Below are 121,896 nucleotides of genomic sequence, written 5' to 3'. Positions count from 1 at the left end.
AAAGCCCAAGAAATCTTGGGAGATGACTGTAAAGATCAGATGTGAAAATCTATCAATTGGTCAAGTTAAGTTAAGCCTATCGCGGGTTAGACTTATACATAATTTTTTTTCAAATGTTTTTCATCGGGTTTCTTCTTCTTTTTTCTTTCTTTCTTTTCTTTTTTTTTCTTTTTCTTAAGTTTTCTTTTGTTTTGTTTGTTTGTAAACAAAACAACAACAAAACTTGAATTGCGTGTCCTCGCTCGACTAAACATAAATTTGGGAAATTAATAAAGACAATTTTTCAAAACATTTTACTTTCTGGGTGGGCCTAATAATCCCGAAACATTTCAGTTCTTCACACTTCTAAACTGTTTTAAAACATACTAGCATGAAATTTCCAATTATGTTTTAAAACATGAATGAAGTTGATAAAATAGCGAAATATACTTTTAATTATGCCATTGGCCTACATGTTTGGTTTGGCCTGAGACCATGGTGAGGGGATTTTGATCATAGTTTTTGTCGAACTAAACAAGTGCAGACTATAAAATAAAAGACCTGTAAATTAAATGAACATTTTAGCCTCCCCAAAGATCAGAAACAATTGCCGAGGAAGACATTTTCAGCTGGTCCCATGGTGTAATGGTTAGTTCGACAAAAACTATGATCAAAATCCCCTCACCATGGTCTCAGGGTTTGGCTATGGTAAAAAAAAACCCCAAAAAACAAAACAAAAACACATGTGATCTTATTTACATTAGGCCGTATAAAATTAATGTTTTGGTTCTCGTCCAGAGGATTTTCATGAATTGATGAGGGAGGGAGGTGGTTTTTTTTTTTTTTTTTTTTTCCAATGTAAAATTAGCATTGTTAGTAGTTTTTGGTTTTTTCTAACAGTGCTCGAGGAAACGATGAGGCCCTTTTTTTTTTTTTCAAATGTGAGATTCTGAGGATAAACCCCTAGAGTACCACAAAAGACTTGGAAGTGATGCTTGTTCTCTAATAAACTTATTTATATGTATGAAGATTTCATAAATCATTCCAAAGTCTAAAAAATTGAAAAATCTAAAAAAAAAAAAAATCTGACAAATCCCAGAAATTGAGGAGGGAGGGACGAGAACCAAAATATTAATTTTACACGGCCTTAATCCGATCGAGATGCTGGGACAAGCAAACATTTCACGCCTTTTTTCAGGAAATCTTAATTAATTCAAAACAGAAAACACAAGAAAATTTGAAGAAAATCTTAATTTTAACAAAGAAAACAATTCAGGTCCCACCGAGATTCGAACTCGGATCGCGAGATTCAGAGTCTCGAGTGCTAACCATTACACCATGGGACCAGCTGAAAATGTCTTCCTCGGCAATTGTTTCTGATCTTTGGGGAGGCTAAAATGTTCATTTAATTTACAGGTCTTTTATTTTATAGTCTGCACTTGTTTAGTTCGACAAAACTATGATCAAAATCCCTCACCTATCCCCCACCCTAGATCAACTCTGAAGTTAAGTTCATGAACGTGTCACAGTTCCCTATGTAAAGCCTGTGAAAGTTTATACTCGGAAAATCGAATTCCGCGCCGTTGCTAATGATAGGCCGAAATGATTCTGCGCATGCGCAATTTACCATAACATGACATGGCGGCGACCATACGAACTTGGAGATGATATCGGCAAAATATGCCTAAATCTTCACAAATTCTCATGGATTTACTATAATAACTATGGCGGAACGTAGGAGGATTATACCTGCTTCAGTTGGACCACTTTTCCAACCAAAAGAGGAGAAATCATGGGAGCCAGCAGTGCGATTTGAGTTGACCCTCGACGAGCCCAATGATACCAAATGTAGTGAATATTCTTACCGAGAGCTGTACAAAAATGCTGTGGTAAGTTACCATTTCGCTGTTTATTCTATGACAAAAACTATACTACAGTAAAACAACGTGTGTTCTATGTATTTATTAACTTTTCCTCCACTATATTGACGATTTTAATACTTAAAATTATGTTCAAAGTTACCACAGTTTTGTTGTACATGTCTTATATTTTTGTTGTCGGTCTTGTATTGCATTCAACGTGTAATGTCTATGTGGTTTTCAACCCCCTGTCTTTTGTTGTAAAGGTTTCCTATACCCCAACTAGCTTTACACCCAGAATAAAATACCATACAGAACTACTACTAGAAGACAAATTAAAGCAAACCGTCCGCCATCTTTGCTTTCCTGTCCGATTTTCGAGCTATTTTTTGCAGCCCGGGCGGTGTCTGAACATTGCAATGCTAGTGCACATGTTGGGAAGAAAGTCTATGCGATTTTATATATTACGCGAGCTACGATCAACTCCACAACATAACGCGTCTCCACCATCCCAGGGAAACTAGGTACGAAATGAGAAAAACCATAAAGAGGGGACAAGTTGTTTCATAAAAATTAGTACGTGACAGAAATGCACTGAAAAACGTTGAAAAATATACCGCTTTCATGTTTGATGACTCTCAAATTATGTATACAGACATGCGACCAAAATTGATTGACACGAGCAAAGCATCGGCAATTGACAAGGGTCACACGGGGTAAACAAGCCATGTGTTTCGCGGTACACGCTGAGCATTAATGGGGGGTTGCTAGAAAAAGAGTAATTTTTGTGATTTTTCTATGTTTTGAAAAGATAAAAAGCTATGTTGTCGACAGAAAGGAAAAGCAGAGGCCTTCATGGTTGACATTGAGCTAATTTGCATATCGGTGTCCCCGAGCAACGTGTGGAATTATTTTTAATGTAATTCGCATGGTGTACTAAATGCTGTACACACGATCGGGCGGGGTATATATTGAAAGTGAATCGATATATTTAGAAATCGCGGGTAAAAAAGGACTGGAGTGGGTTTGTTTGGGACGAAATGGGATTGATCATTGTTGCAGGATAAATTTAAGGAGATTTTAGGAAAAGGACAACTAAACTGGCTGCCATATTGGAAAATAAGAATGAGATGATGTGTAGATTTGCACGTACAAAAGCCTATAAAAGCAAGACCGTGTTGTAAAAGTGACATCAAACCTTTGAGGTTGAGACGAAAGCCCTAATTTGCATAGGAAAGTGTTATTGCGATCATGCTAGATTAGTTTTTGAGTTAATTTCTTGATATTCTGCTATGTTTTAATATGTATGATTTTTGGGAACCATGTGATATCTTTATTTTATAGACAAAGGGCATGGGAAGGTTGGGTCGATAAATCAATAATCTATAGATATATCGTTTGACATGCTATATCAAAAGTTGCATAAATCCAGAATTTGCATGTCTTCAGGAAAATCTGTATGTTTGTAAATGGAAGTGAATGTAGTGGAATGGTTAAATATGCAAAATAAGAGTATTTTGGGGTTTATCGGGATAAAAAAACACTAGAACTATTTAAATTAAAGTAATGTCAATTAAAGCTATGTATGTAGCATTTACATTATTAATATGTGTTGATTGTTATAAAATGAAGGTGCAAGGTATATTATGTAATTGCTGAAGGGCTTTCGTTTGGAAAATGTCATATATTGGGGTTTATGAGTTAATTGATGCATTTGAAAGATAATGTTATCAATATTAACCGTGAATTGACCTTGAGACGGATTGTTGTACACATGCGTGCGTGCGAGTGTCTGGTTGGTGGACTGTAGTAGTATGGTTGATTGAGTAGGATTCATTGCACTGTGTGTGAATGGGGTAGTGCGATAATCACACGCATACGGATTGCGTGCAGGTATAATAGGCTTTGCGTTTACCTGTGCGTGTGTGGAGGGGGATAATTGGACACTGAATTTGCATATAAGTGACGTTGATATGGGTCCGGATTTTGGGTCGCTTTGGGGAAAACGGTGAGTGGATAAAAATATAATGCGGTGGACTGTGTAGCTGTGTGTATGGCTTGAGCGCTGTGTTGTGTGTGCTATGCAGCGGGCCCGGGAAATTAAAGGTCGGTGGCTCTGCTGCAGAGTGGAATGTAGCTGTGTGCAGGGTTTGTGCTTTACTGTATTTCCCGTGCAGTAGTTTAACAGGCATGCAGGCGTATTAAAATTAAATAAAAATTTAAGTGAGGGTACGATTAAAATATAATATTTTATCTTGGTACAACATACATGAGAAATTGAGAAAAATATTTCTACTAGGGGTATCTAATTATTTGTAAAAAAAGTGTAATACAATTCAATATAAATATTGTGTTGTTTTTATTTTTTTAATTTAAAGAAAAAAACATGGTTTGCAAGACATCGACACTTCATGACTTCAACCAAACTTGGCTTCAACATATTTGTAATATAATTTATACATAGATTTTTTGCAAAAATTTATTTTGATTATTTTACTTAGTTATGCTTATTAATGGTACCCCCGTACTTACTTTTTTAGTTGAAGTTTATAAATCTATATTTTGCTTTTTATATTTTAATTGACTTTATTTGCAATACTTACAAATTTAAGGTACATGTATTTGTCTTTCTTTCTTTCTTTCTTTCTTTTTTCTTTCTCATGTTCTTTCTTTTCTTTTCTTTACTTTCTTTCTTTCTTTCATTCTTTAGCCTTATAAATTTGATTTCAACTATATACTACATGTATATATATTTCTGTTCATCGTATTCTCTTTAACCTTTTTCTTTCTTTTAATTTCTTTCTTTCTCTCTTTCTTCGGACTTTGATTTCTTCTGATTTGATTGATTGATCTCCCCATTTTTGTTGTCCTTTCTGCTTTCTTTCAATCATATTAATTAATTTGGGTTTTTTTCTTTAGTTTTTAATAGTTAGGCTATCTTTTTTTTTCTCATTTTTTACATTTTATTCAAATATTGATTTTCTCAATTTGTTTAATATAGGCCTTTATATTTTATTTCTGTATTCAATGTTCTTTGTTCTTCTTTATTTCTTAAAATATTAATATTAAACATTTTTTTTTTAAAAAAAATAAAATAAAAATAAAAATAAAGGCCCTTGCCGATTTTTGGAGGTTTAGGAATTTAGGGGTACTATAAGGGTAATTTTCGTAATTTTTGATGTTTAGGGTTGTAATTTCAACTAGTCTTTGAAAAAAAAGGTTGTTTGCTTGTCCTGCACCAACCGACCCTAAGGCCCCTAACAGTCAATTTTGAGTTTCCCGTCACATAATTTCTGAAAACAAGTGAGGTAACTTTTTCATTGTTCATTATTTTTCTGCCTTTCATTTATGACCAACACGCATGTAAAATGTGTTGTTATTTGCCGCTCAGTCACTTGAAGATGGATGTTTAGCCCAAATGAGATTCAAAAGTATATTAAAAAGAGTCTGCAAGGTTGACAGCAAAATGCATGTTTTGATTTTGATTTTTCCACAAAAAATAACGGGATATGCATAATTTTTTTTGCAAATATAACCAGTTTTTATCTGTATTTTTTGGAAAATCACAATAATAAATTCAAGTGAGGGTCAGAAAATGAAGTGAGGGCGGGTGACGGGAAACTCAAAATCGACTTTCCTTGGCCTAATCTGGAAAATCTGGAAAAAATGTTGTTTTTGTTTTACTGTACAAATGAATAGGCCTACCGACCCTAATTTTGGAAATTTCAGAATTTTTTTTTTTTTTCTTTCAACATTTTTGATATCCTGATTTTTTTTTTCAAATTCCTACACACTTCTAAACTGTTTTAAAAACATGAATAAAGTGGTATACAGTGGAGAAATATCCCAATTCACAACTATTTGGGCTATTTATTAAACTAATTAAAGCCATATTATAACATTTTTAAATTCTGTTTTTTATTAAAGCCATATTTGATATTATAACATTTTTAAATTCTGTTTTTTACAGGATTGTAATTACTCGGGGAGCTACATGTAGGACCACTTTCTGTGCACCCCCCACAGCTCCAAACCAAACCAATTTTTTAGGTTCCTAAGTCTACGATGACCCTTGTTACGTTCTTGCCGGCGATCCTCATAATAAAACTATGAAATGTTATAGTTTTTCTCTTAGACATCAAAAATCACACAATTCAGCGAAGATTTACAATAATTCTTACAGTCCTTTATTCATGTCTCCATCCTCCCTCTCCTCTTCCCGAATTCCATAGTTTTACGACATCACGGTCGGACATTATTGAAGAGGCGTGTTTTTTTTTTTTTTTTACTTTTCCGTCACATTCAAAAGTGAATTCCAATAATAAAATACATATTCGCGCAATCATGGCGCTACGCAAATCTCATGGACATAGCGCGCCGCACCGCTGTAGGCCTACTAGTTTGAGCGCATTGCAATTAATCACGCACATTACTACATGACAACCCTAAAACATAATCAGGATGTTCCCAAAAATATAAACTGGCCCCAAGGGGGGTAAAAGGTCATCGAACTTTGCATAGGGTCAAAATTTCAAAGTTGCTCAAATTGTGTTGAAAACCATTCCAATGTATTCCCCTACAAGGATTCAGAAAATGTATAGTTTGTACCGTTCTTGAGTTATAACAAAAAAGGTCAAAGGTCACGTTTTTTGCCTCTATGAAATTCGAAAACATCAAAATGCTCGATTTTGCCAAAGAGTGTCAAAATGTTCGTTTTGATGAATCAAATCAAATAAGGATAGATTGCACCATCTTGGATGTTTCTTTACCTAGGTAACACAGCAAAATAGGTCAAGGTCATAGGCCTCAATGGTAGGGCCTACTTGACCTATTTTGCAGTGTTACCTAGGTAACAAAGCATCCAAGATATTACAATCCTATCCTTATTTGATTTGTTTAACCAAAACGAACAATTTGACACCTCTTTTGGCAAAATTGGAGCACTTTGTTGTTTTCGACCCCTATAGAGGCAAAAACGTGACCTTTGACCTTTTTGGTTATAACTCAAGAACAATACGGGTCAAAATACATTGGAATGGTTTTTAACACAATTTGAGCAAGTTTAAAATTTTGACCCTATGCAACGCTTTGATGACCTTTTACCCCTTGAGGCCAGTTTATATTTTTGGGAACATCCGGATTATGTTTTAGGATCATCTCAGGAACCTAAAAAAGTTGGTTTGGTTTGGTCCTGTGGGGGGTGCACAGAAAGTGGTCCTAGCTCCCCGAGTAGTCAATAAAGATATTCTGCAAAAATCAAGACTTTAGGTGCTGTAGTTTTGTCAAAATCCGAGATTTTGAATAAAACGATGGACCCTCGTTTTATTAATTTATACGATGGAAATATTAGTCGAATACATATTTTATATATAAATGCACAGTACGTATACACCCGAGGATCGTACCATATTACAACTGCGGGAGTAACATGCATGGGCTCTAGTAGTAAATTCCAATTTTCTATGCTTTACCTCACTTGTTCGGCTCAAAATTAAAAGGGGACATATCTGACAGTAAAAGCTAACATTTTATGGAAAATAAATACTAATCTATTTTTACAGAAATGTTATAATATGGCTTTAAAGGACTTTAAACAAAAATATTTTTAGAAAAAATCCCAACCCACCGACCCAATTCTGAAAAAGTTGTAGTAAGCAAACTATTTTTTTTTGGTCTTAAGGGTCATAAAGGAGAAATAGATGGTTCTGGAGATGGTACTCAGGTAGGTTACAGCCCGCTAGTCCGAAGGCCCGCCAGTCCGAAGGTTCGCTAGTCCGAAGGTTCGCTAGTCCGAAGGTTCGCTAGTCCGAAGGTTCTCTATTCCGAATTCTAAATAAGGTCCGCTAGTCCGAATTTTTAACAAGGTTCGCTAGTTCGAATTTTAAATAAGGCTCGCTAGTCCGAATTCATATAAGGTTCGCTAGTCCGAATTTAAAATCATGTCCGCTAATTCGAATTTGATTTAGGGTTCGCTAGTCCGAATTTGATTTAGGGTTCGCTAGTCCGAATTATAAATAAGAAAGAAAGAAAGAAGGAAAGAAAGAAAGAAAGAAAAAAAATAAAGGAAGAAGGATTTATAGATAAAGTAATCAATGAAGAAATAAAATAAATAGAAACGTTTGTATTTTAGACATTCATAATAGGCCTAGCTCTCGTTGTTGTTTTGAATTATATCTATTACTATTGAGGCGATGGTGTATATTTGATTGCAATTTCATTCATTCTGCAAAACCTACATCAGTAATTTTTAAAAGGAATAAATATTCAAATACTTTAGAAAAACAGTATCTATACCATGTATACTTTTTGTGTCTTTAGAACATAAATATACAGTTTTCATCGATTTGGAAACTTATTGGGTTACTTGCATTGTTTCCTTTCTGAAAATGTATACATTTTTATGTACTTGCCATCATTACTTTTAAAGAAACAATGCAAAACATGAACAATGTTGTGAACCTGTGTGCACCTACTCAGGTAACACGCTATGTAGGGGCAAACTTGCTTTGCTCCCCTGGTTAGCAGAAGCTTGGTACTAAATAATACAATCTTCGATGACTCGGAACCAACAACAAAAAGTGACACAAATCATCACAAATCCAAGGATACACTTTAGCTGAAACGTATCTTGATGATGTTTATTATCTTCACTTGCTATTCTTCTTCTTGTTCTTGTCACAAATACTAATTATGTTGGTTTAGGTAAAGATTAATTGTGTCTTTACCGAGAGCTTCTACACTACAATACTTCAAAATACAAAATGACAGCCTCCAGTGCCAAATTCGGCACCAAATTACATGTGATTGATGGGCTGCAGGCTATGTTTAGCTTGAATACTTCAAGGGCGCTCATCACATAAACAAACATGCCATAGGAATGCAATGATTAAGGATGCACAACACTTAAACAAACTTTGATTTTGGTAAATGGCATCAACATTCCGGCGCCTAATTGTCTGCTACCAGCAACAATTACTTCTTAAAACATAGTTTTGGTGTGCCATTTACTGACAAAACTGAACCTTTTACAAGAGGTGCCTTTGTGACCCCTTAAACTTCAAAACATCAAACTTGACTGATTTTGAAACATGAATAAAGTTTATGAAATCAAAAACCTTTATCTGATTCACTTGTGTGATAAAAAACTTGTATCAATGCTATGATTCAAACAAAAAAACATTTCAAAAATTTCAAGTGATTTGATCCAAAAGAAAAAATAAACTGAGTTTTGGACATTTCAAAGTGATTTTAACTTCACATGAAAGAATTATTTAGCTTCATTTTACAAGATAGATGATGCTGCACTCAAGAGATAACTGCCCATGCCAACCAAAATTACTTGAAACAAAACCAAACAAAAGCCCACACAACAGGCAAATTTTGGTGAGATTGGAAAAGCCAACTGAATACATGGGAGATACTATTCAAGTGCAACATGATCACAACATATCAACATGAACACAACAATGTTTAGTTTGTAAACTAGAAATGCAGTCTGTTGCTGTCCTTTAGATGAAAGTACATAACTCCTTGCATGCGAATATCTTGTTTGGTACACCTTGTAAATGAGAATACAACTTGATATAATATGACTGCCTGTGCACAACCATAGCAGCCATGAGAAAAACACAACTTGATATAATATGACTGCCTGTGCACAACCATAGCAGCCATGGCCCAAATTTGCAAATTCAGTCAATCCAGGTTATAGTCAAAACACCAGATGCTGATAGGATGCATTTACTTGCAAAGTACATGTAGATAGGAATACACAATTACAAACTTGAGTGAAATTATTTCAGACCTCGATCATGCATACCCTTTGATAAATAGCAGAGCAATAATTTCAAGAGAAATCAAATTTGAGCATAACGAGATTCCAAAATACACGCAGAGAACATTACTTTCAAAATGTGTATCCCAAATATGGTTTACATGATATACTGTACACATCCACAAATTGTGCACACATTTTCAGCAGTAGAATACAATGCAGAATTTTGCAAATTAAAACTCCATGGGCCTGTGGTGTACCAAACTTTAAACAAACTTGCTAATGATGCACACTGGTTCCATCGGTACAAATTGCATGCATAGGATTCTTCTTTACAAAATCAAATTCACAGATGTGGTGATGTAGGTGTAAAACATGTTCATTCTTGATCTTGACGATGAGTTGTATACGAATCTGGCAACTTCACACTAAACGCAGACACGCCGCTGTAGAGACGAATCACCAGTCTTCACATCTGTAGTACAGGTAGGTTCATCCGTCATCACATCTGGTAGATCTCATGATGAATTTGACAGTTTGCATCAGTTGTTCCAAAGTGAAAGCAAGGTGTCAGCTTGCCTTTCATGGCAATTTAACGTAAACTGATGTTTAGTCTTATTTTATATATCAGCTGATCCGTAGCTTAGCCTCCAGACTAAGTGGCAATTTAGCTTAGCTGATACCTTTTGGTTATAACGGTTTCAGTGACTTGTTGTTATAACACTATTAGTTCTTTAGTTCTTTACAAGTCCAGGCGTTTCACTGGTTTCAATGTTCGTCTTGGTCTTGCTTCTGGAGTACCTGACACTGATACAGTTTCATTGTTGGTAGCACTGGACGTAGTTTTAGGCTTGGTACTTGGGTTACCAAGTGCTGGTACTGGTGGATGAGCTGAAGTAGAATCTTTCTTCACTCCTATATCTTGATCTGGGACATCTGATTCCAACAGCAAACACAGTTTATCAATGGGTCTGGTGAGAATGCTTGTCCTAGTTTTCACTCGCACACGCCGAACCAGTCCATCACTTGCTGGGAGAGTTTCAATCACCCTTCCTAGCGTGCCAGACGTTTCTGGGTGTAGATTCATTTACAACCATGACGACATCTCCCACCTTGGCATTTCGCTGTGGGTGAATCCACTTTTGTCTTTGTTGTAACTGAGGAAGGTATTCTTTGATCCATCTGCGCCAAAACAGGTCTGCCAGATACTGGACTTGCCTCCACCGACGCTTGGCATACTGACTCAGCTTTCCTGCAGCGGCTGGTGGTAAGATCATGTCACTCTTTAGTTGAAGAAGGTGATTTGGTGTAAGTGGCTCTAAATCAGATACTTCTCCAGGAACATTGGTGAGTGGTCGGCTGTTAACTATGGCTTCTATCTCACACAGTAATGTATGAAGAGAGTCATCTGTTAGTATTTGTTCCTTTATAACAGAGCACATCACTTTCCTGATTGTCCGTGATTTGACGCTCCCAGATGCCTCCATGGTGACTTCCTGCTGGTGGATTAAAGGTCCACTCAATCTCTCTTTGCAGAAGGTAGTCATGGATTCTGTCTTGATTCCAAGCTGCAATTTCTCGGCGTAACTCTCTTTCTGCCCCTATCAAATTGGTGCCATTGTCAGAGCGGATCTGTTTCACTTGGCCTCTTCTGGACACGTAATCGTCAGTATGACATTTACGCAGGCATCGGTATCCAAAGACGCTGCCATTTCAATGTGTATGGCTTTGGATGCAAGGCAGACGAACACTACACCATATCGCTTGACTATACTACGGCCTTGTTTAACTTCTAGTGGACCGAAATAGTCCATTCCGACTCTTGAAAATGGTGGCTCTCCTGGAGTGACTCTGTCTTTGGGAAGATCACTCATCATCTGCTGTTGTACTTTTGCATTCCTCTTTATGCAGGTGATGCAACTGTTGATAACCTTTCTAGCTGCTGCATTGGCATTTGTTATCCAGTACTTCTTGTGCAGATGAGCCAACATGTGGTTTCTGCCCCCCATGTCCAGTTGCTTCATGGACGCCATGTAAAATCAACTTTGCAATGTGGGACTTCTTTGGTATGATTGATGGAAATTTTGTCTTTTCAGGTAGAGCTGACTTAGCCAGTCGACCACCTACTCTGATTACTCCATCTTCTATAAATGGATTAAGTCTGTAGAGAGGACTTGCTTTCTTAATCTTGCTAACTTGTCGCAAGTCGTCTTCTGGCTGACTGTCATTACTTCTCAATTGCAGCTCTTTTAGTGTCATAATTTCTTCTGGATATGCCTTGGTTTGGACATATACTATCACAGCTCTTTCTGCTTCTTGCATGTCAGCAACATTAAGCAAATCTGTAATGTTGCCATGCTCTTCATTCTCATCATTCTTTCTACCATCATCATCTCCATTATCAACTCTATCATCATCTCTATCATGACAGATCTTACGGAGATATTTCTTGACTCTGAGGATCCATGCAACACAACGACAAAGTTGATACCATGAGGAGAATCGTGTAAGTAGTTTCTCCATTGTATCTGTTGCTTCTTCTGTCAACGCTGTGTTGACTACTAATTTCTTTTTAACTTCTGGATCATCAGCTAGCTCTTCAGTGCTGTTTCCAATGGTAGTCTTCGGCCACTGGTTTTCTGCTTTGTGTAAGAAGTCTGGACCATCAGTCCACCTTCTATTCTTGAGGAAGCAATCAACGGCTAAGCCCCTTGAGCAGTCGCCTGCAGGGTTTGAGCTGGTTCCTACATACTTCCATTGGTGTGGCTGGGAGCCATCTCTAATCAGTGCGACTCGATTAGCCACAAAGGTGTGGAATCTGGCGGTGTCATTGTTAATATACTTGATCACGGTCTGACTATCAGTCCAGAAGTATGTGCTTTCGACCTTCAACTGTAGTTCCTTTTGCAACATGTTGTTGACCTTTACTGCCATTGCAGCTGCAGTTAACTCTAGGCGAGGTATAGTTATGATCTTCAAAGGAGCAACTCTTGCCTTGGCTGTCAGGAGAGTAAGATGCACTTGACCACTCTCGTTAATCTAATCGTAAGTAACTCACTGAACCATACCCCTTCTGACTTGCATCACAGAAGTGGTGCATCTGAACTTCACTTTCTTCAAAGTCCTTGGGCTTGAAACATCTTTCGATGGTGAAATCTGACAATTTCGGTACTTCATCAAGCCATCTTTCCCAACGGGTCAGAAGCTCACTAGGAATAGACTCATCCCAACCAAGCTGCAGCTTGCTTAAGTTCTGCAGTATTTGTTTTGCTGGCAGGATTGCTGGAGCAACAAATCCTAGCGGGTCATAGATGGAGCGTACAGTTGCTAGGATGCCTCTTCTGGTAGGAGGTCTCTCTTTTACTTTAATATGGAAGCCGAACCTGTCGGTTTGTGGTGACCATAGCAACCCCAGCACCTTTTCTGATGGTAATTCTTCATTCTTCAAATCTAGTGTCTTTGTAGTCTCAGCTCTATTGTCTTCAGGGACTGACTGCAACACTTCTCTTGAGTTACTCAACCACTTTGTCAACTTGAAGCCACCATCCTTACACAAGCTGGTGAGATCACTGACGAGTTGAATAGCTTTGCTTTCACTTTCGATAGATTTGAGGTAGTCATCGACATAGAAGTTGGACAGCACTGTGTTGCATACTTCTTCGCTGTATTTCTCCTTACCATCATCAGCGGTCTTTCTCAGTGCGAAATTTGCACATGAAGGTGACGGTTACGCCGAACAAGTGCACATTCATCCTATATTCCTTCAGAGGCAGACTCAGGTCACCGTGAGGGCCACCATAGAAATCTTACTAAGTCTCTGTCTGGTTCTGGTACACGCACTTGATGGTACATTGCTTTTATGTCTGCTACAACTCCAACAGGGTGCTCTCTAAACCTCGTCAACACACCTACCAAGTTGCTTGTCAAGTCGGGTCCTTTTAGTAATTGTGAGTTTAAAGACTGGCCCATGTACTTCACGCCGCACAATCAAATACAACTCGTAGCTTGCCCTTGGTGGGGTGAAACACCCCATGGTGGGGGACATACCACACCTTGCCATCCTTTCTATTGCATGCATCTTTGGGCACTTCTTCTGCATAATCATTTTTAAACATATCATTCATGAATGCAGTGTATTGGTCGTTGAAAACCGAGTCCCTTTCTAACTTCCTCTTCAGATGGCATGCCCGCTGTTCGGCTTGATGTATATTGTTCGGCAATTTCATGTCATCATCTTTGAGCGGAAACCTACTTGGTAGTGCCCATCTACATACTTGATTGATACTTCTACTCTGTTTAGGAATTGTCCTTCACTCACGCTTCTCTCTGGTTTATCATCAATGATTCGCTCATTGAACTCAGCGTTGTAGAGTTTCTCTAATTGCTGGTCAATAGTGTCATGTGCCTTAATTCTGTGGATGACTGATGTCCTTTTGTGTTCTTTATTTTTGACACCATACACTGTCCATCCGAAGTCTAGTTTGGCAGGTATAAAGGTCCTTCACCTTGGCTATTTACTACATGTATTGGCTCAAATGCTTTAGGCACATTATTTCCTATGAGGAGACCAATATGGCATTGAGATTCATCATTTAATCTTCCTAGCTTAACTTCTTCCATATAAGGAATTGCATCAATATCATCCTGGTTGATGATGTCAGCCAAGTCACCAGGGATCTTATCTTGTGTATATGCCTTTGGAAGAGAGATGATATTATTTCTGTTCATGTCAGAAACTTCTAAATCTTGGATGATTTCACTGTCTACTATGATATCATCTGTTATGGTTTCAATTTCCAATTTGGTTTTCTTGCCTTTAACATGCAGTTCCTTTTGCAGCCTTTCAGAACAGAATACAGCATCACTGCCGTTGTCAAGATAGGCGTAAGTTTCTACAGACATTCTGGAAACTCTTGAGTAGACTATGACTGGTATTATTGTGGGATATGATTCACTAGATTTAACTCCGGCGCCTGTAAGCCCACATGTCTGATTGGCAACTTCACCAGACTTCTTTGTCTCTTCCTGTTTCACATGCAGCACTGTTGGATGGCGCTTTTACATGTCTTGCAGGTAAGCTTGTATTTGCAGATTTTACTGTAATGTGTTGCTTTCTTTAGGCAGCCAAAACAAACTCCCAACTCTCTTAGATACTGCAACCGGTCACTTATAGGCTTTTCCTTCAATTTGTTACACATTTCCAAAGTGTGATCTTTACCCTTGCAATATGTACACGGCTTGTCGGCTCCTGGGCTACTTGCGACACATTTGGCCTGGCTCCTGGACTATATGACATTACATTTGGTCTGGCTCCTGGACTATTTGATGTCACACTTGCCGACACAGCTTCTGTGTTTGTTGCTAGATTTCTTCTAGCTTTATAAGTCTGATAGTTTGGGTTTTTACCCTTTCTTCCTTCTTAGTACTATCTTCCTTCTCCGTCACACTTCTACCGCAGGCAGCATTAGTTGCGATTCTAGCCTGTTTTTCTAAGAAGGAGGTGAAGTCTTCAAATGTTACCACTTTGTTTCTTTCTTCTTCTACATAATCTACTTGTCTCCTCCATCTGTCTCTCATACTATATGGTAACTTCATCATCAACATTCTAATGTTTGCTGTACTTTGCAACTCATTAGTATAGCCCAGGCTGGTCATGGTATTTTTGCATTCTAACAAAAATAATGACAAATCTTGTAGCCCTGAACTATCACCTTTCACATTCGCCACTGCCTCATCTTCGCTAAGTAAGCCTCTGCAATCTTGTGCTTATTACCATATTTCCTTTCCAGCAACCTTTTTGCTTCCAGGTAACCAACCTCATCATCCATGTGAATACAACTTTTCACCAAACTGTTGGCTTCACCTCTTGTGTACTGTTCAAGATAGTACAGACGGTCTCTATTGCTTTTGCTCTTATTTTCGATTATGAATTCAAGGCTCGTATGAAAGTAACATACTGAAGCGGGTCTCCAGTAAATGTCTGTAATGTCCGCTTTGGTAGACTCGCTTGTTTATGTTGTTCCACCAGCAGCCTTGTTAAGTTGTCTTGGTTGCGTGCCAAATTTTCTATACTAGTATCTTTATCTTCTTCTTTCACTTCTGTTGTATGTTGCCGTGGCAACATGACTTGTTTTTTCTTCACATCAGGCTCTGGTGACGAAGTTACTCTATGACCATACTTTACTGATGAAGGCCCGTCATGTTCATACTGTTCACTGTACTGTTCTTGACCATACTGACGATACTGTTCATCAATATTTTCATATTTCGTGGCTGACAAATAATGTGGGGGTATTCTGTCCCCTGTACTTTCTGATTCCTCAGGTGCTGCTGCAGGAAACAAGACTTCACTTTGTGGTGGAAAATTGACTTGCATAGTTTTACTGGTTGTTAACATGCTTCTAGGTTGAACTTGTTGACCTAAATCAGCATGTACTTTACCATCAGTAGTCATACCCACTGCTGGCTGGTCTTTAGCAAATCCCGAATCCATGTGAGTGTATTTTGGTCTTGCCCCTGGATTTAGTCCTACAGCACCAATTGTATCTTGTTTAGCTAGGAACTTGCCATCAATTTCTTGACCTTCTCTAGTGTTGTGGTTCAACCACTGCCTCACTGATGTGTTTGTATCTGGTTGAGCTTCTGTGAGGTCATCAAGCACCGATTTTGGTCTACTTCTTAAGCTCTGGGATTTATGTTCATAATCCTCCAATACATCTATTTTAGCTTGCTCTATGTTTATTTCGGGTCTTCATTTCCAACCACTCTCTTTGTTGTTGCAAGTCCCTTGCCCTGGCTTGCATTTCTTGTTCCAAGTCTCTTGCCCTTGCTTGGATATTAAATTCCTCACTTTCTAAAGCTTGTTTTTCCTTCAATGCTTTGGCTCGACATTCTAGTTCAACCTTTCGAGTTGCAGCTTGCAATAATGCATATTCTGTACTTTTTGATAATGCATCACTTTTATAAGATCTTCTGCTTCTTAATTCGAACTGCTTTTTATGACTCGACATGATGTTTTCGATAGTACCAAACGAACTAATTAACTAAACGACGCCGATGCAAGCAACGGTTTAATACTTTTCTAAAGTGAACAACGGTTCACAAATTTATGTGAGAAACTATACGTAGGACCTGTGTAAGGTGTGCTTTGTGAGGCTACATGTGTCGAAACCTGAAATAAATGCGAATGTCAGTATACACGAAACTTCGCTTGAATGCAGGCCCTACGTTGCTTACCGACGGTGGGAGAAAGCTCGATGCACCCGTTTATTGTGTGCCGACAGGCGGGAGTAAGCTCTTTGCGTCCGTTTATTGATAACAAAATACCACAAAACTCTTTTTTAGGTAGAAGTCCTGTGTCAGTGTTGTATGATTCTATGAGTTAATCCTGCATGCACTAGCTGTGCAACTGCATGATTAGTCGTGTCCGTATTTGAGGCGTATATGCCGGCACTTTGCTCCTAAGCTTTCTTTTCATTGTCGTCACGTGTGGGGACGGGTGGGAGTAAACTTGTTACCCCTTTATTAGATATTTATTAAAAAATACCACAAAGCTATTTTTTCAGTAGTAGTCCCGTGTCAGTTTGTGCTTGTGTTGTCGTAAGCGACTCGTGGGAGTGTTAGAAATGTACATGCAGGCACTACTACTGATATCTTTATTTGATTTCTACGATTCGGATTCATAGGCCTTGATAACTTCTTTGAAGTTCTAATCTATAAGCTTCTACCAAGTGTGCATTTATCTACATGCACACTCATTAATATTTGCTATATTCAGTGACGTCTGACATGACTGGAGGCTGTGGTGACTGTCTGTGCCAATGCAATGTTTATGTTTACACTGCTGACACGACCTTAAGCTTTTAGCTATTTTAGGTAAGCTTACAAAACAGACGCTCAACTGAACCTTTATTTGGTAACTATTTACCAACTATAGCATCTTCTTACAGATAATTAATCTTTACAAATGTAGGGGCAAACTTGCTTTGCTCCCTGGTTAGCAGAAGCTTGGTACTAAATAATACAATCTTCGATGACTCGGAACCAACAACAAAAAGTGACACAAATCATCACAAATCCAAGGATACACTTTAGCTGAAACGTATCTTGATGATGTTTATTATCTTCACTTGCTATTCTTCTTCTTGTTCTTGTCACAAATACTAATTATGTTGGTTTAGGTAAAGATTAATTGTGTCTTTACCGAGAGCTTCTACACTACAATACTTCAAAATACAAAATGACAGCCTCCAGTGCCAAATTCGGCACCAAATTACATGTGATTGATGGGCTGCAGGCTATGTTTAGCTTGAATACTTCAAGGGCGCTCATCACATAAACAAACATGCCATAGGAATGCAATGATTAAGGATGCACAACACTTAAACAAACTTTGATTTTGGTAAATGGCATCAACACGCTATATTTGCTCAAACACCTCCAATACATTTTGAGACCGGTGTATGGTGGCGCTGATCAGGTTCTTTAAAGAAAATTCGGACTAGCGGACCTTATTTAGAATTCGGACTAGCGGGCCTTATTTATCATTCGGACTAGCGAACCTTATATAAAATTCGGACTAGCGGACCTTATTTAAGATTCGGACTAGAGCACCTTTTTTTGATTCGGATTAGCGAACCTGATTAACAATTCGGACTAGCGAACCTTTTAATAAATTCGGACTAGCGAATCTTCGGACTAGCGAACCTTCGGACTAGCGAACCTTCGGACTAGCGAACCTTTTTTTTTCGGATTAGCGAACCTTTTTGCGAATTCGGACTAGCGACCGTCACATACTCCATTGAAGTACGTGTTCGGACTAGCGAACCTTCGGACTAGCAAACCTTCGGACTAGCGGTCCTTCGGACTAGCGGGTACTCGCCCTCAGGTACAGTACACAAATAATAAACCAAAACAACAAAAATGTAGTTCTAGTGTATTCTCTTTATTATGTCTAGTACAATGTACTCATAAGTGAGAAAATTGTTAATGTTACTTACACAATACACATTACGCCATTAATTTAGGGGCCCATTTTAATGGCTTTTACGCCAAATGTCTAATATGTGACAAAATCTGGTCCATGGGGGCCAAAAGCGGCAAATTTGGAATTGAGATATAAAGGCAAAAATATGGAGTAAAAAACAATGATATAAATAAGAAAATAGACATCACAAAACTTTAGAACCAAGTATGCTAGACCTTTTTAAGTATACATGTACATGTATATAAGGTGATAGTTATAATAACTCAATTTTCAAAAATTCCTCATTTGGCCCCTGTGGACCAGATTTTGTCACATATAAAATTTGCTACCTCTGAATATGCCATTTAGTCTCGAATTTTGAGATGCTGTGATGGGGCTGTGACAAGCATGGGTACCACTTCCAAGAGTATGGGAGGGAACCCCAGGGAATAGCCTATATTTGTGCACTTTTTGAGGCTTTTCCTGCAAAGTCACTTCAGGCCACTGACATCCCTGTGATTTGACATTTATTTGTGATTTGAGGTACATGTTACCATAAATCCGGCAAAATATCTTTAGATATAAAAACGCATTTTGGTTTTCAGGCCACCTATATTACATTGTAGGTACTATGTAGGAAACAAACTTGAAACTTGTTTTTTTTATTATTATTATTACATGTATTTAGCCTTAAAAAGGTTTGATTTGTTATTATTTAAAATCATTTAAATTTATTTTTGTCATTCCTCTTATTATTTTTCTTGTTTCCTTTTGTTGAAATCTTTAATTTCTTTCTAATTTATATGTTCGTTTGTTTGTTTCTTTCTTTTTCTTCCATTTACTTAAAATTAGCTCTTTAACTTCATTTTTATGTGTTTACATTCTAAACTTCTTTTTTTTTTCAGGGAGAAACAGAGGCTGATAAAAGTTTCAATGATTTGGAAGAAGAAGACATCTCTGGGCTTGCTGCCTTTGCCAAACGATTTGAAGAAAAATATGTAAGCAGTTATGCCCACTGTCTAGTGGAGAAATTATTCTATAGATGAAAATATTGCACAAAAGGCGTTTGAAAATTTAAAAGGGTAGCCAAGATCAGTGAACTGTAGAAGCACTTTTACATAGGGCCCTCTAATTGAATTTAAGTTTTGATAGTAGGGCCTATAATTTGAATCCCCCATTTATCCCATCCGCACATACATTGTACACACCCACAACTAAACCAGAAACTGTGGACAAAACTCAACCTATTCGCTGTCGTAGTGCACGTTAGTAACCATTGGTTACTGATCCAAGCCTGGGCTCATACACCTGTTCCGAATTTTCATATGCCATAGGCTTTGTGTTGTGATCATTTCGATCAGTGGTTCGTAACATAGAAAGCGTGATCCAGTTGACCTGGCAACGGTCATATTGTAACGTGCACTACGACAGCGAATTGAGGATTCTTTTGATGTTTTTACTCTCCCAAGTACGGACCTAATCCTACAATGTGCATGAATCGGCAAATGCAGTCAGTCCATTGAATATATATATTTGTAAGGCATTTATGTACTGCGCACAAAAACTATCCGAACACTTTTAAACAACAGCAATATCTTAAAGACACTAAATCTATAATTTGCAAACTAAAGTACTTCGATATAGAATTTTGTTCTGTGTACTTTGATACCTTATTTAGCATGATGCGATTTTATTCTGCTAAGCTATACTCATTTGAATGACATTGAGTTTTAAAAGTGACAAATTTAGATCCTCCTTCAAGGCAATTTTTGCTACTTTTTGTAGCGGTACAGGTTCAATAAAGTCTAATGGATGAACTCCGCTGTGATCAATATCTGTGTGCTTTGATGGAAAAGTCAATGCAAATTTTTGTCACTTTTGAAAAGCTCTTCCGATTGCTATTTAATTTGAGAAAATAAAGTTGTATCATATCGAAAGAGTTATCAAAATATGCAGAACAAAATTCTCTATCTATCGACTACCATACAATACATGTACTTTATTTTGTAATTTAGTTTTGGCGTCATTAAGAAATGGCTTTTGTTTTGAGTGTTCAGATTCTTTATGTGTGCAGTATATTGGCACTGTAGCACAAACTGTACAGTTGGTGAACACAACTTTCATGTACCAGTATGCTGGAAGTCAGCTTCTGAGTGAAATAGGCTTAATAAAAAAAATGTACATATTTAAGCAATTCATCATGTTAAATGACAAATCATTCTGATCATCAATTTCTCCTCCCCACACAGGGTGCTGGTGACGTGGATGGTAAGAAGAAGAGGCGAGAGAAGCTCGATGACCTGATGGATGTAGGAATGGGTTACGATGAAACAGATCCATTTGTGGATAACTCAGAATGTGTAAGCAGTGTTATAGTATTCTACTCTCCCAAGTAAAAACACAGTACGGTACACAAAATAACAAATATCTAGCAGATACTCCGTTTTTTCATAGCGTAAGCTTTATAGAGGTTGTGCGTAAAATTATTGATTGGCTCCAAACAAAGGATTTGAACCGGTGTCCTTCACCGTAATCATGGCACAGTGCAGTCCATTCAATCAAATGTTGTCATCAACCTATCTGATCATAGTGCATTTATAATTATGTATGTGAAACTAACTCTCACGGTAGATTCCAATCATGCATTGTTGAATGCATTTGAGTAGTCCGCCGTATTTGGTATAATATGTCATATGCACAACCTCTATTGGACTGAGAGGAGTGGCATATAATACAGTGTGTATGTGCCATGGTGCTCCCTTCACAGGGTTAGAATTTTGTTGTGCACAATGCGAGAATCAAATTAAACTTGATTCTTGTCATAATTTGTGGGATTTATTTGATTCTCATCTAATCTTGGCTGAGTATCATATTTACAAGAATCAAATTCACACAGATTTGTTTGTCAATATTCCAATTCACAGATTCTCACCAAAATGATATAGTCCTGCGTTTCAGTTCGTGACGTATACGTGCGCGACGTCAAGTGCGTGCATTGGACCTTGTGCAACATAATATGCGCTGGACGGCTAGCAATACGGTACGCTTAATTTGTAAAAGGAAATCTGAATAACAGTTTAGCCCTGCCTTTTACTTCACTTTTCTACAATTTTGTTATATTCTTCTCACATGAACATGTTATAACTTCCTTCCATCTACTTATCACATAAGAATTGGTTTAATTTTTGTGTCCAGTACGATGAGCTGGTACCATCAGTTCTGACCACACAGCTGGGCGGTTTCTACATCAATCAGGGACAGCTTCATTTCAGGGAAATCTCAGGCTCTGAAGACGACGATGACTTCATACATGCTGCCAAAAGTAGGAAGAAGAAGACATTCAAAACACCCAAGGTAAATATTTAGACAATAGTATCTGTTTTCAGGTCATTGTGTGAAATTGAGGGTACATATTGGACCGAGGCCCAACACAAACCATGACAATTTCATGCAATGACCATAAAACAGATGGTGCAGAGTATTATTGTCATTCATTACCACCATTTTACAAATTTGTTTCATGAAAACGATAGAGTTGAGTGACTATCACTTTTTCCTAGTCGACTAGTCGGCAGCAAATAGTCACGACTACGACTATATAGTCTCGACGATCTGTGGTCAAAATTTTGGGTGCAATTGGAACCAGAGAAATACTAATACATGTACTTACGAAAAAAAAAGTTAAAAATTCTGAGATTTTTTTTCAAAACTGGATAAAGTTGTACATTTGAATTACTGTTGCATCTATTGAACAACCAGGGACATACTAAATTAACATACATTGCTAGCTGTTTAATAAAAGCAAAAGTAATTAAAATGTACAACTTATCCAGCTTTGAAAAAAATTCTCAGAATTTTAAACTTTTTTTTTTTAAAGTAGCAGTATTTATACCCGCATGCGAAGCATGAACGGGTATATTGCCATTCTATGGTTTCTTCTCCTTCTTCTCCTCCTCCATCAAACACATCATTCTGTCAAGGCTAGCGCTAAAACTACAAGGGCCACAGGGCCCATATGTGGCACACTTATGGGCCCTACCTCAGAGATTTATCCTTTGCCCATCTTGGCCCCAGAGGTCAAAGGTCACGGGCCCCAGGGGCCCAAATGTAAAAATACAAAGCATGCCGTTTCTCATCAAATAAAGCAGCCTTAGGGCCCTGAGTTGGTACAATGATAGCCCCAGGGGTACTCTATATACAAGTATACATAAGCCCCACATGTTATATATTATGGGCCCCAGGGCCCCAAATGTTAAAATAAAGGGCAACAGATTGACAAGGCTAGCTATAAAACTACAAGGGCACTAGAGCTCATATGTGGCACATGTATGGGCCCTAAGTTGAAAATTGCCTTTTGCCCATTTTGGCCCCAGATGTTTAATTAAGTCTAGGGGCCCCAGAGGCCCAAATGTTAAAACAAAGGGCCGGTCGTTTCTCAGCAAATAAAGGAGCTACAGGGTTCAGATTTGGTACACTAATAGGTCTTTAGCATTATATTGTTATATGTATATATGAGACCCCATGCGTTACATAATATGGGCCCCAGGGCCCCAAAAGCCAAAACATAGGGCCGGTCGTTATTCAATAAAGAAAGCAGCTACAATGTCCAGCTTGAGTCTGCTGATAGCACTTGAGAATTATATTTCAACATACGCACATGAGCCCCATAAGTCAAATATTATGGGCCCCGGCCCCCAAATGTTAAAGCAAAGGCCCGGCCGTTTTTCATCAAATAAAGCAACTTTAGAGCTCAGAGTTTGTACACAGATTACACCTGAGAATTATATTGTTATATGTACATATGAGCCCCATATGTCACACCATTGGCCCCAGGGCCCAAAAAACGCTAAAACATAGGGCCAGCCGTTACTCAGTAAATAAAGCAGCTACAGTGCCCAGCTTGAGTCTACTGATAGCAATTATACTTCAACATATGTACATGAGCCTCATAAGTCAAATATTATGGGCCCCAGGGGCCCAAATGTTAAAAAAGGGCTGTCCGTTTATCATCAAATAAAGTAGCTTCAGGGCTCAGAGTTTGTACACAGATTGCACCTGAGAATTATATTGTTAATAACACCCATCCCATCCCACCCAATACACGTAGGACTAAACAGATTCACAGACAATAGCGTAATTATAATACAGATAACATAAACGTTACGGCTGTTCCAGTTAAATTGCATACCCATTGGCTGCTCTATTTAATTTACATACTCCCTCTGGAATGGCCACAAAATAGGCTGTTCCATTTAATTTACATACTCCCTCTGAAATGGCTGTTCCATTTAATTTACATACTCCCTCTGGAATAGCTTTCCCTAATCAAATTGCATATTGTGAATTTCAATAGCGTATTATAATAATTATAGATGGTGATTGGAAATACTATGTGTGAAGCGTTAAGACTGTTCCATTTAAATTACATACCTTTGGCTGTTCCATTTAATGTACCGGCTCTCTCCGAAATGGTCCCAACTCCCCCTGGAAACGCCCCAAAATAGGCTGTTCCATTTAATTTACATACTCCCTCTGAAATGGCTGTTCCATTTAATTTACATACTCCCTTTGGAATAGCTTTCCCCTAATCAAATTGCATATTGTGAATTTCAATCCATCAAATTGCATAGCTTCACTGTGAATTTGAGAGACTGACAACAGCAACCTAAGTCCTCAGCAAATAAGGACTGTAAGTTTGTGTAAACCGATAAAATGCGGGTATAGCCGTATTTGTGTACAAATATATAGCCTTCTAGTTCTCTACTCTGCTTCCAACCTCCAATAACAAGTAATTTAGGGTCTATAACTTCTTTAAAAAAAGAAAGAAAAGAAAATATTTTTTTTGTTGAAAATTGTGGTGCATTTTTTAGATTCCAAAATCATGTTTTTATCCGGTGCTTACATGACGACAAGTATGCGGGCTTACTTAGGGTGATTACATGCGCTAATTGAATACCTGAGTGGAAGAAGGGCCCAACTCCATCAAAACTGATTTCGAGATATTAAGAAAAAACTTAATATTTGGAAAAGTTTTATAGACAGAATGTTTTCATCTTCAGGGGACCATTAATACATGAACATACAATATTACATACATTCAAAATTAAATATGACGTTTCCATGGCAACGGTACAGGTCTTAATACAAGCTGGAGTTGGGCCCTTCTTCCACTAACATACTGAAAGGGCCAGTTCCGTGTTATAAATAGCTACAGAAATTAGGTATTCACCATTAATTGCACAAGTAGAACTCATGTACTAGTATTATGTTAGCAAAAAAAGTTTATAGTAGTGAAAAGCAGATTTCATGGATGAACAAAATTCCGCTTTAACCCTATATTAATTTGTGGAAGAAGGGCCCAACTCCACGGATTTGGGCCTTTCTTCCATGAAAACCATGAGGAAGTGTACATGGACGACTATTTAGAGAGTGGATTTTGGCTCATCTTTCACACATAAGGAAGAACAGTCTGCTGGCAATAAAATGCTGGGACTAATTCATTTTTGTAAAAAATTGGAGTTGGGCCCTTCTTCCACTCAGGTATTCAATTATGTGTGTTTGTTGCCCATTAAGAAATGATACACAAAACGTGCGTTATTTATGTTTAGACAGTATTTATTGTGGGACATGAGAGCACATCAGACATATCAAATTGCATTCTGAATACGAAGAATGTCTTTCTGATATCAAATAATTTTCATTTTTGAAATTCACGATATAATACAAATTTTATGACAAATTATCAAAATTTGATATTTTTCACATTTTTGATATATAACAGTCCTCGAAGTAAATTTTATAAATCTATAAGGTCGCATGTCATAAGTTGGGTATGCAAAAAGGGTGGAGGGATTACACTTTTCTGAAAATTGCGATACACAATTGATTGGCTTTCCGTAACCCCATATCCTACAGCAGTGGTTGATACCTCATTTTAAGCCTAATTTTATACTCTTTCAGTCTACTGAAGCATATAATTATACATCATTCAGTAAAAAAATCACATCAGTTGAAATGAAAAATGCCAGGGGTGGAGGAGCAGGCGGATGTGGAGCAGGCGGATGCGGGAGTGTGTGCATAGGGCCTATGTGAAAATTCACATGTCAGCATGTCAAAACTACTGGTTACTTTTTCAAATCTAGTGAGGGAATGATGTATTGACAGCTTTGAATGTTGAATTTATACAACTAAAACAATTACCGACTACTTAAGGTGGCACTACACCCCATGATATATTTTAAGACTAATTTTGCATTTTTCTCAAAAAATAACTACACACTGGTAAAAAAAAGTTATGTATATTATAGGGGCCAGGAATCCACCTCACTGAAATTTCAGTGATTCAAGACAAGTGATTCATCTAAATATGTCAAGAAATGAGGTACATTCTACCGGTACCTCTTTTCTTATCATAAATAACGTACTGCTTGTATTGAGTCACTGAAATTCCAGTGCAGTAACTGGATTCCTTGCCCTATAATATACATAACTTTGTTACCAGTGTGTTGTTATTTTTTGAGAAAAATGCAAAAATAGACACAAATTTATCAAGGGGTGTAGTACCACCTTAAAGGGTATTATGTTCCATTTTTTTTTTTCAATTTTAATGAAATCCTAGTTGAATTTCAGTATTTTAGCAACATGATAATGTACGTTTCTCTTCTTGTCTCGCTATTTACTCGTAAAAAGGTCATTGACCTTCACAATGTAATTAACATACGTACAATTATTTCAAATAGTTCATTTGAAGCATTGATGTATTGAGAACATATCCTCAAAATCTGATGACATTCTTGTATAAAATAAAAATTTTAGAGTCATTTTTATAATTGAGGTCCGATTTGAGAAAAATGCATTTGAAAATTGAGATTTACATAGACACCTGTGTATTAATTAATTAGTAATTAAGCATTATCTCAAAAATTAAGTATGTGTTAAGGTTAAAAATTGTGTTGATTATTAGAGGTTGTCAATATATACAACATACCAAAAAATAAATTTTTTGTCATTTTTGACCATGTAATGGAAATTGTACCCAACTTATGACATGCGACCATAAATGACATTCTTAAAGTGTATGTAGCTGGGAGGAAAAGCCGACGATCAATTGAAAATTTTGACCTTTCATATTGAAGATATGGATTTTTTTCCCAAAAAGACCTAATTTGTTTTGGTGTTTTGGAAAAAGAAAATCCATATCTTCAATACGAAAGATCAAAATTTTCAATTGATCATCGGGTTTTCATCCCACCTACATACACTTAAGAATAAATCATCAGATTTATAAACTTTACTTCAAGTACTGTTAAAATATCAAAAATATCAATTTTTAATCATTTGCCATAAAATGTGTATTACATTGCGAATTTCAAAATATCAAAATTATTTGATATCAGAAGGACATTCTTCGTATTCAGAATGCAATTCGATATGTCTGATGTGCTCTAATGTCCCACAATAAATACTGTCCAAACGTTCATACCCCAGCCCTTTATAATGGCCTACAATTTGCATCCGCATGTTTACAAACAAAAATACATGTATGATTGGATCACATGTGTCATGTATAAATTGAACAGTACTATTTTCGTAGTGTAATTAAGACGGTTCACATTTAATTTTATATCACTAAATATGTTTATTGTTTACATTTCAAGAATATTTAAACATTTGTCAACATAACACTGAGTTTTGCCATGATATTTGGGCCAATCCATGTCAATTCAACAGAGGCCTCCACATTGACCCTCTTGGAATTAGCTGATATGCTCATGATGTGTTCCCAATATGCCAAAATGAAGAAATCCGGTGGAAAAAAAATCACCTTTTTTCCCCTTCAATATTTGGGGGTCATTTTGTCACATAAACTAATGAAAGGAAGACCCCAATTATATCAATTATGTTTGACCCATATGTCCTCTTCACATTTTGGGGATATAAGGAAAAAAATACGTATCGTTTCTCCGCAGGGGGTAATTAAAAAAGCATTTTATCACATTTACTGAACAGCACCCTCAAATTTGAGATTTTCCATTTTTGGCCCTATTTTAAGGGGAAATTTGGATCTGTGGCACTCCATCTATTACTCTACTTTTTCATGGTTTTAGTAAAGCAGGCAGTCTATTTTCAAAATCTATAGTGCTTTGTTTGTATATTTTTTGATGATACGGCGACCACCCAGATTGCCGAAAAGCATGCAATTTCCCCATATCTCAGAGATTACAGGATTTATTATGGGTTTCCCATTGCCTGTAACTTTATCAAACTGACTCAGAAAAGTTTTATATTGAAGGAAATGGTAATCTACCATAAGAGGTTTGGATTGCTGTGAAAACAAGCGGTCACAAATTCTATAACATTAATGAAAAGCGCCCTCAAAGTTGAGATCTTATCAATCAAATTGAATTTCATGGGATTTCACTGACCAATTTAGTAATATTGCACTAATTGTTTTCGTTCTTTTCTGTGTGAAAAGAGATCACATGTGAGACTACTTTTAATAATTATAGTCACAAAAATGATATTTAGCCCATATGACTTATAGCAAGCCGAAAATGGCCAAAAATTGAGACGATTTTTCACAAAATTATCAAATTTGGACAGCGCCAAAGTCAACAAAATTTTTTTTGCCCAATACTATCATAGATAAGTTTAGAAACCTCTAAAACACATAAAAACATTCAATGGAGGTCATATAAGGTGTCATACAGAATATGTTTTTTATGTGTTTTAGAGGCTTCTAAACTCATCTATGATAGTTAATTGAAACATTTTTTTTTTGACTTGGGCCAAATTTGGTTAATTTGTGGAAAATCGTCTCATTTTCGGCCAATTTCGGCTCGCTATTGGTAATATTAATGGGCTAAATATCAATTTTGTGACTACTGTTATTAAAATTAGTCTCAAATGTGTTCTCTTTTCACAAACAAAAGAAGGAAAACAATTAGTGCAATATTACTAAATTGGCCATTGAAATCCCATGAAATTCAATTTGATTGATAAAATCTCAACTTTGAGGGCGCTTTTCATAAATGTTATAGACTTTGTGACCGCTTGTTTTCACAGCAATCCAAACCTCTCATGGTAGATTACCAATTCCTTCAACATAAAACTTTTCTGACTCATTTTGATAAAGTTACAGACAATGGAAAACCCATAATAGGCCCTATATTCTCTGTGATATGGGGAAATTGCATGTTTTTCATCGATTTCGGAGGCCTAAAAATCAATTTAAGTCAAAAATATACAAACAAAGCACTATAGATTTGGAAAATAGACTGCCTGCTTTACTAAAACCATGAAAAAGTAGAGTAATAGATGGAGTGCCACAGGCCCAAATTTCCTCTTAAAATAGGGCCAAAAATGGAAAATCTCAACTTTGAGGGCACTGTTCATCTAAATGAAGCACTTCAGCATTTTTTTTTCTTCGTAACTCTCGAGTACTCCCACTGGGCTCTAGCCTGCCACAAAAAATAACTTTAACAAGCACTTCTTTAATAGGGTTAAAGCACCATGAAAGTACCAACTTAAATTACTAAATGTGATAAAACGCTTTTTCAATTACCCCCTGCGTAGAAACGATGTGTATTTTTTCCCCTTTTATCCCGTAAATGTGAAGAGGACATATGGGTCAAACATAATTAATATAATTGGGGTCTTTCTTTCATTAATTTATGTGACAAAATGACCCCCAAATATTGAAGGGGTAAAAAGGTCCATAACAATGGCAATTTTGGTGGTTACTAGGTGGGGCTGTTCCTTAGCAACCAAAATATTTGTGATTTTTTTTCCGCCGCATTTCTTCATTTTGGCATATTGGGAACACATCATGAGCATATCAGCCAATTCCAAGAGGGTCAATGTGGAACTTGCTGAAAATCCTGTTGATTTGATATGGCCTGACCCATTTGATAATAATGATAATTTACCTATTTATAACTAAATTGGTGAATTTAGGAAGTAACATTCTGCAGGGTCTTAGCTAGGATTCGACAAGTGCCCGTCATTTTCACCTAAAACTGCCTGTCCAAAATTTGACCCTGAAAACATAAACCAGACCTCTTTCCCCTTCTGGGGGTTCAGTCAGTTAGGTATATAGCCTTATTTATTATTAGTCTGGCCTTGTTTTGAGTTCACAGAACTTACTCAGCATTATTTTCAGAGTTTAGCATATATCACAGTCATTAATTTTGCCTGAAGCAAAATGATGGGCGGACGTATTCAGAGTGATATAACCCTGCATGTTCTGTGGATCAAATGTAATATCATCTCCTAAATTTATAAATAACAATAGAGAGAGACCAACTGACATAGAATGTCCTTTTTTGTCATTACATTTTCATCAATTGCAGAAGAAACGGAAATCTTCATTTGAAGAAAGGGAAAGAAAAAGAAGGAAACAGGAGAAAAAAGCTAAAAAACAACTTCAAAAACAGTTTGGGTAAGTCATCAACCCAGTGATTACTGTATGTCCTTTTTGTCTCCCTGAACTTTGTTCAGGATGGGACTTAGTAATCACTATTTCTGTCTGTCCGTGTGGATGTGTGTGTGGATGTATGTGTGTCCGTCCGGAGCTGTATCTGGGGAACCGTAAGACTTACGGCGACGCTACTTGGTGGGAGGAAGGGTATCCAAGTTTGCTCCGTAACCTAATGTTTTCGGGGAAAAATATGCAAATTAACATAGCTAATTTGCATAATTTAGGCAAAAATCAGCGCAAATTGATAGCGGAGTTTGTGGACAGACTATCTCAAGATCCGTCAGGCGCATGGTAACGAAACCTGGTGGCAGCTATGATACACATCTGCTGATCACCTGATTAGTTTTTCGCGAAAAGTATGCGCATTTAGTTGTTAATTTGCATAATTTATGCGGAACGATTCTACAAATATGGTTGGAAATCTGAAGAAATCCGCCTTGTGGAGCTGTATCTGGGGGATTCGTAAGATCCCTAAGCCCTATGATGATGATGAAACGTGGTAGGGGGTAGTATGACCAGAGGATCTCAACCCGATTCGATTTTCAGCGCAAAATATGGTAATTAAGTACCTAATTTGCATAATTTATGCATAAAATGCAAAAAGCTATTTTCTCGGAGACTAGGGGTCGCACGTTCTTCAAACTTGATGGGTGGGTGCATCTTCACCCCAGTCAGAACAAGTTTGTATTGGTTAGTGCGTCAAGGTCACCCAAGGTCATCCAGGGGTAATCTGAGGTCAAATGACTAAAAACTGTCGTATCGGCACGAAACTTGGTGGGTGCGGTCAGCATAATGTGGTAGGGAGTAGTATGACCAGAGGGTGCACACTAGTACCCCCCCCCCCCCCATGTGGCCCCTCCCACACACTCAAAGTTGAGGGGGGGGTCAAAAATGTAATGAAATATTTTTTTTATATTGCGCATTACATATATCAATTTCGGTCATGTAGGCCAAGTCATTAAAAAAAAAAAAGACTTTGAAGAATGTCTCTCATGTACAAAAGTATAGGAAACTGAACATTTAAAACCACCTTTTTAGGGTGAAGGAAGCATTTTTCAAAAAATGTCTAAAACAGGTTTTATGTCAAAAATGGTCTATCATACAATGTAGTCTTCATGCACACTAGCACCCCCCCCCCCCCATGTGGCCCCCTCCCACACACTCGAAGTTGAGGGGGGTTCAAAAATTTAATGAAATATTGTTTTTCTATTGCGCATTATATATATCAATTTCGGTCATGTAGGCCAAGTTATTAGGCCAAAAAAAGACTTTGAAGAATGTCTCTCATGTACAAAAGGATAGGAAACTGAACATTTAAAACCACCTTTTTAGGGTGAAGGAAGCATTTTTTCAAAAAAATGTCTGAAACTGGTTTTTATGTCAAAAATGTCTCTTTTGGGGTGCTACATCGAGTCAAATGTTCGGAAGATTATTTCGGGGTCATCTGAGGTCACGCAGGGGTCATCTGAGGTCAAATTACTAAAAACTGTCGTATGGGCATGAAACTTGGTGGGTACAATCAACATTTAGAGTCAAATGTTTGGAAGATTATTTCGGGGTCATCCGAGGTCACCCAGGGGTCATCTAAGGTCAAATTACTAAAAACTGTCGTATGGGCATGAAACTTGGTGGGTACAATCAACATTTAGAGTCAAAGTTTCAGGAAGGTTATTTAGGGGTCATCCAAGGTCACCCAGGGGTCATCTGAGGTCAAATTACTAAAAACTGTCGTATGGGCATGAAACTTGGTGGGTACAATCAACATTTAGAGTCAAATGTTAGGAAGATTATTTCGGGTCATCCGAGGTCGCCCAGGGTCATCTAAGGTCAAATTACTAAAACTGTCGTATGGGCATGAAACTTGGTGGGTACAATCAACATTTAGAGTCAAATGTTCGGAAGATTATTTCGGGGTCATCCGAGGTCACCCAGGAGTCATCTAAGGTCAAACTATTAAAAACTGTCGTATGGGCATGAAACTTGGTGGGTACAGTCAACATTTAGAGTCAAATGTTAGGAAGATTATTTCGGGGTCATCCGAGGTCACCCAGGGGTCATCTGAGGTCAGATTACTAAAACTGTCGTATGGGCATGAAACTTGGTGGGTACAGTCAACATTTAGAGTAAAATGTTCGGAAGATTATTTCGGGGTCATCCGAGGTCACCCAGGGGTCATCAGAGGTCAAATTACTAAAAACTGTCGTATGGGCATGAAACTTGGTGGGTACAGTCAACATTTGGAGTAAAATTTTCGGAAGGTTATTTCGGGTTCATCCGAGGTCACCCAAGGGTCATCTGAGGTCAAATTACTAAAACTGTCATATGGGCATGAAACTTGGTGGGTACAGTCAACATTTAGAGTCAAAGTTTCAGAAGGTAATTTCGGGGTCATCCAAGGTCACACAGGGGTCATCTGAGGTCACATTACTAAAAACTGTCATATGGGCATGAAACTTGGTGGGTACAGTCAACATTTAGAGTCAAAGTTTCGGAAGGTAATTTAGGGGTCATCCAAGGTCACCCAGGGGTCATCTGAGGTCAAATTACTAAAAACTCGTATGGGCATGACACTTAGTGGTTACAGTCAACATTAAGAGTCAAATTTTTGGAAGGGCATTTCGGGGTCACCCAGGGGTCATCTGAGGTCAAATTACTAAAACTGTCGTATGGGCATGAAACTTGGTGGGTACAGTCAACATTTAGCCAAATTTTGAAAGGTCATTTTTGGGTCATCCAAGGTCACCCAGGGGTCATCTGAGGTCAAATTACTTGAAACTGTTATATGGGCATGAAACTTGGTGGGTACAGTCAACATTTAGAGTCATGTTTTTGGAAAGTCATTTCGGGGTCATCCAAGGTCACTCAGGGGTCATCTGAGGTCACATTACTAAAAACTGTCGTATGGGCATGACACTAAGTGGTCACTGTCAACATTAAGAGTCAAATTTTTGGAAGGGCATTTCGGGGTCACCCAGGGGTCATCTGAGGTCAAATTATTAAAAACTGTTGTATGGGCATGAAACTTGGTGGGTACAGTCAACATTTAGAGCCAATTTTTTGGAAGGTCATTTTGGGATCATCGAAGGTCATCCATGGGCATGACACCTGGTGGTTACAGTCAACATTTAAAGTCAATTTTTGGAAGGTCATTTCAGGGACATCTGAGGTCACCCATGGGTCATCTGTGGTCAAATTTCTAAAAACTGTCACAGGGGCATGAAACTTGGTGGGTACAGTCATCATTTAGAGCCAAATTTTTGGACAGTCATTGCAAGGTCATCTGAGGTCACTCAGAGGTCATCTGAAGTCAAATGACTAAAAACTGTTGTATGGGCATGACATGTACAGTCAACATTTAGAGCCCAATTTTTGGAAGGTCATTTTGGGGTCAGTAGGGGTCATCTGAGGTCAAATTAGTAAAAATTGTCGGATGGGCATGAGACTTGGTGGGTACAGTCACCATCAGCCAGGTAATTGTGCCCAGCCGAGACCCACCAAAATTTAGGGATCAAAGGTCAAATTCAATCTTGGTCCAATCAAGCTCAAATTGAACAGGCAAATCGCCATGGGTTGTTGTAGGTTCATTTACTTCTACCAAAAGTAATCGTAAAAGCAGGCGATCACGAAAGCAGGCGAGACTCGTGGTTCGAGAACCGCCTTTGTAATGTTTCAATGCTACATCAGCAGTTTATTAACAGATCAAAAACAGTTGTTGAGTGATCAGACAAGACAAGTCAATGAGATGATGTATTGCACAAGGGTCACTGCTCATTAATGCAGACAGTGGCTTAGCCACTTGGTTGCACATAATGGCCGTCAGTACACAAAGGGCCTTGGTAAAAAAAAATGGGGTCAATAATAGACAAATTTGTGTGCATTGCTAAATGCATTGTTAAGAAATAAGAGTACATATAGCCCAAATACTTCAAATCTTGCATATGACCAGGCTGCAAAATAACCGAAGGCATTTGCCTTCAGTGCCCCTACCAGTTGCCTTGATTGCCTATTAATTGTTGCTATTCTTTAACATATAATTGCCTTGTAAAATAGATGTGCCCTTTCAAAATTGCCTTGAAATGGGTGCCCTTCAGAATCCTTATTTTGCAGCCTGCATATGACCCTTCCGTTTTTGTTGCCTATATATTGATGTTGCCACATTGAATGATTGATATAGAAACATAAAAGCAAGTTGAAAGTGTTTAGGAAAATTTTGCTTCCCCCCTCCACGCCCCACTTTTTAGATTCTTTAGAGCACTGGGCAAAAAAAAAAAAAAAGAATTAACAATTTACAACATCAGTTGGCAAAAAAATGGCGTCTGTACATTTACAAGTTGCGTTCCCCCCTTCCCCCCCCCCAAATCCAGCTAGATGCATTCACCTAGATGCATCCATCTCTAAGGAAAAAATTCAGTTTGCAAACTTTGCATGTATGTTAAGTGCAATTTTATACACATAAACAGACACATTTTATATTATTATCGCATATTTGATCCACAGATCTAAGAAGAAGAAAGTCTCAGGGTCACCAACAGTGGCTGAACTCTTGAAGAAGCGTCAACTGCTGCCCGGCGCTAGCAAATCATCTACCTCATCAGGCAAACTCCTCAACGGCAATGCTTCCAACAAGGACAATATGGATCCACTGGACCAAATCGATCCCTCGCTAGATCTAGGCATCTCAGACTTCAAGATGGATAGCGACATGGCCAAGGTCATGGAGGAGGCACTGGCCAGCATCCAGGACGGCGATACCCTCGGCGGAGACGAGGACAGCATGGGGAACGGCAATGTGGTCATGGATGATGCAGAACAACCATACGTAAAATGTCCAGAAAATATACCTCGAGAACTGATGACAGATGTGGAGAAAATCAAAGATGTACGATTGGGTTTATTTGTTTGTTTTGTTTGTTTGTTTGTTTGTTTGTTTGTTTGTTTGTTTATTTATTTATTTATTTATTTATTTATTTATTTATTTATTTATTTATTTATTTATTTATTTATTTATTTATTTATTTATTTATTTATTTATTATTTATTTATTTTAATCATATTTATGCAGGGTAGCCCAATTCAGCAAAATAGTCTAAAATGGGGCCCTGCTATACATTTTATAAAAAAACTTAAAAATTAACAATTATCAACATGCAATTTATACAACTATTAGATGCAAATTAAAATACAAAAATATATACAATTTAAGTAAGTGAAAATGTATCATTTACAATTACCAGTACATGGTCAAAATTTTAAGATTTTAAATTAAAGTCTGTGAGGATTTCATGCTCGTACTAAAATTGGCATTTAATTGTTTTGAATTAGTGATTAACAATTGAACAAAACATTGAAAACTGATGACATACCCTGAACATCATAATTGTGATGAAGTGCAATGTGATAAATTCTCATACAATAGGTGCATTATTTTCATACAATTGGTGCCAAAAACGTGGGGTTAGTCAACTGCAAACATATTTATATCATTATTGTCATAGCGCAATTCAAAAATAACTTAACATACACTTTCTTGTCAGTTACGATTTTTTACATCCATGACCCAATTTGCATCTGTTTCATTGATCTGGGTTGATGCACAGTTTGTTTTGTATTTGGCCCATTTCACGGTTAGGCGCCACTTTTTGATTTTCAACATATCTGGCCTGGTGTGTAAAAAATAATGGGGTTACAGAATTGACTGTTGGTGATTTTTCATTGTCTCTGTATGGCCTACCTCCACTAGCTTAATCGGCCTTTCTGCTTTTATCTTTCAGGGCGCACAGGGGTAAGAAGTGGTCAAAAACCACATTTTACTAGCAACCTGGAAACAGACATTTATTTTCCAATGCTGCCACTTTTAACTATGTTGAGCCTACCAGCTGCTTTTGTTGTTTTTATGTAGTGAACAAGTTGCACTATACAGCCATACATGAACAAAGTAGTAGTTGTCAGTTAAACTAGCATGAGAACCATTTAAATTTCTGAATTCGGATGTGACATTTTCCGTTCACATCTATGTACCTTATTCAATGTGGAATAGATCAACTAATAATTTACATGAATGGCAAACTAGTGTGTTTTAGTAAAGTTCAGAGTCTTGTTACTATTTGTTGAACAAATTACACTTGTTGCTCTTAATATGTAGATACAGCGATATTTTGAATTTTGCCAACAAATTCCGTTCACAGTTTTGTCACATCCGATTAATTTTCCAAATAGTATAATTTATTAACAAATAAGTGGCAGAATTTTTTCTCCTTGATTTTTAAAAATCTCCTGCTACAAGCTATCTAATGACACCATTTAATGAAAACTCCTTCATCAACTTAGCTTACAGATGTCATTTCAAAGTTTCCGTTCACATGTGTCACATCCATGGTACCTGTCACATCCAAAATAGTTTCTTCAAAGAACTAAGACAGGAATGGGACTAGGATGCCAGTTTGAAGTTATTTCATTACAGGTTTGTGGGGGATCAAAAGGCACAACAAATCTTTAATTGTGACAGGGGACTCAAAAGCTTCAATTTCCGTTCACATGTCACATCCTCAAAATTAGTAGTTTTTAGGTCAAAATACTTAAACAACATGATATTTGACTTTCTAAAATAGGTTTATTATTTCATGCATGTCACATATGATTATTTCATGGCTTTGTTGATTGTCTTTAGGGGACAGTTTTGTATAAAATTTACAGAAGCGGATGTGACATTTTCAATTGTGAACGGAATATTTCAGTATTATAAACATTTTGCTTGTCAAAAATATAAAGGGTCAGGAAAAACATTTTAGCATTGCTCAATTCAATAGAATCTCACAAAATATATGTGTTAGAAGTGCTTAAAGCTTATATTTTTGACAAGCAAACTCTTTGTAATAATGAAATATTCTGTTCACAATTGAAAATGTCACATCCGCTTCTATAAATGGTAAACAATGTTTTAAAATGAACACTAACACAGGTTGATATGTTTCAGTATATCCCATTTAATTTACTGGGGGTGTGAAAACTTGTTGAAGCATTATTTTCTGATATATACTCTGCTTTACAGTGTGTGGTTTCCGTTCACATTGACATCAGTCACATCCAAAATTGAACAAACATCAGAATCTTGAATTTGACCTGTGTTTTCAAACTGGCTGATATTATTTGTGAACATTACCCATATTATGACCTTCAAAGCTGTGGAATATCAGAGTCATTCCTTGATTATTAAAATTGTTGAGTAAACCTTTTCATGTCAATTTCCCTTTTTACCACAAAAATTACATTTAAGTGGCCATAAATTTGTCATTACACAACAAAAGTTGCCCAAATTTGGTCAGAAGAGAGCCTATGACACACTTGTTTATTTTAAATATCTATTATATATGTATTGGACAGTCAAAGTATAAATATTCACTTCTCAATATTTATCCAATTTGTTTAAAAATTACATAACGTGAGATAATAAATCATAATTTTCTTCAAGAAGTAGAGAGATTTAAGCTGGGAAATGATATTTTTATGAAAATCTGGTCTAATTTGGAAAAGAAAACCCCCATTAAATGAAATTTAATCCATTTTGAAAATTTCGAGTTTTTTTCACCAAAAGTGGCGCCTAACCGTGAAATGGGCCATTTACTACACTGCCTTCCCGAGAAGTACATCATTTTTTGCTCTGCTTGATGCGAGCTTCCTGTTAATGAGCGACATTCATGAGCGCTGCTCTTTGCTGACGATCACTTTGTGACACGTAATCGGACAATCAGATTATTGGTTTGTTGTTATGATTGTCAAACGAATTGAATCAGCCAATCAACACTCCACTTCCGTGTTTATGCTGTGTACACTCTCAAAATGTAAGTGAGTGCTGTTCTTCTCTGCCAGCAAGTGTAGGTTTTAAACTGACTATACAAGTCACATGTAAGACAATTTTTGTTGCAATGATAATTATTCAAATGTTGTATTGCTTATATTGCAGGCTGCAAGGAAATCAGCTGAAGGAAAGTGTAAATTCTTCACACCGTCTGTTAACCAGCTCCTACTCAGGTAAGGCCAAAAAATTAAAATTGTTTGGTTACCCTGGAGTCAGAAGTTTTCCGTTTTACAGAAAACTCTAGGTTACCCCCATTGTTCAAGTCTTAATAAATTTATTGAGTTTTCAAACGCATATCATTTAATTCAGTAATGTTCATACAAAATGCATAAAAAATTGTACAAATTTCCTTACAGAACCACACCTCACCAGTACGGGATGGGACAATTGTATTTCATTGTGTTGTTCCCTTGACTGTTAAAAATAAACAAGCAAACAAACATGCATACAAACAAACAAACATAGTATTTGATAACAAACTTTTTCAAAATAAAAAATGTAGGATCAGAAACTGACAATCCTGATTTGCATTCTTCCTGTGTTATCATGGTGCTGACTAACATGTTTTTTAAAATGTCAAATTAAAACATGTACTTGATAAGTGTCGTTTATGATCAATTGTTAATTTTGTTTGGTTTTTTGTTTACTTTTTAACGGTCAAAGGGAATAAAATAAGGAAATATTGGCATAAAATAGATTTGTCCCATACTACATTTGTAGTGTAAAGAGACAGCACACATGGTATTATTGTAAATACACTCCCAATATATGGGTCTTGGATTTCTGTACTGGAAGTCAGTTTGGCCATAATTCCTTCCACAATACAATATATGGGTGCTAACAGTGTGTCCGTTAGCACCCCACACAAGTGCGATTAGCTGAACGTACAGTACGTGTGCGACGTATGATATGGGTTTTTCCAGGATACCCAATGACAGGGTAATTTCGGTAGAGAAATCCAGGATCAACGTATTGGATAAGAGCATTAACGCTCAACAGATTTAGCCTTAACGGTTGATTTCAATGAATTCTACTTCATACAGAATTGAGTTACAAACGCGAGATTTGACATGTGGTAAACGATCCAATCTGTACAGTCACATGGCCGCAAATCTACCGTGTGGCAAGGAGACGCTTTTGAAACGAGCAAAGAAACTACGACTAGGTGCACAAGATGTCAACGTCAAGGAACCGCTGCAGAAATTAAGAGAAGGTATATGTAAATTAGGTTGTTTGGTGACAAATAAAAAACAAACCTACTGCACATTTCAAGTACGGCCAGGCATTGTTACACTTAAAATGAGTCTGGACTCCCAATAGCCCAGTGTGTAACACTACATGGTACATGTAAATCTGCTATATTGGTATGTCACACATAGAGACCAAAATAGTGTACCTCTGGCATTTATCTGCAGAATCCTGAAATCAAACAATAATTTAAATCTTGTTGATTTGTTTTTATTAGTTTTATTTTTGATTTGTTTTTATTAATTTTATTTTTTCCTTGGTTTTTTACAAATAACTGACCCTAAAAATGACCAAAATCTGTATAAGTTGGCAAACATTTCACCAAGCCAGGCAAAATCAGTCAACACCCGGCCCCCAAAATGGCACATGTGTGTGGCCACAACAAGAAAAAACAGGCAAAATCTGGGTCTGTCAGGCCCGTAGATGGGTTTGTTTGTTTGTTTTGGGGTGTTTTTTTTTGGGGGGGGGTCCAAAATGAGTAGTGCTCATCAGACAGAGTACCAATACCTGTCACCAGTGTTACTGTTTGAAATAATAAATTAATTAATGTATACATCACATTGTTACTTTATATGAGAGTATATTGATTTATCTATTTTGCATATCCATTTGAAAATCAAAATTAGGGACATTACATAGCCAGCATTACATTACATCCCAGCACACACAAATTGTGCCAGTAATAGAAGGCTTAGACTTTTGAAAGTCTATGATTCCAGAAAGTACTTGATTTTAATATCTTAAAAAAGTCCTGTATGTGGATAATTGATTCCAATTGACATGTACAAACGATGTAATTCTTAAACTTAAACATGTTCATATACTTTTTTAACCACAGCAATAGCTAAAGTAATGCCAGAAAACATCCAGAGACACCAAGAGGAATGTCAGACTCATGCTTTAGAAAAGGCTAATAGGTAAGAATGTGTTTGGTTTTGCTACAAGTAGTAAATGAATTGTGCATTTTTTTAAACTAAAGGAATGCATTGCATGAACAAAGATGAATGATGGTATTGAGTAAAGTGGCAAGTTTTCTGTGTCACAGAAAAATGGAATTTAAGAAAAAAACAGAAAACACAGAAATTCTCGGAAAACTTGAGAAAAATAAAAATGCAGAAAAATTTATGAGAATGTGATCTTAAAAATAATGAAATGAAGTCTGTCTTCAAAGATATCAACTAAAAAAAAGTAATATATTAATGATTGAAGTAAATTAGACCATAATTCATCCTTTTGGGGTTCAGTTGCTTTGAAAATGAAGTTTAATTAAGTAGGCAAACTATGGTCAAACACAGTGGTTCAGATGAGGTAATTTTTTCCCTTGCTCTGGCCTATGTAAACTGTTGCCAGTGTTTACGCGAATCCACATGGATTTGTGCTATGTGGATTCATGCTATTGATGTTTTACAAGAATCTTTGTGTGAATCGATTTGTGGATTCGCTTCAGATTTCTGAGCCCAAGGCCCAACCGGCGGTTCTGAAATGCAGTCGACCAGCGGTTGGGATTTGAAGCCATCCCAAATCATATTTTTGAGTTTGTAACATTCAAGTGATTGACAATTTCACATCTTATGCTCTTGCAGGAGTATAGAAGGAAAAGAGGAAGGCAGGGGTTCAGATGAAGATGATGACAGGAAGTCCAAGCAAGGAAATTTTGGGCCAAGGAAGAAATTCCAGTGGACCGATGAAATAAGGTGGGTACAGATTCCAGAAGATGATTCCAGAAGAAGTCATGGGATTTGTTGCGACAGTCTCGAATCGGGCAATTGCTCAGTAAAAGCCTATTCAGCAATTTTCTATAGAAAATATTTTCGTCTACCTGCACCGCCAAACAATCAACAATTATATATAGGCCGATTTTGGTCGCAATTTATCATGTTAATTGCATAAAACATAACAAGTAACAGAAGAAATAAACAAATGAGCAAAACATATTTGGAGTTAAATTTGAGTGGTCCAATGAGAAAAACTTTTTTTTGATACCAAAATCTCAGGTTTGACGAGGTAAAGTGAGGGATGAGTCTGTCAATCAGTTCACACACCTTCAAATGTTGTATTAAGTTCTGATACGTGTATTATGAACTCCACAACTTGATGATGGAAAGTGGAGGATGAGGCTGTTGATCAGGTCGCCCACCTTTTAAGTACAAAAGTTTTTTTCAGATCATGCTATGTGTATTGTGACCTCCATGGTACAAATTCTTGCATATACTTGGATGAATTTTAACATCTGTGCGATATTTTGTTTTAGGAAATTACTATGTGAAGTCGTGAGCATCAAAGTGAAGACATTTGCAGTTATTAAGAGTCGTTCACAGTCGGCGGAGGAGTTTGTACGAACGTTTCTGGATGACGAGGTGAAACCACTATGGCCTCAGGGTTGGATACAGACAAGGTAAAGAAGTGATGCATGCTGGGAAGGAAAATGGCTCAAATTTGCGGGTGACAAATTCTATAGCTTTTGAGCCCTTTTCATTCCCAGCATGCATAACGTTTGCCCATCGATCTTGATCAGCAATATAGTAGAAACAAACAATGGTTATTACTTGTGTCACAATTTTCAAGATGGGCAAAAAAATGTAGCCATTATTTATTTAACAGCAGGGGTGTGATTTGTCTGGATTTTTTGTGGCTAAAATCTGCACAATTTTATTGATTTTCAGCCTGTTTTAGGGTATCTTTTCCCAATTGCATGTAGTCTACTGTAGTAGACCACTTTAATTTATCATCCCCTAAAAAATTAATCCCTCTGACCATGGAAAATCAATCCTGGTCTGATCCAACAGCTCGGCCATCCATGAGAAAAGTGGTCTACTATATTTAGAATACACAATGAACTATGCACTCTAATACTGGGTATATGACGTTACCTCATTAAAAATGCAGTCTTGCTTGTTTATGCACAGATGTTGTGGTTTATGTTAATTACCTGACCCAGATAGAGCTACCCCACGTGGGTTGGGTTCAGTGAATACAGTGGGTTGGGCTAATGCATAAACATGTATGCTTGCCTATCTGTTATTGGTTAAGATATACCACCCACATTGATTTTTACTTCATTAACATTCATCTCAGATTTGAGATGAAAGAGGTTGAGTCTATGTGTTAAGATATGGTGGGTCACACAGGTCATATTCAACTAGAGCAGTCCCTCTTTTCTCTGGGCAGGACAGTCACTGGAGATGTATTATGTTTTATGCATGGAAATGTATGAATTGTTTATCAAAAAAAGGGGGGATGCAGAGCAGTCTAAATTGCATGCTGCTTTTCTGGATTTTTAACTATTTTCAGGATATTTCACAAGATTTGAGTTTGAACAACACCCCTGCAATAAGTTTGCCAAGTAGACCAAGTTTTTCCTTTAACGGGCGCCAGAAGATTTTTACCTCATGGTTAGAGAATATAGCATCTGATTTGATAAAAAGAATAATGAAAAAGTCGCCTCATCACCCGGCAAAAAATATATGTGATTGTAAACTCAAAATCAGGTTCTTTAGCCTACACCAAGTCAAAAAATAAATGTAGCTGTATTCCTTAAAACGTTTACCAATTAATTTATTTTCCTCCCGTTTTCTATACTCCAGAATGTTATACAAAGAGTCGCGTAGTATCCACGGTCATCTAACGTCTAACCAGCCGATGAAACCCAAGAAAGTAGTGCTTGCTACAAAGAAATCAACCTTCAAGAAACCTAGCACGAAGGCTCTCCAATAAACCAATCATCAATGTCTGTTGCTTCCATGATTACGCAAGCTATTATGTCACCTAATAGTGGCAACTCCAACCAATCTACCCCAGTGTCTGAGAAAGGAACACCTAAGTCGGATCGGGTGCCAACGTTACTAGATTATGCTAATTCTAGTATGGAGTTCACCCCAAGTCCACATCAGAAAAGTAACTTGCAGAGCAACCAATCGACACCCAAATCAACACCGACCTCTTCTAGTTTGATTAAGGACAGACCTAACAACAGTGCTGCATCGTTGCAAGGGACTTCCGCCAGTGGAGTGGATTTTACCACCAGTTTTATGGAGAAGCTGATTGCTGATGAACTTGCTGCTTCAGATAAGAAAACCCCGACTCAGGCTCAGGGACAGAAATCACAGACTCAAAGTTTGCAGCCCTCTTCTTCAAATCAAGCTGCACAACTTGTGACAAAACCAAAAACTAGTCCTCCTCAAGGACAAAATCCAATGTCTATTGCAGAGATTGTAGCTGCCACTGCCAAAGCGATGGAAACGCCAGTTTCGAATGAAAGACAGGCTTCAAGTGCTGCAAGTGTGTTGAAACAGCTGTCCACACATGCTCAGAACAATACATCTGGTGTCCCAAACCAAACATACATAACTTCCACCAAACCTGTTGTCAGGAAGGTTGACGGTTTTGGTTCGGGACAAGAACGTTTGAAGAAATTAAGTTTAGACGCTGGGAAGCGGACAATGGTTAACATCCAAAAGCAGCACATGAATGTTAGTGGACCTAATATGGCCCTGTCTCAAACAATTCAAAAATTAAGTTCTAATCTTGCAAGTAGTAGAGTTCCTACTACTAAGGGTGTATCATCAATTACAATTACACAATCAGGAGGCAAACCGACAATGGTGTCAAGAGTAGCAGGCAATGTTCCCCCAAAACAAAACACTAATACTAGCAACAGTGGACAGCCAATGGTGCGTACTAGCAGCAGTGTCCAGGGAGTGGTGCGCACTAGCATTAATACACAGGCAGCAGAGCGTCATACCGGCAATGGGAAGGCGGTGCGCACTAGCGGCAATACACAGGCAGTGGTGCGTCTCCAAAGGCCTCCCACAGGTGAGAAAGTACCATCATCATCACAACCACAAGTCCGGTTAGCATCCACAAAGTCTTCAACACTAGGCTTTGGAGTGGTTACAACAACTAAGACTAATGCACAGCATACTGTTAGTAATTCTAAATCAACAGCGCAACAGCCTGTTATAAGAACTGCATTGAACAAGCAACCTAAGCGAGTTAATGTGCAGACATTGTCAAAGGAGCATGTTGACTCTCAGGTCGGGCGTCTAACGCCAGCCAACCTACAGGCTGGCATGGGCAACATTTTTGCCAATTTAAATGAGTCTCTTTACAGGACGGCAGTTTCAACGTCACCGGTAGTTATACAATCTTCCAAAGAACTTCCATATAATGCTGCAGCAACATCAGGGAAACATTCCCACCCGAAGACAACCCAAGCCGCTAAGACCCATGTGGCGTATCGTCAGCAGACCAGCCCTACATCCCATGCTGTCCATGCGTCGTCATATTCTCCTACCAAAGTAACTAAGCAACAAGCTCTTTCTAGTTCGGCATCGGCTTTCACTGCCCCTTCTCCGCCTAAACTACACAAGCAACCAAGTACTTCTCCAACTTTGTCCCCTAGCACGTCCCCGGTGGGACAGAAGTACCCTGCCTATGTCTCCCAGCGGACAAGTCCGAACCAGACTAGTCCCAAGTATCCCCCAGTGACGTACACCACCACCATGGCAGCAATTCCAGGTTATCAGCAATTGAGCCTAGCTGATCTGGCTCACAAGCAGGCCACCTCAGGATACACACAGGGCTACCCGCTCAATGCTAATCAAGGTCAGGGGTCAGCAGCTGCTGCTGGGCAAGGTACAGGAGATGCAATTATTACGGGCCCAGCGCCAGGAACTTTCTACCACCAAGCAGCTGGATCAGGTTAGTAACAAAATAAGAATACTTTTAATATTTTTTAATTCAAGACATAAAATGAGTGATACGTAGGTTACCATAACAGTGAATTTCATATAAATGCAGCACTACTGTTCCGACATTTAATTCTCCGACACGACATGTACATATGAATGCATCCCACAAGCATTTTACTAGTGTATAACGTAAACTATGCAGGACCTGGGAGGGGGGAAATAACCAACCATGCTACGCAATGTTGTTTTTAGCAGCCATTTGTCAGGGTCCAAGCTTCTACGAAGTATGCAAATATGTATTGTAAACACAACGCCAGGACACGTACAGCTGTCCAGAAATGACTATAATATTTTTCTATCGTAAACAAGAGAAAAGTATCTTTAAATTGTGTTAAACTCAAAAGTTGTATCGGCCCTCATCTTTATTCCGATATATTGCTTTCCTGTTATACCTGCTGAATCTAACAGGAGGCATGTTGAGTCCTATGCAAAGTCCAACTGAACAACAATACCGTCAGCTACCTCCATGGGCACAGTAAATGCAAAGGCAAAACAAGGTAAAGTCCCTGCCTGCCTGCCTGCCTGCCAATTTAGTTTATTTTGTATGTATTATTATCAATGTTTAATTGCATGGTTGGTTGAGCTTCATTATGAAACAAATTTGGTTCCTAAAACCATGGTTGTAACTATGAAAACATACCAGCGTAATATAAATGTGTCAGCAGAAGAGACTATTGGCATTGTAAAAGAGACTAATTTTATTAATTATATCATTATTGATCATAAGTTATTCTTTGATTCAGGCTTAAAAAACACTGAAAGTGAAATAAACCACAACCCTAACCATAAAAGTTTTTTAAAAAAAAGGCAAAGAAAGCTTTTGTTAAATCAAAATGATCGCAGGGACGCAGAGTCCTAACTTGGGTTTATAAGCATGGTTTTAGGAACAATTTTCATATTATTATACCGTTCCTCTTTGGTTGGCTTCTTTTATATTTCATTTTATTGTCAAGCATGACCATTCAGTCCTCAAAATACTTTTCTTACATCATCAGTGCAATTGTGTTATGAAATAAAGTTTTCAGGAGCTTTCAGTGAGTTTGATATAAAATTGCACTGTCATAGATAAGTTGTATAATTCAGTTGATGATGCCCTTTTAATGTACATGTCACAATGATACTATATTAAGCAACATGGAGTTTAATGCTGATTTCATACTTTCCTGCCGCTCTGACGATGATTTGCTTCACTGAGCAGTCGCGGCAGAAACGCTAGTGGCAAGTCGATATATATCGATCACTCCACCTCTGTGCCCAAAGTGGCAGATAGCCAGGAGTTGAATTCAAGTCAACTCTGGAGGGCGCCACTCTGATTGACGTATGAGAACGGGAAACAAAATGTTGCGTTGCTGAGCAGCAACATTGGCTTTCATAGTTATACTGCTGTCACTCACACTGTGCCACTCCGCTTCCAGAAAGGTACAGTGGCATATTATGAAGCGTCACGCTGCTCATGGGAAGCGGCAGAAAGTATGAAACCAGCATATGTGAACAAATCTGGATTTGAGAAATTTGTAACCTGTCCGAACAGAACAACAGAAATGTTCTTAATAAGGAGTCATAACACCCAAAAGATGCTATTTATACTGGTGCTACCACAGTGCAAGAACCAAAGAGAGCTGACTCGAAATTGGCAAATGTGCCATAATTGGATTGGCCTGCTCAGAGACCCAATATAGTGTAGCACCGGCATTTGTCAGCAACCAAAATGGAATGATAATTTTGCGCTTTCGATCTGTGTGTTACAAAGGTTTGGGCAAGTAGTGATTGGCACACACTATCTCTGCAATTCATTACACCCAGATCACAAACAAGCATGGACTTAAAATCAAAGTGATATAGTCCAAATTTACACTATTTTGCTGTCGATGAGCGACACACAAACATGGTGAAGTAGGTTCTCTTTTGGGCCACATGTAATATCTTTGGTGCCACAGATAAGAAATAATTGGCCTTCAAATTCTATGTGAAGCATTGAAATAAATAGATGCAGCTGTTAAAAGCATGTCTTTAGAAGTTTACCAAACAAGATAATGGTGTGATTGATATAGAAAGAGGTCAAGATAACTGAAATGTATTACAAATATTTTGAGGACTGAATACATTTGGTATGCTTTCAATCTTTGTTTCCTAAAATTTAATTTGTTAAAAGCTTTTTCTCCATGCCAAGGTCCTGGTGAGATAATGTTGTAACAAACTGAACTGGGCATGCTGAAAAGGATACTTTTTTTATAGCATACTGTGCATGTAACTAGCAGTGGTTTATTTATAGATTTTATAAAGAAATTGTTACTCCCACAAAATGAGTGTTAAATCGCAAATTGGTAGATCCAAGACTGCCTGGCTGCTGACTTGATGTTCTTTGTTTGGTGCACACGGCAGTAGTATGTCCTTTGTGAATGGCCTATTGTGTCACCTTCATGAAGGACATACATTTTACTACCGGCATACAGAATTCCCCATTCACAAAGACACTTCTGGCATGTACAGGTGCACATGAAACAAAGAACATCAATTGAGCAGCTGGGAGTATTGAAACTATACCAACTTGGGACTTAATGCTCATTCTGTGAGAGCAGGTCACATTTCATATTTGTTTTGTTTTTATTCTATTGACCATTCTTAAACTAGTCTCCTCCGCAGCCAGTTTGGTTACGCTCCCTCCACACAAACAGTCTGCCAATGGCCACTTATAACACCGTTTCTGATTGGCTACACGTATGTAGCTGTAGAGCTATACATACGGGAACTTGATTGACCTCAGTCAGCTGGCGAGATGGCGGGTCAGAATTGCTCATGAATAATGAAGTAGCCGTCTAGCCGATCGGCCAATTGAAAGCTTTGTTTGACGTCAAGCTGGATGACGTCGTCAGAAAACCGTTTAGCCAATCAAAAAGAACTAGTTCGTTATCATTGGCAGACCGTTTGTGTGGAGGGTGCGGAACCAAACTGGCTGCCGTGGGGACTATTCTTAAACATGAAACTAACTTCGGTTGATTATGTCATGTTTTATAATTCATCATTTAAAGATGTTTTATAATTCATAATTTGTTTTTAATGTTAAAGTTTGATTTTAAAGATTTATTTTGCATTTGATTGTTGCATGCTGACTTGCTGAGTTCTAATTTAAGCCAGCAATCTATAATTTAAGGTATTTTTTGTTTGTTTGTATTATGCATACATGTAGGTTTTCACTGATCTTTTAGAAACATTTTAAATTACTAAATGCATGGTGTTACACTAGCTTCCAGAGAACTACCCTCTCTTGCTGTTAATGAGCGAGATAGGCGGGGGCTTTGTGTTCCCTTCTTGAGCGCGGAATGTGTTCGGTCAATTACCTAACCGGTCTATTGTTGTGGTTATGGGACGATTGAAAGCCTATCTGAACCCCACTTCCGTGTTTATGATATCGATGTGCACATGCCAAAAAAGGAATACAAGAAGTGCCATTCTTCTCTGCAAGCAAGTGTAATTGCTTTGAGCATGATATCTGTTAGTTTAGTATGTATTTTATGTAATCCATAAAGCAACATATTCATTGAGCACACAATTGACAAAATATCATTGCACCTCATGTAAACTTCATGGTGCTCCATGATTCTATTTATCAATATTGAAGTATTATTCATGATATAGTATTATAAAAAATAACTCCGTAGGTATGTATCTTTATCTGCCTACTTTGAGTCGGAGGGGGCTCCTTCCCCCCCCCCCCCCCATCAAAAAAGATGGGTACCATTCTAACAAACACAAACCTTTTTCATAATATTTTTAAAAGGGCACACAAAGATTGCTAATCCAGTTGATACCCATATACATGACCTTAATCTTCCACACAGGGAGTATGTATTTTAAGTTGATTAACCTGAATGGGTAACTCCATTTTAAGCTACACTCCCTGTGTGGAAGATGGGAGGTCATGGCTTCCATAGGGGGTGTATGGATTTCAAATAGAATAGCCCAGGCCTCCAATTTTAATTTTTTTTTGGGGGGGGGGCGCTCATTTTCAAGGCCACTGGGCAAAGACAAAGAAGGGCATCAAGGCCAACAAATGATAAAGAATGCCTTGAAGTTGATGCATTTGGGTACCAAGGCCAAAACTGAAAAAGGGCAAGCAGTGACCTCGGTGGCTTTATCCCTGAAATTTGAGCTCTGGAATAGCCCAATTTGCCAGAAAATATTTACATTTTTGGTTCTGTAAAGATAATATTTTAAAACGACATTTCCAAAGTTTCCCCAAAATGTTGTTACTTCTGACAAAAGATTATTTTTAAACAATTGCTAAAACATATTTTACAAAACATTTTGCCAACATTTTTAAAATGGTTTGTACACTACCTCTTTCTCTGATTTCCTGAGTTATTTAAACATTCTATTACTTTTTTTAAAAACATTAAAAGATATTTATTGTTTGCTGGGATAATCATCATGCAACATTCAGCATAACTATATTCTGGTTTTCTCAAGAAATGTGAGGTTTTCACTTTGTTTGCCTCTTACTCTTTCAGATGGCCATTTCACAAGTAAAAAGTGAGCACCTCTCTCCAATACAGCAGCAGTAGCAGCAGTTTTAGAGTCCCAACGGATGATGTCATCACACCAGTAGACGATACAAGATAAAATCCTTCAAAGTCTTCGGTAGAAGAAGACTTGATCCTCTTTAATTATGAGTGATGTCTTTTATATATTTATAATGTCCAATATTAATAAGTGTGATATGAACTGATGCAATCAGACCAACGTCTGCAGTAATGAAATCGAGATGTAGGCAGAAATCAGGAGCAAAGCAGGGCCTAGATTTTGACGAGAATCATAGAATCGATTCTCGTAATGATTCTCGTAAGATTCGGTTGCAAGAGTCAACTTCTCTCATTGTATCATTCAGTAAGTGCAGTGACTATGATGGATTTTGATTCTCGCAAACCAAGACGAAATCTATGCCCTGCAAAGAAAAATAAAAAACTTAAGAACACAGACATACAAAAAGTTTGTAACTTTATAACCAAGTATTCCAGTGATTTCAGCATCAGTCAGCCTTTGGTACAGAGCAAAGTCATAATGGTCATAACCAAATTGTCAAAATTACCAATATCCACTCGTTTATTTACCAACTTTGGTCTCAGTGGATCAGACCGTGTTACAAATAAGGTCATGTCAAAGTGGCGTGGAAGAATGAAGTAAACCTCCACCAATGCTGATTTCATACTGCTTAACTGCTGTTAGCGGCGTGACGCTTTCTTTGTGCCGTTTGCATTTTTCTGCAAGCGGATACGCTGAGTAGTAGCCGAATGACTATGAAAGCCAATGTTGCCATTCTGTGTTCAGCTCATTGGCCAAAAATTGTCATTGGCCAAAAACGCTTCAGGTTGACTCTAGCGATTTGCCGCTTTAGGTAAAGCGTTGGAGTGATTAAAATATCAGCTTGCCGCTGATCACCACTAGCGTTGTTAGGCTGATTGCTGATTCAAAATCGTCGTCGGAGTCGCAAAACGGCACAGCAGTATGAAACCAGCATAATGCAGCTTTTTGGGTTGCATAATTTGTGATGTGATTAAGCAAAATCAGTCGGAAGTCAGAAATATTGATTTTTCAGATACAGCCAAACAAAGGATGTATTTCCTTTTGCTTCCTATTTGCCAGCGAAGTGTTACATGTAATCAGATTATCACCATGTCAAGTGGATCACGCTTTTGAGTTCTGCACCATGATCGAAATGATCGCAACACAAAGTCTATGGCATGTACTACCAATTCCAAAAGGTGCCTGATCCAGTTACCTGGGAGTTATGTAACCACTTCTCTGGCGAATTGTTTTGCAAACTCTTAAACTGCTCACATCGTTTGAACTGGTTGTCCATATTCGATGGGGTTTTCTGCAAAATGTACAAATGTAGCTTTGTAAATGCTGTACAATCCTACAAGAAACTGAAAATTGAATATGCCTGACTTCAGACTGATTTTGCATGATCACACCACAAATGTAGTCATTCTGTAAGGACACAGATTCCAGCAAAGATGTGTAGATTTTACAAGAAGCTTAGGCATGGAGTAGCTTCAGTGCCTGTAAGGAGTCATGACTCCATTCAAAGATGTACATAAAAGGGTACAATCTCTACTTGAAATTTTCAAAATTGTTTTGTACAAAATAAATTAGAAGAAATTATTTTACAAGTGTTTATTTTCAAAACGCTTTATATAGTGCTCTGTTTACTATCTGTTCACATTGAACAAAATAACAAGAGCATAAAAACACAGTAGGGCAGGGGGCTACCAACCTTGTAGGAAATTATGCAACCCCAAATTCAATCTGAAAAGTTTTAAACTTTGAAGGACCTTCTCGATTAGGGGAGGTAAAGGTCATACTGAACCCAATGTCAGAATCAATCCAATGTCAAATCCATCTGAGGTCACGACCCATCAGTTGAGAACCCCTACAATAGGAAGTTTTAAGATAAATTGTCATCCGTTCCTGCGAAATATACCTTAAGCAGGCATGAGAAATTTTGTTGTCCAAGTTTGTGCATAATTTTTACTTTTTCCAGTCTGTTTTGGGCCTTTATGGCCAAATTCACACTTTTTTCAGGCAGTTTTCAAAAAGCCATTATCATGCCTACTTAAAGTGTGTTTTCCTTGAAAGTAAGATTTACTAATAATTAGCTAGAGCAAATATAATCTTTAAAAGTTATGATAAATTTGGCCATTGTTTTTCTTATGGTGTTTTTGTTTTGTTTTTGTTTTTCCTTGTTTTTGATTCTGCTATTTTCAAGATTCAGTTGACTATATCTCAGTACTTGCCAGACCGTCTTAACAGGCATGAGAATTTTCAGGCTTTTGCCTGAATTCAGGCAGTTTTGTTGTCCAAATTTATGCATTTTTATTTATTTTTTCAACCAGTTTTGAGCCTTTTAATTCTGAATCAGGTAGTTTTCAAAAAAGCCATTCTCATGCCTGGTCTTAAGGAATATTTTGCAGGAAAAGGTCACAATTTACGATTCCTTTCCATAGTGCACTTGTTTAAAATAGCACTAACATGAAGTTAGGATAGTAGAATTTTGTGGATAAACTTGCTGCAATTATCCATCTAACTGGAACAGATTTTGCTATTTCATTCCCATGTGATTTGTTTGAAGATGCCAGATATTCAAACAATCAGGGAATCAGATAGCCAAACATATAACTTGATTGGAGTTCATCTCTTGAAAATTGGCATATTAGGGAATTCAATCACCACCGCACACCGACATCGCCTGGCTAATAATTACTTGTCAGCAGAGATACTAAAATCAATACCGGAATCGATACACGTGAATGTACTATGCACGAGTTTGATATGAGGCGAAAACCTTTGGATACCGGGGTAGAAAATGATGAATATCTCCCGTAAGTGATTTCGTATAAAGAAACCAGATATGGTTCCTTGCACTTGAATATATTTTGAACAGATACGATAGTCGTTAGCTTGCGTCTTGAGAAAGAAGCTTGCGTCTTGAGAAAGAAGCTTGCGTCTTGAGTCAAAAACTGACAATATTTCTGATTTATATGTGCCGAATTATATAGCGCAGTGTATAGGCCAGTCGTGGAGGTAGTCTAAAAGCATGTGACCTATGGCGTACCATGCTCGACTCACACACAGCTAGGTCAGTCACCGGCCTAATCGGGGCTATTGTCAGTAGCCTTAGTCAGATGTCCTTCAGCCCATTATGCGACTCAAAACTATTAAACAGGTCGATACAAAATGGCCATGCGTGGCGGTGGATTCAACCTACCATGGCGATTTCTGCCATGAAGATATCGGGGCGATGACAATGCACCGTTTTCATAAGGAAACCAACCAAAATATTTAGTTTATTCATTAGGCTCCATATCAATTAGATGTATTTGGAAGAATGACATTTCGTGCAGTACTGATATGCAGAAGCATGTAGAAAATTGGTGACCAGTTATGAAAGGGTGGGATTAAAATTCCCTTTGGTGTGCTATCATAGTCCTATAGAATTAATACATGGTGTCTTTTGTTGTCTTTTGGGACTCTTCTTAGAAGTTTTGACATGCGATTGAATGGTCCCATAAATTACCCCCTGTTTTTCATATCCTCATGTAACTAATTGTAAGTCATGGCATGAATGGGTAAAATTGAATTATGGTCCAAATTTACATTAAGAGTCATGATACACTGTATCTGGCTGTAGACACCATTTTTAAGTGATAACTAATTTGGAACTCTTAGCTAACATCTTGCATTTGTATCGTGGTGTACTATAAGTAGGGATGACCAATGAACCATCAACTTGATTAGAACACTCCCATAGACATGCAGGGAGCTCAACTGTGCACTGCTTGCACAGACATTTCTAAATTGATCTCATTCTTTTATTTTTCAATATTTGTCTGTAAAAATTGGGGAAGTTAATGCCAATTTTATTTTGTAACTATCTTGCAAATTACAGGAACATAACTTATTTCATTTTCCTGTAAGTGCGAGTCAAAATTGGTCCATCGCCACAGTGCGCTTAATTGCCAGTGGCTGAGTTCAGCACTGCTCAAGAATGGCACAAAATATTCATGTCAATAATTTCAGGTGAAAAACGTGGCCTACTGAGCTGTAATTTGGCAGAGTTGCCAGTAATACCTCTATCATACCCTCTGTAAAAAGGTTAAAAAAATGAACAAGTAGATCTGGAGTTACAAATTAAATCACCAGCTTCCTTTGGAATTTCCATACTCCTTCGAATCATGCTAAGAAGACACCTTTCTGAACATAAATGTGAAGTTTCGTGCCCATTCGATGTATTTTTCACCTGATTTCAACCCTAAACGTTTTCTTATATTTAGGCCTATACCATATACAACTTGCTGCTGGCTATACCTTGTTTAGAACTTTCAAAAAGAAGTACCTGAATGTGCAACCATAACTGTTTCAAAATAGCCATGAAAGTCATGCAGGTAACTCCGAGGTCATGTATTGAATTGTTTTGAATGAGGCATACTACGGGAACCAGCACCTTTTGTTAGAAGTCACACATGAGCATGATGAGTGAAGTGGATTGTTGTGAATGAGTCAATGACCTTCAATGACACTTAAGATTTAATTTGCATACACCTACTGATTGGTCATATTAAACCCAATAAATTGAAATTTTTGGTTGTGAAAAAAAAAAGTTTAGGCCTACCTGGACTTAGTGCAATTTTGATTTTGTGCCATATCGGCCATCTTGGATGATTTTTGGCAAAATGTTTTCTAAATGCATGATTTCAATGCCTCGGTTTGAAAAAATAATTTATGCCATTGACTAGTAAAGTGCCATTTCATAAGAAACCCTTTGATACTTTCACAATATGCTTGTTTCATGTTTGCATATATTTTAAAATAAAGAAATATATAAAGGTAAATATATGCTTATGCCAATTTTGCTCCCAATTGATATTTTTGGACCTTGTCATTTTATTTCGTTCCAATGACCGGTCAGAATGGGAAACTTTGAAAATTCATAATTCGAAAAGTTTTTGACCGATTTTGAGCATTTAACCACCAAAATACTTCTATTGATGAGTTCTAACAAGAAAACAATATTTTGTAGCAATAGGGGCAACATGAAATTTTGATGGTTATCCCTACTATAAGTAAGAATTCCAATTGAATGAACGCAGCTTTCAACAGCCTGACAGCTGTACTCCATCCAACCGCGATCGTATATCGCATATTTCAAACTACAACGCGAACGCATGGCCTTGGATACAATGCTAACCAACCACGAATGCGTTGGCATGGTTGAATTGAATGGATTCACTACTGAATTGTGCAGTGTACGCAAAAAATTGTCACGCTATTGAAAGTTGCGTTCATCCAATTCTCGCTATTCTCAATAAGGGTGCCGCCAGCGGTTTGCGATGTAATCGTGATGTATCATGGGAAAATCGTGATTACATCGCAAACCGCTGGCGGCGCCCTTATTGCGAATAGCGAGAATTGAAGTTCTCACTATAGTAATTACTGGTTATTACAGAACTTTGGCTTATAATTGGAAAAAATCATTCAGTTTTTACTGCACACATCAATAAAGTCCCAACTTATGCTCACGTAAATTCACATAAGCGCACAAAGCGCAACTGGCGTAGGTAGTGCTTTTGTTTTTATGCAGAAAAAAGATAAATTTCAGGAAGTCAGATATATATTGTTAAAGAAAACTTTTGACGGGAATTTTGTGTCTAAAAATAGTAATATTGCAGATAATTATACTTGGCCTCAACATATGTTAGTATTAGTAAGGACTAGCTACAGCGAAGATGAGCATATATAGAGTGCACACAGGGAAATAGGAATTTCCTGTTACTTTTGAGGTCCAAAAGGTGTTTCCAAAATTGCCTGTTTTTCTACAGTTAAAATTCAACAAGTTAGGCCCTAATATCTATTTATTTTTAGGATTTTCTATTTGTATGTTGTGCAAAAAAATTAGCAGCCCATGTGGTTTTTTAAAACATTTTGGTAGACTTTCAAATGTGGTATTGTTCAGGAAACGTCAAGTTTTATAACTCTAATCTTAACTCTGACCCTAACCCTATCCCTAATTGTAACCCCAGCCTTATCCGTAATAAGGCTAGAGTTAGCTTATGAAGGTAACTTTAACCCTATTCAGACTTATGGGCTGTTCCCCCAAAATTAAAAAATCAAGAAATTGATGTTTGAAAATTGGGCTTTGTATCCAGTCAATCTATGGAGAGCTATTTATACTAGGCGTACATCCTGAAGTTTCTCCCATTTCTTTCACATTTTGCTAATGTCGTACACAATCACGACACAAAACAGCAGGTCACTAGCTGCCATCAAGTAAGTGACATCATGCAACCATTTTTCGTTCTACACATTAATCATTGCTTGTTAAATACTGAAGGATTGTGGCAGGACCTGTGTAGGTGTACCCAAGAGTGAGGAGTTCACATGGAATTGCTTCAGGATTTCTAGAATGTTATGCAACTTGTATTTGAGGAGCTTGTGTGAATATCTTGGCTATGTATGCTTTTGTAGACGATTATAATCAAATGATAACTATTTTACCTCAAATTAAGTAATTAAACTAATAAAATAATAGGTGTTTTTTAAAGTAATAATTTAACAATTCTTTCCAATCGAATGGCAAAGTCTTGGAAAAATTTGTTTTTATAAACTTATGTTTTGATTCCTGAATGGATGTTGATGTGAACTCCCATCCCCCCATAATGTTGTCTTTAAAAATTGCCCTCTCTTTTAATGATGCGCTTTTAGATGTTTCATTCTTGTGATTCTGACCATTGCAGCTTTAATACTGAGAAAATTTATTGTACCTGTGTGTAAAATGATCACTTGGTCCGCAAAATAGATTTCACTTTTGACATCATAAAATGGCAACCAAACCTTCCAAATGTAGACACTATGCAATGAATCAATCCGAATGACAGCCATGTTGGAAGACCATTCTATGATGTCAGAGGGACAGGTCTCTAGATTGATTCCACAACCATTCATACCTTTTAAGGTATACTTAAAAGTATTATCATGGAAATTCCTTATGGAGGACAGAATTGACTTACACCAGTAATGTGTGATTCACCCACAGCAACACCCTCAATTTCTACTTTTTACATGATTGTAATGCCCAGTGGTGTATAAAATACCATGTGAAAGTCTAAGCCTGATGAAAGTGCTTTAATCCAAATTCAAAATTAATAAAACCGGCGATCCCCGGTTTTATGCGCCAGTTACCCCATAGAGCTCCACAGTTACACGGCTAAGTGGTTTTCTTTCACTTTGACTTAAAATGATCAGAAAACCCTTTTTACAGTGATTACTACATGTAATAGTTTTTGGCAAAGATTAACCAAATTAAAATTTAACTGAAGTCATACATTATGGCTTTAAATAAGAATGACTGTCATGAGTGATGTCATATTAATGTCATTTTAATGAGCTTATTTAGTATGTAAGATAAGGCTGCTCAAATTCAGGTTCAAGTTTACAATACTGACTATGACGTTATTGCATCGTGGTTTTTCCAATACATGAATTAACAACAAATGTGTGAGTTTTGATAGCGAGCATCATTAAAAGGACTATTTTTGTAAATTGGACTTTTCCAGATTAATTTTTACACAAGTAAAGAAAATTAGGAAGCATGATTTCATTTCCACTATGCTGCATTTTGTACTTGAAATGGCAGTTACCAAATTGATATTTATATCTGCTATCAGGCTAGACAGAATTGCACTCACCCATGCTGAAAATGAACAAAAATTTTACTGACAAGACTTTTCCAAAAACAAATAACACCAAAAGCTTGACAAATTTCAGTCAAAATCAATAAGTTTTGGTTTTTTTGGGCCAAAATGGGTGATTTTACATAATTTTAGCAAATAAAAAAAAAAATCTGTCAAAACACAAAATCTGGGTCAATCTGGCTAGTGAAGCAGGATTCTTTTTCGTCGATTTTACACTCCATTTTGAAAAGACCTTTTTTTGTAAAATGCCAACCAAAAATATTTGTACTCCCATAATCATGTTCAAGTGCAGTGGCACGTTCTGGCTTCAAGTGGTAGTGGCACATTTGTAATGTGTAAAATAGTCCATGCACTTACATCTGATATTGGTGACGTTATAGGAAACTACATTTTACTTCAAATTCCTTGAACATGGTGGTTTATTCTTTCTGAAAAGTGTGCTTGATTTCATAAATTTATTATTGGGTATTCATTTGCCAATCGTGAAAGAAAGTACTTTATTATCTAAAAACTTGGTGACAAATTACAGCTTGTTTTTGTATTGTGCATGGTACAATTGTATTTAAATAATGATAATTTTTGAGGGGTTGGGAAGGTAAGAACATTACCAGCAATAAGAAATGGCTTTTTATATAATATTGTGTTCCCTTTGCATGACATGATGACTTTATTCATTGCAAAATATAGAGGACAAAAACATGATAAATTTCATGTAATCAAATATTAAGGCATTTTTTTTAAATATGACATACCAGTATTGGTTTAAATGATTATTACTGAGCTCGTTTGGCTTAGTATGTGCAATGGTAATTGGTATACATGGATTTATATTTTGACAAATTTGGAGTGAAAGTCTCTCCTTAAAGGTAGAATAAGAAAAGATAAATATAGATTGTTTTGCATACTAGATCCCTGTTGTAAGATAGTCTTAAATGGTACTACTAAATTGTATAGATAGGGCATCGGAAGTATGTAAAATTATCAGAAAAATTGAGTAAAAGATTGAATTTGATATAACGTATTTGTTGTGTTATTTTTATTTGACTCGAGTTCAGAGGAATGTCATGGTTGCCCAAGACGAACATATTTTAATGCAAAATTTTATTTTAGAAGCACATAAAATAACAGCTGTTTATACCAATAAGCTAGAAGCAGCAACTTAAAAAAAGTTCGTTTCCCCCCTCCCACCCACAACTACAAGGTTTGATACCATAGGTAGTTTGTATGGATCTTCTAGATTACTGCTAGGTAGGTACTGGTCTCAAATTGCGGTATCAATTTTTTTCTACAGGTCATTTTATATGGATGTGTAATAGCCAAAATCCGAAAATAGGACAAAATTAAGGGATAGGGGAAATGGAGTTATGGCAATTTATATTTTCCCTACCCATTAATTTTGTCCTATTTTCTTGATTTTACGCTATTACACATCCATGTATAGAATGACCTGTAGAAAAAAAATGATACCATAATTTGAGACCACTGCCTACCTAGCAGTGATCTAGAGGAACATACTAACAACCTATGGTGTCAAACCTTGTATGTAGTGGGGGTGAACAAACTCCTTATTTAGGGCCCCTGTGTGATCTTGCTCCTGGACTACAACACTAATATTTTAAAGGAGGAGTCCGATCAACAGTAAACTCGCACTTAAAATGGAGATTATGTATGTGGAAAGCCTTTTTCCTTATTAAACCTATAGAAAAATATCAGTGATGAAAGATATTTTGTTTGAAGTTTGCAAGTCCAACATGTCTCTTAAAAACTCTTAATGGGTTAACTCATTAATATTCATGAAGTACTTAATGGAGGCTGGAGCCTTTACACATTATTAATCATCTCTCATATCAAAAGGAACTCAGGGAGTCAAATATGGACACGAAACTTTATAAGTGAGGAGTGTCTCTCATGCCAAAAGTAAAATACCGTCGGCATGAAACTTACGAAAAAAACTGGGGAGTGGGGGTTAAGTTCATAACGTTAAGTCAGTCCTCCTTAGGCTCTTTAAGGCAGGGAACTTAAGCTTTTTTTTTCAAAGGAGTGTTTGGTAAGCATGTAAGTTCACCCCGGGGTGGGCACTTAACTTTAGAAGTGACGGTATGTGCCTGTCAATTAGGCCCCCTCTTTTGAAGTCGACTATACCCGATGACCCCCTTTTTTGAAAGTCATACCCAATGACCCCCCTTTTTTTTTTTTTTTTAGTTGTGGCTACCCAATGACCCCTTTTTTTGGTTGCTCTACCCAATGACCCCCTTTTTTTTTTTATACAAGAATAGCATCATCAAAATGCCACAAAATAATGCCGAAACTTTCAAATGCTCTTATTTTAACAAATTTGTATCAGAAATTTTGAACAAGAAAATAGACTTTTGTTCCCCTTTCTTGAAAATCTTATACCCAATGACCCCCTTTTTCATTTTATTTGTACCCAATGACCCCCCCCCCCCTTTTTTTTTTTTTTTTTTTGTACCCGATAGGCCCCTACTTCGCGACGCCGGTAGGCTCATACCCGTCACTTCTAAAGTTGAGTGCGCCCCGGAGTTCACCCCATGAATTTTTAAGTTAATGATGCTACCCTACCGATTTCACAGACCTATCCTTTCGCGGTTTTGTATCGACGACTGGTTTCAAACTCGATTGATCACTTGATATTTGCCTCATGTCTCACTGAGATGTGTCTCCCATGACAATTACAGTAATAAACCTGGAAGAAGTAGGTGGGTACTTCACTTCCACAGCGTATCAACTGTCGTATACATTATCATCTGATGTTCCATTAACACATCTGCTCCCCACATGAAAGATACAAAATTGTGGTTCAGGTCTAACCTTGCTAACGGAATCGCGGCAGCAACTAGCTGGAATACACGGTGTAACAATAAAATTTGTACAATTTTAAAACTAGAATGACACAAGTATGCCGCTTATTTTTTGGTTTGATATTTATATTGCTTTAGCCACCAGATAAGCTTTGTTTCAAGTACCTTGGCATTATGATAGATGACAAGCTGAACTGGCATAAATATGTTGATCACATGGTTAAAAACTCAACTCTCGCATGTATTGTTTCAGGAAACTGAAATTTTGTCATGTCAATTCTCGTATCCTCGCTTTGTTTTATGATTCAGTTGTGGCAAGTGTCTGGCGTTATTGTTTACTTTGTGGGGGAGGGAACATTACCATGAGTGTTGCTAATCTTCGAGTATCGAGTTTCGAGTTCGAGTATCGAGTTTCGAGTTGCAATTTTCGAGTATCGAGTTGCAATTTTCGAGTATCGAGTTGCAATTTTCGAGTATCGAGTTGAAATTTTCGAGTATCGAGTTGAAATTTTCGAGTATCGAGTTGAAATTTTCGAGTATCGAGTTGAAATTTTCGAGTATCGAGTTGAAATTTTCGAGTATCGAGTTGAAATTTTCGAGTATCGAGTTGAAATTTTCGAGTATCGAGTTGAAATTTTCGAGTATCGAGTTGAAATTTTCGAGTATCGAGTTGCAATTGTCGAGTATCGAGTTGAAATTTTCGAGTATCGAGTTGCAATTTTCGAGTATCGAGTTGAAATTTTCGAGTATCGAGTTGAAATTTTCGAGTATCGAGTTGAAATTTTCGAGTATCGAGTTGAAATTTTCGAGTATCGAGTTGAAATTTTCGAGTATCGAGTTGAAATTTTCGAGTATCGAGTTGCAATTTTCGAGTATCGAGTTGCAATTTTCGAGTATCGAGTTGAAATTTTCGAGTATCGAGTTGAAATTTTCGAGTATCGAGTTGAAATTTTCGAGTATCGAGTTGAAATTTTCGAGTATCGAGTTGAAATTTTCGAGTATCGAGTTGAAATTTTCGAGTATCGAGTTGCAATTGTCGAGTATCGAGTTGAAATCTTCGAGTATCGAGTTGAAATTTTCGAGTATCGAGTTGCAATTGTCGAGTATCGAGTTGAAATCTTCGAGTATCGAGTTGCAATTTTCGAGTATCGAGTTGAAATTTTCGAGTATCGAGTTGCAATTTTCGAGTATCGAGTTGAAATTTTCGAGTATCGAGTTGAAATTTTCGAGTATCGAGTTGAAATTTTCGAGTATCGAGTTGAAATTTTCGAGTATCGAGTTGCAATTGTCGAGTATCGAGTTGAAATCTTCGAGTATCGAGTTGCAATTTTCGAGTATCGAGTTGAAATCTTCGAGTATCGAGTTCAATTTTCGAGTATCGAGTTGCAATTTTAATTTTCAATCTGCTTTTGAAGTAGGCTATAGGATGTCCCTCTCCGACATGAAGAGAAAGCACAAATGTTTAACCCTTCTCTATCCAATTTGTTATTACGTTCTCCACGGAATTCGTAAAAGCCCCGGTAAAAACACACTAGTTGTTCATAAAAAGGGGTAGGCCTACTAGTGGATAGGTATTAACCTCGGGGGTATTACCCTCCCAAGTAGGCCTACATTGATACCAGAATGACTACAATTAGACTAGGGTTAACTTATATATATACCGGGATATATACACGTTACCATTATATTAAGGGCTCGTGGATAACGAGAAAAAAGGAAAATCTGCATCAGAAAATTCAAACTAGAAAATCGTTCATTTTAGCATACTTCAAGTTTCAAACTCGAAAACCTGCAAAATGAGCCTACTTCGAGTTTTATACTCGAAAATCTGTAAAATGTTTAATTTTAGAGTTTCATTTATACCTATTATAATGAAAAGCAAACTACTTCACATCATATTAGATTAACCCTACTCTAACGCAGGGGGTGCATGGTACCGTGGTATCCAACTCCCCTTACGGATGACTTGAACGTAACCCTAAAACGCTTTTAAGTTAAACTCGAACTTCGTTCATTTGAACGTATTTCGAGTAACAAACTCGAAAACCTGCAAAATGAGCGTACATCGAGTTTAAAAACTCGAAAACCTGTAAAATGATCAATATTCGAGTGAAATCCATATTTACTGTATACAGTATATGAAAGGCAAAATACTTCAGATCAATCTAGATTAACATTTGGCCTAATAATATGTGTTTACCACTTTGATTAAGGGCCGCATGTGCGAAAAGTGTATCATTTGTAACAGGAAAGTTAAACTCGAACTTCGTTCATTTGAGCGCATTTCGAGTAACAAACTCGAAAACCTGCACAATGAGCGTACTTCGAGTTAAAAACTCAAAAACCTGCAAAATATCCAATATTCGAGTGAAATCCATATTTACTGTATATGAAAGGCAAAATACTTCGTAAGTGTGGGGTGCTTTATAACGAATTCCCGAGGGGGGGGGTGGTAACCACCCCCCCTTGTTAAGATACGTAGTAAAAAGGCTTGGTAGGACGAGGGTTAATAAGGGCCGCATGCCTAAAAATGTATCATTTGCAACAGGAAAGTTTAACTCGAATTTCGTTCATTTGAGCGCATTTCGAGTAACAAACTCGAAAACCTACGAAATAATCGCTGATATGAGCCTACTCGAGTTTCAAACTGAAACATGCAAAATGATTAATATTCGAGTCTCATCCATATTTACTATATATGAAAGGCAACATAGGCCTACTTCAGATCAATTTAGATTAATTTGCCTAAATATGCGCGACAAATGTACTATTCCGAAAACATATATAGGCCTACTTAGACACTAACAACACAACCATGATCATATCATCGTATTCTAAATTTAGTACTTGCATACAGTTCCTATATTTTGGAGTCATTTGTCGAATTTTTTTCTCGTCAAGCATTTTTATTTTGATATCGTCAAGCAGGCGGCTGCTGGGATTTAGACTACAGTACTTCGCGATCTGATCGTTGAAAACGTATAGTCTGGGGCGAAAATGGAAAAATCGTTCAGCTAGACGCAAATTCGCCTAAAGGCGTTTGTCCTTTTGGGTATAGAGATTCCGAATCTATTGTCTGCCAAAATGTTTCTTTCCCACATGACCTTGATATAAGGAGGTAAAGTTTGTACACGGGTAAATAGGGTGAAAAATTAGAAGAGTCAAAATGTCAGTATGCAGCATATCAAATTACTTCGGGCACTCCAAGGTTTTCAGAAATGCATTTCTTTTCTCAATGCGACCTATGGTTCTCAAGATAGGGTCCTTTAAAGGTCAGAGGTCTTGTACAGGGGTCAGAAATTAAAGTTGCTCGGATTTTCTTCAAAATGGTCGCAAAATGTTCGTCTTGTCATTTGGTATAAGAAAAAGAATAGTTTGGGACACCTTGGATGCCTCCTTCATGGTGTATCGATCACGATTCCACTTGTCACCATCATAACAACTGAGGCTAATAGCAGTGGTGGTGGGACTCGATCGTGCCTAAACACATCGTCATAAAATCCCTCAGAATTTCCGCATTGACTTCCGCATTGGGTCGACTGAAAAACGGGCTGAAAAAACCTACTTAGACTGGAGTCAAAAGTTGAACTCCTGCAGATTATGAATCGCAATATTTTTTTACACAACATATGTGATTTTGGTGAATTTCGGGGGGAATTTAGAAAATCACATGTAGGCCTAATCGAATGGGAAAACGGCAACAGGATTTAAATTCCAAGAAATCGTGGCCGCCCTTCTCTGGCTAATAGCGATTTCTAGTTGGCGCCCCATATCTTAAGAACTGGACATCAGACGTTGTGCAAACTATTCTTTTTCTTATCCCAAATGGCATAAAAAGGTAACGTTTGTATAGGAGTATACAGGTGGCCAAAATTGAAAGTGCCAAAATGTGTGCATCCAGCATATCAAATTAATCCGCATTCTCCAAGGATTCCAGAAATGCATTTCTTTTCTCAATAAGACCGATGGTTTTCAAGATAGGGGGTTTTAAAGGCCAGAAGTCTTGTACAGGGGTCAGAAAATAAAAATGCTCGGATTTTCTTCAAAATGGTCGCAAAATGTTCCTCTTGTCATTTGTCTACGCTCTTTTGCAGGTTTTCGAGTTTGTTACTCGAAATGCGCTCAAATGAACGAAGTTCGAGTTAAACTTTCCTGTTGCAAATGATACATTAGTCGCACATGCGGCCCTTAATCAAAGTGGTAAACACATATTATTAGGCCAAAGGTTAATCTAAATTGATCTGAAGTATTTTGCCTTTCATATATAGTAAATATGGATTTCACTCGAATATTGATCATTTTGTAGGTTTTCGAGTTTCTAACTCGAAGTACGCTCTTTTGCAGGTTTTCGAGTTTGTTACTCGAAATGCGCTCAAATGAACGAAGTTCGAGTTAAACTTTTCTGTTGCAAATGATGCATTTGTCGCACATGCGACCCTTAATCAAAGTGGTAAACACATTTTATTAGGCCAAAGGTTGATCTAGATTGATCTGAAGTATTTTGCCTTTCATATATAGTAAATATGGATTTCACTCGAATATTGATCATTTTGCAGGTTTTCGAGTTTTTAACTCGAAGTACGCTCATTTTGCAAGTTCTCGAGTTTGTTACTCGAAATGCGCTCAAATGAACCAAGTTCGAGTTAAACGTTTCTGTTGCAAATGATGCATTTGTCGCACATGCGGCCCTTAATCAAAGTGGTAAACACATATTATTAGGCCAAATGTTAATCTAGATTGATCTGAAGTATTTTGCCTTTCATATGGACGAGACTCGAATATTAATCATTTTGCAGGTTTTCGAATTTTTAACTCGAAGAACGCTCATTTTGCAGGTTTTCGAGTTTGTAACTCGAAATGCGCTCAAATGAACGAAGTTCGAGTTAAACTTTCCTGTTACAAATGATACATTTTTCGCGCATGCCGCATGCACAAAAGAAATGTGTGCTAAAGCTTAAATAAAAGCGTTTTGGGTTACGGTAAACTTATCTGTTGGGGTGTTGGATCCCGGGCTGGATACCACGATACCACCCCTTCGTTGGACTATATGGTTAATCTAATGATCTGAAGTAAATTTAGTTTACCTTACATTATGAGGTATGAATGAAACTCGAACATTTAAAATTTTGCAGATTCTCGAATTTAAAACTCGAAGTAGGATCATGTTAAAGGTTTTCGAGTTTGAAACTCGACGTATGCCAAAATGAACGATTTTCGAGCTATATAAAAAGTAGAGGGTGCTAAAACTAAATAAAAGCGTTTTAGGGTTACGTTAAAGTCATCCGTAAGGGGAGTTGGATACCACGGTACCATGCACCCCTGCGTTAGAGTAGGGTTAATCTAATATGATGTGAAGTAGTTTGCTTTTCATTATAATAGGTATAAATGAAACTCTAAAATTAAACATTTTACAGATTTTCGAGTATAAAACTCGAAGTAGGCTCATTTTGCAGGTTTTCGAGTTTGAAACTTGAAGTATGCTAAAATGAACGATTTTCTAGTTTGAATTTTCTGATGCAGATTTTCCTTTTTTCTCGTTATCCACGAGCCCTTAACATAATGGTAACGTGTATATATCCCGGTATATATATAAGTTAACCCTAGTCTAATTTTAGTCATTCTGGTATCAATGTAGGCCTACTCGGGAGGGTAATACCCCCGAGGTTAATACCTATCCACTAGTAGGCCTACCCCTTTTTATGAACAACTACCCAGCAAACACAAAAACGTTTTAAAAACGTTTTAAATAAGTTATATTTTGGCTTTTGGTTTAGGTAAAAACGTTTTAATAACATTAAAATGTCGGGTTATATAAAGGTCATGATAACGTTTTAAAACGTTTTGTATGAAAACACACTACACAACAATATTTTTAATGTTTTCAAAAATGTTATTGTAAACTATTTTTGCAAACATTTTTGCCAAATATTGTGTCAATACTTAAATAACATTATGTTAAAATATTTGAACCCAGCAAACACAGAAATGTTCTTAAAATGTTTTTTCAAAACATTTTAATAACATTTAAATGTCGGGTTATATAAAAGTCATGAAAACGTTTTTAAAACGTTATTGAAAATATTTTGGGCAAACATTTTTCGCAAAATATTTTTTCAACCACAAAATAACATTCAGTTTAGAATGTTTTGTATCAAGTTTTCAAGAATGTTTTTGGAATGTTATTAAAACGTTTTTATACCCTTTATATAACCCGACATTTAAACGTTTTCTGTAAAACATTTTTGTTTGCTGAGCAGTAGATTATCAAAAATGTTTTTTAAGGTTATGAAAACGTTTTATGCTCTTAATATACCCTTTATATAACCCGACATTTAAACGTTTTCTGACAACATTTTATAACCTTTTGCGAATGATGTCGAAAACGTTTTGTGTTTGCTGGGTAGTGTGCTTTTACCGGGGCTTTTACGAATTCCGTGGAGAACGTAATAACAAATTGGATAGAGAAGGGTTAAACATTTGTGCTTTCTCTTCATGTCGGAGAGGGGACATCCTATAGCCTACTTCAAAAGCAGATTGAAAATTAAAATTGCAACTCGATACTCGAAAATTGAACTCGATACTCGAAGATTTCAACTCGATACTCGAAAATTGCAACTCGATCCTCGAAGCTTTCAACTCGATACTCGACAATTGCAACTCGATACTCGAAAATTTCAACTCGATACTCGAAAATTTCAACTCGATACTCGAAAATTTCAACTCGATACTCGAAAATTTCAACTCGATACTCGAAAATTGCAACTCGATACTCGAAAATTGCAACTCGATACTCGAAAATTTCAACTCGATACTCGAAAATTTCAACTCGATACTCGAAAATTTCAACTCGATACTCGAAAATTTCAACTCGATACTCGAAAATTTCAACTCGATACTCGAAAATTTCAACTCGATACTCGAAAATTGCAACTCGATACTCGAAAATTGCAACTCGATACTCGAAAATTGCAACTCGATACTCGAAAATTGCAACTCGATACTCGAAAATTGCAACTCGAAACTCGATACTCGAACTCGAAACTCGATACTCGAATATTAGCAACACACCATTACCATAGGCAGAGGATGATTTAAGCACTTCCCAGCAAGTCTTGCGGTTAGCACAGCTGTGTGAGTGAACACACACCACTGCCCGCCCACTGCATACACACGTGCATGGTTAAATTTGAATTTGGACAGATATATTTACAATAAAAACACCTTCTAAAGGTTGGTCGATTTCACATTTTATGTTATCTACAGAAGGTGTGGATTATCCTTCATGCATACATCACTTTAGATCTGAAATCGACCAACTAATAATGACACACGGGCAATTCTAAAACAACATCTTTTGCACAGAGTTCAATGGGATTTGAAAAGTAAAGTGGCAGTTGAAACTCTAGTGATAACACTTTTACAGTGCATGATGGGGCTTCCTTAAATCATCCTCTGACCATAGGGGACAGACAGAGGGTGGAAAGGGTAATTAAAGAAGCTAGTAGAATCATAGGCTCACCACGACAGGATTTCCAGACAGTGTACACTGATCTTTTGTTGAAGAAGCTCACCGATGTGATGGAGGATCCCCAACATCCACTCCACCATCGCTTGTCATATCATCATAACTCAAAAACTGGTCGTATGCAACTGCCGCGTGCAAATACAGACAGATACCTGAACTCATTTGTCCCTCAAGCTATTTTGTATCAAGTACCGTCGTTAATTTATGTTTTCATACCATTTCTAGGGAGTGCCTTTGAATTTCATTGTGCTTTATATAATACCTGTTTTTGTATTATGCTTGTTCTCTAATGTATTTTATTATGATCTCATGTGCATGTAATTTCCAGAAATGGATTAATAAAGTTTAACTTGACTTGACTTGACTTGTTTCAATAGAATCGATGATATACAAGTGAAGATATGGCCAATTATGTAACCTATAGTCTTAAAACCGCTTGGGCCACTTTTGTCTAGGTGTTACAAAAGTGACTGAATAGAGTTGAACCATGGACCAGTGGGACGGTGCTTTTATGATAGGTAGTTTTAAACAATGGGGTGTTCGAAGTGGTAGAACTGATTACATAATAGAATATCTCCTTGAGTTTTTGAAAGTCACAACTAAGCACTGACATAACAACCTCATTTACTAGAAATTGTGGATGCAGCACACCAACTTCAACCCCAATTCACGTTGGAACAGCGTATTTTTATGGTTGTGACATTCGGTACCACATGGAGTCAAGCAGAAACCATGAGATTGTTTATAGCTCATTTTCCAAACTCACGTTTTCCATCAAGGCATGCAATTACATACAACTATGAGAAGTATGTAGAATTTGTTAACAGAAATGCTGGCAATAGTGGTCGCCCAGAACAGCTAGAAGACCAGATGAACTTAATTTAACGGAAAGCAAATATTTTGTACTACCTGCTTTATGATTTTACGGCTAAAACGTAAAAGCTATAGAAAAGCAATAATGGTTTAATTTAGTATATAAGATAATAATAACATTAAATATAGCACTCAATGCATAGGTCCCTTTTAGCGCTTTATAAGATAAAAAAGACCAAAACAATTAAAAGAACTTCATTTGCATAAATCTACAATGAGAATAACAATTATTACAAGAAATATACAGTGGGTGGTATAGTCAGATAGTAGTAGAAATCTAATATCTGCATTTTTCTCAGCTACTTTCCTAGACTCTTACAGTTGGAAAACAAATTGGCTAACGGAATAAGAGAGAATTTTCGGGAGTGTAGATATGTTCTGGAATTGCTTATTGTCCCCTGTCAGTTTCTTTATTTGATACCACGATACAAATGTCAACTACATCTTTGAATCTCAACTTTCCGAAATACACTCTTGTTCTACATTTGGTGAAAACATGTTCAAGTCAATTAGCCTTTTCGAAGTATGGCGTAAGGAGGGCATTCTTCAATCTGCTCATTTAAACACGCTCATTGAGACGTGTCTCACAGTCCCATGACGATCGGTCATTTCAAATATTGAATTTTAGTTTTGGTTTTGGTCATGGTTTCCTATTATCATACCTAAGCTCTTGACTGACGTCATTATCGATATCTTTGTTTGTACCCTTTGTTAGAAACTTGTCAAGGAGATACGGTTTTCATTTCAGTTTGTTATATAATCGTGTGAAGAACATAATCAATTGGTTTGAAGTTACCTGATCTAAGTATACAAAAGAAATGTGTAAATTTCGCAGTGCAATATTCACGAGCAGAGAAATGGAGCATGTATAAATCGTGGTTTAGAAAATCCAATCAGCCTTAGCTATTCTCGCTGTGAAATATACAGATCATCGAAATATTTGCATTCGACATTACAAATCGATTCATGTCCTTATCGCATGTAGGAGGATCGATAGAAGGCTTTGAGCATTTCGACAGTATTTTTGTGGGACATGAGAGCACATCAGACATATCAAATTGCATTCTGAATACGAAGAATGTCTTTCTGATACCAAATAATTTTCATATTTTGAGATTCACGATATAATACAAATTTTATGACAAATTATTAAAATTTGATATTTTTCACATTTTTGATATAACAGTCCCGAAGTAAATTTTATAAATCTAATGATACATTCTTAAAGTGTATGTAGCTGGGAGGAAAAGCCGATGATCAATTGAAAATTTTGACCTTTCATGTTGAAGATATGGATTCTTTTCCCAAAAAGACCTAATTTTGTTGGTGTTTTGGGAAAAAATCTATATCTTCAATACGAAAGGTCAAAATTTTCAATTGATCGTCGGCTTTTCATCCCACCTAGATACACTTTAAGTATAAATAATCAGATTTATAAAGTTTACTTCGAGTATTGTTAAATATCAAAAATATCAATTTTTAATGATTTGCCATAAAATGTGTATTACATGGCGAATTTCAAAAAATCAAAAATATTTGATATCAGGACATTCTTCGTATTCAGAATGCGATTCGATATGTCTGATGTGCTCTAATGTCCCACAATAAATACTGTCCAAACGTTCATACCCCATCCCTTAAGCAATCAAACCATCAAACAATTGTTTAATCTTTTGCTTGTGATTATTTAAATGATTGATTTACCTTATTGCTTGATTGATTGCTTGTGTGATCAATTTATTATTGGTTGGATGGTTTGCGATTGTTTGATCCATTGTCAATCAATCGAGCAATTGAACAATGAATCGAAAAAATAAATCAAAATCATATATTTCAAATAGATTAAACTGTATCATTCATGCAACCAAGCAATTAATCACCAACCAATCAATCCAAATATCAATCAATTGTTAAGTACCCAAAATCAATCAAAACATTCATTCGAACAAACAATCAATTTTGATTGGGATTGATTTTTATTTAAATGATTATTGCTTGATAACTTAGTTTGATTGATATTGATTGGTTGATTGTCAGGTTGATAAGTTGATTGTTTAATTTGAAAAATATTTTTGATATTTTTTCTGATTTGATTGATTATGAATGTTCATTCAAGTAATTGTTGGATTGGCAGATTAATTGACTGTTCAATTGATTGAATCAATCAACATGATTACTTGATTATTTTATTGGGATTGATTGCAATTGTTTGCTTGATTGATGATTGTCTGGTTAAAAATAACAATTAATCAATCAATAAAAAAATTGCCAATCAAGCAATCAATCACTCCATCAAATGACTGATTTATTGATCGATTTATTGATCTCTTGATTGTGAACGTTTTGATTTAAATTATTGATTAACCTTATTGGTTTGATATTTGATTGTTTATCTTATTTACAAATATTTTAGATTGATTGATTTATTTTGATTGATCGATTTATTGCTTAATTGTTCATTCAAGTGATTGTTCGATTAGCCGTTTAATTGACTGTTTGATTGATTGATGATTGTTTGATCAAACAAATCAATTGCGATTTATTGTGTGTCCTTGATTGTATGAATGTTTGATTACAATATTGCTTGATTGATTGTGTGCTATTTATGTGATTGATTGGTTGATTGCTTATAGGATGAATGGCTGGTTTGTGATTGTGCAGGTTGATATTTTCTTTAAATCATTTTAGATACTTTCTTAAAATTGATATTTGCTTGATTGTTCAATTTTTTGTTTGCGATTGTTCATTCAAGTGATTGTTCGATTGGCCGTTTAATTGACTGTTCGATGATTGATTTTATTAAACAAACCAATCAATTCGATTGTTTGATTAATTGCGATTTATTGCTTGTCCTTGATTGGTTGTATGAATGTTTGGTTGCTTGATTGATTGTGTGTGACTTATGTGATTGATTGGTTGTTTGTGCGATTGTGATTATAGGGTGGATGGCTGGTTTGTGATTGTTCGATTCATTAATAAATTACATTTGATTGAACGATGAAAAAACAACAAAATCAAACAATCAAGCAAATAACCCAAAATCAATATCAACATCTTTTCAAAAATAAATTTATCAATTATAATTAATCAAACAATCAATCACTCAAGCCTTATTGCTTGATCACTTGTTTGATTTATTGTTTGTGATTATTCGTTCAAGTGATTGTTCGATTGACAGTTTTTAAAATTGTTCAATTGATTAATAATTGTTTGATCAAACAGATCAATCAATTTGATTGCTTGATTGTGATTGTTTGCATATATGTGCTTGCGGGTTTGTTTGTTTTTTGTCTCGCCTGAACTATGTTCAGGATGGGACTTAGTAATCACTATTTCTGTTTGTCTGTGTGTGTGGTGTATTGTTATTTCACATCAGAAAATGTATTTCAATTCTATTCAAATTCAATTCTTTCTACATCTGAAGTCTTGCTATTCAATTCCAATTCAATCCACCTTGCTTTAGAATTAATTCAATTCGATTCCAATTCAATTTTTCAATTTCAAAATCATTTCATTTCAATTCAAATCAAATGCAGTGAAATTAACACCTAATCAATTTCAATTCAATTCTCAGCATTCATTTCAATTCCAATTCCTCGATTTGTAAACATGGATTTCGCCAGCGTAGATCCTGTGAGACTCAAATGATCATCACATTGAATGACCTGGCCAAAGGATTAGACACGAAATTCCAGACTGATGTGATTCTGCTTGATTACGAGAAAGCGTTTGACAAGGTCTCTCATCGTCACCTCTTGAAGAAAGTCGAACACTACGGAGTCCCATAGAATCACTACCTCACCCTTCACTCTTCATCCACCAGAGGCCATTCATCTAGATTCATGCAGCCTCACACCAACTCTTCAGTGTTTGCAAACTCCTACTTCCCACGTACCATCCGGGACTGGAATAATCTTCCAGTGGATCCAGCGGAGTACCAATCTCTCAACAGCTTCAAGATCGTGTTGAGGGACTGTCCACTGAAGTAGTATATATTTTGCACTTGCCATCATTTTCATGCTGTTGCTCCGGCTCATGCACACCACGTAGTGCGTCTATTCTCACTTATGTGAGCTTGCACAACGCTCTGCAGGGTCTATTGTTCTATTGTTTCCGATTAGAACGCTGACATATTGGAAAATGTTGCCAATCAATATTCATGAGAGTGTACATTCAACGTCCAGTTTGCGAAATTGGGTGAGTTGTGTTTGGTAGGTGTGAACTACATCTGACTGGGCGTAACGAATAAAGGAATTGACATCATCGAATGGCTGCCCAGTGCTGTTATGTGTTTAGTTATTATATAGGCCTAATAATTATTATTAAATGTATTCATCATTCCTTTCTTTTCCCTTCTCTGTACTTATTCTTTTATAGGCCTACACTTTATCACTCCCTCGCTCTCCTTGTCCCCTCTCACCCTCCCTCTCTCATTCCCATCATTTTCCTTATATTCTATTTATCTACTTCTCTTTATTATATCTTTTTATTTCTCCCTTCCTCCAGCCCTCTCTCATTCTCCATATCCCCTCCTCCCCTCTTCCTCCCTCCTCCCCTCCCAAGACTTCTCACAGAGGTGAATCTGCCCCTCCCCAAACCCCTTCCCTCTTTTGGTACGCCACTATTTCTATACCAATCTCCTTCTGAAATAAAATTAAATGGAAATTTCTTAAAAACAACCTTTATAGGCCTATACTTATACTTACATGTATATATATAGCGATTACCATTATAGTCTAATATAGATATATGGACTGGACATGGCAGCCTTCATACATTCTAATGTGTAATCGATCAGCGAGAGCATTCAATTTATTTAAATGAAACGTCTAACGTCAGGTGGGTGGTAAAGATGATTGCATCGACAGCTAAAGCCTCCTTATATAAACACAGCCAAAAAAGAAAGTCTCCAGTAGTTCCATCCCCATTTAGTCAGATTCTGATGAGTTTATGGCAAAATAATTAATATAATAATTTTCTATACATTCTCCTTCGAAGATTGATACCAAATTTGATATCAAAAGTTTAATCATCGTGAGCATAGAAACATTTGTTTGGAAATTTGTGCAATTTTAAAAATGACATAGGGAATTGTATCACGTAGCAGAGCTAGCGTGAGTGCCAAGAATTATGTCGCCTGAATAGGCCGGCAGGTTAAAGGTTTGCCCATGCATGTCAAAATGCAAATCGAATACCCCGCTCTTTCGATTGTGCGCAGGCAAGGGTGCAATGATTCCTGTACGGGCATGCTTCAGGCCACATAATAAGCTGATACCATGCATTGATTTTTGCGTGGTCAATTCGTAATTTGTCATTTTTAAAATTGCACGAATTTCCAAACAACGGCTCCTTTGCTCATTATGATTAAATTTTGATATCAAATTTGGTATCAATCTTCGCAGGAAAGTGTACAGAAAATTATTATATAAATTATTTTGCCATAAACTCATCCAAATCTGATTAAATGGGGATGGGAACTACTGGAGACTTTCTTTTTTGGCTGTGTTTACTTCAGACCCACACAAGCACACATTTGGGTTATGTGATTACAATGGTACCACTTTACACATGACTGCCCTTACACATGACTGCAGTGTGGTCACTTATTGATACTCGCCTGTTGTGTAGAGCGTTAATATGATACCGGATCAGTGACCAATTTAATGGCGGAACCCCTTTATTCGAAACAATGGTACCACTTTTATGAATAGCCTGTCGCAACTTCTAATCGGCATCAAACGAACAAAAGATTATATAATCTATTGCGACTCTATTTCTATTTAAAAGCTCTTTGAGCTTGCACTTTTAAGGAAGGAAGAAGGAAGGAAGAAATAGATAATCAGCTTAACGCCGGATTAAAAGCTTAGAGGGAAGGTCTTGCTGCTCAGCGAGTGTTTGTAATTATCAGAAGGTTCTCTCCATTCAATTCATTCTCTAATGTAAAATCCTTTCAACGGAGTCAATATCTATTAATGACAACAGACGCTGGACGCATCATGCGCTGATGATACGCAGTGATTAGGCCATCTTAATTTTAATCTTAATAGTTCGTCTCAAAGCCCTTCCCATGTTAAAAACCTAATGCGGAATGCGGTTTTAATTAATTTTTTATTGATTTTTTTACTTTAATGTTGTGTGCCTATGGCAGGAATAGATCACCTTTTCATCTCTCAGGGAGGTTGCACTGTGGGGAAGATAAAGAAAAATTTACTCTGACTACGGTATAGACGAATCCAAGGAGCCAAGTCATGGTCAGGATTTGGTCGGACACAGGCCCGTACGCAGAGGGGGTGCGACCGCACCTCCCCAAATTTGCAAAAGTATACAAAAAGTCCCAAAATGTAAGAATTTGCGAGCGTAGCGAGCAAAAAAATCGGGCTTTTAATGATTTTGTGGTCAAAAAAGGTCCAAATTTTGGGGGGAAAAGTCCACTTTTCCCAAAATCGTCCCCCCCCCCTTCGAAAAAAGTCCACTAATCCTGGGTACGGGCCTGGTCGGACATCTTTGGGTAGCCGCTAGCACCAACCTGGTGTTTTGAGCGTCCAATTGTGCCAATAAAAGCCGCCTAACACCTAGAGAAGACGCAAGGACGAGGAGGGTTAATAGAATAATAGCTAATAATATATATAATGGAGATAATTCCGCAGGTAATCCCGTCGCATCTATTCATACATAGTCCTTTTGTTCGCAAGTATACATCAATGCATAGATACCGCGTGTAGTTAATTATTATGTCACTTCAACAGCGAATATACCATGCTGTGTGTTTTGTCGAAGGGAACTGTATTGTGTTATTCTTTTGTCTACCTGTGTTTTCGCGAAAGGTGTAAAACGGGTGATGGAATGCAGTTTAATATTTCCGCCAACATGGCCAAGGCCGAATCATTCATTTTTGAGTGCATTGTAGCCGACGGCTTCCCAACTAAAGGCTGCTAGTCAGGTGTAGGAATGCGTGAATTTGGATCCCTCTATAGATCATCGATTGATATTTGAAGCCGTGGAAAGGCTTGAAAATGAGTGAGTTTCGTAAAATTTTTGTATTTCAAGAACGGTATGGTCAATTGTTAAACTTCAAAAAGTATGTGATAGCTGATTTATTCCTCAACCACACCAAGTATTTAGTTATTTTAGTTGTGGCGTTAAAATACCCAAAAATTACGTTTTCGACGATACATTTCTTTCAGGGACACCTGTACTAACTAAAGGCTAAAGCTTACGCCATCCTTGATCAATGCATTTTCTCTGATATCATGTATAAGACAGAGGGCGTATATACAATGTAATGTTTACACACCGACATCGCCCGGTTAATAATTACATTATACTACCAGAGACACTGAAATGAATACACGGGATCGATACACGTAAATGTGCTATGCACGATTGATATTCAGACGATAAATCTTTGGATACCGGGGTGGAAAATGATGAATATCTCCCGTAAATGATTTCGTATAAAGAAACCAGATGTTGTTCCTTGCACTTGAATACATATTTTGAATATATATGATAGTCGTTAGTTTGCGCTTTGAGAGAGTAGCTTGCGTCTTGAGCTGAAAAAGTAACCAAAATTCAAGATTTTAAATAGCGCAGCGTAGAACCTCGTGGAGGTAGTCTCGGGCCAGACTGTATGTGGCTATCACGAACATACAGGAACGACGAGTGTCAGACCGACTGACACAAACTGGCTGTGTAGGAGACTATCGTAGAGACAGTCTATAAGCAGATGACAATGGCGAATGTAATGCTCGCTGACCGTACAGAGGTCAGTCACAGGCTAATGTCATTAGCCTTAGTCGGATGTCCTTCAGCCCACTATGCATTTAAAAACTATTAAACAGGTGGGAACACAATGACCATCCGTGGCTGTGGATTCAACCTACCATGGCATTTTCTGCCATGAAGATATCGGAGCGATGACACTGTGCCCCATGCGTCAGAGAAAATAACAAATCCCATAGGAAATAGATCCCTTCATGTCAAGGTATTCCATCCTTGACTGGATTCCAGTTAGACATTTGAATATTTAGGGTCCGCTCACAAACACTTGTAACGAGGGGCCCTGAAAAAATTTGAGCCTCCTAAGGGGGGGAAAAATGAAAAAAATGACCACAAATTTTGCTGGAAAAATTGAGTTTATAATTATGCTTTTCTATGGGGTTGACCCATAATTTTCATGTCAAAAGGGGGCCCTGAAATTTTTGTAAAGGGGGGGGGCGAACATTTTCGCGATGATTTTTTGTGCATCAGGCCCCCCTTACAAGTGTTTGTGAACGGTCCCTTACTATAATTGTATCAAGATATGTGGACTCAGTCTGATCGAATGAGCGTATTTCGTATAGCGAATATTGCAAGCCATTGGGGTCGTAACGTGCAGGTAGCTACGCGCAGCTTATTTTAAGGCTACGTGCAGCTATTTAACCAATCAAAATCGTCTATTTAATCACGTGGTTGGGTCGTTAGCTGCGCGTGGTATAGTGCTAGCTATCCTCTTTCACAATTATTATCTCGTAATTAATTTACGAAATTAGATAACGAGCGGGTAAGGAGGCCAAATCCCAGCATGTGCCAAAAAATGTTTGGCTAAAATGATGTACACAAAGCATATTTATTATCAATATCATGAGTGTTCCCAAGTTTACACCGTATGGTATCTGTATAAAGCAGTGCAGGGGATATGAAGGTCAAACAACAACCACTATTGATGCAAAGCACTGATTAAAGACATTGCAGGGAAAGCAAAGGTCACATGCCACTGTAGCCCGTAGCTATTGTTGTGTAAATATAGACAGAGTAAATATAGAATCCTCATTCTGTTCAGATTTTGCTTAGCACCTATATCATTTTATTGCCTATATTTTTTGAGAAATTTTCACTTACAAAAAACGTAATATTTGTGACAGAGGAACTTGAGATAGTACTATAAGTGTTTGCAAGAGTGTGTCTTGTGGTACACTGTATAAAGCAATGCAGGAGATCTGAAGATCAAACAACAACAACTACTGATGTAAAGTGTTGTGTAAAGATATAGCAGGGAAAGCGAGGTCACATGCCGCTGTAGCTGGTGTAAATGTGCCAGGGCAGAGTAAACTAGAACAATCATCATGCTGTTCAAATATTACTTAGCACCGGGATTACTGTGACTATTTCATTGCTAATATACTACAGATATTTTCACTTACAAAAATTAACAACGTAATATTTGTGACAGAGGATAAATGGCACTATGCCACGCGCAGGTAAAGACCCAACCATGTGATTAAATTTACGATTTTGATTGGTCAAACGGCTGCACGTAGCTTTAAATAAGCTGCACGTTATGACCCCAATGGCTTGCCGTAACCGTATACTTCTATGTGATCGCAGCCTTGTGGGAGACCTAAATGCAAGATGTGGTAGCCTAAATTGCATGATGTAACCGGTTCGTTTTTTGATAGGTGCGTTAGTCCCATTCATTGATCCCAGCGCAACTGTAAAACAAAATAATAATAATAATACATTGTTAAAAGTGAAGGATAAGTCATTAAATTTGTCATTTGGAAATTTTGCAATAAAACAAAGAAAACAGCAGTATTGACGAAGTTGGAGCCCCGTTCAAATACATGTAGCTAATTTATATACTGTCGATATCAGTATATAAATTACAGATTAATATAAAATGCCTCATTTTGTCTTAAATACATGGCTTTCGACTGAAGCACTAGCAGGCTATGTTAGCACATCTATACAATAGGTACCAAAATCTGAATTTTATGATTTTCACGATCGTCCGGATGAGCAAATCACTGAATGGGCCTTTAGTTCGTGAAGGAGTTTTCCCCAAGGGTACCTGATTCGATAATATTAATCAGCAAAAATAAACAATAACTAATAAAACATGACTCACATGCATGTTGCCATTACCATGATTACGTATATGGCAAGCTAAGCGGCTCATTACGTGGAGATGGCTACACGCAGCTTATTTAAAGCTACGTGCAGCTGTTTGACCAATCAAAATAGTCAATTTAATCACGTGGTTAGGCCTGGGTGCTTAATCTCGCCGATGAAGTCTGCGGCGTGCCCGCAACCCAAGACGCAGACCCAAGTCGATGCGCCTATGCTGAGAAATAAAATACTGTTGCGATATGCACTAACAAAATGTGTGTCTGCTCGATGAAAAGCCATGTTCAGTCACCCGTTCATCGGCTTGATCGGCCCAACTCCTACATTTCTCGCAACCGGCTTATAACACTTGACAACAATACCCTAACAAATTAGTGTCCTTGAGTGCGGTGATGAATGAGGCCAATGTTTACTTAATAACATTAACTCGATCTCTGCTGCAAACCCAACCTTTTTACACATTTTAAAATTATGTGCATACTTTACTCCTATGATAGGTTAGTCAAAATGGCTGTAGTTGGAAGCAAATGCTATTTACCATGATGACGTTTGCATGATAACATATTGAAAGTAATTATTCAACACAACATCACGTCAGGTACTAGCAATGGTTAAAATTCATGTATTATTGCAAATAATCAGTGATAATATATGATGTCAAGAACCTTTTACGGGAAATATATATGCTATAATATATCCTATATATAATTTATATAAAACAATGGTCAAACCGATAAAAGAAAGAGAGAAAAAAATGAAAACCTTTGAACTCTTTAAAGCAGAACCAATGTGCTTTATACCATTTCTATGCTTGGATGATATCATTATGACCTTCGATGTATATTCTTTGCCGGATTATATCGACTGATCCGCAAATTGCTCACGGTGAGTAAACTCAAGTAAGTACTACAATAAACATTAATATAAAGGTTTTGAGTAATGAATGGCAAACCGCAGAGCAAGAAGATGGCAAGATGTTGCGAACTCGATGCCCATAACTGCTCGCGAATTCGCAACCAGGTATATGGCTACACTATATTAATCCATCGGCGTGCTGCGGCTTGAAACTGCAAGACGCAGTAGAGCCATCGAAATGCTGCGAGACGACGCAGAGGTAATCGGCGAGATTAAGCACCGGGTCCTTAGGTCGTTAGCTGCGCGTGGTATAGTGCTAGGTATCCTCTTTCACAATTATTATATCGTGTAATTAATTTACGGAATTAGCATAGATAACGAGCGGGTAAGGAGGCCAAATCACAGCACGTGTCAAGAGAACATGTTGCTAATGCCTGGCTAAAATGACACAAAGCATATTTATTTAGTGTTTCCAAGTTTACACCGTGTTTAATAGCAATACTCGGGCTGTATTAGCCGTGCAGGGGATATGAAGGTCAAACAACAACTACTTCTGATGTAAAGCGCTGTGTAAAGATATTGCAGGGAAAGCGATATCATTATCACATGCCACTGTGTAAATATGGAGAGAGTAATAGGTCATCATTTTCTTCGGAACGGGGGGGGGGCCTAAATTTACAAAAAGTCGGCGTCAATAAAATTGCGGCCCTCACTATTTCGGCATCAAAATGTTATGACCCCGGCTCCCACCACCGATACACCTTACCCCCTAACAGGCTAAAATTGTATTGAAATCAGTCTATTTAAATACAATACACACACTATCTGTAGTTATCTTGTGACTCCCTACATTTTGTCATTATCAATTTATGACCACCTGCCCCTTTTTTTTTTCCAAAAAGTATGACCCCCTATATATTTGGGACCCCCTTCCGAAGAAAATGATAGCCCCCTAAATATAGAACAATCATCATTCTGTTCAGATATTACTTTAATAGCACCTAGGGCCTATACCATTTTTTTGCTGATATACTGCAGATATTTTCATTTACAAAAATTAACAACGTAATATTTGTGAGAGAGGATGTTTACATCAGCTCCACGTGTTTAAAACCGCGAATTTGGTTAATAAGCTGCTCGTAACGAGAAAGAAGCTACGAGTAGCAGTTCCACGCTTTTGGACCCCTTGGCTTGCCATACACGTACATTCAACCTGTTCAGTAAACACCACTTTGCTTACAGTACACGGGGTGACACGCATCACAAATAAATACCCGTATAGGCCTACGTAGGCCTATACTTGCTGGGGATGTATTGAATCAATATATCCTGTCGTAGGCCTGCGCGGACTGCGGTGCGTCCGGCCCATGAAGACAAACAGTGACAGTGGCGTAGCACACCGTCATCATCCCTATATCTTCGTGTTAAAAATTGCCGTGATAGTACGATGAATCCTCACGTTTTTCAACAACTACGCATGGTGATTTTGTTCGAGATAGGCCGTGCGACTCAGGCTATTCATACAATTTGAGATTTTGAGAGCCTGCCACACTGTTTCTATTCTATGTTTTACGATTTTCGCATGATCAATATATGGCTGGTCGTAACCGCCACAACGTGGAGCTGCTACGCGTAGCTTACTTTTCGCTTCGCGGAGCTAAATTGACCAATCATGTTAGATCTTTTCATTACGCGGAGCCAGTGGATGCAACCTCGTCAGAGAGAGAAAACTCTTGCCAAAATTAATGTTTACTATGGGGATTTTAAATGAATCGATTGTAAATAAACCACGACCAGTTGTACAGGATCAATACCATTGTTTGATTAGTGTATAGTCAATGTTACCTTGCATGCATGTGTCATGTGTGTGGCGTGTTTGTTTGTTTGTTTGTCTACTGTGTCAGGCCAGGATCACTGACACCCACGGTACTGATACTCTCATACTATCACGGTGATCATATTGTTGAATGTTGTTGACTTTAAAATAATCATGATGCAGTCATGTCTACAGTAGAACTCACCACGACCTTTGAAGGACTTAAACCCTATTAAAAGCTATTAAACCAAGATAACACTCAATGAAAACAGCTCAACTATGTTACATCAGATCTTCTCTGGTTAAATACACACTGCACTTGTGTCTGTTTTACCTGTGCAATGAGCAATGAGCTGGTATTATAGTTTCAGTTGGGTGAACGATTATAAAGCGAACGCAAGGTAACAATACTGTGGGCTTTTGTTTACGAAATGAGACAATAGTCTGCTTATTGTTAACCAGCGTTCTTGAAAATGAGAAGCTTAATGACTTAACACGGTTTAGAAATAATTTCTTCATATTTTTTGGTGTTATCTGTCGTTTACATATCCTTCCTAAAACACTAAAGTACCAATATTTCCAAACACCTAAATTAGCTAAAAATTTAGGACATGTTACAAAACTATATTTTCTAGAATACTTTAAATATTGCCCGGTTATTTTTTACACAGTGACGCCAACTAGGCAATGGCCTATACTTCTAACATACACTATTTGTAGAGGTCACGCGTCAATGGTGAGAGCACTGAGTATTGTGTATAGGAAAACGGACAGTAACTACAGTATGTATGGCCTACTACTAGTATATAAAGTAAATCCGAACTGGTTTGCAGTTTGCTGAAGGTCGAATTCCGCAGCTACACCGCGCAAGTTATACAAATTAGCTCCCGGCGATACACTGCAGATCGCAGAACTGTGTGCATAGTTTACCACCACTCTGCCTAGCTATATAGTTATGTACAATACTGTATGACTTTCTTATGAGTGCATGTCCAACTTAATAATAAGGCAGTTCGTACTTTTCATAAACTACCTTTTGAATCATAACTTTCGTGACCGAGGATATCTTGCAACTACGTGACGCTCGTCTGGCAAATTCTTAATGAATAAATTCGCTTCACGTAATGAGTATAAGTCGTACTTAATTAGTCAGTTTTACCTCCGAGTAATGAAAAACTCTAACATGATCATGATTGGTCAATTTGGCTCCACGGAGCAAAAAAGTCAGCTACGCGTAGCAGCTCCACGTTGTGGCGGTTGCGGCCTACCATATCAGTATCCCATATGATATTTCTATTGCAAGAAAATTTTATTTGTTGTCAGGTTTTATCTTAAATACACTAACTGGAAATTAAATACACTAATTAGTGAGGACCGGTATTTTGCTGTGGATATGTTTAACTGCAATTTGCGGGTAAAAATTTGAAATCCTGAGTAAAAATTGTGATCATATTCAACTCTTTGAGAAAAAATTTATATAAAAGAATCCATATAAAATCCAGCTGCAATACAATGTACATTATTGACACACTATCACTCTCTTTATCTAAGCCAATAATAGAATATCGATTTCAATCGAATTGAATACAAACTCAGTTTTGAGTTTGTAGTTGACTACTAAGCGACCTAAGCGATCGATTGCTAGCCAATCAGATAGAACTCCTTTTCTTGCGTTCGGTGAAATACCAGTCGCCCGTCGCTCACCAACGGAATATTAAATTTATATTTATCGTATAGGAAGTCGACACTGTGCGTAGCGTCATAGGAGCACGGGGGGGGGGGGCAATCGATCTGAAATTTGTAAAAATCCCACAGGAAAATTGCCGAAAACCGGCTTGTGACCCCAATCATGGTCGGTGCCCCCCCCCCCCCCACATGTCATGACCAACGCTACGCCACTGAGGACAAATCAGTACACTACTGACTTAGACTTATTATCGTTGTATGATTTCTTGGAACTCCACTCCAAACACACATCCCCGGCACCACATACTAAAAAGGTTACCCCCGTGTCTTCACCAAAAATAGAAAAAAGTTCAGTATATAAAAGAAACCCTCGCATTGATCGTGCCACTTTTGAGCCAGATACGTAACAACACAAACATGAAGTCTGCCATCGCTTTGCTCGCTTTATTCGCTGTGGCTACGGCCCAAGTTGGACATTCCATCGAACACGAATGTCCAGTGTTTTGGACTCGATTTCAAGGCAACTGCTACCGATTCTTTGGAGCTGCTACGACTTGGGATAACGCCGAGGCTCACTGTCAAGAATTCTTCATCCATTCAGCTCAAGGACATTTAGTCTCTATTCATAGCGATGCAGAATCTGATTTTGTCCATCAGTTATGGCAGGGCTCCCTGATCAAAACATCGCAGGTCACCAGCACCTATAATCGTGCAACCCAAAATGCAGGAGATTCCTATCTAACGGGTTTAAACGACAAAACTACCGAAGGCACGTTCGCTTGGAGTGACGGTACAGAGAATGACTATACTGTCTGGTTACCGAATCAGCCATCAAATTCTGGTAATGAAGACTGTGTTGACATGCTAGACAATACTGTTGACGGCACTGGATGGAACGACATACCATGCGCGTGGGATACAGATCTTCCTTATTTCTGCAAGATAAAAGCAACCGCTAACACGGGCGCATTGGCAGCACTTCTTCAGTCCATAGGAGGAGGTCAAGCGATATGAAATTAACGTACGAGTATACGGTTTTACCAGTACAATCACCGACTTTTATATAGGCTAATGAGATATTGTTACAATGGGATGATTTTAATACAATGATACACTCAAATCAAATCATGATCTGAAAACTGAGAACAAACTAGTTCAAATGGAGAGAAAACAGTCTAAGATCTGATTAACATACGATTCGCTTATATCAATGACGTTTCCACAGGACTCATAATAAGGATCAGTTTTCTGATATTTACCGTGCATGGTTCAATTGATCATTACTATTGTTCAACATTTCTTCGAATTTGCAAAGATGTGCCTGATTATTTACTCATGTGCCTTGATTTACAAGACTTTGCTGTGCAAAAGATTGTTCTAAATAATTCCGAATGAAGACTGTATACTTTCATTAAAATAACCACATAAATGCAAATGAAACTAGATATGGTTGCGGTCGCCTGCGACCGCGAGCATGCACAACCGCCAGGTATTTTAGAAGGTATTTTGTTTAACACCGGAAGTGACGCCTCATAACCTTTGACCCTAAATAAAAATCAATAATGTAAAATATGCGGGTAATCGGAACTTATACATGGATTTTGATTTTTTTTAAATTTATGATTGACCTTTTGACCCCCTTAATGACCTTTGACTTCAATGAAAAAAAAACCTTATGTACACCGACAAAATGCATTGTTCTAATTTTAATTAAAAATTCTACTATGTTTAGTTGTCGAGATAAAAATTCTTGAAGTTATTTAGCTAAAAACAGGAAGTGACCCCTTAATGACCTTTGACCCCCAAAATAAAAATACCATGCATACATCAGGTAACACTGATTCATGTATGATGATTATATTACTCTGGTCTGTTTACATTTTGAGATAAAATTTTTTAAACATTTTTGATAATTTTGGTTTTTGACCGGAAGTAACCCCTTAATGACCTTTGACCCCAAAACTGTAGGCATCCTAAAGACCCTAGCTAGTAGCGATGCATGTGTGCTAATGGCGACTCTCTGCTATGTAATTTGTAAAGACAGTGATTTTTGAATATTTTTACAAATTTTTCAGACTTTTACCGGAAGTGACCCCTTAATGACCTTTGATTCCAATTTTGTGGTATAACTTTTAGACACTGGCTATATATGATGCATGTGTGCAAGTGATGTCACGATGCTATGTAATATTTGGAAGAAGAAGCATTTTTGGTGAAAATCACGTTTTTGACCATTGACCGGAAGTGGATGACCATTGACCGGAAATTGATCATGTGACATTTGTAGCAAGTGCCAGTGATGAGTGTGTCTAAGTTTGGTTGAAATCCATGAAAGTATGTCGGAGCTAGAGCAATTTGTAAATTTCAAGAGGGGGGGGGTCTGCAAGTGTTGACAGAAGAAAGAAGAACGCGGTAAAAAGAATGCACATCGCCGATGGCGGATGTGCAAGAAAAACGATCTTAGCGTTTGTTTTGTCGAATAAATGAATACAATATTGGTCCGTCAAATCTTCAGAGTTATTTGTTCTTTATATTAAAGGAATGATTGATATGTTATAACTATTTCATTATATGCCTACCTTTATAAACTGTTGATCGACTGTCTTATACTCAGGTGTTTACTTGTGTTGCACGGTTCACAAATGTTCATCTTAACCTTACAGCACTTGAAGAATTTTGTCCGGGTGTCCAAAAAATGTCCGACACCCTCCCGATATATGCGCCCATTCATTTGATTTTTACAACTAGTTTCTTGCAGAATAATTTGAGTGCTCATTCATATATTTTCATTAAAAAGCTTGAGGGCCGCTTTACTTACCAGAATACTGAGTGATTACCTAGCCGGGACACCGGCTAGGTCTTGTGATGCTATCGGATCTTTCTTCTTTCTTCTTTCTTCTGGCAACAAATTTCAAAATGCTTCTTCTCCTACATGTTACATCCTACAATGACGTCACTTGCACATATGCATCGGCTATATCCAGTGTCTATAGGATATTCACAAATTTGGGGTCAAAGGTCATTAAGGGGTCATTTCCGGTATAAAACCAAATATCTTCAAAATGCTTCTTCTGCCACAAATTACATAGTACGTTGATGTCACTTACACATATGCATCGGCTATATCCAGTGCCTATAAATTATTCACAGAATTTGGGTCAAAGGTCATTAAGGGGTCATTTCCGGTCTAAAAGCTAAAAATATTCAAAAAATCACTGTTTTTACAAATTACATAGCAGAGTGTTGTCATTAGCACACATGCATTGCTACCAACCAGGGTCTTTGGCGTGTGTACAGTTTTGGGGTCAAAAGGTCATTAAGGGGTCGCTTCCGGTCAAAAACCAAAAATCATCAAATATGTTCATTTTTTTTATCTCAAAACATAACCAGACCAGAGTGATATAAACTTCATATATGCATTAGTGTTACCCGATGTATGCACGGTATTTTTATTTTTTTTGGTCAAAGGTCATTTAGACGTCATTTCCGGTTTTAAGCTAAATAACTTCAAGAATTTTTATCTCCATAACTAAGCATAGTAGATTTTTTAATTTAAACTGTAACAATGCATTTTCGTCGTGTATATGAGGTTTTTTTTATATTGGGGTCAAAGGTCATTAAGGAGGTCAAAACGTCAAATTTGCAAAAAATGTTTAAAATTACGGAAAAGTAGCTGTATCTCAGCCTATGGAAGACGGATAAAGCCCCTACATGCTACAGCGATGCACCATTAATGGTGTGAGATGTCCAAAAACTTTAAGACTGGCATTTCCGGCCCCGGCTAGGTCCAGATCTGTAACCAGATCTAGTTCATATTGAATCACAATGATAATTAAAAATAACAACATTAACAAACGTGATTTTCCTTCATCTTCCCTACCCCTTGATCGTGCATCCGGGCCACTGGCTCTCGACCAATCATGCACGCTGTTATACAGTAAGCCAAAAAATTAAGGTACCAGTTGTGTTCACCCCTGTATATCCTAATTAAAGACAAACATGTCAAAATTAAAACAAGCAGGTAATACCTGAACTCTTTATCTCTGATTCAAGACCTTATTTGTTGTAATTGGTTGAGAATTAAAGAAACGATGATCTAAAACCTACTGAAGAGACGAAATCAAAAGTTGCGCTTTTGTGTTCTATCAAAGAAAGCATGACAGTAGTTTTAACGTGCTAATCAATGGAAGCACAGCGCTAGTTCCTATGTTTGCGAACGCTTTGTGTACAAATCAATAGCGCATGCAATGGAGGAAACTGCAACTTTGAAATTGGCACCTTCCTTGGGGTTTTGGATCGTCGTGTCTTTATTTCTTGAGCATTTTCAACGAATGAGGTCTTAAATTCGAGCTAAAAGATGCAGCTATTGGCTGCTGGTTCCAATTATGACATATCTGTCTTTGTTTAGGATATACAGGGTAAACATAACTGGTACCTTAATTTTGTGGCTTACTGTATAGCGAGTATGTATGAATATACGTTAATAAATGCGAATCACTTGTTGCTCAAGATAGCGCACAAAACAATGCACGCGCACTGAGATGTTGATGCCTGTAATACCAGAGCCTCCAAGGGGGGGGGGGTATTAGATGTATCAACATATCAGTACAAGTGCATTTGTTTGTCGAGCAACAAGTAAGGAAAAAAAAAAAAAAACGTATAAAAATCCGAGATTTTGAATAAAACGATGGAACCGGCGTTTTATTATTACGATGGAAATATTAGTCGAACACGTATGCACAGTACGTACACGGCGTGCGGGATACACATACACACACACACCGAGAATCGTACCGTATTACAACCGTAATTTACCTCACTTGTTCGGCTCAAAATTAAAAGGGGACATATCTGACAGTAAAAGCTAACATTTTATGGAAAATAAATACTAATCTATTTTTACAGAAATGTTATAATATGGCTTTAAATAAATTAATTGAACCAAATATCGGTAAAGTATGGCGCTTGTTTTGGGCTTCTATTTTTGAATGTACGCTCTCATGAATATTGATTGGCAACATTTTCCAATATGTCAGCGCTCAAACAGGGCAGCGACACTACCTAATTTGCATATCCAAATGACCCGTCTCCTCCGCAGCCAATTTGGTTCCGCTCCATCGAAATCAAGCTGGTCACGGAGGAGACTACCCTCCTATGTGTTTGTTCATTTGTGTATGGAGAGCCCTTTTTGGAGTCCGGAATGACTTAGGCTACGCTCTCAGCTAGAGTCCGACGCTGCATTGCACTAGAAATACCTTTTCTGTGAAATCGCTATAGAGCCAACCGGTATAGCATTCAGTTCTACATACTTACAAAGTATCATGTTTTGCATAACTTTGATTTTGCATAAAGAAACACCGCGCGATGTGTGTTGTAAGGGTGCATACTACCAAATTACTGTCCCTCATCATTTATTAGACATTAGGATAATCATCCCTGAAAACAGAAACATACAGTCATATCATGCAGCGTTCACTTAAGTGTGAAACATGTGTTTGAGCCTGAGGTATACTAGTCTCAGGTTTGAACAAGAACACTAATTTATGCAGGATACACCCCATGCAGCCTACGCCTATATGGTAGCAAACACGGAGAAGCTGAAGGTCACTCTGTATATTTATCTTTAGACAACCGCAGGTCAAGGCTGTTTATGTGTTGTTCGGTATCGGCTTTAGGGGCAGAATGGATACGGTCACTATTATAATATTCTCTACTTTCAAAGAATAATTTATATTGTATGTAGCCTATACTCCCGGGCTAATACTTTAGGATTGTGGAGACAGATACAGATATTGCTAATTCATTTGTTACATACACTATCCGCTATATTTTGCCTTTTAAAATTTAAAGTTAACAATCATTGTGACATGCGCCCTTATTCACAAACACGAACTGCACGGGGTTTCCCAGCAAAACATGTATTTTTTCATAGTGACCGTAAACAAACATGGTAAAGTATGATATTTTGCATATGCAAAACTACATATTTTGCCGAAGTATGTAGTTTTGCATATGCAAAACTACATACTTTTGGAAAGTATGTAATTTTGCATATGCAAAATATCATATTTTGCAAAGGTATGTGGTTTTGCACGCAGCACCGGGAGCACGTATTCGTTTTGAAAATATAGCATTAAAATTAGTATCACCCTTGTGGCCCCCGTGCATGGAAAACCTTAATTCTTTCATTAAAAGGAAATGAAAATTAAAAAAAAAACACGGATCTACCTGTGCACCAATAAAATTGGCACAGCAATTTGTCTCAAATATGAATGAATTTTAAGAAACATACGGGGTATGATGAACAATGACCTGACGCCATGATAGTAGGATCTATTAGTCGTTTTATATACAATGTATTGTCATAATACCAATATTTGTCATTATATATAATGAGTAATATTTAGCAACGTAAATGTGCAGTTCATATGCACAAACGAATACTGATCTTTATGATATTCAGGTTTTTTTATATCACATATAACATGTCACATAGGAGGTCATACGTGTTGACCTTCATCTATTGTATTTGTTCATCTGTGTATGGAGAGGATTAGCGCCATTAAACGTCATTAAAACTCCATCAGTATTAGGGCGTAGTTCAGTGAACTCACCGGATTGCTATTCCAAGCACAGTGTCGACTTCCTATACGATAAATATAAATTTAATATTCCGTTGGTGAGCGACGGGCGACTGGTATTTCACCGAACGCAAGAAAAGGAGTTCTATCTGATTGGCTAGCAATCGATCGCTTAGGTCGCTTAGTAGTCAACTACAAACTCAAAACTGAGTTTGTATTCAATTCGATTGAAATCGATATTCTATTATTGGCTTAGATAAAGAGAGTGATAGTGTGTCAATAATGTACATTGTATTGCAGCTGGATTTTACATGGATTCTTTTATATAAATTTTTTCTCAAAGAGTTGAATATGATCACAATTTTTACTCAGGATTTCAAATTTTTACCCGCAAATTGCAGTTAAACATATCCACAGCAAAATACCGGTCCTCACTAATTAGTGTATTTAATTTCCAGTTAGTGTATTTAAGATAAAACCTGACAACAAATAAAATTTTCTTGCAATAGAAATATCATATGGGATACTGATATGGTAGGCCGCAACCGCCACAACGTGGAGCTGCTACGCGTAGCTGACTTTTTGCTCCGTGGAGCCAAATTGACCAATCATGATCATGTTAGAGTTTTTCATTACTCGGAGGTAAAACTGACTAATTAAGTACGACTTATACTCATTACGTGAAGCGAATTTATTCATTAAGAATTTGCCAGACGAGCGTCACGTAGTTGCAAGATATCCTCGGTCACGAAAGTTATGATTCAAAAAGTAGTTTATGAAAAGTACGAACTGCCTTATTATTAAGTTGGACATGCACTCATAAGAAAGTCATACAGTATTGTACATAACTATATAGCTAGGCAGAGTGGTGGTAAACTATGCACACAGTTCTGCGATCTGCAGTGTATCGCCGGGAGCTAATTTGTATAACTTGCGCGGTGTCCCTGCGGAATTCGACCTTCAGCAAACTGCAAAACAGTTCGGATTTACTTTATATACTAGTAGTAGGCCATACATACTGTAGTTAATGTCCGTTTTCCTATACACAATACTCAGTGCGCTCACCATTGACGCGTGACCTCTACAAATAGTGTATGTTAGAAGTATAGGCCATTGCCTAGTTGGCGTCACTGTGTAAAAAATAACCGGGCAATATATTAAAGTATTCCTAAATTTTTAGCTAATTTAGGTGTTTGGAAATATTGGTACTTTAGTGTTTTAGGAAGGATATGTAAACGACAGATAACACCAAAAAATATGAAGAAATTATTTCTAAACCGTGTTAAGTCATTAAGCTTCTCATTTTCAAGAACGCTGGTTAACAATAAGCAGACTATTGTCTCATTTCGTAAACAAAAGCCCACAGTATTGTTACCTTGCGTTCGCTTTATAATCGTTCACCCAACTGAAACTATAATACCAGCTCATTGCTCATTGCACAGGTAAAACAGACACAAGTGCAGTGTGTATTTAACCAGAGAAGATCTGATGTAACATAGTTGAGCTGTTTTCATTGAGTGTTATCTTGGTTTAATAGCTTTTAATAGGGTTTAAGTCCTTCAAAGGTCGTGGTGAGTTCTACTGTAGACATGACTGCATCATGATTATTTTAAAGTCAACAACATTCAACAATATGATCACCGTGATAGTATGAGAGTATCAGTACCGTGGGTGTCAGTGATCCTGGCCTGACACAGCAGACAAACAAACAAACAAACACGCCACACACATGACACATGCATGCAAGGTAACATTGACTATACACTAATCAAACAATGGTATTGATCCTGTACAACTGGTCGTGGTTTATTTACAATCGATTCATTTAAAATCCCCATAGTTAACATTAATTTTGGCAAGAGTTTTCTCTCTCTGACGAGGTTGCATCCACTGGCTCCGCGTAATGAAAAGATCTAACATGATTGGTCAATTTAGCTCCGCGAAGCGAAAAGTAAGCTACGCGTAGCAGCTCCACGTTGTGGCGGTTACGGCCAGCCATATATTGATCATGCGAAAATCGTAAAACATAGAATAGAAACAGTGTGGCAGGCTCTCAAAATCTCAAATTGTATGAATAGCCTGAGTCGCACGGCCTATCTCGAACAAAATACAAAATCACCATGCGTAGTTGTTGAAAAACGTGAGGATTCATCGTACTATCACGGCAATTTTTAACACGAAGATATAGGGATGATGACGGTGTGCCAAGTACTTTGATAATACAGATAATATGTATTAATGGGTCGAGGCGAGTGCATTGAAAAACCTAATAAATTATTCATAACAGTTACGTAATCAATCGATAGTGCGGACACTTTTCATTTTGCAAACCACCAAAATTCGTGATCTTTTAGCGTTGGAAAAGAAACCACGTGAATAGAGTGCCCTCTCAAGAATATCTACTCTCTGGCTCAAATCGGACACAATAGAACAAAAGACCATTCAGTGTGTTGGTTATAATCAACGCTCTGCAGGGTCTATTGTTCTATTGTTTCCTATTAGAACGCTGACATATTGGAAAATGTTGCCAATCAATATTCCATTACAGTGTAGTGTAATTATAGTGTAATATAGATATATTACCATTATAGTGTAATATAGATATATGGACTGTACATGGCAGCCTTCATACATTCTAATGTGTAATCGATCACCAAGAGCATTCAATTTATTTAAATGAAACGCCTATCGTCAGGTGGGTGGTAAAGATGATTGCATCGACAGCTAAAGCCTCCTTATAGTCTTCAGACCCACACAAGCACACATTTGGGATACATGATTACACTCCCTCATTTCAAATATATAGTTTTGGTTTCTCTTTTGTTCAGAAACCAAAAATCAAGGATTAAAAAGTAGAGCTGATCTGATCTGCAATCATAACACTATTATGCTGGGAGGACACAGTATAGGGTATATAACCAGAAGTATACAATAGCCTATTGTGCTAACATAATTATTATCATGATTGATATCGGAAATCTATCCCGCGGACGACAGTTGATGCTCTCTGTCGAAGGCTCTCTGTCGAAGGTAGGTGGCATATTACACTCACGAGTTCTAGGCCTAGAAATCATATACATGCGCGTATACTGAAGGATGGGGTGGGGTGGGGAATTTGTTTGTTTGTATGAAACATAAACGATGCATGGAGATGATTTGATTATGAATTAGTTTATTATCCCCAGGAAGCACAACCCATACCTCTTTAAGAGGGGCTCCCTCCTATATAATAATAATATATAATAAAATGCATTTATAAAGCGCATAAAACTAAAAGGTCACTATGCGCTGAACAACTTAATTACACTTAACTTACACTACAAAATGCATGAAAGAGCAAAATATATAACAGCAAACAAAATAAACGATAATGATTTTAAAACCAACTGCCTCAGGAAACGAGCAAATGACACAAGAGGAATGAAACAGTGGATTAAAAGCATTAACAGCATGGCAAGATTTAAAATACAGCAACAATAATTTTAAAAACAGCAATTTTTGATTTATATAACCACCTCTTTTCTAAATTACCCCTTTCCCCTCCTCCTCCCCTACATTCGATATCTTCATCTCGAGCTCTCCTCCCCTTCTCTTTCACTTCCAATGCTCTCTCTCATATGTTTTCTCTCTCCCGGCCCATATCCCCTTGCCCTTCAACCCCCCCCACACACACACACACACACCCACACACCCCAATCTTCTCCCTCTATCTTCTACTACTTTTGCAGTAAAATTGCTTCAGTAAAAGTCATTAGGTTATTAGAGGTCATATAATGGCCTTCCATCGATTCTGGTACATGGGATTAAGGACATGAATCGATTTTGTTTATAGCACCTATACAATTACAGTAGTGGCCCTTTTGTAATGTCGAATGCAAATATTTCGATGGTCTGTATATTTTCACAGTGAAATCAGCTTAGGCTATTTCGTAGTCTCAAGCCAATGCTTTCAAACTAAATCAATGCTTTCAAATGTAGACTGTTTTGTTCGACTTCTCTGCTCGTGAATATTGCACTGCGAAATTTAAACATTTCTTTTGTATACTTAGATCAGGTAACTCGAAAATCCTGTAATTTTATTCGTCACACCACTTATAAGAAACTGAAACCAAAACCGAAACTACCTGTCACAAATGTTTAGTTTTAAACAAAAGGTAGAAACAAAGAGATCGATATCTTGTGATTCAAGTGGTTAGGCAGGACAAAAGGAAACCACGTGACCAAAACCAAAACCAAAACTAAAACTATATATTTGAAATGAGGCAATGGTACCACTTTACACATGACTGCCCTTACACATGACTGTAGTGTGGTCACTTATTGATACCCGCCTGTTGTGTAGAGCGTTAATATGATGCCGGATCAGTGACCAATTTAATGGCGGAACCCCTTTCTTCGAAACAATGGTACCACTTTTATGAATAGCCTGTCGCAACTTCTAATCGGCATCAAAAGAACAAAAGATTATATAATCTATTGCGACTCTATTTCTATTAAAAGCTCTTTGGTTATAATCAACGCTCTGCAGGGTCTATTGTTCTATTGTTTCCGATTAGAGCGCTGACATATTGGAAAATGTTGCCAATCAATATTCATGAGAGTGTACATTCAACGTCCAGTTTGCGAAATTGGGTGAGTTGTGTTTGGTAGGTGTGAAATACATCTGACTGGGCGTTTTAATTACGTAACGAATAAAGGCATTGACATCATCGAATGGCTGCCCAGTGCTGTTATGTGTTTAGTTATTATATAGGCCTAATAATTATTATTAAATGTGTTCATCATTCCTTTCCTTTCCCTTCTCTGTACTTATTCTTTCCTGGGCCTATACTTTATCACTCCCTCAATCTCATTGTCCCCTCTCACCCTCCCTCTCTCATTCCCATCATTTTCCTTATATTTCTATTTATCTACTTGTTATATCATTTTATTTCTCCCTTCCTCCAGCCCTCTCTCATTCTCCATATCCCCTCCTCCCCACTTCCTCCCTCATCCCCTCCCAAGACTTCTCACAGAGGTGAATACGCCCCTCCCCAACCCCTCCCCTCTTTGGGTACGCCACTATTTCTATACCAATCTCCTTCTTAAAATAAAATTAAATGGAAATTTCATAAAAACAACCTTCATAGGCCTATACCTATACTTACATGTATACGTATAGCGATTACCATTATAGTGTAATATAGATATGTGACATGGCAGCATTCATACATTCTAATGTGTAATCGATTATCAAGAGCATTCAATTTATTTAAATGAGGCGCCTAAATTCAGGTGGGTGGTAAAGATGATTGAATCGACCTCAGACCCACACAAGCACACATTTGGGACACGTCAGGACAATGGTACCACTTTACACATGACTGCCCTTACACATGACTGTAGTGTGGTCACTTATTGATACCCGCCTGTTGTGTAGAGCGTTAATATGATGCCGGATCAGTGACCAATTTAATGGCGGAACCCCTTTCTTCGAAACAATGGTACCACTTTTATGAATAGCCTGTCGCAACTTCTAATCGGCATCAAAAGAACAAAAGATTATATAATCTATTGCGACTCTATTTCTATTAAAAGCTCTTTGGTTATAATCAACGCTCTGCAGGGTCTATTGTTCTATTGTTTCCGATTAGGGCGCTGACATATTGGAAAATGTTGCCAATCAATATTCATGAGAGTGTACATTCAACGTCCAGTTTGCGAAATTGGGTGAGTTGTGTTTGGTAGGTGTGAAATACATCTGACTGGGCGTTTAATTACGTAACGAATAAAGGCATTGACATCATCGAATGGCTGCCCAGTGCTGTTATGTGTTTAGTTATTATATAGGCCTAATAATTATTATTAAATGTGTTCATCATTCCTTTCCTTTCCCTTCTCTGTACTTATTCTTTCCTGGGCCTATACTTTATCACTCCCTCAATCTCATTGTCCCCTCTCACCCTCCCTCTCTCATTCCCATCATTTTCCTTATATTTCTATTTATCTACTTGTTATATCATTTTATTTCTCCCTTCCTCCAGCCCTCTCTCATTCTCCATATCCCCTCCTCCCCTCTTCCTCCCTCATCCCTCCCAAGACTTCTCACAGAGGTGAATATGCCCCTCCCCAACCCCTCCCCTCTTTGGGTACGCCACTATTTCTATACCAATCTCCTTCTTAAAATAAAATTAAATGGAAATTTCATAAAAACAACCTTCATAGGCCTATACCTATACTTGCATGTATACGTATAGCGATTACCATTATAGTGTAATATAGATATGTGACATGGCAGCATTCATACATTCTAATGTGTAATCGATTATCAAGAGCATTCAATTTATTTAAATGAGGCGCCTAAATTCAGGTGGGTGGTAAAGATGATTGAATCGACCTCAGACCCACACAAGCACACATTTGGGACACGTCAGGACAATGGTACCACTTTACACATGACTGCCCTTACACATGACTGTATTGTGGTCACTTATTGATACTCGCCTGTTGTGTAGAGCGTTAATATGATGCCGGATCAGTGACCAATTTCATGGCGGACCCCCTTTATTCGAAACAATGGTACCACTTTTATGAATAGCCTGTCGCAACTTCTATTCGGCATCAAACGAACAAAAGATTATATAATCTATTGCGACTCTATTTCTATTGAAAGCTCTTTGGTTATAATCATAATAATGTGAAATGTAATCCGACAGAAAAACTGCGTCAAATTGCCGACCCAATTTCTATCATGCATTAGCTGAGGCACACCACTAAATATACCACCCATTGAAATATACGTAAAATAGGTTGATGTCCATATGAAAAGGTTTGGCTACAAATATTCTCTTATAAATGCATCGACGCACAGTTTCCCCCTCGAATGCAAAATTTTCCAATCACAGCGAGTGTAGCATCTACACAGTATGTGTTTATACTACATGGTTGAGTGCATAGCATCAGTAGAGCTGCGAGAGATCTAGCTGGTGACTAGTGGAAAATACGGCATCTGTGATTGGTTTTTGTCAAAATCCTGGATGTTCCCTTCATCCAATCAGAAAAGTTTTTATATCAAACGAAAGCTAACACTTCCCGCTGAAACACCTTTTTTCATTCCGTCAACAGATGACGCAATTCAATGTTTGTAGCAACGCGAATGTGAAAAATTAGTTGAAAACGACCTATTCAAGCACAATTTTTGACCAAGATGTAGGTTTTAAAGTCAAAACCTGAGGTGGTCCTTACAATAGTTTTAAAATTTTATGTCATTAAATGAATGAGCACACTTATATTGTCCATATACTAGCTTCATTTTAATCTCAATTTCAATCTCTTTAAATTGCAAATCTTGTGCAAAAAGTTACTATTTTCGCCTGCTTTGTCATACGGTTGTAAATTCAATGAACTATGCCTTTGCTAAAAGAGCGCTTACAAACTGATATGCACCGGTGAGCAAGGTGTTATGATTAAATAATATTGAAAGATATTAAATTGATCAATGTTCAGAGAATAGTGTATATTCATATGGTCAAAAATGTGGTCCCCGAAAATACCACGCGGCGGCAATGCATGGCAAAATAGGCATTATGCAGGCTGCACTATTGCAAGACAGTCTTCATGCGCTTGTTTTTAGAGGCTTTGCAATAATTATGAGCCCTGGGGGAGGATACATTTGAGGGGCAGCAAGTTTTGGCAAGCCGAGAGGAGGGGCAAGCGATTTTTGGTACACATTGATGTCGTGCCTTTTAAATAAAACGCTTTAAAATATGCCAACATTCCTGCTATAGCTACGCTCGCAAGTCTATACCATTGCTCTTAATTATTTAATATTGCACAATCCTTTAAAAGTTAGACACGCCTATGTATCAAAATATCCAAAAGTTTCATAGTTTAGTTTTCAAGGAAATCTAGTCAAAACTTTTTTCAACATTGTCGCAACGGGTAGATCTTACTGTAGAAACCAATCTCCCCCATGGTCATTTTTGATGGCCGGTCCTATCCCCGGGTAAAGGGCTAGGGTAAACATTTAATCACTAAAATGAGCGCAAAGGATGGATCTACCATTAGCTTAGGTCGCGTCGTTACCCGGGGATCGTTAGGGCGTAAACACGCACTTTTTATGATGGATAAAAAATCTTAGGGGGTTGTACAACCCTTCTTTTTTCGTATATAGTTCTAGGGTTAAATGACACAGCAACTGAGTCTATACATCGTCCGTTGTACATTTTGGTCGAATCGCGATACCGTCCAACATTATAGGTCACGGCGAAAGGTCAATCTTAGACGTTCAATTCATTTTAGGCGTGTAAACAACAATTAAATACGCTTACGATGATTAGCTGCTTGTGATTTCTGGCTCTATGATTCGTCGATTTAAATCTACTGTGAAATTCTTAGACGTCCAAGATTGCATCTTGGACGCGTAAGGTTAGGCGTATTAGCTTAGACATCTTTAGAAGCTATCGGCCATCCATAGGGCACATTTGAAAACGTCTTTGAACATGTTGAAAACCACCGATGAAACGGAAAATTATGAACTTGCGAAATCCATGATATTAAATCCTTATATCACGCACCAAAATGATAACAAATTCATCGTTCTATGTACATTACAACTGTACTTCGATCCAATAATGCTGATAATAATTATGACCTCTGAATGCCCACATCCACTTGTCCAGGGGCCCACGTAATTGATATGCAATTAATGGTCGTATGATTCCCATAAGTATTAATAACATCATAGTCCGGCAGAGAACATCATATTTTTTAGGTTCTCTACTTTTGCCAGATACAACTCTATATTATTTTTGCTGATCCTCTTTGGGTGGTACAAAATACGATTCGGGTGGGTGTAAAAGTGTTCGGCTTGCGCAATTCGAGAATGTCAAAGTCAACGTTTATGTACATAGGGGTAAGAATTCAAAACGGGTAAAAAAGGTTATCCTTGCAAACTTGTGAGCAAAAAGGTCAAAAGCTAAATTATGGTTCTGTCCAAACAGAAATACTCTGATTTTTATGCAAATGGTCACAATTTATTATACCATGTAATAACAATTATAATAAAAAATATTTTGCACCTCTTAGGTGCCAATTTTTGCTCTTAATTCGGGAAGGAGTTTTTCCCCAAGGGTAGCTATTTTACACCCACCTGATTCGATAATAACCAGCAAAAATAACTGGCAAAATAATCGAAACTGTCTCTACTGCTGGACTAAAAAGCTACTAAAACATGCATGTTGTCATTATAGTCAACCTGTTCAGGAACCGCCACTTGACTTACATGGGGGTGACACGCAAAGAGCTTTTAATAGAAATAGAGTGGCAATAGATTATGTAATGCTTTGTTCGTTTGATGCAGAATAGAGTTTGCGACAGGCTATTCATAAAACTGGTACCATTGTTTCGAACAAAGGGGTTCCACCATTAAATTGGTCACTGATCCGGCATCATATTAACGTTCTACACAACAGGCGAGTATCAAAAGTGACCACAATACAGTCATGTGTAAGGGCAGTCATGTGTAAAGTGGTACCATTGTTCTCACGTATCCCAAATGTGTGCTTGTGTGGGTCTGAAGTATATAAAGGAGGCTTTTATCGATGCAATCATTTTTACCACCCACCTGACTTTAGGCGCTTCATTTAAATAAATGAATACTTTTGCTGATCGATTACACATCAGAATGTATTAAGGCTGCCATGTCCACATATCTATATAGAGGTTATCCACGTTACTCATGTGTGACTAACACAAGGCGCTGGTTCCCGTAGTATTCCTCATTCAAACCAATTCAATGCACGACCTCAGAGTTACTTCAATGATTTTAGCGGGCTATTTTGAAACAGTCATGGTTACACATACATGTACTTCTTTTGAAAATCCTAAACAAGGTATAGCAGTCGCTGATAGGATATGCAGCTTATAGAACACGGATAACCTCTATACGCCGTAGAAGTGACGTCATAATCGGATTAACTACCATAGCAATAGATGAATACAATTTTTGAATATACCGCGCTGGTTGCACTCATCACTTGTCTTCAATCATATAATAGATGGAATACACTACCGCTCTTTTCAAAGAGACTAATCTTACAGGTGCAAGTGATTAGCATTTCTTTGACATCTATGGTTCAATGCATCGGTACCGCATGAACGTTGTAGTGTGGGCGATATAGCCAAAATTGTATTCATCTATTGCTATGGTAGGTAATCCGATTAACTACGTCACTTCTACGGCGTGTTACCAGAGAGTAGGTATTCTTGAGAGGGCACTCTATTCACGTGGTTTCTTTTCCAACGCTAAAAGTGTCCGCACTATCGATTGATTACGTAACTGTTATGAATAATTTATTAGGTTTTTCAATGCAATCGCCTCGACCCATTAATACATATTATCTGTATTATCAAAGTACTTGGAGTAGCAATACGGTGAGTTCACTGAACTACGCCCTAATACTGATGGAGTTTTAATGGCGTTAATCCTCTCCATACACAGATGAACAAATACAATAGATGAAGGTCAACACCTCCTATGTGACATGTTATATGTGATGTACAAAAACCTGAATATCATAAAGATCAGTATTCGTTTGTGCATATGAACTGCACATTTACCGTAAAATGGGGTAACTTCGGTCAGCGGGGTAACTTTGGTCGGTCAAATATATTTTTTTAAATGGTCATATTTTTGTACAGCGATATTGTTTTTAGTCATATTTGGTGTCAATTTGTTAAGAAATATATTTGGAAGAAATAATAGTCGCTCATGTCCAATTTCCTCGAAATTTACGAAAAATCAGGATTAATGAAAAAAAAGGAGCATTTTTTAACATTTTTTCAGAAAAATAAAAATCGATATTTGTGAGCAAGGATGTGTGCTGGGTTAATTTTGCAAGGGATCAAATGTAATAATAAACAACAACTTGCCCATATACAGCGAAGATCAATTTTTTTGATTTTTTTTCTTCATGGAATGTATACTCTGACCAAAGTTTCCCCAAATGCTATTTTGAACCACTAGGGCACCCTTACAAAATTATTAGAAAATCTTTTTCAACTTCAAGGTGTAGAAGGGAACCCTATTGTCATAAAAAAGAGATAATTAGCAATATAATTGGTTTTGTTTGGAAGCAGTGGTTTAAAAACTCTGAAAAGTGCCCAAAGTTACCCCATTTTACAGTACGTTGCTAAATATTACTCATTATATATAATGACAAATATTGGTATTATGACAACACGGTATATACATTGAATATAAAATGACTAATAGATCCTACTATCATGGCGTCAGGTCAATGTTCATCATATCCCGTATGTTTCTTAAAATTCATTCATATTTGAGACAAATTGCTGTGCCCATTTTATAGGTGCACAGGTAGATCCGTGTCTTTTTTAATTTTCATTTCCTTTTAATGAAAGTATTAAGGTTTTCCACTGCACGGGGGCCACAAGGGTGATATGTTTGTTTATTTCTTCTTTATACTGGGTCCATATTCAGGGGAAAATTTAAGTATTCCCCTGTTCTTCCATACTGATCCATATGATACTAATTTTAATGCTATATTTTCAAAACGAATACTTGTTCCCGGTTGGCTCTATAGCCATTTCACAGAAAAGGTATTTCTAGTGCAATGCAGCGTCGGACTCTAGCTGAGAGCGTAGCCTAAGTCATTACGGACTCCAAGAAGGGCTCTCCATACACAAATGAACAAACACAAGGAGGGTAGTCTCCTCCGTGACCAGCTTGATTTCGATGGAGCGGAACCAAATTGGCTGCAGAGGAGACGGGTCATTTTGCTATGCAAATGAGTTGAGTGTCGTAGCCCTGGTATTACTCTATATATAATGGTAGCTTCATCGCTGTACGTATACATGTAAGTATAAGTGTGAGTATAAGTATAAGCATATAAAGGTTGTTTTTAATTTCCATTTAATTTTATATAAGGAGATCGGTATAGTAATAGTGGCGTATCCAAAGAGGAGAGGGGGTTGAGGGGGACAGATTCACCCCTGTGAGAAGTCTTGCGAGGGGAGGAGGGAGGAAGAGGGGATAGGCCTATGGAGAATGAGAGAGGGCTGGAGGTAGGGAGAAAGAGGAAGAAATAAAGAGATATAATAAAGACAAGTAGATAAATAGAAATATAAGGGAAATGATGGGAATGAGAGAGGGAGGGTTAGAGGAGACAAGGAGAGCGAGGGAGTGTTAAAGTGTAGGCCTAGGAAAGAATAAGTACAGAGAAGGGAAAAGAAAGGAATGATGAATACATTTAATAATAATAATTATTAGCCCTATATAATAACTAAACACATAACAGCACTGGGTAGCCATTCGATGACGCCAATGCCTTTATTCGTTATGTAATTAAAACGCCCAGTTAGATGTATTTCACACCTGCCAAACACAAGTCACCCAATCTCGAAAACTGGACGTTGAATATACACTCTCATGAATATTGATTGGCAACATTTTCCAATATGTCAGCGCTCTATTAAATCGGAAACAATAGAACAATAGACCATGCAGAGCGTTGGTGACACGCATAAAAAATAAATGGAAACCGTAAACGTATAATACTTGCTGGGAAAGCAAATTGATATATAGAGGTGTATTCGCCGGCGAAGTGACGTAATAATCGGATTAACTACCATAGCAACAGATAAATACAATTTTTAATTATATAGCCCAGCACTGCATCGTTCACGCGGCACCTATGCATTGAACCACATGTCAAAGAAATGCTGATCACTCGCACCTTTAAGATATTTGAAAAAAGCGGTATTGTATTCAATCTATGAAAATTGTATTCATCTATTGATATTGTAGTAATCCGATTATTACGTCACTTCGCCGGCGAATTGACTTAATATCCTGCCGTATTCATCAGCGAAGTGGTTACATAACTCCTTGGTAAGTGGTAACTGGATCACGCATCTTTTAGAATTGGTAGTTACATGTCCACTCCTCTTGCTGGTAGCCAAATTGAATTTTTAACATAAGTCGTGTTCACACAGTCGGATATAAGTGAGTTATTACCGGTAATAAGCGACTTATAACCGGTAATAGTGACTTATTACCGGTATTAAGTGACTTAAGTCCGACCGTGTGAACACGACTATAGTCAACTCCAATATTTATCTGGTATAGAATAGAAATACAACAATACGTGTACTCTGCTGCGCACAATACATGTATCGATTTTGACTGCATCGTGCATGGCAAAGAGCTTTTAAATAGAAATAGAGTCGCAATAGATTATATAATCTTTTGTTCGTTTGATGCCGATTAGAAGTTGCGACAGGCTATTCATAAAAGTGGTACCATCGTTTCGATCAAAGGGGTTCCACCATTAAATTGGTCACTGATCCGGCATCATATTTTCGCTCTACACAACTGGCGAGTATCAATAAGTGACCACAGTACAGTCATGTGTAAGGGCAGCCATGTGTAAAGTGGTACCATTGTCCTGACGTGTCCCAAATGTGTGCTTGTGTGGGTCTGAGGTCTATGGAGGAGGCTTTAGCTGTCGATTCAATCATCTTTACCACCCACCTGAATTTAGGCGCCTCATTTAAATAAATTGAATGCTCTTGATAATCGATTACACGTTAGAATGTATGAAGGCTGCCATGTCACATATCTATATTAGGCCTACACTATATTATAAATGGTAATCGCTATACGTATACATGTAAGTATAAGTATAGGCCTATAAAGGTTGTTTTAAAGAAATTTCCATTTAATTTTATTTTAAGAAGGAGATTGGTATAGAAATAGTGGCGTACCCAAAGAGGGGAGGGGGTTGGAGAGGAGCAGATTCACCCCTGTGAGAAGTCTTAGGAGGGGAGGAGGGAGGAAGAGAGGAGGAGGGGATATGGAGAATGAGAGAGGGCTGGAGGAAGGGAGAAATGAAAAGATATAATAAAGACAAGTAGAGAAATAGAAATATAAGGAAAATGATGGGAATGAGAGAGGGAGGGTGAGAGGGGACAAGGAGAGCGAGGGAGTGATAAAGTGTAGGCCCAGGAAAGAATAAGTACAGAGAAAGGAAAAGAAAGGAATGATGAATAACCTAAATAATAATTATTAGGCCTATATAATAACTAAACACATAACAGCACTGGGCAGCCATTCGATGATGTCAATGCCTTTATTCGTTACGTAATTAAAACGCCCAGTCAGATGTATTTCACACCTGCCAAACACAAGTCACCCAATTTCGAAAACTGGACGTTGAATGTACACTCTCATGAATATTGATTGGCAACATTTTCCAATATGTCAGGGCTCTAATCGGAAACAATAGAACAATAGACCCTGCAGAGCGTTGGTGCATGGTATATCGGTCCGTGCAATGTATAGGGAGCCTGTCATTTTCTTGTAAGCCTATAGTCCCCGTGGTATAGACGTTGGGTCCCCCCAGTTTATTCAAGATTTCGCATAGAACCCCCAAGATGATTTTAGAAAATGGAAGATTAGATTACCATAAAAACGATACAGTAATCTTTATCGGGGTTCTATGTAAAAATTAGATAGATTTTTCATCATTTTTTGAGCGTTCATTTTCACTAAATTCAAAAAATAATTTACGTATATAAAATTGAAATAAACTTCTCTGCCTCCTTAGCAACACCAACTGCTAATTCGCTGGCGAATAGTCCTGCGGACTACGGTGCATCCGGCCCATGAAGACAAATCAGTCCACTAATGACTTAAATGTCATATATATTGCTCGGACAACATCATATCATTGGAAAGCTAATATTATGAGGACAATGAAAATGACTCTTTTTGAGAAAATAAGACGTTTAAAATTGATATTCCGCAAAAAACAATTCCTTCGAACGAGACAGATTTGACCTAGAAAAAAGTTGACGCCATGAAATGACTGTGCTTGCTTTGCGAGAAAGGACTATAAACATTCTCAATGCACATAACGTATACTGTTGTTGTTCACAGAAAAAAAACCTCTGAATTAAGTATTACAAATTTAATGGTTTTTAAACATATGGATAAAATCAGCCGTTTCTTTTTATATATTAGTAAATTGTGATATTACAATTCATATGTATATCAATATCATGAGAAATATTTGGGCTAAAAAATAAAATAATAATTTGAGCTTAGAATTTTAGCGTGATCAATCTGAGACTAGCATATAAACCGTGTTAAGTCCACAAACTCATCAAAACATCGCAGGTCATATGTACCTATACTCGTTTGAACGACAAGACTACCGAAGGCACGTTCGTTTGGAGTGACGGTACAGAGAATGACTATAATGTCTGGGGCCCAAATCAGCCATCAAATTCTGGTAATGAAGACTGTGTTGACTTTATCAACAGTTCTACAAAAGGCCTTATATGGAACGACATACCATGTGTATGGGATACAGATCTTCCTTATGTCTGCAACCGATATGAAATTAACGTACGAGTATACGGTTTTACCAGTACAATTCATAATGAAATACTGTTACAATGGGATGAATTTACAACGAGACACTAAATTCAAATCATAACAGCTATAATCTGAGAAAAAAAGCTATTTCAAATGGAGAAAAACAGTCTAAGATCTGATAAACGCGCAATTCGCTTATATCAATTAGACTGCGGAACTCAGTCCTCAATGATAGTCAGTCATTTATCTTTTGGTCGTTATTATGACTATCATCATAGATGAACTCCTGGATGGGGCAGCTTTAATTAGCATGAGGCCGCATTGATATGTAAATAGCGTATTGTTATTTAAATTTGTGCCCAGACGTATTGAGGGCGACAGTCATGTTATCCAGATGGAGAATGGCTGCATATGCCGGGCATGTCAATTTGCTGAGTGAAGGCACGCTCCTGAAGATATGCAAATGCATGGAGTACTAAAGAATTACTTTGATCAATACCAGTTAAACAGGCGATTGGTACTGTACTCCATGCATTTGCATGTCTTCTGGAGCGTGTCTGGTGGATGATTTGAACTAATAACCTTCCGTGCAAGCACCCTATAATTATGATAGGGTCACTCATAAATTTTCGTCTTGGGTAAAGACTATGCTGCAGGGATCGTTTTAAACGTAAATACCTAAATAAATCATGCAAGTCATGAAGTGGCCATATTTTTTGGGAATTTTTTGTGACGCACCATGATCTTTGCGAAGTTTGCATTCATAGAACACCTCAATGAAATATGATATGTCCCATATATATGTTTACTTTAAAGTCGAAGCTACATTATAGGCAGAAAAAAATTTAAATTTACTGGCCAAAATGTGATATTTTTGGCATTTTTCTAGTAACATTTTTATGGAAACGAAAAATTACAAAAAATCTCGTAAATCTGTCAATTTACAACCAATTCTACCACCCGAAAGAAAAAACTGTCCGTGTTATTTTGCTCACACAATAGTTCTTGTCCAAAAAAGCCAAACAGAAGAATGCGTGTTATCTTTAATTTTAAAATAAATGTTCGGGACTTTTTATCACGATTATTGTAACACGACAAAAGAAGTACAGTACATACATCCGACACGTAGCATACATCCTTTTGGCCTGATAATATACCAACGCGCCCGGCTATATGGCCACATAAAATTTTTAATTCGTTTCGCATCCCACCTTTTGGAAAAGTGAGGAGGGCGGGGCTGTGTTTTTTGTTTTTGTTTTTTTGCTGAATTGCCCAAATAAAGCAGTGTTCATGTAAAATTGACATTGCTAGCACTTTTGGGGCATTTCAGCATATGCCAGGAAAACGACGAAACTATCATTAATGAGGGGTAAGATCCTTAGAGTTCCACAAAAACACTTGCAAATGATTCATGCTGACTAATAACTTGTAAATATGCATTAACATTTCACTCATGTATTGAAACCTTTTAATGTAATATGAAAATTGAACTAGACTTAGCTGTGGTCTAAGACCACGAACACAGCCGTGTTGTTACCCCTTAATGACCTTTGACCCCAAAATATATGAAACCCCATAGACATTGATTAGTGGATAATTAAATCTGGTCAACCAGAAAAACTCACTTTTTGGTCAGATGGAATCACCGACGTTTCGGCCAAAACCTTTGGCCTTCAGCTGGGTGGATGATTTAGGGTCATCCGAGGTCAATCGATGAGGAAGTTGCTTGATGACCCGATCCCAACCATGTGACAGATTCACTCTAACGCCCCCGCTCCTGTTGAGTGACGGTTGTTCGGCTCGTACCCACACTGCTTCTTTGACTCCCCGTTCAAACCAACGGGGTTCACGGTCCAAAATGACAACGTCGTCAATGTCAAAACTGTGACCACTGCCCTTAAGGTGTTTGTAGACGGCTGAATCGTTGCCACTTGAACTGGCGCGTCTATATTGGGACATGCGACTCTGCAGTGGTTGGCCGGTTTCACCAATGTAATGTTCTTGGCACACCTGATCTTCAGCGCACTGGACACCATACACAACACCACTTAAACGGCCCTTGGGCTGTTTGTCCTTTGGGTGTACTAGCGACTGCCGCAGGGTATTGGTTGGCTTGAAGTGTGTAGTGATGCCGTGATCGCGGTAGATCCTCTTTAATTTCTCTGAAACATCCCCATGGTAGGGGATGGTGACAAAAGTCTTGGTACCAGAAGACGCGGTGGGTTCGCTGGCTGGTTTAGCGTCTTTCTCACCACGATTTAGGGCCTTGTCAATTGCCCAGTCTTTGTAACCACACGTTTTCAAGGCGTGGCGCAAGTGTTGGTGCTCATAGATCTTATCAGAGTCCTTTGTGATGATGGTGTCGGCCCTGTGATAAAGAGTATTCACTACACCGAGTTTCTGGACCAATGGATGATTAGAGGTGAACTGCAAATATTGATCAGTATGTGTTGGTTTGCGAAATACTGATACTGAGAGAGTGCGATCTTGGTTGACAGTAACCAAGCAATCCAAAAATGGAAGTTTATTGTCCGTCAGACCTTCTTGGGTGAATTTGATGTTATTATCCACTTGGTTGATATGCGCAAAGAACTTGTCGAGCTCCGAAAACTTGACTATAACCCAAGTATCTTCAACATAACGATACCATTTGGAAGGTGGAGATCCGGGGTAAGACGACAAGGCACACTGTTCAAATCGCTCCATGTACAAGTTGGAAATAATCGGCGACACAGGGGAGCCCATCGAACAACCATGACATTGTTGGTAAAAGTTATTGCCATAGCTGAAATAAGTATTGTCCAAACATAGGCTCAACAATTCACAAATTTGATCTGGCGACAAGTCTGTGCGTTCTGACAAAGTCTTATCCTCCTTCAAAACGTCCCGAACCGCGAGTACCGCGTCTGCTGGAGGGATGCTCGTGAACAAGGCAGTGACGTCGAAGGATGTAATCGTCTCGTCCGCGTCCAACACAATACCCTGAATTTTTTCCGCGAAGTCCTTTGAATTCCAAATATGATGTTTCGATTTGCCAACCAAAGGGCCTACGATCTTAGCGAGGTACTTGGCAATGTTATAAGTGACCGATCCTATGCTGCTGACGATAGGACGTAAAGGTACACTGGCCTTATGAACCTTCGGAAGTCCATAGAAGGTAGGTATAGTTTCAGACGTGGGGTATAATTGATGTTTCAATTTAATGTCAATAACCTTGTCTTTCTCCAAGAATTGATTCAACTTAGCCGCGATCTTGCGTTTAATACCACTCGTGGGGTCTTTATTGAGGGGGTATAAGTCTTTGTATCCCCTAACAACTCTTTGGCTTTCTTGTCATAGTCTGTCGAATTCAACACCACTGTGCACCGCCCCTTATCAGCTGGAAGGATGGTAATGTCTTTGTTCTTTTTAAGACTTTCCAACGCAGTAAATTCAGCTTTAGACAAGTTATGCTGGAGGGGGGGGGTTAGCGCTGATGACACTAGCACTTACCCGCGATCTCAGTTCTTCAGCATTAGCTGGTCCCAAACGAGCATTGCGAATCGCCGATTCAGTGGCAGTAATGATATCAGTCACTTGTACACGCTTGGAAGTAACGGCGAAATTCAAGCCCTTTTCCAATAAACTCTGTTCGTTAGACGATAGCGGACGAAACCGAGAGGTTCTTAACCCATCTATCTCTGATATTGTGAGCAGATTTATCCTCTTTACAGCGCCAATTGGTGTCTTTATCGACCCTGCCGGACGAAACAAGTCTTCCGAATTTCGCTACCTGCCTTGTTTTTGTTTTCTCGTGTTGCGATAACTGCGCATGTGCGGTGAACTCCTGAACCCGTTTGTATGTTTCCAGTGGCAACTGAGTTTCCAACTCGCCGGAAATTTCTTCCTTTTTGGTGTTTAACTTGTTGATCGTGTAGTTAATCTGTCTTATTCTCTCATTTAATAATTTGCGTTCAGTATTATGGAGAATCTTCTCTACTCGCGATCCTTTGATCGTAGATTGTAATCTGGCGCTACGGGGTATTACATCAGCGTGTAGGCACCGTAGAGAAAAACGCAAATGGTTACGATAGTTAGCAACTTTCCTCGATGTTTTCTCGAAATCCTTCGTTAGTTTGAGGCAATCCTTGCCGTATTCCTTTCGAATAACACTGTGTATACTTTCAGTCATCTGGGATTTGATCAATTAGTGGATAATTAAATCTGGTCAACCAGAAAAACTCACTTTTTGGTCAGATGGAATCACCGACGTTTCGGCCAAAACCTTTGGCCTTCAGCTGGGTGGATGATTTAGGGTCATCCGAGGTCAATCGATGAGGAAGTTGCTTAAGGGCAGTGGTCACAGTTTTGACATTGACGACGTTGTCATTTTGGACCATGAACCCCGTTGGTTTGAACGGGGAGTCAAAGAAGCAGTGTGGGTACGAGCCGAACAACCGTCACTCAACAGGAGCGGGGGCGTTAGAGTGAATCTGTCACATGGTTGGGATCGGGTCATCAAGCAACTTCCTCATCGATTGACCTCGGATGACCCTAAATCATCCACCCAGCTGAAGGCCAAAGGTTTTGGCCGAAACGTCGGTGATTCCATCTGACCAAAAGTGAGTTTTTCTGGTTGACCAGATTTAATTATCCACTAATTGATCAAATCCCAGATGACTGAAAGTATACACAGTGTTGCCCATAGACATTGGCTAATGTCAATGCATGGGTGCACGTGGCACAACTTTGCTATGTTATTTGTGGCAGAAGGGGCATTTTGAAGGTTTTTCGTCTCAGACTGGAAGTGACCCCTTAATGACCTTTGCCCCAAATAAAAAAATATCACATATGAATTGGGTAACCACAATTTAAGTGTGAACATACCGTTACTGTCCTACGTTTTTCTTAGCTAATAAAATTTTTTGAATGTATTTCGTTTTATACCGGAAGTGACCCCTTAATGACCTTTGACCCCAAATCTGTGAGGACCCCATAGACACGGCTGTGTAACTAGACTTAGCTGTGGTCTAAGACCACGAACACAGCCGTGTTTTGACGCCTTAATGACCTTTGACCTCAAAATATATAAAACGCCCATAGACATTGGCTAATGTCAATGTATGGGTGCAAGTGGCACCACTTTGCTATGTTATTTGTGGCAAAAAGGGGGCATTTTGAAGGTTTTTCGTCTCAGACCGGAAGTGAACCCTTAATGACCTTTGACTCCAAATGAAAATATACCACATGTACAATAGGTAAACACAATTCACGTATGAATATACCATCACCCTCCAATGTTTTTCTTAGCAAATAAAAATTTTTAAAGGTTTTTCGTTTTATACCGGAAGTGACCCCTTAATGACCTTTGATTCCAAATTTGTGAGGACCCCATAGACACTGGGTAATAACAATGCATGTGTGCAAGTGGCGTCACTGTCATACGTAATTTGTGGGAGAAGAAGCATTTTAAAGGAATTTCGTTTTATACCGGAAGTAGCCCTTAATGACATTTGACCCTAAATAAAAAAATACCACATATGCACAGAGTAACTACAATTTATTTGTGAACATACTGTTACTGTCCTATGTTTTTCTTCTCAAATACAATTTTTTGAAGGTTTTTCGTTTTATACCGGAAGTGACCCCTTAATGACCTTTGACCCCAAATCTGTGAGGACCCCATAGACACTGGATAATAACAATGCATGTGTGTGTGTCACTGTGGTGTCACTCTCCTACGTAATCTGTGAGAGAAGAAGCATTTTGAGTTGAAATCACGTTTTTGACCCCTATGACCCCTGCTTGACCTTTGACCCCACAAGTTTCATATGACATGTAGGGGCATGGTCAATGATGGTTGTGACCAAGTTAGGTTAAAATCGGTACAAGCATGTAAGTGCTAGAGCAAATGTAGTGGTCGGCAGAAAGAAGAAAGAAAGAAAGAAGAAACTAGACTTAGCTGTGGTCTAAGACCACGAACACAGCCGTGTTGTAACCCCCAATGACCTTTGACCCCAAAATATATGAAAACCCCATAGACATTGGCCAATGTCAATGCATGGGTGCACGTGGCATCACTTTGCTATGTTATTTGTGGCAGAAGGGCATTTTGAAGGTTTTTCGTCTCAGGTCGGAAGTGACCCCTTAATGACCTTTGACCCGAAATAAAAAATACCACATATGAATTGGGTAACCACAATTCATGTGTGAACATACCGTTACTGTCCTATGTTTTTCTTAGCAAATAAAAAATTTTGAAGGTTTTTCGTTTTATACCGGAAGTGACCCCTTAATGACCTTTGACCCCAAATCTGTGAGGACCCTATAGACACTGGGTAATAACAATTCATGTGTGCAAGTGGTGTCACTGTCCTACGTAATTTGTGGGAGAAGAAGCATTTTAAAGGTATTTCGTTTTATACCAGAAGTGGCCCCTAAATGACCTTTGACCCTAAATTAAAAAATACCACATATACACAGGGTAACTACAATTGACCGTTGACCCCACGAGTTTCATATGACATGTAGGGGCATGGTCAATGATGGTTGTGACCAAGTTAGGTCAAAATCGGTGTGAGCATGTAAGTGCTAGAGCAAATGTAGTGGTCGGCAGAAAGAAAGAAAGAACCTGTAAGAAAAAAGACACAGCCGTGACTAAACGTCACGGCTGTGTAAGAAGAAAGAACCTGTAAGAAAAAAGACACAGCCGTGACTAACGTCACGGCTGTGTAAGAAAGAAAGAAGAAACTAGATATATTGCATCCTTAGTAAGGCTGCGAAGTCTAGCCGTGACCTTGAAATGACCTCTGATGACCTGGAAATGACCTTCACCACATATTTTGCATCATATCCACATAACGTATACTAATTTCCATTCAAATTGAACAAACTTTGCAATTTGACCCCTTTTGACCTTTGGTTGACCTCTGGTGACCTTGAAATGACATCCATTATATTTTGAATCATATCAAGATCACATACACTAATTTTCATTTAAATTGGACAAACTTTAGAACTTGACCCCTTTTGACCTTTGGTTGACCTCTGGTGACCTTGAAATTACCTCCAATATATTTTGAATCATATCAAGATCACATATACTAATTTTCATTTCAATCGGACAAATTTTAGAATTTTACCCCTTTTGACCCCAAAACAGACCCCTCCTCCATGTTTAAGCCAAATCTGATTACAATCGTATATGAACATAATGCTAGAGCCCTTTTGGCATTATTCGGATGATCACAGCACGTAATATGCAGAAAATATTGAATTTTAAAGTGATTTTCAGTAATCAACCATTTTTGTCCCCTGTATGACCTTGAACTCAAAATCTGTGAGGACCCCATAGACACCAACTAATGTCAATGCATATGTGTCAGTCGCATCTCTGTACCATAGAATCTGTAGGAAAAGAAGCATTTTGAAGGTATTTGGTTATGTGCCGGAAATACCACCTTAATGACCTTTGACCCCAAATCTGTGAGGACCATATAGGCCCCGGCTATAGCCAAGGTCAATGTATAAATCTCATTACTGTACCACGTAATCTGTAGGCCAAAATTACTCATGCATGACGTTTGACCCCAAATGGGTCATGTCAAATGTAAAGGCTGGGGTAGTGGAGCTTGTGCCCAAGTTTGGTCATAATCGGTCAAATAATAAAGGAGCTAGAGCAAATTATGTTAAATGTTGACAGAAGAAGAAGAAGAAGAAGAAAGAAATCGCCCAGAAACAGGAGTCTAGCCGCCGATCGGCTAGACTAAGAACCTGTAAGAAAAAAGACACAGCCGTGACTAACGTCACGGCTGTGTAAAAAAAAAAAATATGGACTGATCCCAGAAAGTGAGGAAGGAGGTGGGCGTACTTATTTTTTTATTTGGCTTAGCATGGACTAGTCGCCAAGCTGTGAGTTATTGATTAGCAATCAATCAAGTTAAAGCACTTTCCTACAATAACAAAAGCTTCTAGTCCTGTCTCGCAGTTGAAATCGCAATAATCTTAAGCGACCACCAAGTATAAACTCAGCGCCATGAGTTGTTCCTGGGATATTAGATATAGAGGGCGGCATTCCAATCCGAGAAAGATTATCGCTGTAGGACCTATGCTATTCAACTGGTTGTGTACTGAGTTGAACATTTTTGGTAGTCGCAACTCTGAAGTAAAAAAAGGTGAAATCAAAACGGATATTCTGACAAAACTATAATATACTATATTTCGCGTTCTCGGGTTGGGCGTTTCTCGTGATAGGCTTTATTTTAGATTTGACAGAAAAAAATAATTTCAAGCAAAAGGTGTATCTCTGAATTGTGTTGATTTCATTCCTCACACACACATAAACTCAAAATCTCAGTATAAGTTTGGTCCCGATATCGCTTGATATTCAGCTTACCAAGAAGAAAAAAGATTATATCCAGCTTGAATTAATCGCCTTTCATTATGGAACTGCAATTTCGCAATAGCTCATATCATGATGAATACGTCATTTACTTCTCGATAATAATTATTATTTTCTCTCAGCCATGTCAGCATAAATATTATTTACACATAAAAAGTCATGGGATCAAAGATAGTCAAATAAAAGTATATACTGGTACCTGTTATGTTTATCCTTTATTTGTGTTCACCAGGGGCTAATGGTGATTACCAAGAGCAAAGAATAAAGGTGGGTTTACAAAAGATTTTAGATGCTTAACATTCAATAACAAAGTCCAATACAACATTGCGAAATAAAGTCCAAACTGTAAGTTTGATTTTAATGTTTGATTTAGATTTCTTTAGTTTTTGTTTGGTTTTGTAATTCCATTCCAGACCCGAATCATTTGTGTCTCCTATTTCGTAAATCATGTCAGCACTCAACATTATCTTTCTTGATGTCGATTTACTAATCTATAGTTTCTGCCAGAAAAGAACTGCAGTTGTTTACATTTTAAGAGCGTCCACAGCGTTCTGATTGGCTGATTCAATAGTCTGACAACAGGGGCGTAGCCAGCTTTCTTGGTCAGGGGGGCAAAATAAAATTTTGGGGGCACAGACGAAAAAATTGCAGTTGCATCATACAATACATAGAGACTGTATGTCTTCGAGCTTCCCGAAAAGGGCCTTATTGGGATGATGTGCGCGTAGCGCAAAAAAAAATGGTATTTTACACTATTTTCGCCCATTATCCGGCTAAAAAGGGCTTTTTATTGTTACAATTTGCGCGCGTAGCGCGGAAAATTTTGTATTTTACACTATTTTGGCCCTGAATTTTGCTAGAAAGGGGCTCCTTGCCCTTTTCTTTTTCTTTGCCCTCCTGATTTTCTCTCTCATTTTTTTTGTCAGAGGGGCACTTTTTCTTTCATTTTTTTGTCAGGGGGGGCACTCTGCCCCACCTGCCCCCCCGCTGGCTACGCTACTGTCTGACAATCATAACAACAGACACGGTAATCTGATTGGTCGATTACGCGTCAAAATGTTGGTCGGCGCATACAATGCTCCGCGTATGTCGCTCATTGACAAGGCGCTGGCCTCAATTTGAGTAAGAGACTGCCATTCTTCTCTGAAATCGAGTATAGTCACAGGTATAGTAAAATATTTGCAAGAGACCACCGCAAATAATAACCTGCGCCCGGAGTTTTAATCACGGACAATAACTTTCACATAACTTCCAAAACTATTGTGACAGTGCATTGAACAAAACAAACCCGGGATGTTTTATATTTGTGTAAATGTGGTGAAAATAGGCTTGATATGCCTACTTCCAAAACAAAAATATGCCCGATATGTAGTGACAATATGATTGACAGCTGTTTGAACCATGGTCTGCTACTTTTTTATAGGTTAAGAAATGACTTGCTGGGAGTGAAATTGTACAAAACAATGCACTTGTACTGAAATGTTGATGCGTCTAATGCACGAGCCTCGAAGAGGGAGTGCATCACGAGAAAAAAAAATCCATGATGATTGCTATTTTTATGACATAATTGTCACTAAAGTGTTGCATAATACAAGCAAATATAAATGCATCAACCCACAAAAAAAATGAGTGCGTCCGAATTCGTCTTTACGCTTTATATAATGATAGATGAAGAAACCCGGGTATACGTAGATAACATGATCGATTTAACAATATAGTTTAGAGGTTCAAATTTTGCTATTATGATAATGAATGGATAAAATGGTAACTTAATAGTTTAGATGGTACGTCCAAATAAATAAATGTTATGAACACTTCATTTCGATAAACAAATAGTTAAACAGCAAATTTACGTAATAAGTAATTGTTGAATGAATCCGTATATGGGTAATACCATGTCATGTATTATGCTGTATTTTTATTAGTATATTAGTTTATTTGTTTGTTTGTTTTAAATAATGTTCCCATAGGAACTCGACCTCGACCCATAACAGGAGAAGGTTACGGCTCGCATTACCCCCATCCCCGGTCTACGCCAAGCTGGCACAACTTGAGCCAATTTCTACAAACTTTCAGGAAATGTTATTTCATAAGAATTGCGTCTTGACAATCCTTTTTGGTAGTACAATATGTGGTGTATGTGGAGTGTCGGTGGAGTTGATACATGGATATGGGGTGTTAAATGTAGGGCCTACTTGTATTTGTCTAGCTACAACCATTAGAATCACATTCTGCAAAGTCAATAAAATTCTTCTTATTTTATTTCTGATATAAACGAGTTGAATTACAAATCAATTCATGACCACTGGTATTGACGTAGTTCTATGTTCCGGGCACCGGAACACTCCCTAGAGTATAATCTGGGAGATCGGTTTAGTGCTCCCATCAAAAGAAGATGTACATTTCATGAAAATAAAATTCTCATGTAAGCCTGATTTGTTTCCATTGTTTGGTATTTTCGTCTTTCATGCTTTCTTGTAGTCTTGGATAAACTGATATTTTTTCATTGTTCAAAACCTGTGGCCTATCTTTACGTCATCATGTAGACTGATTTAATTTTTCGTGTCTGGAAAAAGGATAGCCTTACAGCCGGCCGTTACCTTTGGCCACACAATTCTAATGCTAGTAGTTATCACGAGACACTGTCAACTGCATAGTTCCAATCGGCTAAATGAGTCAGCTGCGAAGGGACCTATGATCAGAATTCAATAAATTCCTGATCGTTGAACATCGTTGTTCAATCTTACAGAAAAATTGTGCGATGTCATCTTTCAAATTTACTGTTAGCATTATGAAATCACGCAGACGCATACAAAATGACACGAACACGCCATAGGAGGGAAAACTAACAGACAAAGATTTTTTTCAAGCTATTCAAATACTCAGGGGAATGTAGTTCTTATTGTAATTTTGGAATACCATCTTTTGTTGCCTTCATGCAGCCCCTGGGTGTCTCCCTTGTGGTTGTCTCGTGATGATCACAAGTAGACATGTGTGGTCAAGGGTAAGGGTTTAGCTTCTTTTGAAATCGGCCAGACAAGTAGATTAAATCAGTCTACATAAAAAATGCCACAGGTTCCGAATTATAAACAAAATACGTTGATTTCATTTTTATATTAGAATGTTGCAGCTAAACCCAGACGGCGAGTACCCGCTAGTCCGAAGGACCGCTAGTCCGAAGGTTCGCTAGTCCGACAGTTCGCTAGTCCGAACACGTATTTAATGGAGGACGTGACGGTCGCTAGTCCGAATTTGCAAAAAGGTTCGCTAGTCCGAAAAAAAGGTTCGCTAGTCCGAAGGTTCGCTAGTCCGAATTTATTAAAAGGTTCGCTTGTCCGAATTGTTAATCAGGTTCGCTAATCCGAATAAAAAAAGGTGCTCTAGTCCGAATTTTAAATAAGGTCCGCTAGTCCGAATTTTATATAAGGTTCGCTAGTCCAAATGATAAATAAGGCCAGCTAGTCCGAATTCTAAATAAGGTCCGCTAGTCCGAATTTTCTTTAAAGAACCTGATCAGCGCCACCATACACCGGTCTCAAAATGTATTGGAGGTGTTTGATCAAATATACTGAGCGTGTTACCTGAGTAGGTGCACACATGTTCACAACATTGTTCATGTTTTGCATTGTTTCTTTAAAAGTAATGATGGCAAGTACATAAAAGTATACATTTTCAGAAAGGAAACAATACAAGTAACCCAATAAGTTTCCAAATCGATGAAAACTGTATATTTATGTTCTAAAGACACAAAAAGTATACATGGTATAGATGCTGTTTTTCTAAAGTATTTGAATATTTATTCCTTTTAAAAATTACTGATGTATATAGGTTTTGCAGATTTAGTGAAATTGCAATTAAATATACACCATCGCCTCAATGGTAATGGAAATAATTCAAAACAACAACGAGAGCTAGGCCTATTATGAATGTCTAAAATACAAACTTTTCTATTTTATTTCTTCATTGATTAAGTCTTTCTCTATAAATCCTTTTTCCTTTAATTCTTTCTTTCCTTCTTTCTTTCTTTATTTCTTTCTTTCTTTCTTTCTTTCTTCTTTCCTTTCTTTCTTTCTTTCTTAAATTCGGACTAGCGGACCTTATTTAAAATTCGGACTAGCGAACCTTATTCATAATTCGGACTAGCGAACCCTCAATCAAATTCGAATTAGCGGACATGATTTTAAATTCGGACTAGCGAACCTTATATATAATTCGGACTAGCGAGCCTTATTTAAAATTCGGACTAGCGAACCTAGTTAAAAATTCGGACTAGCGGACCGTATTTAGAATTCGGAATAGAGAACCTTCGGACTAGCGGACCTTCGGACTAGCGAACCTTCGGACTAGCGAACCTTCGGACTGGCGGGCCTTCGGACTAGCGGGCTGTAACCGACACAGACCTCCCCCCGACACACACACCCCCCCCACCCCACCCCACACACAAACACCCCCACCCCACCCTCCACACACACACCCACACAACTCCCACATATCCACCTATATCCCGAGACACATAAACACCACATATACTCAAGCAAGTCAAAATCAAATCATACTTGATCACCAACGTGTATGATCTTTCTTGTTCATATGCAACAAACTTGGTGAAAGCGTGCGTTTTCCGCGTCCTGGGTTCTCTCGGAAAATGTACGTGCTTTACACACATGGTTGGGCAAGTGCATGAACGTTGTAGATGATATTGTGAGTGGAATTACGTTACTAATTCATTATGACAATATCGTAAGTGTACATATTTTACGACATTTTAAAAGTCTTAGGCAATTAATTAAATTTTAATAAAATAATTAAAAAGTTAAACAACCATAATTAAAAAAGTAATCACATTTAAACAAAAACGCTTCTTCTGGAAAATGAGAAACAACAAAAAAAAAACCAAAAAAACCCCCAAAGAACCAAAGAACAAGAAGAAACAGTTTTACAGAACTGTTTCGTGAAGTTTTGAAACAAGACCATACTCTTCAGAAACGAAATGTAGAGTGATATTTATGATTTATGATTAGAGCTGCTTTCATCCTGTTGTTTATTGAGAACTAATCTGTACCTTTCCTCCAATATTATTGGTGTGATCCTTGTGATCCGTGAGGAAATCACATCTTTGTGATCCGACCAGGTGCATCTTGTTCGCACTGAACAGGCGTAACTAGGTTGTTTTATATTCTATAATTTTCCTGGTGTGTTAACTGTGATTACATCTAGACACCAGTTTATTTTTGAATTTAAACGGGACCCTAATTTAATGCGAAAAACGCCAAAAAGAGATGCACTATCAGTCATGACACGAGTGGCTTTTTACGCATCATTATTTGTTTTCAAAACACAGCTTCACAAATCGAAATTGGAAGGGTTTAGGCTATTTTGGACGCCTGTTTGAGAGAGCTTATTTATCGTTTAGGCAATCATTCCTTGTGATGGCTTAGTCTCTGGCCAGACTGTGTGTGGCTATCCAGAACAAACATGTTTGTAATAGGAACGGCGGCTTTGTAAGAGACTAGTGCTGGCTCTAAAAGTAAACACAATTAGCACTTGATAAAGTTTATAATGTTTGCGCTGGGTTAGGCTAATGAAAGTTGACTCCCAGTTTCCCGTTACCCGACTCCGGTCAGAAAAAAATGCCGATCAAATATTTCATTATTTTCCATTATTTCATTATTTCACATTTTTCAAGTTTTTAAGAAAAAAAGGATAGTTTTAATGTCATCTTTCACGTCCGACACGTATTTTAAGCACTTTTACGCCGACCCTGACCGGCCCGAATAGTCTTTGCAAACGCTGGGTTAAACTACGTGGTAAAATGGCGATATCGTAGGGCGCATTTACTGGAGACTAGGAATTCCCTGCATCTAAGTTTCTCCTACCACTAAATGGATAGACCGAACACAAAGAGAGGCAGCCAAGTTCGCGGGAACCAGCGTATGAACAAATATGAAAGCATTTCTACCGTGCACTATGTAGCGCGCTATATATAGACAACATCAAAATAAATAAAATAAACAAAATTTGAAGTCAAATTTATTCTGCTTTTCTTACAAATATTTATGTATTTAATAAAATAAACTTATAAATAAAATGATTTATTTGTCAATTTCTTGCATGGTTGTTTTATTATTAACACGTGCACCCTGTGATGATTTTTACCAGCAACCTCCAGTTTGTGCAAGTAGACAAACTAATTTCCGTATAAATATTGCTTCCAAAGATGTGCTAGTGGAGAGTAAGTTTGGTTTGTAAAAAGTAGTGTGCAATAGAACACACAGACACAGTGTATTTATATGGAAAAGTGGTTCTCCAAAGACTATCATGGACTTCTGGTGCTTTCATATGTTGCACAACCTATAGGTTAATTTGAAGATTCCAAAGAAGATGTGCTTAATTAAAATTTGTTTTGAAGTGAAGCATGGTCATTACTAACTATACTTTATTATTTTATTTGGGCCTCAAAACATAGCATTCCGTAATTAACTTTGCACCGATAATGAAAGTTTGAAAATAATGAATAATGAATAATGAAACAGTCACCTACCCAGTCATGAAAAACTATGTAACGGGAAACTGGGGATCAACTTTCATTAGCCTTAAGGGTGCATGAATGTTAATGGTTTGTGTATACCGATGATATTAAAATAGCATCGGTAAATATAATAAGGCCGAGTAAAAAATAAAACATGTTTCTCATCCCCTCCCGCTTCCTTTTTAGAGACCGCTTCAAATTTTTTTTTTAAATACCTAAACAATAAAAAAGTCCTTTTGCACCTATTTTTTCGATGAAACATTAAAATCCTCTTTTTTTTTTTTAAATCCAATATGACCAAACTTTGATATGACTCACACCGTTTGTTATTGTAATAGCATTACTTGATATGATAAGGCCGAATAAAAAAATAAAACTGTTACTGGTCCCCGTCCGCTTTCTTTTTTGAGGCCGCTTCAAATTAATTTTTATTTATAAAATTCAGTTATAACATTATTTCTATTTATTAAAATTTTGAAAAAAGATGTCGAGGAAGCTGAGATATTTTCTATTAATTAATTATTTTGTATTATTTTTAAATTGAGTCATAACTTTATTAATTTCTATTTTTTTTTAAATTTTGAAAACATTTCTTGAAGGTTCTGTGATCATTAGAGGGTATACCAAGAGTTATATATATCTACCAGAAGAATAGAATTTAAGAAGAAGCTTTTTTCAGGTATTTTTAGACGCTAAATACAGGGTCTAATAGGACCTATGGGTATTTGCACCTATATTTTGCGATACAAAGTTTTTAAAAAAATTTAAAAAACCTTATCCTGTTTTCTTTTTCTGTTTTTTTTTAACCTGGACGAGAAACATTTTTTTATATTAATAATTGGTCCAAGAGTTGTGTTCTTTTAAAATAGGCCTAAGTTGTAAAGGACTGCCGACTCTACGGGGATAAACCTGACTTCAGTTGGTCACTGAACTGACATTGTAATGTCCATTTGCTCTAAAAAGTAAAACATTTCTATTAAGGGTGGTCTTAACCCTGGAATTATGGAAACTTTCGGGCTTCATAACTGCTAAATTATTAGGCTAAAGAATATAAAAGTATACATTTTTAGACTGGAAATGACTTGCTGAATTCATCTGTGAGGGTCAATTTGGGCCAAAATGCTCATTTTGAGAAAATCCCAAAAACGGGTTTTTGGCCCAAATTTTCGTGCAACGTAACAAAAAAATTGTTTGGCCAAAAAAATTTTTTTATTAATTTTTAAAAACTAGATAAAAATATCTAGTGACCGTTTTTTTTTTTTTTGAATTTTGACCAACTTTGAGAAATTTGCACCAAAAATGGTCAAAAAATGCAAAATTTTCAAAAAAATCATAAAAAAGCCTGATTTTCGCCCAAATTTCAAATATTTTTGGTGAAGTTGGTCAAAATTCAAAAAATGAAAAAACCGTCCCTAGATATTTTTATCTAGTTTTTAAAAATGAATTAAAAAAATGTTGTGGCCAAACAATTTTTTTGTTACGTTGCACGAAAAAATTTGGGCCAAAAACCCGTTTTTGGGATTTTCTCCAAAATGAGCTTTTTGGCCCAAATTGACCTCACAGATGAATTCATCAAGTCATTTCCATTCTAAAATGTATACTTTTATATTCTTAGACTTATAATTTAGCAGTTATGAGGCCCGAAAGTTTTCATAATTCCAGGGTTCAGACCAACCTTAACATGATTAACATTCGGCAAATGTTCGGTTTCATATTCTTAATTTTGTCACAAAAACTTATTGCATGCTAACTTGCTCCATAAGATATTTACTGTTTGTAAATTAGTCTTTATTAATTGAATAATGACAAACAAGAAATGTCTTTAAAAAGACAATGCCACTGATGAAGACCATGTTTCATAATTTACATTGGTAGTCCATGATATGCTGGTAATTTGTTTTATGTGTAAATTAATTTCCGGATGGGACATATGGGTATTTATTGGTAAATACCACAAAGAATATAGGAAATACAAATTTACTCTTAAAATGTGTGCTAAGCATATCTAATTCAGAATTGTATAACAAAAATCTCCATGCATATCAATCCAAGCAAGTTTCCTGATAATCCGACAATCAATATTCAATTGACCTCAGATAACCTGGAAAATGTTCCCCACTGAAAGATGATAACACCCACCAAGTTTCATTACCGTCCAACAATCCAACAGCAGACCTCAGATGACCTTGACATGGCCTTGAATATGTTTGGCGCTTCATGGTGATCACATCCACCATATTTCATGAAATGCTCAATTAACCACATATGACCTTGACATGACTTTAGCAAAAAAAAATCATGAAAATGTGAAATGTGTATGATGATATACATGTACACTTAAAGTCTGCACAAAAAGAAACGCAGTTGTTATAAAAACGACTGTAGCTTCAGAACTAATAATTGTTTTC

The 121,896-nt window shown here is 37.5% G+C and overlaps 3 protein-coding genes and 1 non-coding gene across 4 annotated transcripts; 2 read left to right on the top strand and 2 right to left on the bottom strand.

Moving 5' to 3' along the window:
* Positions 1 to 1,253: 1,253 nt before the first annotated feature.
* On the bottom strand, positions 1,254 to 1,325 carry Trnaq-cug (transfer RNA glutamine (anticodon CUG)). Its single transcript has one exon. It is a non-coding gene; the product is annotated as a tRNA-Gln (tRNA).
* A 288-nt stretch (positions 1,326 to 1,613) lies between these two features.
* LOC140161084 (uncharacterized) lies at positions 1,614 to 53,781 on the top strand. Its single transcript, XM_072184471.1, is given in 15 exon segments — positions 1,614 to 1,868; positions 19,483 to 19,575; positions 20,827 to 20,937; positions 21,773 to 21,931; positions 29,929 to 30,017; positions 34,554 to 34,935; positions 38,017 to 38,084; positions 38,955 to 39,124; positions 39,998 to 40,076; positions 40,743 to 40,853; positions 41,411 to 41,554; positions 42,744 to 42,867; positions 42,870 to 44,859; positions 45,318 to 45,406; positions 49,418 to 53,781. Coding segments are annotated over 14 exon segments (3,756 nt in total). The 5' UTR covers positions 1,614 to 1,703; the 3' UTR covers positions 45,389 to 45,406; positions 49,418 to 53,781.
* Positions 53,782 to 83,033: 29,252 nt separating this feature from the next.
* Positions 83,034 to 83,630, top strand: LOC140160115 (echinoidin-like). The gene has a single exon (XM_072183393.1). It carries the CDS (start codon positions 83,034 to 83,036, stop codon positions 83,628 to 83,630), a length of 597 nt encoding a protein of 198 aa, XP_072039494.1.
* A 20,853-nt stretch (positions 83,631 to 104,483) lies between these two features.
* LOC140160114 (uncharacterized) lies at positions 104,484 to 107,324 on the bottom strand. Its single transcript, XM_072183392.1, has 2 exons — positions 106,590 to 107,324; positions 104,484 to 104,651 (listed from the first exon to the last, which is right to left on the bottom strand). The coding sequence occupies exons 1-2, from the start codon at positions 107,322 to 107,324 to the stop codon at positions 104,484 to 104,486; spliced, it is 903 nt and encodes a 300-aa protein (XP_072039493.1).
* Positions 107,325 to 121,896: the final 14,572 nt, after the last annotated feature.

This window comes from Amphiura filiformis, chromosome 9 (genome assembly GCF_039555335.1).
Source record: "Amphiura filiformis chromosome 9, Afil_fr2py, whole genome shotgun sequence".
Lineage (NCBI taxonomy): Eukaryota > Metazoa > Echinodermata > Ophiuroidea > Amphilepidida > Amphiuridae > Amphiura > Amphiura filiformis.
Note: the sequence above shows the minus strand (reverse complement) of the source record. Positions and strands in the feature narration are given on the sequence as shown.

Bases quoted from the DNA above. Each gene is read 5' to 3' on its own strand.
- LOC140160115 (XM_072183393.1), top strand. From the start codon at position 83,034: ATGAAGTCTGCCATCGCTTTGCTCGCTTTATTCGCTGTGGCTACGGCC.
- LOC140160114 (XM_072183392.1), bottom strand. From the start codon at position 107,324: ATGGGCTCCCCTGTGTCGCCGATTATTTCCAACTTGTACATGGAGCGA. The intron at 104,652-106,589 runs GTGTGCCAAGAA...CCATTGTAACAG, and splicing joins TCCAGTGCGCTGAAGATCAG to TATTTCATTATGAATTGTAC.